The 136,408-nt window shown below is 39.4% G+C and overlaps 6 protein-coding genes and 1 non-coding gene across 10 annotated transcripts; 2 read left to right on the top strand and 5 right to left on the bottom strand.

Annotated features, from left to right (window-relative positions):
- Positions 1-45,785: 45,785 nt before the first annotated feature.
- On the bottom strand, positions 45,786-47,087 carry timm29 (translocase of inner mitochondrial membrane 29). Its single transcript, XM_067417711.1, has 2 exons — positions 46,948-47,087; positions 45,786-46,653 (listed from the first exon to the last, which is right to left on the bottom strand). Exons 1-2 carry the CDS (start codon positions 47,042-47,044, stop codon positions 45,998-46,000), a joined length of 753 nt encoding a protein of 250 aa, XP_067273812.1. The 5' UTR covers positions 47,045-47,087; the 3' UTR covers positions 45,786-45,997.
- A 525-nt stretch (positions 47,088-47,612) lies between these two features.
- On the top strand, positions 47,613-53,169 carry LOC137041425 (protein YIPF1-like). Its single transcript, XM_067417697.1, has 9 exons — positions 47,613-47,923; positions 48,017-48,094; positions 48,172-48,314; positions 48,425-48,505; positions 49,031-49,118; positions 49,240-49,356; positions 49,594-49,760; positions 49,848-50,030; positions 51,239-53,169. The coding sequence occupies exons 2-9, from the start codon at positions 48,064-48,066 to the stop codon at positions 51,326-51,328; spliced, it is 900 nt and encodes a 299-aa protein (XP_067273798.1). The 5' UTR covers positions 47,613-47,923; positions 48,017-48,063; the 3' UTR covers positions 51,329-53,169.
- A 1,339-nt stretch (positions 53,170-54,508) lies between these two features.
- LOC137041404 (histone-arginine methyltransferase CARM1) lies at positions 54,509-76,146 on the bottom strand. Of its 4 annotated transcripts, none has more exons than XM_067417659.1 (16): positions 75,922-76,146; positions 72,531-72,656; positions 72,231-72,337; positions 71,916-72,020; positions 70,745-70,855; positions 69,907-70,084; positions 67,043-67,133; positions 66,732-66,813; positions 65,657-65,742; positions 65,436-65,525; positions 63,070-63,207; positions 62,893-62,982; positions 62,708-62,820; positions 62,473-62,571; positions 59,120-59,188; positions 54,509-56,243 (listed from the first exon to the last, which is right to left on the bottom strand). In XM_067417659.1, the coding sequence occupies exons 1-16, from the start codon at positions 76,082-76,084 to the stop codon at positions 56,104-56,106; spliced, it is 1,788 nt and encodes a 595-aa protein (XP_067273760.1). In that variant the 5' UTR covers positions 76,085-76,146; the 3' UTR covers positions 54,509-56,103. The 4 variants fall into 4 exon arrangements, with proteins under 4 accessions (XP_067273760.1, XP_067273769.1, XP_067273787.1 ...); XM_067417668.1 differs by having other exon boundaries at positions 62,723-62,820; XM_067417686.1 differs by having other exon boundaries at positions 62,491-62,571; positions 62,723-62,820; positions 75,922-76,145.
- LOC137057136 (small nucleolar RNA SNORA74) lies at positions 65,846-66,043 on the bottom strand. The gene has a single exon (XR_010900433.1). It is a non-coding gene; the product is annotated as a small nucleolar RNA SNORA74 (small nucleolar RNA).
- Positions 76,147-76,313: 167 nt separating the features above from the next.
- On the bottom strand, positions 76,314-78,816 carry LOC137053514 (guanine nucleotide-binding protein G(I)/G(S)/G(O) subunit gamma-10-like). Its single transcript, XM_067428958.1, has 3 exons — positions 78,658-78,816; positions 77,764-77,890; positions 76,314-77,659 (listed from the first exon to the last, which is right to left on the bottom strand). Exons 1-2 carry the CDS (start codon positions 78,742-78,744, stop codon positions 77,765-77,767), a joined length of 213 nt encoding a protein of 70 aa, XP_067285059.1. The 5' UTR covers positions 78,745-78,816; the 3' UTR covers positions 76,314-77,659; position 77,764.
- A 961-nt stretch (positions 78,817-79,777) lies between these two features.
- clpp (caseinolytic mitochondrial matrix peptidase proteolytic subunit) lies at positions 79,778-82,453 on the top strand. Its single transcript, XM_067428957.1, has 7 exons — positions 79,778-79,849; positions 80,242-80,343; positions 80,460-80,531; positions 80,639-80,735; positions 81,427-81,614; positions 81,699-81,804; positions 81,917-82,453. Exons 1-7 carry the CDS (start codon positions 79,838-79,840, stop codon positions 82,141-82,143), a joined length of 804 nt encoding a protein of 267 aa, XP_067285058.1. The 5' UTR covers positions 79,778-79,837; the 3' UTR covers positions 82,144-82,453.
- A 641-nt stretch (positions 82,454-83,094) lies between these two features.
- LOC137053482 (aldehyde dehydrogenase family 3 member B1-like) lies at positions 83,095-88,701 on the bottom strand. Its single transcript, XM_067428956.1, has 10 exons — positions 88,491-88,701; positions 87,463-87,635; positions 87,272-87,382; positions 87,003-87,123; positions 85,038-85,123; positions 84,868-84,949; positions 84,380-84,772; positions 83,941-84,107; positions 83,761-83,860; positions 83,095-83,657 (listed from the first exon to the last, which is right to left on the bottom strand). Exons 2-10 carry the CDS (start codon positions 87,622-87,624, stop codon positions 83,458-83,460), a joined length of 1,422 nt encoding a protein of 473 aa, XP_067285057.1. The 5' UTR covers positions 87,625-87,635; positions 88,491-88,701; the 3' UTR covers positions 83,095-83,457.
- Between the last annotated feature and the right edge of the window lie 47,707 nt (positions 88,702-136,408).

Below are 136,408 nucleotides of genomic sequence, written 5' to 3'. Positions count from 1 at the left end.
CCTACTTGTAGGCTACTTTGTTATTTTGCCAGAAAACGGGGAAAATTCCAATCAACCAATCAGATTTCAGTAACGTGACAAAATAGACATAGCCTATTTCTCTTTTCTGAGCAGTAAATAAGTTCTGATTTTTTTTTTTTTTTTTACTTATAAGCTATAGGCTCTGTGATTTTGTGAAGTAGGCTAGCCTAAAACATGTCAAGTAAATGTGATTAACCAAGTAGGCCTATCAACATCTTTGTTGATCCTTGAGCATTCCTGCCCAAAAAAATGTAGACCTATCCCCACCCCTGAACCTGCCCCCATAACTAAAATGATAGACAAATAACTGATGTAGCCTAGAACAAGGTGTTCTAGGCTACATCAGTTATTTGTCTATCATTTTATAGGGGTGGGGATAGGTCTACATTTTTAAGGCAATTATAATTGCCTTAAAAAAATATTATAATTATTTTATTATAAGGTTATTATAAGGCAAAACTTGACATAAATTATAAACTTGTCCTTCAAATTTGATTAGTTGATTGGAATATTATTCCAGGATAAACAAAGATGTTGATACAGGAGCATGTACTTTGTAAAACATGTTTACATAATGCTGTTGTGGATTTTATTTATTTTGTTTGTTTATTTGTTTGTTTCAGTGCTGGCACATGGGAATGCATAAAATATAGCCTTATTTGTTTTATTTTTACCTTCTAAGAACCCCTGGAAATATGAAAATGTTCCATCCATCCTTTCATTGAAAACCCTGAACAATTGTCATTCTTTGTCACAAAATGGCATCACTGCAGAGCAATCTGCTATAACAAAACAAAAGTGCAATCTAATGGCATTGCCATTGCTCAAGTCGCCAACTCCATTCTTATACAATGAACAAGTACAACTGTTTTGTCTTTTATCAGGCAAACTGTTTCTAACAGTTTAAATGCACTACATACTTTGCTGAATAGAGTGTGCTTAGGGTGCATGTGACGTACATCCTCTTTAGTGATGCTATGAGATGAATGGAAACTACTGAGTCAACACTTGAAGGATAGTTCAAGATTAGAAGGAACCCAGTGAAGGATTTTGTCATGACGTGTCCCATGTGTTGATTTTAAGGTCAACCTCAATCAAACACACTGACTGTTACAAATGCAATTTACTATTTATGGATGTCATGGACTTTGTGTTAATAATATTTATATTTTTATTCCTGTTATGGGACATAGCCCATATAAGCTTATACATATCAAATTATTATGCACAACGTGCAAAAAAATAGAGTAATGTTCCTTACAGGCCTATATTTATGTCATTTTTAAGTGCAGTGTGATTGTCAAGGAGTCAAATGCTCTGCTTTTAATGCTGCTTTGTTCATTTACAGTATTGACAACAATCGGCCATCCAAAAAAAACTTTAAAATGTTAAAAAACATAGAACTGAACTTCAAATATTTGGCAGAAGCTACGAACCCATCACAAACAGCAATGTTTGATACTATAAAAAAGTGTTTTTGTGCAGTGTAATCGTGAGATAAGCTTTCGTTTTAGTTGATTGTGCTGTTGAAAGGAGAAAGTTCAAAGGTAGACTATAAGTGTAATCCCAGTGGCTCAGACAGTCATTCTTGGCACAGAGCTTTTCTGGCCATGAAAAATGATTTCTCTCAATCACACCCCAGACTCCCACACAAAACCATTTGATGAACTTTATACTACACTACAGTTATTTTTTCATTTGTCATGGTTACACCGTCACCATTGTCGAGCAGATAGAGCGCTCCGTCACATTAAAAGACAATGGGACATGAAAAATAACATGCTTTGCTGGCTATAGCAGGCAGAGCTTATTTTGTCTGTTCCCTTTAGCATGTATCCAGGGCAACCTCCACTGGCACTAAATATCACCACCTGTGAGCGGAGACACACACAGACTGAACAAACACAGACCGTTTCTGTATTCATGAATCTGCGTCAATCATTCATAGAGAATTAATAGATCTTATCATTATAGATATAAAATATATTTGCTTCCAGTTAAATCCCTTTTTTAGCAAACAAAAGTTCGGCAGTTAATGTTTACTGCTTTGTTCCAGGGATAATATTGTACAGAATTCCGGGTACAGGTAATTCATTTACATAAATACATTCTGAAATGTAATTATGTTAATATGTTACAGTTCAATTAGCCTGAAGGTAATGAATGAATTACTGAATATTGAGAAGTGAATCCCTCATTTGGGCCATTGCTACAGGGGGCAAAAAAATATGGATGGGCTTCCTCCCTTGGGCTCAATGAATTGGCTACGGATGACTGTATGAACCTCTTTATTTCAGGGACCTGGACATTCACCTAATAACTTAGATCCATTTAAAAAAAGAGAGACATTACACAGAATATATATATATATATCTGTATAATCATAAATTATTCTGAAATATATACAGTAAAAACCGAAATTTAAGAGACTGTGCTGTAATGGAGCTCCAAAACTTGCCTGAGCTTTATGGCAGAAAAACATTGTTAATGTGATCAAACTTTATGTCACATCTGTACAAATCTGGTGATTCATGACGGCGTTCAAAAACAGATTGAAATCTGAATAACAGCTGCTTTTCATGTCTTTCTCAGAGTATATGGATCTCTTTGCTGTTTCATACTTCCTGTAAATTGTTCACTGCCAAATTGTTAAAAAACAAACCAAAAGTGATAATTTTCCACAATCAGTATATTTGCAAAGAAATGAACTGCCCTTGAGAATGTGAATTTAATTTCTACTGATTGTAAAAGCTATTATGTAATTGGCCACAAGGTGGATCTAACAGTTCAAATTGTCTTAGATCCTCATTTTCTGAATAATCATTTTGTGACAAAATTGGAGGAAAAAGAAAAATCTTTAGCTGAACTAATTACATGAACAATTTCTAGCGATTTTCCATCAACAAACCTTGGGTTATAGGTAATTAATATAAATTGTTTTTGGAAGAAATTTAGTTAGCAGATATGCATTAAATTGACCACAAGTGACAGTAAATACTGAATCCTGAAAAATGCATTACTGTTTTCACAAAAATATTAAGCATCACAACTGTTTTCATCGTTGATGATAATAATAATAGTTTCCTGAGCATCAAATCATCATATTATTAGATTGATTTCTAAGGATCATGTGCAACTGGAGTAATGATGCTGAAAATTTTATCACAGGAATAAATGACATTGAAAACATCAAGAGTTCAGATGGAAAAGCCTCTAAAAGCCACTTCAGTCAAAAAAGAGATAACGATACTGAGTGAATGCTCTCCGTGTATAGTATGCATTCATAAAATACTAAATCCCAGCCTCAGCTCATAGAAGTACTGGTACTTAGGTAGAAATCTATACATAGAAGCCTGACAAAAATGCTTATTCAAAAATAAAAAATAAACATTCAGATGGCTTAGAGGTTTTTGCTTCTAAAGTCATCATATATTAAAATAGATTTTAAATAATAGTTTTGTAAAATTGCAATTATCACAATATTCAAAATATTTCTGTATTTATTGCAATATTTTTGGCTGAAGATGCCTGCCAACTTGCGGCTGATCCTATACACCAGAGCTCCAGTAAACAGCAATAACAACCTGATTTTCTTCTTGCTTTAGTGAGACTGTGGAAACTAGAGGTAAAAATCAATGGTGTGTATTTGAAGACATAAAACTCAGGGAACATGCAACATAAAATATATTTTAGAGCTTAAAGTGTTGCTAATGGACCAGAGAGCAATGAAAAAGATAATGAAAAATCCCTCTTGATAATCAACAGAGTTTTGCACAGTGGCCTCAGCATGGGGTTTGTAAGCAGACTGGATGGAGAAGTTCTGCCTTTCATCCAAAGTGTTCTCTAAAGGGGAGAGAGAAGATGAAACATGCCTAAGGGAGCCTGTGCGGCTGGGCTAATCTGGAGCATCATGAGGAAATTGAGGCCTGCTGATTACCATGCTGCTGCCTCTCTCTCATTATCTCCCTCCTCATTTAACAGCCCTCGGCCCTCAAAGCTCCTCAGCATGAGTGGGTGAGAGTCTGTTTCAACTGCAGGCTCTCCACACTCTCTGTTCCCACAGCCCTCGCTTTTTATAAGGCTAAGCGCGCTTTTAAAAAGTTTAAAAAGGGATCCATTGCATCTGAATTACACTATTTGTTTTTTTACGAATGTATGTAAAAGTATGAATCCAAGACATTTTCTATTGTAATAATTAGTAATTAAAAACGTCTTTTCAGACTCTGACCAGGAGGTGGCGGTAATGAACCGGAATTTCCTCACTTGGATGCCTCCGCTTTGTATTTCATTTAGAAAAGGGAGGGCCAAGTTCCAGGCAAACCATTAAGTTGACTTATGACCTTCATTATTGACTTTATTATTTTGCATGCTTTTTTCTGCAATCCATCAGCATCACTTGGCATCTGGCTTTGCTGTGTCTCCTGAAGTTACAATGGCTGTTTGGTACAAGACCACACAGAATTTACAGCTCTGACCCACATCTTACACAGCCCAGTGCCTCAGGCAGGCACAGATGCTCCAAGATGCCCATCCAAAACGAAAGCCAAAAGCTATAGGGGAAAAAAAGAGAGGAAAAGAGAGAGAATGAGAGGATGAAAGAGGTGGGAGTATTTGTGCTGGCCGTGACAAACAGGTGGTACCTTGGCTGTCAGGTAGTAAAGCCATGTCTCCAGTCTGTTTAGTTTGGACAGCAGCCAGATTAAATTCTCCTTTAGTGTGGGTCCAAATATGAGGTACACAAGTGTATACGTACATAAAAAAAACGTCTGTCATAGTCTGCGTATTATAAAAGCCAGCGAAAGCACATGTCGGTCAAAATCTAAGCAAAGTCATCCACATCATTCCCTTATTAACGTTAATAAAATACAATAATTTTATTTCTTTGACCAGCTTAAACAACTTCACACTTCGCAAATCAGCCTGCTCTGTGTGACCCAGCCCATTGAAGGATCAATAGCTAATTCACTTGCAGTCTTTGGAAATGTTTAATCTATAGCAAACTATAAATCACAACTGACCGAGAGAGATCACATTTGTGCCTGAGAGCTTTTCATCATGAATGACATTTTGTTAATGTAATAGATCATATTGAGCTACGATGTGAATGAGTGGTGTCATCAACTCTGAATGTTTGTGACATTTCTTAGGATTGGAAACTGAGTCTTCGTGACAGCCTAACCAACACAAACAGACTGTGGTTGGCGGGGTGTTGTCAGGGTTGACTAAACTCACGATCAGATGGGCCTCTTCTGCCTGGTGGATTTGTTGTTTAACGCTGGTATGGCTCATTCGCTGTCAGTAAGATGAATATCCCCTTCACTGGCTTATTATTTTCTCTTTTAAGAAATGGGTTACAAGAAAAGAAAAAATGATAATATACAGAACCACAACAATTATAGGTCCATTTCCTTTCTGATTGGATCGGTGTTCCTGTGCCTTGATAAGAGATTGCCAAGGCATTCTGAATCTTTGACATCATTTTCATTGGGTATAATTGATTACAATTAAATAGCTTGAGCTTTTAGTAAATAATTTTGCCCTAATCCACAAAAAAACTTAGTAAATATATCGTATAGATAATATATTTACTGTCATCCAGTGACGACGATAGCCTATGTCAGAAAGATTGCATTCAAAAAATCGTAATTACGAATGGAGAACTTTAGATTTTATTTGAGTTATAAAACTAGCTAAAATATGGTATTATACAACTATGATAAAATAGCATATAGGCCTCTACCTTTAACAATTCAGTTTAAAGCACATATAAAGCGAATAAAATCTTGAAAAAGAAAAGGTAGCCTATCATGTAACATCCCAAAGCGTATATACGCTCCAGAAGGACTTGAACACACCATATCAAGGTGCAGTCACAAGTTTTAACAACATTTCACAACATTTTCAGACAAAAAGGTAAATTGTATTGTATCTTTTGTTTGGCCGATGGTTTTGTACGTTCTAGTGTACTACCACTCTAAGTGGAAGTCCTAATCACCTTGTTGGTATAACAGGTCCACTGGAGGCAAGTTCCAGAACCCAATGGTTATTGTTTATTTTATATGTTCTTTTGAGTTAAATATGATGAGTGAAAACTGGGTTTGATGGAAATAGTAAGTTTGACAAAAAGGTTTGAGTATGTGTAAATCTATGGATGGTATGATGAGTGAGAATGGGTTTAACAAGAAGGTTACTGAAAAAAAATCAGGGAATAGTGATTAAAATGGATGTTATGAACGTGTTTGAGAAAGAAATGAATGAGAGGTGCTCTAATAAAGATGGTACATGTATGTAGGCTGTAAACTGAAGAATGTTTATTTTTATATCAGACCATTACTGTGGATCTGACCATTTTTTTTAAATTATTATTATCATTATTCTTATTATTGTCTTTACAACTGTTTTTAACTATGATTGTTTTAAATTTTTATTCGTCCATATGGTACTCTTTTTTCCTCATGCATTTGTTACCACTGTTTTAATTAATTTCTATGAAAAGCACTTTGAATTGCCATTGGGTATGAAATGTGCTATACAAATAAACTTGCCTTGCCTTGCCTTGCCAATGCAGCTTTAATTATCAAAATCCAAAGCCATAAACCAAAGACTTGACTTGACTTAAATACACTGAGACTTATCCTGCCTTCACGTGCTTTCGGAAGTTTCCTACTTCCCACTTCAGAAGTCGTGATCACGAGCTTGTTGTGTTCAGGTGCTTTGTTGTCGGAAAGAATGGAGGACGCCAGGTTCATTCTTTTGTTTGTCTTTGGAAAATGTTATTTTAACACTATAACCATTTCAGTCATTTCCCGGTCCCAGAAAATCATAGAATCACTGGCAAACATAGCAGCACAACACGAAAGCATATTGTTTATAATCACATTCACAATAAAGGCATAATGTAGACAATAAAGGCTGCTTAAAGACTAAAATGATAATAGTTTTCAGCCATATACATGATCCTATTGTATAGCTACTTTTACCACACTATAAGATAGTCAGCTTGCTCACTATTCTGGAATGATGGTCAACTAGATGATTTTCGATGTGTTTAAAATGCACAATATGCTTCAAATGATTATTAATTTCTGTAAATATGTACTACTTTAACGACAAGAAAAGACAATGAAATTGTTGTGGGAAAAAACAAATAAAACACCTTCCACAGCAAAAATTCATATCCCATCTGCCATTTTTAACAGTTATGCCACGCCCATCTCGGGAACTTGGGTATCAAAATCATTTTCGAACTTCCCAGTGGTAAACACGACATCAGAGGGTGTTCATGTGCAATTTTTACCTCGAAAACTCGTATTTACGATAATTCCGATAGCACGTGACGATGCGACTTCACATGCTCTTGGAATTATCGTAAATATGAGTTTCCTATAGGTAAACATTGCACATAAACGCCCTCAAATTTTAAAACTTGAATGCAATGAGCTAGTAATCCTGACTTCAAAATTCGGAATTATCAAACTTCCGATAGCACATGAAGGCAGCATAAGGACTAGACAAGGGACACCTGTGAACAAAGATCAAACAATGAACCAATGAGAACATGACAACAGAACACAAGACAGGGGAGCACATGGCAGGATCACATGAGGGCAAGGAGTCACATGACAAGACCAGGAAGTGCATGGCAGAAAACATGAAAGTGAACAAAGCAAACTATGAAACATTACACTGAACATGACAAACTCAAAAACATGAACATGAAACACAACCCAAAACACCCTGTGACAGTTGTGGTTTAATTTGTGATAGTGATCATAATTTATCTTAGGCCTATATAGATAGTATATTCATTCCTATATAATTGCAGAGATGTTTCTCAGAGTTGGACTCGGGCGCATAATACAGAATTATTAAAGTAATAGCACAATCAAGACTAACTTTGAATCAGGCAAATCGTTGCCCCGTAATGTTTAGATGTGGGTGGCTGAGATAGCGGGTTTAGATCTCTCTCGTTTTATTGAATCCTGCCTGAGGACATAAATACATAATTAGACAGTGCTTAGAAACATTTATTATAATGAGCTGGAATAGCATGGTTCAATATGCACTTTATGAGAAATTCATAAGGTTTAAAAAGTATATTTTTATTGGAGGTAAATCTTTTTTCTCATTCTTTTTCACCCCTGTGAGCATCTTCATATGAAAATCTAACACGTTACTGGCATGATCACGCTGCACCTTAAAAAACTTTAAATGAAAATGTATTGAGATCTAAACCCTAAATACTCAGGCTTTTTCCAAGAAGGAAAGTGGCAACATGTAATTTTCTCTCAAGGAGATAAGTACTTGCTTTTCAGCATGCAGGGTCCCTCTCCTCCACTGCATGCTACAGAGGCTTTAATTTCCCTGTAATGATAGGGAAAGGTGATGCACAAACAGTGAAGCTCCTGACAGAAGCTTTGTGAAGACATTCAGTTTGAGAATAATTGTCTGCAGGTAAACACCTGCAGGTGCGCTGCAAGGCTGGTTAATGATACTACAAGCTACTGAAACTGAGATGAAGAAGGACTGAGGTATGTATAATGAGCCAAATAGTTTGCATTCTGATATTGATATTGATTAAGTATGTACCGTTATCAAAAGGCAAAACCAAGTTTATTGGCTTATTCAGTTTTATTACAGAAAATACTGCTATATTTAATTCAAATTTTGTGGCCTGAAATATTTCCACATGACCTACACCTCAGCACAAACTATTAAACTATTATGCCAGATGAACTGCCACATCCAGTACATTGTTGTTCATGATACAGGAATACACTATATTGCCAAAATGATTGGGACACCCCTCCAAATCAGTGATGCTCCAGTCACTTCCATGGCCACATGTATAAAAAATCAAGCCACAAACATTTGTGAAAGAATGGGTTGCTCTCAGGAGCTCAGTGAATTCAAGCATGCTACCGTAATGCTACCGTTTCCAACTGTGCAATAAGTCCATTCGTGAAATTTCCTCACTACTAAATATTCCACGGTCAGCTGTTAGTGTTATTATAACAAAGTAGAAGCAACTGGGAGCAATAACAACTCAGCCATGAAGTGAGCTGGCCAGAGCGGGTCAGCGCATGCTGAGGCGCACAGTGCACAGACATCATCAATTTTATGCAGAGCCAATAGATACAGACCTCCAAACATCGTATGGCCTTTAAATTAGCTCAAAAGGCTTAATGGAATGGGTTTCCATGGGCGAGCAGCTTCATCCAATCATTACATCACCAAGTGCAATGCAAACCTTGGGATGCAGTGTTGTAAAGCACACCAGCATTATACTCTAGTCTAGAGCATTGGGCGTGTCCCCTTCATGTTCCAACATGACTTCTCACCAGCAAGGTCCATAAACACATGGATGAGCGAGTTTGGTTTGGAGGAACTTGACTGGCCTGCACAGAGTCCTGACCCCAACCCGATAGAACACCTTTGGGATTACTGATGTTTTATTAACACATTTCGGGAGAAGCACGTTCAGACAATTAAACCTAATTAAATACAAGTGAAGCATTTCTCTCCTCTCAATTACCTCTTTTATCTCCTATCTCAACAATATCAAGAGCTTCCAAGTTGGATCCATCAAAGGCTATCTGAGCAGTATTCAATTATTTTCACATGTTAATTTATGGCACTCCCTCTCCGGAGATAAATAACTCACAAACCTCCCTCCTGATCAAAGGGATTTAGCGATCACAGCCCACTGCCCTGACAGCAGACAACCCGCAACACTAGACATACTCACAAAATCTAGGGTACCAAGTATAGGGTACCAGCCCATTAATACAGCCTCTACACTTGTTACCATGTTTATCTTGGCCTTTTTTGGTTTCCTTTGATGCTCAGAAATCCTGATCCCCTCCAAATTCAACCCTAAAGTCTATCTCAGACCTATCAGTACTCGATGACGAAACCATATACTTAATCAAACACCGCAAAACAGACCAACCTAAAAAAGGCCATTTGATCTACATCTACATCTTTCAACTTCTCCTCCCCAATTCAACTATACAAACTGTTCTTGCATACCTCTTCTAGAAATCTAGAAGCACCCTAGCGGCAGCAAATCTAATCTGCCCGCGAGTGTCAGCTAATAACTCTCAATACACGTCTGACCTATAAATGCCAAACTCTGGTCGGGCCAATCTGATCGTGTATAGATTCGGTGGGCAGGGCTTAATATAATGACGGCCGAGTTGCGTTTGCGTGCTTCTAGTAAACACAGAAACTGGCGAACGGCGGTCTTTCGAATCAGCTTTGACCGCAACTCTGGAAGACTTGGAGTTAAGCTTTTCTCTGAGAAAAGGCACTGAAGTCATTCTTAAGAAAGGAAAATGTGTTCTGAGTTTTGCCGACCAGATACGGTGAAAGTTTAATCTTTCAACCATACTAGCTCTGCTTCACCTTCGTTGCTCTGGTTGGTTGTAGCGCTATCCAATTGCGTGCACGCCGTGCAGAGGGAGTTTGAAAGACAATCCCGCCCCTCAGATTGAGCCCTGTCAATGGTGAGTTTCCTCACCAAACATCTTGATGTGGGTCTGACTTTTCAGGCTACCTTTTTGTAGATGCCTCTAAAGCCCCTTTCACACTGCGATTCTGGCAAATACACAGATAATGCGACCCGGGCCACTAGATTTGGTCCATTCACACTGCCAGCGAAATACCGTAATATGTGCACTTTCACACACAACCCGTAACGGTCCCGGATCGAGTTGACACGTGACATGCGGATGTGACGTATAATGGCGAGCGATCTCAGCTTCAGCGCAGATAGTAAGGAGCTCCGTGGTCTCGACTTGTGTTCAGTTTGCGCACATTTCTGCTTGTTTAATTTTAGTTTCTTTTGTATACAAACACTCTCTGTGTTTAAAACACTGACTTGCTCTTCTGGCACTGCAGGGTTGTATTATTGAAAAAACAAGCTCTAGGAGTCGCACGATAACAACGTACACGTTGCGGCATTAGTTTTGGCTTTTGTTCACACAGCGCTCGTCCCGGATCGAACCCTGCAATGTTACTAGGTCCCCGACCCGAGTTCAATTCGGTAATCAATTCTAGGACGTGGTTGCTTTCACACAGAAGGTGACCTGGCAATGTTCCGGGAATATTGCGGGTCCGACGTGCAGTGTGAAAGGGGCTTAACAAACCCATTACACGCATTTGGTTCCAAATACAGCTCATATCTGTTCTCCAGCACTCAGGCACCTCAGCGCAAAACTTTTCAAGCCACTTCTTTTGCATAGGGGCAGCACAATCATAATACATGTTACTCTGTAGCCAGGAATACAAGGGGCATACTCAGGGTTCAGGCCAAATACAGCGCTCAGAGCATTCTCCTCAGACAGCACGCCAAATATGCATAGCATTTATTCTATGTGACTTATCCGTAAGCATATTTAGCACATTAATTACCCATATCAGATCTGTACAGGTGGAGCTGGGGAAGGTGGAGGGTTTCTGAAAGCATGTCAACTGTTTCTAGCTGGAAAATAACGTTTTTTCTAGAGCTGATGTATAGCCACAATCACTGTAAAGTGATTTGAAACAATCTATATTGTTTAAGCACTATGTAAATGAAGGTGCAGTGACTTGACTATGCAAGCTTATTGGCTACTGACACAGCAGGAACCAATCAGCTGTGCCCTATAGAGAATAATATAATTGCAAGCAGATTGAGTTAAGGACCCATCAGCCCCATTTTCATGACAGAACTTTGTATTTATTAATGCTAACTGTTTCATGGCTCTCAGAGCATTTTCATCGGTAATGTTTAGTTTTTTTTTAATAGAAAATAGCAGGTTAAGAAAGTAAAATTTAAAGGTTTCATATATATAAATAGACGCCAGTCAAAAATACTAGTGTTAACTTAAATACAATTTTGATCATTGCTTTCGTGGCCACGAAACACTTCACTAGCTAAAAAAACCAAATCTGCTTTAGATTGACTTAGGGTTTTAATAAATAATTACCTTGATTTTCATAAAAGCCATTTGTTTATTTATGTGAAAGTCGCAGTCTTATCTCTGTGATTAAATACCTGCTATATTTCTACTTGCTCTGCCCATACATCTGCATTTTACAGAACAGCTGTTATCTTTCAACCGCAAGACAAATTGATGTTCCCTGTGAAGTAAGAGTTTGTTTCTTATGTACATCTTCCAGCCATCACAAAATGTTTCCTTTGTGTTCCTCTCATGTGCAGCACTTTATGTTGCATTGACCCCTGCAAGCTGCCAGTGGGATGAATTATGACTGCGTGCTTGCGATGGATGACCGCAACGTGTTGTGATGCAGGTCTGTGGTGCGTGTGCAGACTGGAGATGACCAAGTGACTGTTCATCATCTGCGCAGACAGAAGTAACAGCCCTGCAGGCCTGCCCAGATCGCGTTCTCAATTTCTTTTTCTCTTCTCCAGGACTCTGTTGCCACAATAATGAATACAAATCTATCATCCAACTGTGCGATTGTGCCTCAGTGTATTGCTCAAAATTGCAGAAGCTTTGTGTCAGAGCTGCACAGTCTTGAAATGTTTCCAATTGCCTTTTCAAAAACTGTTTTTGTGTGCGCACAGTTTAAAGAGTGACCCGCTTTTTGTCCTCTCTCTCTCAGTTTCTCTTACGCTTTCATGTGGTGCTCAGTCACTATGAAAACCTGTTATGAATGTTTGTTTTCTGGCTTTACTCTCACCGCGTGCTAAGTTGAAATGATGGCTCCAATTTTAGACAGTCTCTTGTTGACATGTTTCTATATGGGGTTGCAGAGAGGATTTGCGTCTTTCACAGGAGGCTCATATTCCTCGAGCCCTGTACTTTCATTGCCCCTCTCAGCAGTTGAAACCAAGTCACATCCCATAGACTATGTGGTCTCATTGTTTAGGCGCTGTAGAACTCAGATTATATCCTGAAAAAGTTCAGAGACTTTTTGCGATGTGTCCTCTTAATGTAAACATTGTTTTAAATCACAATGAGCTCTGATAGTCTTAATACTCCCTGCTGTGTTGTTGCTAATAAGTGGCACACCAGAAAAGTATCTACTGACAGGAGTACTTTTTGACATTATCTGAGAGATATGGATGTGTGTGATGACAAGACAAAGTGTTTCTGACCTCCCTTCCCCTCTCTTTCAAGTGTCTAATGCTCATAGGTTGATAGTGGCATTGACCCAGGAAATGGAGCTGTGTGTGGGTGAAAGCATGCAGAGGTAATGCATGGCCTGGACAGGACAGAAATTATATAATAATAACTAGTGGAGATTGTACACAAAATTGAAATATGAAAGAAGATAAAGAGTGAGACATTAACATGAAGTTTGTATTTATGGTTGTGTCTCATTCTGTTCCCCCTAATCAGGAATAAGGTTAACGTGAATTCGAGCACTAGCAAGAGCTTGATTCCACTAAATACTGATGGCGAGGTTTTATGTTAAAGGGTAGCTGGTATTTATCAAAACATACCACCATGCATAGCTGCTAAAAATTACAGATAAGAATCTGTAATTTTAAGCAGCTATAACAATTGCATGATGGTGAAATATGTGTTTCTGATGATTTAAAAAATTATAATAATTAAGGGAAAAATATAATCCACATATAATGGCATATATAATGGCATTATATTTTATAAATAACTAAATCATTTTTAAAACAATTTTAATATCTTTCAAGGACATTGGGGTGAAATACAATTACAAACAAAATTGTTTGTTGTGTTTTGTTGTTTGTTTTTTACACCAGCATTTCTGTCAATTTATATGGAGTGAAAAGTTCAGTGTAGTGCTGTAGAAGTTGTGACATCCTCAATGAAAGAGAAGTTGTGACAGATCTTCTCTTCCACATTGTGATCCACATCCGAGTAGTGGTTTATGAAAGAAAGAAAAAAATAGGGCAACGACTTAAAAGGTTTATAATTTTTTTGTTTTTGTGATGTGGGCATAGTAGTCTACTCAAACATGAATGTTACAGTCAGAAACGGATAAAATACTTTATCTAACACATTTTTTAGACCCTCTTGCTAGTGCACTGACAACTGAAGTAAGGAGCAGACTAAGACACTATACTAGATGTCATTCCAAGGTATATGTGTGATCATGGACCACAAAACCAATCATAAGGGTCATTTTATTTTATTTAGAAAGCGGAATAAATAAACTTTAAATTCTGAGGGTGAAAAAAAAATCGCCTTTAAAGGTCCCATTCTTCGCGTGTTTTCGAAGCTTTGATTATGTTTACAGTGTGCAATATAACATGAGTTCATGTTTCGCGTGTAAAAAAACAGTATTTTTCACACAATTGACTTATCTGTACAGCGCTGTTTCCTCTGTCCTAAAAACGGCCTGATGATTTCCTTGTTCTATGAAGTCCCTCCTTCAGAAACACGTAACAAGTTCTGATTAGGCCAGCGCTTCCCGTGCTGTGATTGGACAGCAGCTTAGTGCACGTTGTACGGAAAGGTCTCGCCTCTTAGGGTAGATACCCGCGCTCAATGTTATTGCAAAAATGTCTATATTGCCTTATCAATTTGAGCCGGAATCAGACCCGGAGAATATCGAAGAGGATCGATTACAACCTGCTCAGGAAAGACTTTTGCTGGATGTTTCAGAATGGTAAGCTGTCTATTCAGTAGTTTAAACGGATCATTACAAACATCAACAATTGATGGTGTCTGAATGAATTACTACACTTTTATATGCTAAGTTTTTTGGATTAGTTTCAATTACCATCTAACGTTAGTTAACAAAGCTAAACAGCATTGCACTTTGTGTCATGAGTTACATAAACTGTTTAACGGACCGACTTAAATAATATAATACACTTACCGGTTGTGCACAATAAACAACGCCGTCTCCAGACAAAGAGGGAACTGCGTCATCTTTTAAGAATAATCTTTCTGCGAATCCGGCATTAAACTGATTGAGATTGAGGAAGTAGTCCTCAGCAAAATGTGCTGCACATAGTTTTAAATTGTGATTATAATTTTCCGGAACCGAGTTAACCATAAACTGTAGCCATTGATCTCGTACATCGTCCGTGGGAAGGCCAAACAAAGGGGATTTGACTCCGGGATGAAAATAACAGCGTTTCAATGGCATGGCGAACAACACACTCTACAAAAACAACGCTTTCTATTCTCGACCTGCGAAAGCAAAAGGACAACGCCCCCGAATTTGCGTGTTCTTGTTGGCGGAGGGTTCGTCAACAAACGGTTTTAGTTGCGTCATTAAAGCAGGAAGTGCAGCGGTGTAGACCAAACCGGCTGTTCGCTGTAGGCTTTGAAAGGGAACTTTTGTTAAATAAAATGTCTCGCTTGGCATTGAACTTTGAGCGTTATAATTTTACAGGTATTATTTATGCTCTAACAGCAACATTACACACTAACTAAAGTTTGAAAGATGGAATCACAAAAAATGGGACCTTTAAGATTGTCCAAATAAAGTCCTAGCAATGCATATTACTACAAATAATAATTTTGATTGAACGTGATATTTATATCCTAATGATTTTTGGCATAAAAGAAAAAATAATAATTTTGACCCATAAATGTATTGTTGGCTATTGCCACAAATATACCTGTGCAACTTATTTTGTGGTCCAGGGTCACACACACACACACACACACACACACACACACACACACACACACACACACACACACACACACACACACACACACACACACACACACACACACACACACACACACACACACACACACACACACACACACACACACACACACACACACACGTTTGTTTTTTGTGACATATGGGGACATTCCATAGGTGTAATGGTTTTGATACTGTACAAACCGTATTTTCTATCCCCTTACACTGCCCCTACCCCTAAACCTACCCATCACAGGAAACATTCTGCATTTTTACTTTCTAATAAAAATTCATCCTGTATGATTTATAAGCATTTTGAAAAGTGGGGACATGGCCAATGTCCTCATATTTCACCCTCTCCTTGTATGTCATACTTATGTCATTATACACATTTGTGTCCTCATATGTCACAAAAACATGCCCCCCCCCCCCCACACACACACAAACACACACACGTTTTGTGAAATGTGGGGGACCTTCTATAGGCTTAATGGTTTTTATACTGTACAAACCGTATTTTATATCCCCCTATACCCATCACAGGAAACATTCTGCTTTTTTACTTTCTCAAAAAAAGAAAGAAATGTCCTCATGTTTCACCCCCTCCTTGTAATACCTATTCATATGTCATTATACACATCTGTGTCCTGATATTTTACAAAAACATGCCCAGAAAAACACACGTAGTGATATAAAGTATAACCTTTGACTGATGTCTAGTATGATACCTGCAACTGCACTCTGAGCTATTGACCATTCTTGGCTTAAAATAAACTTGCAGCAGTCAGTTACAAACAAGTGAATGAATTTCTCAGAGTGGGGACAACAATAAATAAATCCAGATAGTAAACCAAGTAGTGTAAGTTTCATATTTTTATGACCAGTAGTTAACAGTCTTTTAAGGCAATAGTGGAGTGTCTTAAGCTGCTGATTACAGTGAAGTATTCAATTAGATCAGTTCAGACAGCCGACTGCTCCAGTTAGTCTCCCTTTCTCTGCCTTTGGACCAATCTGGTCAAACCCAATTACTGGAGTCACTCTAATTGGCTGACAACCCCATTGAACCACCATCACAATGAACTGGGTCAAAGACTCACAGCAATGTTGCTATGTTCTGATGTGACACAGCATGTAGCATACATGTATAATTGTTTGGACCATTGTGATATAATTAATTGAAGAATGTGATTTCCTCTTGCTCATATTCAGTTCTCTAATGACCTTCTGGGAGGTAAAGAGAATCTCTTTTTCGCAGTGTGTGAACAGCTCTGTCACAGAACCCAAAACATATGGGTTCATTCATTAGAGGCTGTTCTCTCTATCTGCGCACATAACCTAATAATAGCACACAGTTCCTCAAAAGCTCCTTTATTTAGTCTCAAAATTCAAAGCTTTATCTTGTCAGGAGTTCAATACACCAGTATACTTTCTGTAGAGTCATGACAGTTTCCCTGGTGATCTACCTTTTAGATTCGCCAGACCATTTTTAGCTCCATGCACACTGTGCCCGAGGAAGAACACTGTGTTGTGAGTAATGTTGACTCTGTCTTTGTCTGTGTGGGTCACATTGGTCAGTGAGCCGGTTTGTTGGCTCTAAGGTTTTCCTTAGACACTGTGGCTTCCAAACCACTGGCATCCTTTAATATGTCATTTTTTGAAAAGAAAACACATGGATAGTTCACCAAAAAATAATGACACAAAGATGAAAAATGTGACAGAATTAATGTCATTCAAAACCTGTATAACTTGCTTCTCTGGATATGAGATTTTTTTTTGCATTATATGTAATAATAGTTTATTTTGTGTTCCATAGAAGTTTGGAATGACATTAAGACTTTCCCTTTAACTCACACAACATGCAGTAAAAGACAACAACAGATTCCCAATTCTCATTTCACATACCCTGTTTATTGACCTTCTTCAATGTACATTTTGCTGAGTGACATGTCTAATAGTCGAGTAATATACTAACAGTACTTCTTTTTTTAACCCACATATTTTGTGTATATTAGAGCAGGAAGGGCCATAGTTCTCATTCATTGTCCGGCGAGTCGAAGAGATAAAACCCACCGACAGCAATGAATGTGAATCAGGACCCTGAGCTGTGACAGTAGATGCAGAATACAGTCTCTCGCTTCACTGATCAGCTGGGACAGCTTTAGAGACACTACAGCAGCCATCTTGGCCAGCTCAGCAACAAAATGGACTCGCACATGTAGTTGCTGGCACTCAGAAGGTCTGTGTGGTCGGAATGTGTTCGAGAGGCAGGGTACACTCAACACTCGATGGTTTCTTTGACTTGCAAACTCACCGACAGCGTTGAATGTTCACTGAGACTCGCCTGGGACTGACACACTTTGGATACTTCTGGAATTGTGTGATTTTAGACATGCACACCAGAAAATTTTATATTGCTTACATTCCCACACCAACTTTCCATTATGTTAACCACATTAATACATATTAACAAATCTACCACCCATCCCAACAGTAAAAAAATTGCAGATATATATACACGTACACACATTTACCCAACATGCATTTTAAGATTGAACAGTTTTCTTTTAGCCCTTGGAGCACATATTGCAGTGAAATTGCAATCTATTTTGTTGTTTTGAAAAATACATGTCCTTAAGCCATGTAATATTTAGCATATATTTTGGCCAGAACAAATCCATTTTTGGGCCATACGGACCTGCGCACTCACAGTCGCTGAGAGGAAGTTTTGTGTGAGCACTGGGGCTGTGGAGATCTGGTCACATGCACAGGGAAGCGGGTGTAGAGCTCTGCATGAAGTATAGCATGAGCTCTGTGGGGTCTATCTGATCGTGGGGGGAAGGGACCAGGAGCTGAGAGTGAGCGGGAACAGGGGGTTGCCGATTGGAGAGAAAGAGAAAAATGAAAGGGGGAAGGAGGAATCGAGAGAGCGGGCAGAAGAGTGGAGGTGGTGAGTGCATGTCTGGGCAAGGGGGTGTTGATCGATTCCAGGCTCAGCATTTCCAGACAGACTGAATGGCAAAGGTCAAAGGGTCCCATTTCCTATGAAAGAGGGGCTGTCTGAAATGCGCCTTGTCCGTTTGTTGGCTTGATGCGTTTGGAACACGCTCACGTATGCACATGCAAACAGACGGTGCGGTGTGCATGCAAACTCAAACATTAAAGCAAGTTTTAAAGGACTTTTGGAACAAGTGATGCATTACATAACAACTATTTGCCATTAAACGACAAATAAACTGTTTTCAGGGCCCACATCTGCCAAAAAAACAAAAAAAACAAAATTGCGACTAGCTATTGGCCTATGAGGTGAAGGTGAAATATTCTGATTATATGAGCAGGCACATGTAACAGGCCTGATGTTCGTCCAGCCATCGAAATGACGGTCGTGTGAGATGCGGAGAAGAAAGGGGGAAGGGTCTGGAAGAAAAAATAAGGCTACCATGACTGCCCCCCCTCCCCCACTTGGGACTTGAACTCATGACCCTCTGGTGAATGAGTTCATAGGCATCACAGCCAGTTTTGTGGACCTGACAAGTTTGCTGGGAAACTTTTAAAACTGGATTTTAGGGTGTAAAACACATCATTAGGGAACTTTAGCATATCCGACAAACTTATTAAACTGTTTTACAAGAACCAGACTGTTACAGCAATTTAAAAGTCACCTTAAAATACAAATGTTGACATAAAAGCAATAAAAAGTTGACAGACATAAAAGCTATAAAAAAGTCATAACACAAAGACACAGACCTCACATTTCTTTTGAAGAAAAAAAGTTCAGAAGTAGCACATTGTAGCATGCATGTGAAGTTCACATGCTGTCTGTAAGTGTGTATCTGTGCAAAAGCTGGTCATTTAAAGCATCCAAACACTTCACGTGCCATTATTGTGCCGGTCACTGCTGTTGGTTTAGTTTTGGGTGCGAGAGGATTATTGATGAAGATGTCTGCAGTAATGTGGATGGCCCTTCCCCCTCGTCTGGCCAACTGGGTGTATGTCTACCTGCTCCAGACTAAATCAATAGTTTAATCCAATTGCCATTCACTTCCATAGGGATTGATATCACCTCACACACACACACACACACACACACACACACACACACACACACACACACACACACACACACACACACACACACACACACACACACACACACACACCATTAGGAGACCATTACACTCTCCATACTAATATTTACAAGCAACAAATAGTCAAAGTTAGAGGCTGAAAATGAAATGTGACATTTGTTTCTGAAAAAAAGAAAAATAGCCCCTAACATGTCCCAAAGCTTTAACTAACATACAAAAACATGCATACACAACACTTATGCATGCCTTGGTGGATAACGTCACATTAAAATGTCCTGCAGTGATGTCTGACCGCATAAGCAACACTTGTCACATTTGTCAAATCAAATTTGTATCACATTCTAATAGCTTGACAGTGCATCCTAATGAAAAAGTCCTCTCTCATGCGCTCAAACAGTCGCAGTAGATCACAGGCTCTCCATTTAGGGTGGTGGCATGGGTTCGAGAAGAAAAACACACTTACCACAGTGACTCTCTTAGATGCATACACCCAGTCTGGCTCCAGTCGATCTCTGCCCCCCTCCATACGTCGAGCTTGGCCGTTCCACCCCTGCATTCCTCCACCTCCCTTTTTCTCTCTTCTATTTTAAAACTCTTCGTCCTCTCCCTACTCACCTTCCACCCTGACATCTCTTTGTGAATTCCATACCACCTCTTTCTATTCTCACCCCTTCCGCCGGTCTCCTCTGGTTTTCCTGTCCCGTTCTCTCACTCTTCTTGAAGCTATCCTCTAGCCGCTGTTAACTTAACTGCAGACGGTCTGGTGTTTCTCTCGCTGTATGTGTGTGTGTATGTGCGTGCATGTGTGTAGAGAGAGAGGGAGTGCAAATCGGGACACACAGGCTGTGTCAGTTTGAATGAAAATTGTGAATGCGCTCCGCTTCCTTCTCCTCCCCCTCTCCCTCTCTCTCTGCCCCCTCTCTCTCTCTCACTCTTCGTTTCCTTCCCTCCCCCTTCATCCCCACCCTACTCTCTTGCGCACTCTTTTTTCTCACTCTCTTTTGGGTGCCTGCTCCTTCTGTATTTCCTCCCATCTTCAAACATTTTCACACTCCAGACAGACATTTATATTTTTATACTTCCACCCCTTCCCTCTCTCTCTCTCTCTCTCTCTCTCTCTCTCTCTCTCTCTCTCTCTCTCTCTCTCTCTCTCTTTTAAACAAATGCACACACATTCATGCTTTCACTGTGTGCCAGACACTTAACCCTTTGTGTTCTGTGAGCCACTACCCTAAAAATTGTGTATGCAGCTTGGTATTGGATAACCTCATTGTTTATGTTAATTTTCACATTTGTATTTTTATTATTCTCCATATTTATTATCCTCCATATTTATTATTCTCCATATTTATTATCCATATTTTGTTGATTTATATATATATATATATATATATATATACATATATATACACACACACACTCACCTAAAGGATTATTAGGAACACATGTTCAATTTCTCATTAATGCAATTATCTAATCAACCAATCACATGGCAGTTGCTTTAATGCATTTAGGGGGTGTGGTCCTGGTCAAGACAATCTCCTGAACTCCAAACTGAATGTCAGAATGGGAAAAAAAACAATTTTGAGCATGGCATGGTTGTTGGTGCCAGATGGGCCCGGTCTGAGTATTTCAAAATCTGCTCAGTTACTGAGATTTTCATGCACAACCATTTCTAGGGTTTACAAAGAATGGTGTGAAAAGGGAAAAACATCCAGTATGTGGCAGTCCTGTGGGTGAAAATGCCTTGTTGATGAAGGGCCGGCTCTAGCTCTTTAGTTGCCCTAGGCCCAGTAAAAAACAAAACAAAACAAAAAACGAGAGGCCCCAGTTTTTGCTTCTGACGCCCATGTAGATTGCATACTTTTCATAACTAACGTGCATACATTATCCATATTTATAACGAACTGGACTTTTGATATTTAAATTACATCCATGTAGGTTATTGTAGATTATTGTCAGTGAAGTTATGTTTGCAATATGTAGTAATACGTAGAAAACTAGCAAGTGATAGCTTAGTGACAATATTAATAATATTTATAAAATAAATATTAGTTGATAATACTAAGTCATTTTATTATGTTTGACAACGTATTGGCAACGTATTGATTCTTCCTTCCTTCCTTCCTTCCTTCCTTTCCGTCCCTGTGCGTAGTTTAGACGCCTCATTTTTGATGAACGCGCAAGATGAGTACTTGCCTGACCTAACGCCTAAACTAACAATCAATAATCACCATCAATTCAATCTAATAATCAGGCTCATAAGTAATTAAACGTGTGGCTGAGGGGGCGCCCTATGATGATCATGTTTAATAAACATTATGTTGTATTTTGCTTGTTCCGATTCTATGCTTAATGGGAAGTAATGGGCGGCACTAGAGCGCGCTCGCGCCCCCAACACAATTGTCTCCCTAGGCAACCGCCTAGCTCGCCTATAGCAAACGCCGGCCCTGTGTTGATGCTAGAGGTCAGAGGAGAATGGGCTGACTGATTCAAGCTCATAGGAGAGCAACTTTGACTGAAATAACCATTCGTTACAACCGAGGTATGCAGCAAAGCATTTTTGAAGCCACAACATGCAAAACCTTGAGGCAGATGGGCTACAACAGCAGAAGACCCCACCGGGTATCTATTCTATCTTGGTTTCATCAAACCAGAGAATCTTATTTCTCACCATCTTGGGGTCCTTCTGGTGTTTTTTTTAACAAACTCCATGCGGGCTTTCATGTATTTTGCATTGAGAAGAGGCCACTCTGCCATAAAGCCCGACTGGTGGAGGGCTGCAGTGATGGTTGACTTTCTACAACTTTCTCCCATCTCCCAACTGCATCTCTGGAGCTCAGCCACTGTGATCTTTGGGTTCTTCTTTACCTCTCTCACCAAGGCTCTTCTCCCCCGATAGCTCAGTTTGGTCGGACGGCCAGCTCTAGGAAGGGTTCTGGTAGTCCCACACGTCTTCCATTTAAGGATTATGGAGGCCACTGTGCCCTTAGGAACCTTAAGTGCAGCAGACATTTTTTTTGTAACCATTGTCAGATCTGTGCCTTGCCACAATTCTGTCTGTGAGTCTCTTCAGACAGTTCTTTTGACCTCATGATTCTCATTTGCTCTGACATGCACTGTAAGCTGTAAGGTCTTATATAGACAGGTGTGTGGCTTTCTTAATCAAGTCCAATCAGAATAATTTAACACAGCTGGACTCAAATGAAGGCGTAGAACCATCTCAAGGATGATCAGAAGAAAGTCACAGCAAAGGGTCTGAATACTTAGGAACATGTGATATTTCAGTTTTTCTTTTTTAATAAATCTGCAAATATGTCAACAATTCTGTTTTTCTGTCAATATGGTGTGCTGTGTACATTAATGAGAAAAACATTCTTAAATTATTTTAGCAAATGGCTGCAATATAAATACTTTCCGTACCCCCTGTGTGTGTGTATATATATATATATATATATATATATATATATATATATATATATATACCGATCAGGCATTACATTATGACCTCTGACAGGTGAAGTGAACTGATTATCTCTTCATCATGGCGACTGTTAGCAGGTGGGATTTATTAGGCAGCAAGTGAACATTTTGTCCTCAAAGTTGATAAAAGCAGGAAAAATGGGCAAGCGTAAGATATGAGCGAGTTTGATAAGGGCCAAACTGCGATGGCTAAAAGACTGGGTCAGCAGCATCTCTAAAACTGCAGCTCTTGTTGGGTGTTCCTGGTGTTCAGTGGTCAGTATCTATAAAAAGTGGTCAAAGGAAGCAACAGTGGTGAACCAGCAACAGGGTCATGAACGGCCAAGGCACATTGATGTACGTGGAATGAAGGCTGGCCTGTGTGGTCTGATCAAACAGACAATCTACTGTAGCTCAAATTAATGCTGGTTCTGATAGAAAGGTGTCAGAATACACAGTACATCACAGTTTGTTGCGTATTGGGGCTGCATAACCGCAGACCAGTCAGAACCACAAGCAATAAAAGAAGGTGGCCTAGTCTGAGGAATCACGTTTTCTTTTACATCACATGGATGGCCAGGTGCATGTGCGTCACTTACCTGGGAAACGCATGGCACCAAGATGCACTATGGGAAGAAGGCAAGCTGGCGGAGGCAGTGTAATGCTTTGGCCAATGTTCTGATGGGTCCTGCCATCCATGTGGATGTAACTTTGACACATACTACCTACCGAAGCATTGTTGCAGACCATGTACACCCTTTCATGGAAATTATATTCTGTGTGACTGTGGTCTTTCAGCAGGATAATGCAATTTGAGGAGCACAACAACGAGTTTGAGGTGTTGACTTGGCCTCCAAATTCCACAGATCTCAATCCAATTGAGTATCTGAGGGATGTGCTGAACAAAAAAGCCTGATCCATGGAGGCGCCACCTCACAACTAACATGATTTAAATGAGTGTCCAAACTCTACCCTGGAGGGCCACTGTCCTACAGAGCTTAGCTCCGACTTTCCTCAACACACCTGCCTAAAAGTTTCTAGTATCCTTAGTAAGACCTTGATTATGGCGTTATTTCCCTGTCAAATGTCGAGAGCGCATTATTGTAGCGCGAAAGTACATTAATATAGTGCGCGAGCGCAAATCTCTCTCTGCTCGCGAGCGGAATGTAATGTGCGAGCGCGAATCTCCCTGCTCGTGCGCGAGAACTCTGCGTGTGCTCTCAGATACGCTGCTCTTGTTAGAATTTTTTGTCTGGGCTCACTCAGAGAATATGCCTGCACTTAAAACGTGTCCAGTGCAATCGCGAATCTCTCCTCTTCGCTTAAACTAAGCCTGTATGTGCACAGACTGTGTTCCGTGCGCTCGCAAGAAGAGAAATACTCTTCTTTACGGTTTCGTTCTCTTTGCTCTTGGCATAAACGGCAACAACCAATCAGAAATAGGCTTCAACGACTGACCAATGAAAAGGCGACATCGTACATTAAATCTTATATTGAACCCCACATGGAATCAGAATCACTTGAGTTCAGTGACTTCAATAAAGATGAGTGAGATGGATCCGCAGAATCGACGATATTTTTGTTTTTTATGTAAAATAGGCCTAGGTCAAATATATCTTAGAAATGTCTGGGAAGAGGGCGATTGGATTATTTTACATATTAACCTAGACTGTCTACTCTAGCCTATATGCACAGCCACTTTGTTCACACTACAGGTGCCATGCCCATTTGAAAGTGAGATTTTTGAGCCAAATGGATTTAAATGCAGATTCCAAAAGGCAAAAAGAATTAAAATCTGAACAAAATGCCCCCTAATAGATATAATATAAGAATTATAATGTAATAATAGATAAGGGGGCAAAATGCCCCAGTAAAATTATGCTATATCTAACTGCATCAAACACAAATGCAACAGAATAAAACGAATTAAAAATACTGACTACTAAATTAATGAAATCCATTTTGTTGGGAAAATGTTACTGCAATTTGTGAGTTAAGTTACCTTTCACCTCAAAAGTTGGCATACATTTCTAAATAATCCACTGGCAGTGGCGGAACTAGACTTTTATACATGGGGTGGTCAAGGCTGATTTAGGGGGTCCAGAGACCGTGAATATCATGTGTTATACTTATTTGTTTTCATTGTTTTGACCAATGTAACCTTAAATATGTAACAATAAATAAGCACCCACAACTGTAGATATCAGTGAAATTTCACAATTCTCAGCCTAATAATATAAATGTAAAACATTATTGAATACAAGTGAACAGTTGAAGTTGCAGGACACAGTGATTCAGGTACAGAAATTAAATAATCAAACATAATAACATTGCATAATCGTTTTAAGTGCAGGCATATTCTCTGAGTGAGCCCAGACAAAAAATTCTAACAAGAGCAGCGTATCTGAGAGTGCACGCAGAGTTCTCGCGCACGAGCAGGGAGATTCGCGCTCGCACATTACATTCCGCGTGCGAGCAGAGAAAGATTTGCGCTCGCGCATTATATTCCGCGCGCGAGCAGGGAGATTCGCGCTCGCACATTGTATTCCGCTCGCGAGCAAAGAGATTCGCGCTCGCGCACTATATTAATGTACTTTCGCGCTACAATAATGCGCTCTCGACATTTGACAGGGAAATAACGCCATAATTGATTAGCTGGTTCAGGTGTGTTTAACTGGGGTTGTAGCTTAACTTTGCAGGACAGTGGCCCTACAGGATCAGGATTGAACACCCCTGACTAAAAGGGATCTGCTGCTAACATCTTGGCCAGACACCACAGCACACCTTCAGGGGTCTAGTGGAGTCCATGCCTCATCAGCGTCAGACGCTGCAACTAATTAGACGCTGCATACTACACCTGTCACTAATAAACCAGGATCTGCATATAAGACAACACTCGCCTTTACTAAGCTGTCTGGTCTTGTCTCTCACTTACGTGCAAGACTTACCTGACTCCCTGTATCCTGTTTGCTGATCTTCATAATCTTCATTCTTGGTATGCCTTCATCTTCATCGACATTTCAAGAGACTATGAGGCAAGAGACAACTGGTTCCACATCCTGCAAATCCCTTGCCTGAAGATGAATGTGCACTCCATCCTGGGGAGCCCAATCAGATGAGGTTATATAATCCACTGCACTCCATCCCTCATTCTTCGTATTGGTCCCACCCATTATGAAAATATCTACATCATCCTGGGACACCTCTGGCTAAAACATCTTAATCCTAATATATCCTTGACCTCTGGTGACATTTTCTCATGGAATGACAACTGCTTTAAGACTTGTCAACAAATGTAATCTCAGCCCATCTTAGCTACTAAATTATTTGATATGTTCCTCTAAGCAAACACCATCAAGAGTCCCGAACATTGCCAAGTCAAGAACCCAGGTGAGTATGGGGAGCGTTCCAGGATGTATTCAATAAGCAACTGGTTACCCTTTTACCAACTCATAGGCCATTAGACGGTGCTATTGAATTGCTACCTGTGCTACCCTTCCAAAGGAAAAAGTGTATCCATTATTCATCCCAGAACAATGGAGGACTATGGTTATAGTTTGTGTTGTTTTCTAAAGTGCCGTTCAAGCAGAAAATGACAATATAATGGGGATAATGTTTTGCAACCGGCGGAAACGTCAGCACGGAATAAAGCTACTCATACCAGCCTTCTATGGTTTTGCTAACAGACGTAGTAGTCCAGTGTGGCAGCTACACAATGTCAATGTTGTAAATAAGACAACATCTCTTTTGCAAACCCCTCTATGTTGTGATTGTCATTGTTGATTTTGGCTTATGCCTACAACACATCATCACTGCCATATAAACCACTGCAGATATGCCTAGAAAACAAAATGTCTGCATGGACGCACAAATCAGATCTGAACAGTTGTGATACACCCAGGGCTGAAACGATTCCTCGAACAACTCGAGTTAATCGAACTAAAAATCCTTGAGGCAAAATAATCTGCCTTGGCACTTCTATTAGTCCCCTTAACTACATACAGATGTTGCAGAAAGACATTTTTTGTGTAAGGGGCTTGGTGTATATGCACGGATTGTGGTTATATCCGCAGCTCAGGTGGGTAAAATCCCAAAAATCACGGGTTAATGAGAGAAATCATTAATGTGCTGATTTTAATAAAGATGCGGAACTCTCATTTCACGGTAAACCGCAATGAATGTGTATCATTCTTTAAATTTCGTTTTCAGCTCATGTCGAGGTCAAAGACTGCAATGCGAGAGAGAGTGGCATTAGCACTAGTAACATAACTTAGTCTCGCTATTTTTAAATGAAGACAACTGTGTGTTGAGCTTCAGGATGAGACAGTAAACATTTAATTTTTATTTGCGGCAGTCTGCGCGGCAGCTGAGAAGATACGAGCAACTCCAAACACATGAACGCGATGGAGTTTGTAGCTTTGCATATGGATCACCGTCATTGTGTTGTGGGTGTGAAATCTTTAATGAGACTTTGATAATATCTTCGAAATACAACATTAAAATGTTCTCTACGCTATAGGCGCAAAAAACATCAAGCTGTAATGTGCATGAGTGATGCACAGTGCTCGTGCTTTCAGAGCTGCATGCTTTCATTTATTTGTGTAATTTAAATATCACACTTTAATCATATTTATAGCTACTAACTGGGTTACAATGATGAATGATTAGCTCAAAATGTACATCTGTATGTGCAATGTATTTTGTCTGAATTGAATACAAACACATCTCTTGTGTTTGCTCACGTTCCAGCGGTTACTCCTCTGTGTGATGTATAGGTTGTCAACCCTGTTTTATGGTAAGAAATGTAATTTCGCCAAAGTTTTTTTATTTTTTATTTTTTACAGCAACCTACTTTATGGTTTAACGATAACATCGCGCTTAAAACTGAGGATTTGAATTTGTGTCGATCTGGTCCGGATGACGGTTTGTTTTTAACCGCAGATTCTGTGACATTAGAGCTGATCTGCGCATCTCTAGTACACCATCTCCACTCTTGTTCTTATTTCAAGTTACTTCCCTGTTCAATATTTCTAGCTTCTTACAAAATCCACAAAGCCTTCAGAAGACAGTAAAGGCTTATCAGGCCAGAGCTGAGGCTAAAACGGGGACGCTCAAATGTAAAAAATGTGCAATATGTAATAAATACATACATAAATAAATAAAAATTATATATGAAAAGAAAGAGTGCTGTGTGGTTTTCCAGGAGGAGTTGAGACAAGCTTTAGGTGGTCAAGAAGGGCTTCTGGATGACTGAGGAATACTACAGCCAAAGTGATCAGGGAGACAGGTAGAAAGGTGCTAGGTGTTTCATCTTGAAGGAGGAAAGAAGACAAGGAGACTTGGAGGTGGAATGAGGAAGTTCAGAGGAAGCGGTTAGCTAGGAAGAAGTGGGACAGTGAGAGGACGAAGGAAAGTAGACAGGAATATAGGGTGATGCAGCGTGAGGTTAAGATAGAGGTGGCAAAGGCCAAACAGAAAGCACTTGAGGACGTGTATGCAATGTTAGATAGTAAGGAAGGTGAGAGGGATGTGTATTGGTTGGCGAGGCAGAGGGATAGAGATGGAAAGGATGTGCAGCAGGTTAGAGATATTAAAGATAGAGATTGAAATGTTTTGACAGGTGACAGGAGGGTGAGGGAAAGGTGGAGGGAGGACTTTGAGGAACTGATGAATGAGGAAAATGACAGGGAGAGAAGAGTTGTAGAGGCAAAAATTGTTGACCAGGAAGTAGAAAGCATTAGCAAGGGTGAAGTTAGGAGAGCTTCGAAGGGGATGAGGAGAGGGAAGGCAGTTGGTCCTGATTACATACCAGTGGAGATATGGAAGTGTCTAGGAGAGATGGCAGTAGAGTTTTTAACTAGGTTGTTCAACAATTCAACAAGGTTTTAGAGAGTGACAGGATGCCTGAAGATTGGAGTGTTTTGGTGCTGATTTTTAAGAACAAGGGAGATGTGCAGAGTTGTGGAAACTACAGAGGTATTGAGCTGATGAGCCATACAATGAAGCTGTGGGAAAGAGTAGTGGAAGCAAGGCTAAGGGGAGAAGTGGACATTTGTGAGCAGCAGTATAGTTTCATGCCAAGAAAGAGCATTGCAGATGCATTATTTGCTTTGAGAATGTTAATGAAGAAGTACAGAGAGGGTCAGAAAGAGCTGCATTGTGTCTTTGTAGATTTAGAGAAAGCATATGACAAAGTGGCAAGAGAGGAGCTGTGGTATTGTATGAGGAGGCCTGGAGTGGCAAAGAAGTATGTTAGAGTGGTCCAGGGAGCAGTAGGACAGTGGTAAAGTGTGCTGTAGGTGAGACAGAGGACTTCACGGTGAAGGTGGGACTGCATCAAGGATCGGCTCTGAGCCCCTTCTTGTTTGCGGTGGTGATGGACAGGCTGACAGATGAGGTCAGACAGGAATCTCCATGGACTATGATGTTTGCGGATGACATTGTGATATGTGTGTGATCAGTGAGAGCAGGGAGCAGGTGGAGGAAAATCTAGAGAGGTGGAGGTTTGCTCTGGAGAGAAGAGGAATGAAGGTTAGTCGCAGCAAGACAGAATACATGTGTGTAAATGAGAGGAAACCAAGTGGAACAGTGAGGTTACAGAGAGAAGAGGTAAAGAAGGTGCAGGATTTTAAGTGCTTAGGGTCAACCGTCCAGAGCAATGGGGAGTGTGGAAAAGAGGTGAAGAAGCATGTGCAGGCAGGTTGGAATGGGTGGAGAAAAGTCTCAGGTCTGTTGTGTGATAAAAGAGTACCAGCAAGAATGAAAGGAAAGGTGTACATGACAGTGAGACCAGCGATGTTGTATGCTTTGGAGACAGTTAACACGGAGCTGTTACAGTTAATGCCCAGAGCCCCCACTCAGCTAAAACGGCAGTTATGGGGGCATAAATGTAAAGGGCCTTGTGCCTCTAAACAGACATAAAATGCAAATAAAATGTCTGTTTAACAAGAACAGGTCCCTTACATGACAACGAGATGATTTTAGCCACTTAGCCATTGTTTAAATTCACCTGTTTTAGACGGCTAGCTGTAGCTCTCGCGCTGAAGTCCCGTGGAAACGCAGTTGTAGCTGGAAAAAAGGCAAATAGCCCAGTTGGGAAGAGCGTTGTGTGTGTAAAGAGGCTCTGCTCATCGGCTTGCCGGTTCTCAGTACTGAACGTGTCTGAAAGAAACGGTTTTCGATTCTGTCCTGCTGATCCGAGGACCGCTGCAAGTTCAGTTACTCGCGTATGCTCACTATCAGCTGCTTATGAGTTCATCAGATCTCTCAGCAAAACATGGCTCAGTTCAGTGAACGGTTGGAGTTACAACATATAATACAAGACATTAGTTTATTTAATTTTTTTCGGCTACAACTGCGTTCCCACTGGACTTCAGCGTGAGATACAGCTAGCCGTCTAAAACACTATTTAGGTGAATTTAAACAATGGCTAAGTGGCTAAACTCATCTCGTTGTCATGTAAGGGACCTGTTCATGTTGGACAGAAATTTTAATTGCATTTTGACATGACAAACAGGCATTTATGAATGATGTAATATTTAAAATTATATAATAGAGATTTTTGATGAAATTGACACATTAGCTTTGATTACTGATGAAAAAAAATCCTGTAAAGCCACAGATGCTCTCTGAAAGAACCATATATGGTTTGAGAGCTGTTTTCGAACAGACTGTGGAAAATCAGCCATATACAGTCTTGTTCAAAATAATAGCAGTACAATGTGACTAACCAGAATAATCAAGGTTTTTAGTATATTTTTTATTGCTACGTGGCAAACAAGTTACCAGTAGGTTCAGTAGATTGTCAGAAAACAAACAAGACCCAGCATTCATGATATGCACGTTCTTAAGGCTGTGCAATTGGGCAATTAGTTGAAAGGGGTGTGTTCAAAAAAATAGCAGTGTCTACCTTTGACTGTACAAACTCAAAACTATTTTGTACAAACATTTTTTTTTTCTGGGATTTAGCAATCCTGTGAATCACTAAACTAATATTTAGTTGTATGACCACAGTTTTTTAAAACTGCTTGACATCTGTGTGGCATGGAGTCAACCAACTTGTGGCACCTCTCAGCTGTTATTCCACTCCATGATTCTTTAACAACATTCCACAATTCATTCACATTTCTTGGTTTTGCTTCAGAAACAGCATTTTTGATATCACCCCACAAGTTCTCAATTGGATTAAGGTCTGGAGATTGGGCTGGCCACTCCATAACATTAATTTTGTTGGTTTGGAACCAAGACTTTGCCCGTTTACTAGTGTGTTTTGGGTCATTGTCTTGTTGAAACAACCATTTCAAGGGCATGTCTTCGTCAGCATAGGGCAACATGACCTCTTCAAGTATTGTAACATATGCAAACTGATCCATGATCCCTGGTATGCGATAAATAGGCCCAACACCATAGTAGGAGAAACATGCCCATATCATGATGCTTGCACCTCCATGCTTCACTGTCTTCACTGTGTACTGTGGCTTGAATTCAGAGTTTGGGGGTCGTCTCACAAACTGCTTGTGGCCCTTGGACCCAAAAAGAACAATTTTACTCTCATCAGTCCACAAAATGTTCCTCCATTTCTCTTTAGGCCAGTTGATGTGTTCTTTGGCAAATTGTAACCTCTTCTGCACATGCCTTTTTTTTAACAGAGGGACTTTGCGGGGGATTCTTGAAAATAGATTAGCTTCACACAGACGTCTTCTAACTGTCACAGTACTTACAGGTAACTCCAGACTGTCTTTGATCATCCTGGAGGTGATCATTGGCTGAGCCTTTGCCATTCTGGTTATTCTTCTATGCATTTTGATGGTTGTCTTCCGTTTTCTTCCACGTCTCTCTGGTTTTGCTCTCCATTTTAAGGCATTGGAGATCATTTTGGCTGAACAGCCTATCATTTTTTGCACCTCTTTATAGGTTTTCAAAAATCAAAGTACGCTGTTCTTCTGAACAATGTCTTGACCGACCCATTTTCCTCAGCTTTCAAATGCATGTTCAACAAGTGTTGGCTTCATCCTTAAATAGGGGCCACCTGATTCACACCTGTTTCTTCACAAAATTGATGACCTCAGTGATTGAATGCCACACTGCTATTTTTTTGAACACACCCCTTTCAACTAATTCAACTAATTGCCCAATTGCACAGCCTTAAGAGCGTGCATATCATGAATGCTGGGTCTCATTTGATTTCTGAGAATCTACTGAACCTACTGGTAACTTGTTTGCCACGTCGCAATAAAAAATATACGAAAAACCTTGATCATTCTGGTTAGTCACATTGTACTGCTATTATTTTGAACAAGACTGTATGAAAAATAAACAGATATTTTCCGACTTTTGAGCCGTTCTTTACTATTGTACACATTGTCATATTATAATCAAATTTATTTTGTTTCATTTACCACATTTTTTTTATTAATATTTGTCTGAAAGGGACACTTTTGATTTATTTTGAAAAATGGCAGGGGCTCGAGCACCCAAAGCTCCCCCCTCTGCACGTGCCTGAGCTGAAACATGAAAGTTAAGTTGCACAACATCAATACAAAGTTTAGGCATTATTGTTATTTATATTACTATTATTTTGGTTTATTGGTTGTAGGATTAGTTTTAGGTTGAACTACAGGGAGTGCAGAATTATTAGGCAAATGAGTATTTTGACCACATCATCCTTGTTATGCATGTTGGCTTACTCCAAGCTGTATAGGCTGGAAAGCCTACTACCAATTAAGCATATTAGGTGATGCGCATCTCTGTAATGAGAAGGGGTGTGGTCTAATGACATCAACACCCTATATCAGGTGTGCATAATTATTAGGCAACTTCCTTTCCTTTGGCAAAATGGGTCAAAAGAAGGACTTGACAGGCTCAGAAAAGTCAAAAATAGTGAGATATATTGCAGAGGGATGCAGCAGTCTTAAAATAGCCAAGCTTCTGAAGCGTGATCATCGCACAATCAAGCGTTTCATTCAAAATAGTCAACAGGGTCGCAAAAAGCGTGTGGAAAAACCAAGGCGCAAAATAACTGCCCGTGAACTGAGAAAAGTCAAGCGTGCAGCTGCCAAGATGCCACTTGCCACCAGTTTGGCCATATTTCAGAGCTGCAACATCACTGGAGTGTCCAAAAGCACAAGGTGTGCAATACTCAGAGACATGGTCAAGGTAAGAAAGGCAGAAAGTCGACCACCACTGAACAAGACACACAAGCTGAAACGTCAAGACTGGGCCAAGAAATATCTCAAGACTGATTTTTCTAAGGTTTTATGGACTGATGAAATGAGAGTGAGTCTTGATGGGCCAGGATGGGCCCGTGGCTGGATTGGTAAAGGGCAGAGAGCTCCAGTCCGACTCAGACGCCAGCAAGGTGGAGGTGGAGTACTGGTTTGGGCTGGTATCATCAAAGATGAGCTTGTGGGGCCTTTTCGGGTTGAGGGTGGAGTCAAGCTCAACTCCCAGTCCTACTGCCAGTTTCTGGAAGACACCTTCTTCAAGCAGTGGTACAGGAAGAAGTCTGCATCCTTCAAGAAAAACATGATTTTCATGCAGGACAATGCTCCATCACACGCGTCTCCACAGCGTGGCTGGCAAGAAAGGGTATAAAAGAAGAAAATCTAATGATATGGCCTCCTTGTTCACCTGATCTGAACCCCATTGAGAACCTGTGGTCCATCATCAAATGTGCGATTTACAAGGAGGGAAAACAGTACACCTCTCTGAACAGTGTCTGGGAGGCTGTGGTTGCTGCTGCACGCAATGTTGATGGTGAACAGATCAAAACACTGACAGAATCCATGGATGGCAGGCTTTTGATGTCCTTGCAAAGAAAGGTGGCTATATTGGTCACTGATTTGTTTTTGTTTGGTTTTTGAATGTCAGAAATGTATATTTGTGAATGTTGAGATGTTATATTGGTTTCACTGGTAAAAATAAATAATTGAAATGGGTATAACTTTGTTTTTTGTTAAGTTACCTAATAATTATGCACAGTAATAGTCACCTGCACACACAGATATCCCCCTAAAATAGCTAAAACTAAAAACTAAAACTTCCAAAAATATTCAGTTTTGATATTATTAATATTTTTTGTGTTGATTCAGAACATGGTTGTTGTTCAATAATAAAATTAATCCTCAAAAATACAACTTGCCTAATAATTCTGCACTCCCTGTATATTTACCTTTTTAAAGTAATTTTAAATAGATTTATTATTTAATCATATGGCAATTATATGCATTAAAATTGTTTAGTATTAATGTATGCAATTACAGCAATAAAACAAACTTTAATTAATTATAATTCTGTAGAGCCGTGTTTCGTCATGCGATGACTTAAGGATGAAGCACGCGATCGTTTTGGGCCTGGTGTCTATAAAAGCTTTTCTTTGACTAACAAGGACGTTTTCAGCTCTGAAACTTAAAGGATAATCTTATATTGCCATGACCTTTTATATATCTTAAGCTCAAGGAAAGGTTGATTTCTCAATTCATCACCCCTTTAAATATACATAGATTTATAAGAAAATATAATGTGCGTCAGATCTTAAAGTGACAGCAGCCTATTAAACCCGCTGCTGTGATGTCTGTCGTTAATGCTAATCACAGAAAAAAATACTTACTGAAAATCACTCACTGCTCTTGAACGAATAACATTTGTAGCTTTAATATGGATTTATTTATATTTGATTTATAATTTCTGCAGTGAAGACTCTTTCACATTTAAGAAGTTTTGATAACTTTATTCCATTTCTGTATATTTTCTACCTCTTAGACCTATCTGAAAATATTAAGAAAACCCTGAAATTCCTAGCACAATTTACAAGGTTACACGGGTCAAAAAACAATGAAAACAATAACTTGTTGTGCATTATGACAGGGCAAGTAAAAATCTGAACTGGTCTGACTGGGCCAATAGAAAAAAATTGAGCCCTGATATACTGAAGGGCACAGCTAAATGTGACATTTTATTATAATGGGTTTATGTGTTGTTGTTTTAAGTTCACTTCAATTAAAAGTTATTACATTATTTAGTTGTTTCTACGTTAATTTGGAGATTAAATTAATCTATTTAAAATAAATTCATATTTTGATGATCATGAAGCCATCAAATAGACGTCTGAGCGACATGTGTGGTATCAGGAAAGCATTGCATAAAGCATTGTTTTCCCAACAGACACACAACTAAACTCACACTATTTTCAAATGCTGCACTGCTAGATTCAGTGTCTGGTGCAATCGCTGGGCCATTGAACATTTTCCTCCCCCTCGTGCTCTCCATACTCTCTTTCTTTATAGTGACATATTGATCAGACATAATGGGGGGTGGGGGGTGGAGTTGTGGTCACTAGGGTCAGCGCCATGGCTAGACTCCCTTACCCCTACGCATGACCCCCACCCCCTCCCAACATGTCCTCGCTGACCCCAAGCTCCCCCTTTCCAGACTGACCACTGATCAGCCTCAGCCACCACATCCATCTGACATTGGCAGCTGAGTATATGGATAGAATGACAGTCGATAGTCAATGCAGGACATGTTGGGGAGGGTGGGGGAGGATCCAAGTCGATCAAAGGATGAATGAGGGAGACTGTAACATAGTACAAGGGTTGAAAAAATGTCATCGCTTACCTTTATTTGTTTTCCTTCTGTAGAAATTTAATAGAAAATAGTTAGAAAAAAATGCTCAAAAAATTCAGTTAAGCTTGTTCAATGAACAAATGCTCCACAGCAAAAATGGCTGCCCACTGCTTCGGATATGTGTGTGTGTGTGTGTGTGTGTGTGTGTGTGTGTGTGTGTGTGTGTGTGTGTGTGTGTGTGTGTGTTCACTACAGCTTCTAATGTGTGTGCAATAACACGGGTTAAACGCAGAGGACAAATTCTGAGTATGGGTTACCATACTTGGCCTGTACGTGTCACAATTAGTTTAGGCCAATACAACAAGACTAAAACAAGTTAATTTAAAAAGAATGTTTTGCTAAATATTCTTGTGTTAGATAACAATAGCATGTTAGAATGAAAAAGACAGTTGCATTCATTGCTATATGTAACGAGATGAGCAAGTAAGTAGCAACTGATATCATTATGTACGTCTTAGTACATACTACACTCTAAAAAATGCTGGGTTAAAAACAACCCAAGTTGGGTTGAAAATGCACCGACCCAACAATTGGGTTGTTTTAACCCAGTGGTTGAGTTGTTTTAACCCAGTGGTTGGGTTAAATGTTGCTTAGGACAACCCAATTGCTGGGTAAGAACAACTCAACCATTGGGTTAAAACAACCCAATTGTTGGGTCGGTGCATTTTCAACCCAACTTGGGTTGTTTTTAACCCAGCATTTTTTTAGAGTGTACTAAGTATAATTATCTGGTTGCTCAATGAGTGAAGCAACAAACATCCTGAAGATGTTTCTTCAGCACAATGGTAACGACAAAACCTCAAAAGAATCAAAACTCTTCAAAGGATTCATCAGAAGTGAGCATTAAACATTAACAAGAATTTCTCTTTACTGAAAAATACATTTCAATTTTAATTTTAACATTTCCTCTTCTTATGCAGTCTTCTGGAAAGCATGCTAGGAACTACAGATCAACTGCTCAGTCAGCTGTCAGCAAAAATGATTGTAGTCCCAACGAATGATTTACAAATTTACTCAAAATAATGAAATTGTGACAAAATGTTACTTTAGCTCATTTTACTAAATAACTTGAACACGCAGCATTTTTTGTTGTATTTGCACTGGAAGCTTCAGCACCAAGAAAAATTCCTTGTGTGTGAAAGCACACTTTGCAATAAAGCTCTTTCTTATTCTGATTCTGTTTCTGAAGTCAATTAGCCTGGGAAAACCCAAATAACTTCCGACAAATTTAGATTTGCTCTGAAAGTAGTCTGGCAAAAAGCCCATTTAAGCCCACACTGTAAAAAAAAAAAAAAAGTCTCCAATTGAAACATTTTTAGTGACTGATCACATCAAAATGTTTCAGTTGGCCGAATTGAAATTCTATGAACTGATACAATTTAATTCACAAAAATTAAATTCGGCCAACTGAAAATTTTCGATGTGATCAGTTACTTGAAAATTTTCAGTTGGAATTTTTTTGACGACAGCACAGTGGCGGTAAAGCAGATTTTGTACATTACAAAGATGGATGTTGCCGTGGAATATCACTCGTTTGAATCAGCTATCGCGTCTGTTTTAAGCATTTTAAACTTTTCCTTTTCATTAAAACCCGAGCAAAGAGCAACCCTCAGCTACCAGATGTGGATTACACCGGCTACTTTGATGAGGAGGATGATCATGTGCTAACACCACCCAGCAGCTCTGGATCTGGCCTTTCTGTACTTACTTCCTCACACTAGATCTGTAGTCATGTAAAAATTGTAAAGATTTGTAAATAAATAACTAGCGTAACTATGCTCAAGTCTTAACATGTTCTAACACATCTGAAATTACTGAATTTGAATAAAGTTTGTGAGACAACTTTCCAAAGACTCATCAATATTACTTTATTTTCAAAATATTGTAAATTGCGTTCTAATCGCAATACAAATGCCTTACAACGGGGGCAAATGCGATCAGAGCTTGATGTTTTCTGTTCGACTGTCAATCCGAGATGTTTCAGTCGGTCTGAGATGCTATTAGGTTTTTCCAAAATTTGCAAAAATGTTGATGGCAGTGGACACCAGCTATTATCATATTTTTTTACAACAACGACAAAAGTCGTCAGAAGCCATTGCAACATCTTTCTTGAAATCACAAACAGACCCTGCATCCCAATTCACATACTATCCATACTAAATATAGTATAGAATTAGTATGTCCCAAATCATGTTGAAAAGGGTATTCCAAAGATACCCGGATGGTTTACTATTTCCAGTCAGAATTTGAAGTACAGATTGACGCACAATGACTGATATTGCCTACAAACAAGGAAAAAAGTGTTAAGCTACAAATATGACGGATATGCGAGTCCAGCGGTTAAGTAGAGAGGTTTAGATTAAAGGTTTGAGTGATCAATTATCAGTATTTAACCTGACTAAAAGATGTTTATTCCATGTTATCCACATAATATTTCACCTGCAGCAGCATTGTGAACTTTTGTAATGAAACATTTGACCATTAACTTTTAAATGCATCAAGTATATTTAAACTGCAAACACATGAGGAGTCTCTGCATTAAAGACCCACACATGGCAAATCAACGTGCGGCTACATTTCTCTCCGATACGGTAGGAAATTAAACTTTGATTTGAACTGTAACAATGATTGACAGGGCAGTTTTAAACGGTGACGGGAAGCATACAAATAAGCGACAGAGTCCATTATAGATGACAAAGTAGTATGTCCCAAAGCCCGCATTCTCTTCTTCTACACACTCTAAAGTGCATACTTTTTCTTCAAAAAAAGAGTACATACTTTTAGGTCGTAGTATACGTAGGCGAATTGGGACGCAGTATCTCAGATGTTTCTCCGTCGCTCTGCATACATCATCTCCATTGGTTTTAGGTCTATCCAATTGCGCCCAGAGGCATGTGAGCGACGTCCGTTGGTGACGTCCCTTTAGAAATGATTTGCCTATAATGCTTTGTCTTTAACCAGGCTAGAAGTCCATAGTTTTGGATATTACTTTTGTGTTACCTAAAAAAAAAGAATGCCCCACAGGTTTGTAACAACATGAGGGCGAGTAAAGGATGACAGACTTTTCCTTTTTGGCTGAACTATATCTAAAATATTGTATTAGCTATTTTAGTGTAATGGGTTAATGGAAAAACATTGCTTTTGACAACTGAGAAGCAAGAATCCATGAAATATAAAGGCAAAACAAATGCATACGAGTAACAATTTTCAATCTCCCATATCATTTAGCCCAGTAAAAAGCAAACAAGAGCACAGCGACCCTACCTGAAAAACATGGTGGGCTTTCACTCCATTGCTTTCCACTGCCTACAGTTATCTCAGTTCAGTGAGCTTGAAGGCAATAAAACAGGCCAGAGACAGTACTTTAAAAGCACTGGGACGTAGCAGTGGTGTGTCTGAGCTGAGTGTGTCTTGTACACTGTTAGAAATGCTCCTCCATTTTGGCAATCAAGCCAATGTCTGGGTCCCTGTGGACACCCTGATGGACAGACAGAGTGCTTCAGTACATTATGAGGATTGAGGCACATCAGATACCGCTGCCGAGGCTAAAGCAACATCCTCCTACCAGCTGAAAATCTTTAGTGATTGGATAACAGCGGTGTGATAATGCTAAATGACCATTTCAATATACAACAGTAAGAGTCATTCATAACAGTGGAGAAGTTAAAAGGGGATCGTTAGGATTTCAGGTGGTTCAGCCTTTGCCTGCAGCAAGCCATAGGTCTTCTCTCATTAATACTCGTCTCGAGTGACATGCAATATTTCTGTTAGGGAGTTTGTAAATGCAGCCTAATGACATTATTATTTCAACATTGACTGTAGCGGGGTTAAGTTACACACAGATAAGCCCCTGCAGTCTGCTACTGTTATGTTATTAGAAACGTCTTCGAATGGGCTCCTACACTTTCATTAGTGCATCTTAAGTGCTTTTCATCATTAAGTGTGTACCATCCTTTACTTTCATTATTTGGCCTTTTACTGAAAATATGATCTTGTCTAGTTTGACATGAATGGGTCAGCGCTTTATTGCAGGAGAACTGCACGATCAGAATGAACAATCCTTTCCATGAGCTAAGATACCAATCAGAAAAAGAGACAAATGCTGCTCCGTGAGCCAGTGAATCAATACCAACCATCTTAGAAAGGACTGCATGGGGGAGCGAGCGAACGACTAATGGAGGAAGACAAGCCAGAGAGAGGAAGAGTAAAGAGATTAATGTAAAAGAGGATTTCCCTTGAAAATGAATCAAAGTCGGTCACTGGAACAGAAGGTCAAATGTAATGGGATTAATGGAGATAATTAACCCAACTCTTTTTAAAATGAACTCTTTTTAAAAGGCAGCAAAGATATTATTGGTTAATTTCAAACAAACTATTATGCTCATAAATAAAAAATACAGTAAAGACTGTAATGTTGTTTAATATTATTACAATTACTATATTAAAGGTGTCATGAACTGGCTTTTTTATACTGTTGTCTGAGGTCAACTAATGACGTTGGTTGTGTGGTTTTTACATTCAAAAACATCATAACTAATAAGTAATAGGCTATTTTCTACACTGGTTTTGAGGCTCTCTCCAAAAGGCTGGGTTCTGATGGGCGTGCCGAACTGGAGATTTGGAAGTAAACGCCTACGGCTAGGATTGGATAAGATTTGCATATTTAATGAGCTTCAGCTCCGCTGTCATATCTATGCCCCTGTCAGTTCAGTTCACATGAGGGAGGGATTGTTTTGAAAGCGGCAACCGGAATGATTAAATTACGTCTTTATCAAACAAACACAATGATTTATTTCTCATCCACCCGCAATTGATTGGACTATTATTTTTGTATTACATAGCCCACACGATTGTTTGATATAAGCACGAACCGTGCACACACACACACACACACACACACACACGTGCGTGCGCCCACGCCCTTCAAACGTCATGTCGAGAGAGAGAGAATAGCGCAGAACAAGAAAGGAATATTACTAGATGCATTGGCCTGTCGACAGGCTTACGTTTTGGTAGCTTGTCTGGAAAACACACAGCCCTGGGACGTTGGCCTTTGCGAGCCTTGGCCCAACGTGCTATATGTTCTGTTAGACACGATTCGATGAGTCGGGGGCGATGGGCGGGGCTACTGTATTAAACGTGCTTTTTATTCTGTAGAGGCGGTGTTTTGTCAGTCGACGACGTCAAGATGCGAACACGATCGTTTTCTGGGCCTGGTGTCTATAAAAGCTTTTCTTTAAATAACAGAAACTGAAAACTTAGCTCTGAAACGTACAGGATCATCTTATATTACCATGACCTTTTATATATCAAAAGCTCAAGGGAAAGTTGATTTCTTAATTCATCACCCCTTTTAATGTAATTTATTCATGTGATTTCAAAGCTGTCAAAATTGTCAGCATCATTACTGCAGTCTTCAGTGACACAGAAGATATGTAGTAGTTTTTTTTGTGGCAAGACAAGCAGCTTTTTAGATACTTAAACTTTCAAAATGTTAACTGGAGCATTAGTGCAGTCACATTATGATTAGGCTGCAACATTTTGGTTTAGTGCTAGTACAAAACGATCCAAAGGTAGTCAGGTGATCTCACACTCGTGAGACCCAAAGTGCATTATAGGTGGAGCTGTCATTTGTAAACAAGGTATCAACTGCTATTAATGCTGGGGTGTTTTCTTTTGCTGGAGAGTTGTGTATTTGATTAATTTATTTTCAGTGATAAAACAGTACGTTCTTGTGTGATATGCTGTAATAGTAAGTCTCATGACAGAAAGGGTCAAAAGATAAACACCGGGAAACGTTTTTTTTAGCTTTCCCACTTTGAAGAAAGGACATGCACACAATGTATTAGACGTAACAACGGAGGCGTCGGATGACCTGGGTTGCAGCAGTGCAACGCAAAAACATCATGTAATATAATAATGTAATAATAAAATATACTAATAAATTCTACATACATCGATTTACTTCCGTAATGTCAGACAGTTTGTGTCATGATTATAACTTGTTTTTTTGGAACAATGTTTTATTGTGTTAGGCATTTTGGTTTATATAATTGATTAAATAATGGAGAAATGCTTGACAATTATTTTAAAACTTAGTATTAAATAATTTAAAATATTCCTACTCACTGCCAGGGGCGTAGCACCAAATTTTGGGCCCTGGGTACAAACCATCTTGCTGGGCCCCCGTACCATGTATGTGTATGTATAGAAAACTGACTTCTAAGGCCCCCCCCCTGCCTCGGGCCCTGGTTACTCAGTACCCTTTATCCCCCCAGTCCCACGCCCCTGCTCACTGCACGCTCAAACTAAACAAACCATCCTTAACCATTAAAGGGGCACTATGTAGTATGTTTGCTGTAAAATATCCAAAAACCACTAGGCCAGTGTTATATATTTTGTTCAGTTGAGTACTTACAATATCCCAAATGTTTCCAACTATTTGTAAATTGTGAAAAAATTGCTATTTTAACCAAGGAGCTGAGACATCTGAGCATATTGTCTGAGGGACTTTCCTGTCAATTACATCATATCTGCGTTACCCTCGGTTTCTGGTTTTATTCTGCAAAAGCCCTTTACTCTTAGCAGTGTGAACAAGTGTCATATTATTCGCTGAGAGGACGCACAGAGTAACATCATAACATAATTTTCAACACACAAAAATATATCTAATATGATAAACAAAGCTACGTTACCTCATACTCATGAGTTGTGACCGAGTCATGACCGGAAAAGCGGAAATAGTGCCAGCGACTGTGTCCCGTCATAATAAAAGTCCCGCTGCTTGCGAGGCATCTGTTGTTCATCTCATTAACAATCACTCCAGCAGCCTTGCTCAGCTCCACAACACTCGGTCCTGCTCTGCTTCATACTAAAGTAATGTTAATGTACCGCATCCATGAACATGATTTCTGCCAGAGTCCTAGCACGATTCGTTTCCACCGGCTGTGAGGCGTCATCAAACTACACCTTGGTTTTGAATAGGCACCCTCTAGGGACAGAAAAGTTGCATAGTTTACATTTAATTAATTAACTTATACAGGTCGTTCTCAAAAAAATTGCATATTGTGATAAAGTTCATTATTTTCCATAATGTAATGATAAAAATTAAACTTTCATATATGTTAGATTCATTGCACACCAACTGAAATATTTCAGGTATTTTATTGTTTTAATATTGAAGATTTTGGCATACAGCTCATGAAAACCCAAAATTCCTGTCTCAGAAAAATAGCACATTTCATCCGACCAATAAAAGAAAGGTGTTTTTAATACAAAAAAGTCAACCTTCAAATAATTATGTTCAGTTATGCACCCAATACTTGGTCGGGAATCCTTTTGCAGAAATGACTGCTTCAATGCGGCGTGGCATGGAGGCGATCAGCCTGTGGCACTGCTGAGGTGTTCTGGAGGCCCAGGATGCTTCGATAGCGGCCTTAAGCTCATCCAGAGTGTTGGGTCTTGCGTCTCTCAACTTTCTCTTCACAATATCCCACAGATTCTCTATGGGGTTCAGGTCAGGAGAGTTGGCAGGCCAATTGAGCACAGTGATACCATGGTCAGTAAACCATTTACCAGTGGTTTTGGCACAGTGAGCAGGTGCCAGGTCGTGCTGAAAAACCAAATCTTCATCTCCATAAAGCTTTTCAGAAGATAGAAGCATGAAGTGCTCCAAAATCTCCTGATAGCTAGCTGCATTGACCCTGCCCTTGATAAAACACAGTGGACCAACACCAGCAGCTGACATGGCACCCCAGACCATCACTGACTGTGGGTACTTGACACTGGACTTCAGGCTTTTTGGCATTTCCTTCTCCCCAGTCTTCCTCCAGACTCTGGCACCTTGATTTCTGAATGACATGCAAAATTTGCTTTCATCCGAAAAAAGTACTTTGGACCACTAAGCAACGGTCCAGTACTGCTTCTCTGTAGCCCAAAACCTGGGGAATGCGGCACCTGTAGCCCATTTCCTGCACACGCCTGTGCACGGTGGCTCTGGACGTTTCTACTCCAGACTCAGTCCGCTGCTTCCACAGGTCCCCCAAGGTCTGGAATCGGTTCTTCTCCACAATCTTCCTCAGGGTCCGGTCACCTCTTCTCGTTGTGCAGTGTTTTTTGCCACACTTTTCCTTCCCACAGAGGTGCCTTGATACAGCACTCTGGGAACAGCCTATTCGTTCAGAATTTTTTCTCTGGCCTTACCCTCTCGCTTGAGGGTGTCAATGATGGCCTTCTGGACCGCAGTCAGGTCGGCAGTCTTACCCATGATTGCGGTTTTGAGTAATGAACCAGGCTGGGAGTTTTTAAAAGCCTCAGGAATCTTTTTCAGGTGTTTAGAGTTAATTAGTTGATTCAGATTATTAGGTTAATAGCTCGTTTAGAGCACCTTTTCATGATATGCTAATTTTTTGAGATAGGAATTTTGGGTTTTCATGAACTATATGCCAAAATCATCAGTATTAAAACAATAAAAGACCTGAAATATTTCAGTTGGTGTGCAATGAATCTAAAATATATGAAAGTTTAATTTTTATCATTACATTATGGAAAATAATGAACTTTATCACAATATGCAATTTTTTTTTGAGAACCTGTTTACCAGTAGTTAGCATGACACCATTACATCGAACCCACCTTTGCTGATACTCTGTTGCCGCAGTTCTTCGGTAAATAAATCCTGTTCAGCCATTGGTGAAATGTCCGTGGGCTTCAAGAGATTTATAGTTTTTAAATTATTTACTCGTATTTGCTCTTATACACTAAAATATAGCTGACATTGTCGAGGTATGAGGATAGTAGCCTAATGCGGAGTCGCTCCAACTTTCTTCAGTCAGCTATGCATCTATGTTCTGAGTGGATAACAATTTCTCCAAATAACGGCATTTTTCTAGCTTATTTTTCTCGCGGTGCTTTTCCTTCAATGTTCTTCTGCTTCTCCCGTTATGCGAGTTATTGAACGATATCTACTATTATAATCTCTTCGATAAGAGTAGTGTTACCTCAAAAAATGACGCCGTGGTGACGTCACACACAACAAACCCAAGTTATGCAGGGTTATTGAAAGCACATCCAGTTGCATCTAAACGACAAAAATTTTAGAGAACTTGGATTTTTTTTAAACCAAAAGGGTTGAAAAGGGGTAACAAGTTGGTATTGCCATATAAAATAATAAAGAAAAGTGTTCCAAGGGACCTAGTAGTATGTACTTGTGAGAAATGAGCCGTCATTACTCCCCACAAGGGGGAGTAACACTGATTTAAGAGTTTAATGGGGATTTATATATATATATATATATATATATATATATATATATATATATATATATATATATATATATATATATATATATAAAAATAACATTTGAAAGTGTTTTTAGAAAGGAAGTTAAATTTCTATTTATTTATTTTTAATTTAAAGGTGATTGTGAGATGCTGAATAAATTATCTCCAGATAGTATCTGTTCTTACATTTAAAAAAAAAAAAAATATAGATGACCACAATGTAAATAAGCATTTGGCTTTCTTGCGTATTTTATCCTTGACAGATTTGTTGTTTGAACAATCTGTATACAATATATTTCTTGTCTAATTAAACAACCAAACACATGATCCTTCAGAAAATATTTCTAATGCTGATTTGCTTCCCAATAAACATGTTTTAATTATCATCAATGTTTAAAAGAGTTGTATGAATAGAAATTTCAAAAGAACAGCATTTATTTGAAATATTTATTTTTGTAAATATTAGTCTATCTATCTATCTATCTATCTATCTATCTATCTATCTATCTATCTATCTATCTATCTATCTATCTATCTATCTATCTATCTATCTATCTATCTGCATTGCTACCTTTATTGCAAAATATAGCAAACATAAGTAAACAAAAGATATCGTTTAAAGAAAACTTTGACAGAAATTTGACAGAGATATCTTTGATCAGTTTATGTAGTGTTGTGCTGTTGTGTCATTGTAAAACAAGGCCAGGCATCACTGCAGATGTTTTAATGTACTTATTTGCACAACTTTAGCAGTAACAGACAAAATTATAATGCTGCTTCCATAAGCACCTTATCATAATGATTTCCACTAACATATCTTATTTTCATTTCTTATCAACAGCTTATTCTTGAAAGCATATTCACTAGGGTCATTTTTGAGATAACACAAAGTTAACACGTTCACAAAAAAGTCTTTATTATCTATGTTGTGTTGCTTTCTTTTCCTTTAACAGATATGGCCATGTCTTTTTGTATACTACCTAATTCATTGCTGTCATCTTCCATCACCACAGCTTTCCATGATTCCTGATGAAGCTTTTCGTTCATTTCAGTTATCTGGGGTGATGGGGGGACTGTTGCCACCAAAGCAGGAGGAAGATGTTTGAACTCCTCCTCATTTATATCAAAATCCTTCATTTTATTTTCAAGCACCCACCAGCGTCCCGCAAATCCCACATCCAGCACACGTTTGGGCAGCTCTGTCCAGGGCACAGAGATTGCTGAACAATGTGCCTCATACAGGCTGGATTCAGAATTGTAGTCTGTGTAATAAGTCAAAGAGGCAATGCCCAAACTGACATAGCGCAGTTTGCCCTCATTTCGCAGTTTCACAAGGCTCTGGACGTGGCCATCTGAGGTGGCACTGCGTATCCATGGTGACAGGAGAGCCAGCCGGTTAGAGGTTACTAGCAGGCTGGTCTCAAAGGAGTCATCATCTGGGTTGGTGTAAAAACAGGCGTACATTCCTCCCAGAAGACCCAGGTACACTGAAGCTTTGACAGGTCGCTCCCTGGCCCCCAAAACTGCCTCACGACAAGCCTCCTTATAATCGCTTAAAAGGCTACGGCACCATACACCTGGAAACAGTGAAAATAGCAGAACTTTTTCCCTACTGACACATACGTAAAACATGCACTAAAAAAAACATGCAGTACGGAAGCATCTTCATCACGTGCAATTAAAAAAATTGTTAGCAAACTAATACACAGTTCTATTTGTGTATATACAATTAACATGCCTGCACTGCAGTAATTTCTATGATTAACGTAACTAAAATAAATGTAACGTTACTTGCGTGACTGACCACCTAAAGGTAATATGAACTCTATTTATGTGGGAAGCAAAAAAGAAAACCGTAACGTTAGTCTTACCTGCGCGACTGTTAATGAGTCTTTGCCATCTTGTGCCCTTGGTTGTCACCGTAGCTGCTGTGGAGCACCATCTCTTCAGCAGCCACGAGGCGGCCATGCTAGCAAATGAACTCACGAACTGTGACAGGTCACAGTTCACGGTGGTTATAGCACAGGAAGAGATTCCAGCAGGTCGTTTACAAGGCTGGCCCAACCTTTCTTTTACTGTCTATGGGCCCAACGTAGAAACGTTGGCGACGGTGAAACCGAAGGAGAAGAGCCAAAATGGCGAGACGTAAGGCCAGCGTACGGCACGTGAAATGTTATTGGTCCGGTGAAGAAACACAAAATCCCGTTTTTCCGTTCCACCATACAAAAATACAAAAGAGGAGAGGGATATTATTTGTCAATATTTTGTTCAACTAGTGTTTTAAAGCGTTATCATTTTCAATATTTGGATCTGTAATTGTGGGATTTGGCAAGAAAATATTTTTATGCGCTATGAAGATTTTATGACAATTTTATATAGCCTTGTATTGATAAATATATTTTGTCAAAGTATTTAATTATTACATAACCGTCAGAAAATGTTATTTATTTGATCAAAGTTGTCAACAACAAAAAAATAACAGGACACAGAGGTTTTATTTCATACAAACCCTTTTGGTCTAAGATAATACAACGTGCCTTGACGATCTTTAATCCGGTTTTGTTCCGGTCACGTGGTTATGTTTTGACGCACCGGAACCCTGCAGGTGACGTGGAATATGGGGAAGATAATGTTAAATCCCTGTTTATTAAGACGGTCTCACATCTATTCTGGCTTCAATCGAATCGGTCAATTATTTTAAAATATCAGTTGATCAAAAGATAGTGTTAAATAGCATCCAGGCTGACGAAACATATTTTTTTACCTGCTTCCTTGAAAGAAGCTCGATTGTTGAAGTTGCCAGAAGGAGTCAGCGTTTGCATAGAATTGCCATATTGTAGCAGCCAGGTGAGTGAATTAGTCTAAATCTGATCTGATTTTATTGCTGACGGTTGTCGAATGATTTTTTGTTATGTTTATGCCCCTTTTTCTCCTTCGCAGATAATATTCCTATGAGAACTCCCTGAGAGAACTTGTGATCTCCAGTAATGGCTAGTCCAGATGATTTAAAGTTTCAGGGTAATGCCACTGCTATGTGCCACCTTGTTCTTGTCTCACTGTCTATCTGCTTTAATCTCAGTTCTGCACGTTTTCAGAGTTTGAGGAAGCCACCGATCTCCTGTCTTCAAATCCTGGAGCCTCAACCCTCAGTTTATCCAGCCCCAGCGCTGCAGCCTCCTCTGCAGAAGTTAAAGTTGACCTGTCAGATGATGAAGAAAATCAGCAAGAGGGTTCAGAGGTGAGCTGCAGAACAAAACTGGCAAATAAGGGTCACAAGTAACTGCGTGTTTCATATGCCTCTTAGTTTATATTCAGTGGTGTAAGCCAGTTTTTTCATTATTCCCACAGTTGCTTGGAGGTGAAAAACAAACAGGTGGTTTTTGGACGTTTGAATACTATCAGTCGTTCTTCAACATAGATACAGTGCAGGTACATTGTTTTCTTACTTCTTTCATTCTTTATATTCCCAAACAATTAAAAAATCTGGGTTCAATCAAATTGATCCCAACTCGCAACTGCATTCAGTATACTTTACCAAAATTACACTACGGGGTAAAAACAGTAAACCTTTAACATTATTCAACAAATTTATATATATATATATATATATATATATATATATATATATATATATATATATATATATATATATATATATAAATATATATGTATGTATGTATGTGTATATATATATATATATATATATATATATATATATATATATATATATATATATATATATAATATAATATAATATAATATAATATAATATAAGGGGGACCCTGGTTGCTTGGTCATTTAAAGGGTTAGTTTATCCAAAAATGAAATATCTGTCATTAATTATTCATCCTCAAGTCGTTCCAAACCAGTCTACTTGGAGCCACCACACTTAAGTGTGAACATCAACTATTCCAGGGCCCTAGTAATTTTGTGCTGTCATCTTTATTATTGTAGGTGCTGGATCGGATAAAGGGCTCAGTTATGCCTTTGCCAGGTCGGAATTTTGTCAAACACCACATTCGAAATAACCCTGACCTATATGGTAATGTATCATATTATTGTTATTCACTCAAAACATCTATTCACAACACATTTAAACTATTTCAGCATTGCTGGATTATCACGATACTCTCAGACAGTTTTTGTTTCCCTTCCTCTGTCAGGTCCTTTCTGGATATGTGTGACTCTAGTGTTCTCAGTGGCCATAAATGGAAATCTCTACACATTTCTGACTGAGATGGGAAACACAGATTATCACTACAGACCTGAATTCCACAGAGGTGAGAGGGCAGTAGGGACAGGAATTTGTAGAAAATGATTCTACTTCTCATTTCCTGATAATTTTCATAACTTTTAAGAGTAATTGGACCTAACTATATACTTTACAAATATTTTGAACAAAATATAACTTTGTTAACATTTATTTTTAAAATTAATATATGAACATTCAAATTAATTTTTCAGTTTCTGTCAGTCACTTATGAATATACTAAACTACTGGTTTTGTTCTGATGTAGTTTCAATTGCAGCAGTCGCTGTGTTCCTTTATGCATGGCTGGTGCCTCTAGGAGTTTGGGGCTTCCTAACATGGCGTCAAAGTGTTGAGAGGCAGATCAGCGGTTACACATTTTTAGAGACTGTGTGTGTCTATGGTTACTCTCTCTTCATTTATATCCCTACCTCGGTAAGTTTGATACCATGTTCAAAAGCACATCATCAGGTCATACTTCATCATGTTAGACCCAATAAGTCATACTTGATCTGTTTTTAGATATTATGGACCATTCCCCTCTACTGGCTCCAGTGGCTGTTGATTGTCATTGCCATGGTGATATCTGGCTCTGTGTTGGTCCTGACATTCTGGCCGACTGTTCGCGATGACACAAAACTAACAGCTTTTGTTACCATGGCAGTTATAGTGTCACTTCATGCCCTTCTGGCTGTTGGCTGCAAGGTAAGAGAAACTCTTCAGATTAATATTCCCGGTCATATACTACTTATAGGAACACTCCACTTTTTTGAAAATAGGCTAATTTTCCAACTCTCCTAGAATTAAACAGTTGAGTTTTACCATTTTCAAACCATTCAGCGGATCTCCATGTCTGGTGGTAGCACTTTTAAGCATAGTTTAGCATTGATAATTCAATCTGATTAGACTGTTAACATAGCACTCAAAAATGACCAAATAGGGTCATACTTTAGATATTGTTCCTATTTAAAACTTGACTCTCCTGTAGTTACATCATGTACTTAGACCGTCAGAAAAGTTGCGATATCTAGATCGATATGGCTAGGAACAATACTCTCATTCCTGAAAAATGGCTAACTCCTGTCAACATAACCAACTCTTTCACACCAGTCTTATGCTAACACTTTTAATTTGAAACAGTTTGATAGCACTGTGAATAAACATTTAATTTTTTTGTGCTTTCTTTCAAGTCTTGTTACTTTTTTACAAATCAAATGAGTCCATATTTTCTGTAATAACTGTCAACAGATGCCGTTGATTTAAGGTCAGGTGATTTATAATCTGGCATATACTACTATTAAAGTTAACTATAAGTTTGGGGTCAGTATAAAAAATAAATAATTAGTATCAATTAATTTATTCACCAAGGACAAATTAAATGGATCAAATGACAGTAAAGACATTTTCAATATTACAAAATATTTCTATTTCAAATAAATGCTGAACTTTGGTTTCCACAAGAATATTAAGCAGCACAACTGTTTTCAACATTTATAATAATAAAATAAATGTTTCTTGAGCAGCAAATCATCACGTTAGAATGATTCCTGAAGAATCATGACACTGGAGACTGGAGTAATGGTGCTGAAATATATATGATATATATAATATGAAATGTATTCCTGTAATGTCAAAGCTGAATTTTCAGCATTGGTGTCATGATCCTTATATAATAATAAATAAACAGTAATGGTGATCAACTAAATGCAGCCTTGGTAAGCATTAGAGACTTAAAAACATTTAAAAAATATTACTGACCCCAAACTTTTGAACGGTTCTCTATCCTTTGAGAATATCTGAAATATAAATGAATCATAAACAAACTCCCATTCCAATTGTACAGTGCCAGTCATTATTTCTTCTGGTAGATAAACTCAGATTTAGTATTTAATACATTGCTTCTCTCATTTTAGCTCTACTTTTTCCAAACGGCATCACACTCTGGACAACAGATTACCCCAGCCTCAAATCACACAGCACTTACTGTGGGAAAACCTCTATGACCAACTGAATGGGAGCCGAAGAGTCTTTAGATTCAAAGGACATGGAATATACTATGAAGTTATGAAATGGAGTTCTGATAAGCGTGCTAACTCTAGACGCACACATGCATTCCCAGCAAATACATCGAAAGTGTTTCTAGTCTGTAACTAACCCAGCAGATGAAATAACCTCCCTTAAGTCAAATCACAGGAATGATTTACTGATTACTTTAATTTGTACAATTTTTTTTTTTTCTAAAGTGACCAGCTTGATATTATTTTCCTTAAGTGTTATGGTCACCTGTTCATTTATCATATTTTAATTTGGTTGGGTTTTGATCAAATTAAACTTAAGTAATTTAAAAGTAATAATCTTGCTCTACTTTGAACTGATTTGAGGTTTGCCTTAACACCTGACTGCTCTTCTTTCAAGGCTACTTTCTCTCATTGTTGTGTAAAATTGAGAGATGAAGAACATGTATTTAAGTATTAAGTATTTAATTTTGCTTTCCTGGGCAGTTTTCTGTTTGATGACATTGTGGATTAAATAATTATTGTCAGAGTGGACATTTTAATTGAGCTTTTTTGGTATGAATGTATATGAAACTTACTTTGTTCCTCACATTTCTAATGATGTATGCTTTGTGCATATACAGGTGCTGGTCATATAATTAGAATATCATCAAAAAGTTTATTTATTTCACTAATTCCACTCAAAAAGTGAAACTTATATTGATTCATTAAACATATAAGTGTGTTTTACACTCCTTTTGCCTGAATTACCGCAGGAATGCGGTGTAGCATAGAGCCGATCAGTCTGTGGCTCGGCCCAGGTGTTATGAGAGCCCCGGTTGCTCTGATAGCCTTCAGCTCTTCTGCATTGCTGGGTCTGGCGTAAATCGCATCTTCCTCATCACAATACCCCATAGATTTTATATGGTTTGCTAGCCAGTTAAGAACAGTGATACCATGGTCCTTAAACCAGGTACGGGTTGCTTTGGCACTGTGCAGGTGCCAAATCCTGTTGGAAAATGAAATCGGTATCTCCATAAAGTTGGTCAGCAGCAGGAAGCATGAAGACCTCTAAAACTTCCTGGTATAAAGCTGCATTGACCTTGGACCTCAGAAAACAGTGGACCAACACCAGCAAATTACATTGCACCCTAAACAATGATTGGAAACTAAACAATGGACCTCAAGCAACATGGGTTGTGTCTCTCCTCTCTTCCTCCAGACTGGGACCCTGATTTTCCAAGGAAATGCAAAATTTTCATTCATCAGCGAACATAACTTTGGACTCAGCAGTCCTTTTTTGTCTTTAGCCCAGGCGAGAAGCTGTCTGTTGTTTAAGAGTGGCTAGATACAAGGAATGCGACAGCTGAAACTCATATGTCTGTGCATAGTGGTTCTTGAAGTACTGACTCCAGCTGCAGTCCACTTTTTGTGAAGCTTACCACATTTTTTTCCCCCACAATCCTCTCCAGGGTGCGGTAATCCCTATTGCTTTTTTCAACTACATATTTTTCTTCCCTTCGCCTCTTTATTAATGAGCTTGGACACAGAGCTCTGTGGACAGCTAGCCTTTTTTGAAATTTTCTTTTGTGTCAATGCTTGTCTTTTAAACTACCGTCAAGTCAGCAGTCTTCCCCAGATTGTGTAGCCAACAGAACTAGACTTAGAGACCATTTAAAGGCCTTTGAGCTAAAGGTTTTGAGTTAATAAGCTGATCAGAGTGGCAATAGGTGTCTTCAAATCTGATTTTTTTTCACAATATTCTAATTTTCTGAGATACTGAATTTGGGATTTTCCTTTGTTGTCAAATATAATCATCAAAACTATAAGAAATAAACTTTTGAAATATATCAGTCTGTGTGTAATGCATGAATAAAATATACATAGTTTACCTTTTTGGATGGAGTGAAATCAATCAACTTTTTGATGATATTGTAATTATATGATCAGCACCTGTATAAAGCCATGCTCTAGTCTAGTAGAGTAGTTTAACTAAAAACAAACTCACTTCATGTTATTCCAAACACATGACTTTTTCTTCTTTGGAACAGAAGATATTTTGAAGAATGTTGGTAACCAAACAGTTTGGTGCCCAATGACTTCCATTATATTGTATGACTAAAAGATAGTTAACCCAAAAAATGAAAGTTGTCAACACTTACTCCCCTTAAGTTTTTCCAAACCGGTTTGAAACCGAGTTTCCTCCTCCTGTTCAACACAAAAGAAGATATAAATAATGTTGGTAACCTGAAAGTTGATGGAAGCCGTTGACTTTCCTACTATGGAAGTCAATGGCTACCATCAACCGTTTTCTTACCAACATTCTGTAATATATTTTCTTTTGTATTTAACAGGAGCAGGAAACTCATACCGGTTCGGAACAACTTTAAAAAGCATAGCTACTCACAAATAGTTATCTTGTCATTCCCAAAACCTCATGTTGCTCCAAACCTTTACGACTTTCTTTCGTCCACTGATCTAGTCCAATCTGCTCATCATGCAACAAATATAAACAGTGACAGTAGCTGACAAGCAGAAAGTGCCTGAAAATTTGTCCCCATTACTATAAGTTTTTAAAAAAATATATAAAAGGTGAACAAAAAAAAATACAATAGCTTTGTGTGAAAAACAGACAAAAATTAATGTACTGGCCATTCAAATTATAAAAAAAAAAAAAAAAACCTTGCTTAAGCTGCAAAATTTCTCCTTTTGTGTTTTAGAAAATACTAAGCTAAAAATGATGTGCAACACTTTACAATAATGTTCTGTTTTATTACAATGGCTAGCATGAACTAAGAATTTTTTTGAAGCATTTATCTGGGTTCATATTAATTGCTTCATATTTTATACACAATTTCAAATTGTATAAACTAACAACATATTAAACACACAAATTAAATAACGCTAATATATTTATAAATTAACATTAACATTGATTAATAAATGCTGTAAAATAAATTGTTAGTTCATAATACCAAATGCATATTAACAAACTGAACATCAGTGTAAAGTGTACAGAATTTATTTATTTTTTAAATCTGTTCCAAAATCTGCTTCACTGGAAAGCAGAAACTCTATAGCCATCTACAACCTATCCAGATCACGATTCCTCAAACTAAGTTTGATTGTATACTTGTTTTACACTCACCCATAAAACAACAAACGCTACTGTAAGTAGCCACACGTAGGGACTTCTCCATCAACATTTAATTTGCTCCTTTTTTTGTCTGTAGCTTTTTTGTGAAAGGAAACCAAAACAAAAAGTTAATTCTACAAACTAACAGACACTTTTTTTTCCATCTCATGATCTCATGAAAGTTGCTATTTCAAACCAAATGAACAGAAAAAAAAAACTGACTGGAAGCGGTGCATTCGTCTTTAAAGTCTTTGATGGGGTTATCATCATATCCCCGGTGTGGGAAGGGAAGGAGAGAGAGGAGGAAATGAGGAGGAAAGTTATAGCTAGTCAGGCATCACTTGATCTCCTCCATTCCTCAACGAGTCTCACAACACACAGAAGTTGACAAAATAAAGGTTCAAGGGATGTAAACTAGGATACTGCAATTCCAAACAGTTGTCCTGCTGCAGCGGTCAGTGTGTCCACAGACTCCACTGTTTATATCATTCATCTTTCTGTCTTCTCCCCCCTAGTTGCCGACTGTCCTTCCCAGCACGCCGTCGTCCTCCTTGGCTGGTAGTGGAGGGTTTTTTGCTGGTCTTTTTATTCCCGAAACCTTTTATGTCCTTATAATTGACTGAGAATGAATCCGCCAATTTATAAGTCAGATTTGCTTCGTGTTGGAGTCGGAAGGGGGTCAACAGAAGCGGTCTCGATAAACCATGCTCAGAATTCACCTCAGGGAACACCAAGCAAATACATAAATCTGGGACTGCACTACATTAAAATACAGTCAGAAATGGAATGAAAAGTAAGACGATCTCTATCTATGCTATGTTTGTCTACAGGCAGGATCCAGCGGTACTGTGCTAGTAGCCGTAATGAACTCTGTGAGCATCTACAGCACGTGTCCATCTCTTCTGGTGAGCGATGAGAGGTCGTGAACATTTAGGTGAGTCAATGTGGCCGTCAAAGGCCCATGCTGAAAGAATCAAGATGCGATGGCCAGTTGATGTTGAAACGTAAAAAACCAGACAGTGAAGAGTAGGTTCAACATAGCTGGACTTGTTAGGAACAGTGGCAAGATCCTGTAATAGATCTAAAATTCATATCAATAGTCCGTCAATGATGGCATACGTGCGGCTAAAAAAAAAAACTGGGAGTTCATGAAGTTAAAGGGGGAACATGTGCACATTTGTAAAGCATTTATATATTAAAAAAGACGTGTCCCGACGACAGCGTTTCTGCGACCGAGTCCTTTCCGTTGAGTCTTGAGTCTCTGGTTTGTGCTTTTTCAGCATGCTTACAGACAAGTGCTGCCTCCCAGTGGCTGGTTGTGGAGCAGGCGCTGCGTGAGGCTAGGGAGGGGAAGAGTAACAATGACACATCTCAGACGCGTTGAACTGGCCGAATGCCTGCGCACGCTCACGTTATAGGGCCGCGGGACGGATATGTAAGAATAAAACACCAGTGAGATAAAGAGAGAGTTTAGAATATATATATGTATACATGTATATCTATATATATAGAGAGAGCGAGAGAGACTATAAAGTGATGGTCAGAGACTGGTGCACTGGTTTTGGTATTCTGAATTTGGCTGCGGTTGATCTGCAGGGGTGGGGGGTAGGGGGGTGGGGATTGGACATGCAGAGGCCGATTCTTGGCCTTAGCTCCCGTAGTGCATGGTGTTGCTGGGGATGGCCATAGGAGATGCCATGGAGATAGCCGGGCCGCCCATGGTGAACTGGTTGGTGACGGGGTAATGAGGACTGCTGCTGCTGGGACCCTGCTGGGCAGTTGTGGCCCCTGAGAAGAGATAAAAGCAATAAGCAACATTACATCCTTTGCATTTATAACACTTAGAATCCAAGATGTTTAAGTCATGGGTAAGGTGTGCAACTCCGCATTATGTAAAATTTGTCTTCAGCGTAGTTTGCGTGTACGATAAACCATGTATGTGTGCAGCTAGATTTAATTGTGTAGCTTAGCTCACACTTCTATTTTTGTGCACTACTGGAGACAACAACAATTGATGCCTGTATTGACGAGGTGGTAAAGAGATACCTGCAACTAGAGGTCTGCAAATAGACCAGATCAGAATTCTCGCGGTGCGGGAGTCAATTTCCAAATCAAAGACGGTAGCGGTCGGTAACTCTGGTGTACTTTGGATGGGAGCGGGCAGGGCAGTCAGACAATAGCCCGGCCGCTCCCGACATTCTCTGAAAACAGCGTATCTGCGCTTAAACTTGAAGTGAAAAAAAAAAAAACTTCCTGCAATGTAGCCATTCAAACAGTTCCCGGTTCCCTGCCCTGAACCTGCCAATATACATTTTTTGCATCCTGTCCACGAGAGAGAATATTCAGCCTTTGTGGTCATAATTTTGGAGGAGGTACGTTCGGTAATATGAAATATGTCATCAATCAGCGACATTCTGTTCTTGCATGGATGTTAAAAATATTTAATTTTGCAGTAGCTATAGCTAAAATGTTTGTTTATTTGTATTTTTGGCTTATAATTTTGAGTTACAGATGTCATTTTTGATTTAGCCTATTGTTCTCTGTGACATTTTTTTGGGGTGCTGAAAGTATCCCAAGACAAAAATGACTGTATAGCCAACATGTTATATTGGTTATCCCCAGTTACTGTCTTTCTTTAGGTGAAATTTAAAAGGATAGTTCACCCAAAAATGTAAAATTCTGTCTCAATTTACTCGCCCTCAAGTTGTTCCAAACCTGTTTGAGTTTATTTCTTCTGCTGAACACAAAAGATATTTTGAAGAATGTTTGTAATGAAGCAGATAAAGCAACCATTGACTACCACAGTAGAGAAAACATACTACGATAGTCAATGGTTGCTCTATCTGCTTCGTTACAAACATTCTGCAAAATATCTTTTGTGTTCGGCAGAACAAAGAAACTCATATAGGTTTGGAATAACTTGAGGGTGAGTAAATTGAGAAAGAATTTAATTTTTTGTGAAATAAGGTCTAAATGTAGTGGGATCAGTCGGGTCAGGAAGAAAAGCGGGTAAGCAGGTGAACACATTGAATTTTAAGTGGGAGTGGGTGGGTGCGGAACAGAACCTAGCGGGATGGAGGAGAGGAAAAAAAAAAAAAAAACAGTCCTGCGCAGACAGTTACCTGGAACTCTAGTGCAAATACAAAAGATTTTTAACAATAATAACTCCTGGAGAGAAATAGCACAAACACTGGAGAATGCTTTGTAAAAGTGCTCACGCCAAACAAATTATGTATACTTTGGGATAAGGAGAACAAATTAAAGATCAAATCACCATTAGGGTGCAATACTATTTTTTTTTTTTTTTTGAACTAGCTATTTAGTATTTACAGTAAAACACTGATTAATTAGCCTGGTTTCAGGTTCACTTGACCCTGATCAGATATTTCTTGTTGGGCTTTATGCAAGATGCTTTAAAAAATACAATAAAAAAGAAATACAATAAAAACTGAACACAGTGGACAGGAATAGAATGCCGGAGACATGGGATTTGGAACACTGTCTTTTTTTACTGAACAAGGCATTTTGAAAATACAACCCACACGGTCTGAGAATTATACAATATATCTATCTGCAGGCACCTAACACACACTACACTGTAAATGCCTATTCATATCACACCAAGAACAAACGTTTAGTGCAACATGACATTCAAATTAAATTATTTTATTTATTTTTTGGGTTCACTCTGTGAGAAAAAAAGCAAATGTTCATCTTTAGAACACAAATTAAGATTTTTTCTCTCATCACAGGAGTTCAAACCAATGAGGCTTTTCTCTTATGCATGAAGCAACATCAACAGCTTGCATCAATCAATGTTTATATTAGTGCTGTCAAATCGATTAAATCGCATCTAACTTAAGTTTATGTTTGCATTAATATATGCGTATGTACTTATTATTATGCATATATAAACATTAATGTATATACTTTATATATTTAAATACAATATTAAAAAAATCTTAAATATGTACACGAGTTTGTGTGCATTTATACATTATTATACACAGCACATGCATAAAGTTCTCAATAAATCAAATTTGACCCAATTTACTTTGTTAGCACATATTACAGGTCTTAGGGTGAACAATTAAAACGTGCTAGGTAATACACAGAAAAAAATAGTTTGTCGTGGTAATTTTTAAAAAAAAAAGTAACTTCCGTTCTGGAAACGGCATTCCTTCTCAGATGACAGTAGTTTGACAGCTTTGGTTTTAAAACGCTACACCATTCCCCTCCAACCGTGATTCTGCTATGAGTGAGAGATGGAGAGGAGCGCTGAAGTCAAACCCTGCCCTCTATTCAATATTCCGTTAACCTTGGAAATACATCACAGCACTGAAGAAAACTCACTTGCTACTTCCAGTTTACTGGGACTTGAAAAACATGAGGTTTTATTTTGGCTGTGATTAATCGATTTGGCAGAACTATATGAATAAAAGCCCAAATTCAATCTTTTCACTCAAAAAGCATTCAATGCCTCTTCAAGACTTCCAATATATGGACAAAAACATTAAAAAGCAAAAACAAAATTCTTAAGTTTAGAGATTAAAAAAAGTCTATGTTACAACATGGTGAGTAAATGACAGAATCTTCCTCACTGGGTGAACAATTGTTTTAATCTGTAAACGTGTAGGTCTTGTTTAGAGAAGAGACACACTCACCCTGGACGATTCCGGTGCTCATTATAGAGCCCATTCTGGAGTGAGTGTGGTTCACAATCCCCGTGTTCACTGGAGGGGAAAAAGACAGACAACTCTCTTCAATTTATACACAAACAAAATGTGATTACCAAAAAAAAAAAAAATGAAACTTGACATGAAGCTGAAGGAGACTGACAGTACTGTAGTATAGAAAATCTTAAATGATATACAATTATTTATTGTCATGTGAAGGGTTTTAGAAAAGATAAATAATATAAGCATGTAATGAACAGCATAAATTAAAGGGGTCATAGATTTATTTTTCCCCCTGATGTCCCATTATAAATTGCATTTTCTGCACCAAAGATGTTTTATAGCCAAATTCAACTCTTTCCCGACATCCCCAGTAATATATAGAATACATAAGCTCTCGTCTTAAAAGCTGTTGTCCTTCAGGATGTGGCCCCTTCAATATCGTAAACCTTTTTTTTTTTTTTTTTTTTTTTTTTAATCTCTGCATTTCGTTTTTTTAAAGGGATAGTTCACCCAAAACAAATGAATTCTGTCATTTACTCACCCATATATTGTTCCAAACCTGCATTACATCCTCAGAATATAACTAAAGATATTTTTATATATTTATATTATATTCACTCATTTTTCATTTTTGTCCATCCACTGAAGTATCAAAGTTTTGGATGTGTCCAAAAAGACATTGTAAAAGTAATACATATACTGTGGTTTAATCCAAGTCTTCCAAAACTTTATACCAGGGGTTCAATTATCAATTTAAATCACCCAGTAGAGCCTACAACCTGTTTTGTATTTAACTGTTCTCGCACTGTAGTGAATCCAAAACACCAAAAATTTTAAGGATGACTAATTTTAACCCCTGGAAAATAAAAAAGGCAACCATTATCTGAATATTTTTAAGTTAGCCTGCATGGGTAAAATTGGAATTTGGTGTAAACATCATTACTAATCTTTAGAGTTCAGTTTGGTTTACTTTGTGCTTAGCTGACAAATTTGCTACATCCGAATCCATGACCAATCAGATGTTGTTTTCGGCTGCAAACTTTCGCGGTTGGTTAGTTCTACAAAGGAAATGCCCATATTTGGACAGCGCTGTGTGTGAGACTGAGAGCTTTATAATGATACCAGGCATGACATGTTTCTGTGAATGGAGACGGCACGGGAGCTCGCGTTAGAGTAACTTTGGATGATTTCCGGTAGAAATCTAAAGGCGCACGGTGACAAAATATAATGAAATAACCACCTTAAATATGTAATGTTGCCTTTTTTTTATTTTGACATGAAAGCTTGCATGTTAAGGGAGTAAACTGGCCCAAAATCTCAAAATTAACTATGTTTTCACCTGTCTCGCCTTAATAAGTAAAACCTAACGTTAACTCGCTAGCTAACAAGCAATACAGTCATGTAACTCAAGTGTTACAACAGTGGATTCACAAACCTGTAACACTTTCGTCTGACGCAGAATCTCTCTCTGGCCGGTGAGGTTTAGTGTTCCTTTTAAAAAATGTGTAGTGTCCATGTTAACTACAGTTAACTACGACGCCGGTGAAATACAAAAGCCCGCCAATACCTGATGACAACGACGAAGATGATGATGTATATTCTTCTTCGTTAGTTTTTATTGCCAGTTGGCATTGGCAAACAAGCTGAGTGATGTGCGATGCATTGCCGACCGTCCGCCACACACACGGTAATAGAGCTTTTGTTTCATTTTTTGCCGCTCCAGTCTGAAAGACTGAGAGGAAATGATACAAAATTACTTTTATTTTTTTTTACAAAAAGATTCGGGGCTTTTGACAAAACATTCGGGGCTTAAGCCCAATTAGCCACCCAACCCCCAAAAATTTGAGTTCTCTTTCAAGTAAGTCTTGCGCTTAAATGGACAAACTCGCACAAAAAGTATGTCAACATGTCCATCTTGATTAGTATCCAAGCAGACATAGTCTGAATATGCCTCAAGAGAACGTTATACAGTCGAGAAAGAAGAGCATATCCCTGCACTAGGTCTTAAAGGGGCAGTAGCCTTTACTGCTGTCTGTTTTATGTCAAACAAAAGGACATCACTCACTGCTCTTGAATAGCTTTTGTAAGTTTAATAAGGATTAATCTATAATTTAAACAGTTAAAATATGCAGTTATTTTACATTTGATTACTTTATTTAATTTCTGTACCTTTCTGCAGGCCATTAGGCCTGTACATTAGCTATTATTAAATGTACACATGAGTGATCAAGTTAAACATTTTAGTTGTAATTGTATTTTATACTGTGGATTGTTGCAATGTGCTAAATAAATATTTGCATAATTTGTAATTGATTAATATTTGAAACTTTAATATTAATTTATGCAATCGCAATGCCTTGATTTTTAGTAAAGTTACACAGTCACAGCATTAGCCATAAATGCAATAGTACTAATAGTTGGCATAATTTCTTTTGGTGTTTCGGTTTCGGCCAATAATTTTTATTTCTGTGCATCCCTACTGACAATGTTCTGCTCGGTGTGTCGTCAACACGCTTCAGAAGATGCCAAAACGAATAGTTTTTAATTGTTGGGACTAAAAACCTAAAACTGGAAGCCATAATAGATCACGAATCATCCAAATGCCACATCCAGGTAAAAAAAAAAAAGCGCACAGAGCACAGAGCCCTACTCATTTAATGAAATGTATATCAGTTCATGGTTTGTGTGTGTATAAGAGAGATAGAGAAAATGTTAGTATTTCATTGAGACTTGAGATTAAATAAACTGCTTAAGTATTGTAGAGCTTGTAGTATTAAATTTTCACATGCAGTTGCACATTGTCGTTTAGAAACAAGAAAGTGGCTGGTAAAAACATGGAGTGGCTGGTAGATTTTGAAATCCACCAGTCACAGTGGCCGGTGGACAAAAAAGTTAATTTCCATCCCTGATAAAAACCATAGTGGACATTATTGAATGCATTCATTCTATCCCACATTGCACAACAATAACAAGCATACAGCCGATGTACACACAACGGCTGTCTGAATTCATTCATTCACTCACTCCTTTAAGTGAACTGTATTAGTGGACTAATGTAGGGAATAGTGATTGAAGATAGTAAAAGAGAGGGTTTAGGGCGCCATTTCGGATTCAGCCCCAGTGTCCTGCAGACAGAGTTTAGCGCTAACCTCTGCAGGACAGGGAAGAAAGAATATTACAGATATATTTGTGTTTCAAAGATGAACTGAAGTTTTATGGATTTGGAGAGACAGAATTTTCATTTTTGGGTGAATGGTCTCTTTAAATGAACCACACCAGAGCTCATTTCACTCAGCATATGTGTGTATGTGTGAGTGTGTGTGTGTAAATATCCATACGTGCGTGTGTGTCTGTACCAAGGGGGATGAGATTGTTGTGGGATACTGTTGTCCCACCTCCGCCAATGACAGTGCTGAGATCATAGGCTGTAGGCATCCCTGACAGACAGAGAGAGAGACAGAAAAACAAAATCAGTGACATTACTCCAAATATCCAAAAGCAAATGCATGGGAGGAATTGTGGCCAACTAATGTAAATGTGAAAAGAAGTCAGGAATGACTGTGTAAGAGCTACCCGACACAGCCATGCCTTGGCTCATGCTATAGGTTCCCCCAGTGTTCCACATGTTCTCTGAAGGGGAGGAATAGTGTGACCCTGGGGGTGGGGTGGGTGTTGTGCCCGTGTACCTGCAGAACACAGCATAGCGTAAGCAACATGTTTCAGACAAACTCTTATCAGTTTCCAAGGTTTCATCTCACCGGAAGAAAGGGTTCTTCAGATCAAGTAGATTACTGGACTTGGAGCCTGTCTGGTCCACTTGAGCAACAATACTAATGTCATAGCTTTGTCTGCAAGAGGAAGTGGAAACAAATGAAAACGTTAACCACCTGACATTAACAACCTGAGGGTTACCATAAAGAATTGTGTGTGTTCACCTCTTGTTGGCGATTAAATGTGCAGTGCCTGACATTGTGTCCCCTGCCTTGGCAAAGAGAGGAGACTGCAGCAGACAGCGCACCTGGTACCAGTGAGTGAGGGGTTCGGTGGGGGCCGTAGAGAGCCACACCGTCATCCTGTACACAGAGACACAGCACAAGAGCACACCTGTCACAATATTCTGATTAGAAATCATTTCATTTTTTCCCCTCACTAGGGCTGGGCACCGAACGGCAATACTTTTATGGTATTGAACGAAAAACAAAGATACTATGAATATCGAAAAATTATTTATTTTTCTGTGCCAAATTTTGGTTCCAAAAGCAAAGCGGCTGTCTGTGTGAGCCTGCAGCATACTTGTATGTAAGGACCTAAAGCACTGGTGATTTGCTGTCCACCACCACGTGACGGAGAGGATTTCTGAAGATACTCACAGTCACACTAAACACAGCACAAGTGTAGTTGTTTTTTTTCTCATGCGTTCTACCTTGTCGTTTTACAATGCCAAAGCGGTCTAAAGTGTGGCTACACTTTATAAACGTAGATGCAAAGTGCATTATTCTATAAGAGCATTGCAACCAAAGGCGGCGGTGTACTCACACTAGGCGCTCTAAACTGTGCCTAAACGTGTTTGAGCCCCAAAGCCGGTTCTTTTGACAAGTGTGAGTGCTCCGTTCCGTGCCCTGGCACGGTACGTTTGGCCCTGGTTTGTTTAACAAGTGTGAGTGCTTCGTTCCATGCTCTGGCGCGGTTCATTTGGCCGGCCCTGGCCTGCTTGGAAGAGGTGAGCCAAAGCGCGGTTCGTTTGGGCCAGAGCGCGGTTCGCATGCAGTGAGCACTAACAGTGTAAGAGCACGCAACAGCTGTGGCGCTACTGTCATCATTACGACAGCAAACACCTAATTATTACTACTTGGATACACTTTTCGAATAAATCGTATATATTTCGATTTACAACGGTCCTGGTTATCACCTTATTGATTAACATGAATTGTAGTTTGCGAGTAAAGCTGTTTATTCCTCCATCAAAGTCATCTGCCTCCTTAATAATCTTCTGATATGTGCAGTGCAGTCAAGTGGAAATCGTAGCGCGGCAAAAATTATAAATCTATTAGGCAGTCTATTAGTGGAAGCGCTTTTCTTCTGTTCTTCTTCAAAACAAAACGTTCCATCATGAATGACAAAGTATCGTTAGGAACCGGTATCGAAAACTAAGGTATCGAAATTGGCACCGGATCGAAAGATTTTGAACAATACCCAGGCCTTACCCCTCACATACAAATATTAATTTCAAAATCACAAACATTATCATATTCCCTCAAAAAAAAAGAAAAGAGGAAATGTAATATAAATGACCACACAATTACCTACAATTGATGTACATTTTCAGATATATTAATAATCAATTTTCTTTCTAATTAACTATGAATTAATCATTATCGTTAATTCCACAAAACACACATGGAGAACTCCAAATATAGTAGCAACTTTAACTAGCAAAGGCTGCAATAGTACATGCATCCTGTTATACTTTCCGTGTGCACAAGGGTCCACATGACGTAAAAATTGGAGTATTTATGTTATATTCATATACAAATTGAACAGTATTTATGTTATGTTATATTTATATACAAACTGAACTGTATTTATGTTATTTTTTTTAACCTCATATCAGACGAATCGCCAGATAAGGTCAAAACCTGGCGCGATCATAGATTTATATATAAACCTCATCAGTGCCTATGCAGATCGGTTGAATGAGGCATCTATGTACACATTTCTATGATTGCAACGTCATTTTGACCTTCTCTGGCGGAAGTAATGGCATTGGGAACACTGCATGAGATTTGTCTGATATGAGGTTAAAAAATAAATACTTTCTCACAATAAACGATTGTTTCGTGTCTTAAGACATCAATGTATCGTCACATGCCATGGAGTTTAATATGGATTCCTATGTGTATGTGTTGTTTAATCTAATAGTGGCTCTCAAAAAAAAACATCCCTTTGACATGCATTATATGACTGGCAGAGTGCGACGGTTGGAGTTAAAAATCTTAATTTGTGTTCTACTGAGGAAACAGACACACCTACATCTTGGATGCCCTGGGGGTAAGCAGATAAACATCACACTTTCATTTTTGGGTGAACTGTCCCTTGAATATACATTTTTTTGATATTTTTTGATTTTTTTGATATACAGATTTTTTACAGTAAAATGTTTTTGCAATCTCACTAAATAAGCATTTAATGAGCTTACTTCGTTAAAAAAAAGTTTTCAACTTACATTAAAAGTGGGACAGTCCATTAAAATACATCTCATGAAAAGAGGGGTGACTTATAAAGAGAATGTGTAGGAACTTACACTGATCCAATGAATGCGACGTCAAACCAAAAAGCCAGCCCATGTACAAGCCCTGAATGCATCATATGGAATTTGAAGGGGATTTCTATCCTAGGAAGAGCAAGAAAGAAGAAGAATATTTTAAAAAAACTGACAGGCAGACATGCTTTTTTTTAACCATATTTTTATATAAAAAGGCTGCATTTAAATGCAATGAAATGATGCATTTGGTGGACCCATACTTGTAAAGATCCTCTTCTTTAGCATCTAAAAAGTTGACTGTGTATTTCACTGATTTGGCCATAAGGATCCTGATATCAAAAGTGTCCTGAAAGAAAACAGAATAAATGAGAAATGCAAGACATCCCAATGTAACACGGAGTCATGCATGCGGAGGAGGATGAGGCGGGTCAAATCAAACAGGACGATGCGCTGTGAGGCCTCTTGTCAAGGGCTGAGCCACAGTTAATCAGACTCAGTCCTAGCTCAGAGGGCTCTCCTGCCTTAGCCTGAACTCTGGAGGATGCTACAACAGCCCCCCCTAGAGCCAGACCACAGCAGGTCACTGTCCCAGCAGTGTAACACCATTACAGACACCATGAATGCCTGAACAGCTGACTACTGCTGGATATAAACCACACACGCAGAATGTAAATTATAATTATGATGTGTAGAAATCAGTGGACTGAAAACAGAGCACACAATTGACATGTTAATTGGCGTCTCAAGGGCAAGGGAAAAAGTAGCTCTGATGGATTTCAAAACACTGCGAGGATCCAACAACTAAAATTGCATGCGTTCTTGTTCACATAAAGACATGCTTCATAAACCTTCCTTGATGGACCTAAATTTATTGCATACCCCTTGACCACACACAAACAGTGAGCTCAGAAACCCAGACCACAAAACACCGGCCTTTCATCACGGGCACAAAGCAAGCATACATACTTCTCCGTCTCCTACATAAAACTACATTGAATACATTTGCCTAATCCATGAAGCATGCTGCCTTTCTCCATTTCCTAGAAACATCCTCACCGTTCTCATTTGGGCTTAAGTACGTAACTCAATCCTGTCCGTATTTACCCTCAAGGCCTCTATAGCCAGCGAGGAGACAAATCTCCAGTTACCTTCATACTTCACACACTATTTATCAGTATAATCTTTCCTCTGAAGGCACAAACACAAGCTAATGTGTTTTTATGGCTTTCTGCCTTATGAACTTTCCAAACAGTGGCTAAGTCTAAAAAGCTAGCATGTACTAACGAATTCACTAGCGCACACCCTATCCGCTGGTCATTCCCTTCCATTTCTCACCACAATAGGCTGTCTGAAGTATTCATCAACCGCAGCTCCTCTCAGTGCAGACAAATCCACCCCATGGAAAGATGGCTGGTACCTGAAAGACAAGAAATGTCAGTTTATCAAGTATAAACACAAAAGAAATCATCTAGTTATATCTTAGTCATCTGCTAAAGTCCTAAATGACAGTTTATTTACACTTTGAGTTTGTCATTTAACATCTGCTACCCGTTACATGACTGCCTGCTTATTTACTCACACTCATACATTTTGTATCTTCACTCCCTCCCAACCCAATGTCCTTATCCTCTTTTTAGAAAGCTCACCAGAAATTGGCCTTCGTAAACTGCTCCATGTAAAGCTGCTCATCTGTAAAAGGAGCGAGGTGAACGTCTCCAATGGTGGGAAACATTTTGCCTGTAAAAGAAGAGGTGTGATATAAATATATATTGATGAACTATTAGGCGTTTGACTGTACCAAACAAACACGCTGTTGTTTTAACCACTGCACGTGCAGAGCACCTCTGATCTATATAAAGTAGAGGAATCTCACAAAACTTGCGAGTATGACATTTAGATTTTTTTTGGCTTACTGCGCTAAAACGGTCAAATACACAGCACATTTTGTATAAAAGGTCTGTGCAGATGCTCTTAAAGTGACAGCAGCCTTGTAAACCTGCCGCTGTCTTCATGTTAATCAAAAAACAAAATCACTGCACTTTTTGTAAGCATTAAATGCCATTTAATTTTTACAATGAAGACTTCAGTATTTTTTTATACTAGATTAACTATCATTTCTTACCTGAATATTACATCTGTATTTATTTTTTTGTATATATTCTACTCTATTTAAGCTATCGTTTGCAAACTGTTTAGTTCTTATTTTAATACTGACTGTTTACTTGTCTTTTTATTTGTAAATTTAGCCATACCTGTGCTGTGTGAAGGTTATTGCAACAAAAAAAGAAAATCATGAGATGATAATAAAAACATCTATATGGCAGTTTCCCTGTGGTATAGAAAATCTAATAATTTCAAGGTATCATATTAAAGAAATTCCAATATTGTGACAAACTAATCATAAACCTATGTGGTTTGCCCTACTGTCAGGTGCATGTGTTATTTGAGATGCGATGTGTCAGTCCACAACTTGCATCTAATACCCAAAATATACTTCGGTTTTTATGCGTACGTGAGGGTCCACGCACTTTGCGCAAATATCAGCAACAGAATAGTATGCATGCCTCCAGATTTTTTTGTAACCCGAATATAGTATATGCAGGTAGCACACACATTTAATTACATTTTGTATTACGCTAATCAGTTGTTCCACAAGGTGCAACAATGGCCTGGGCCGTTGTTTCACGAAAAGAGACGGAACAAAATACTATTATAAGCTAGCAGCAAAATAGCAAAGGCACTAGAAACATCAAATATAAGGAGTGGATTAGAGCACAATAATTCTTACCTTATTCTAAAATATTTTGCATTCAAAAGTGTAAACACTTCAAATCCCCTAAATTACAACAGCACCAAAAAACTGCAGTGGGTGTTGCGGTCATTCACTCATCAAACCACGGTTTAACTCAATGAGTTAACTTGTCATTTGAGATATACAGCTTTCAGTGTTATCAGCTATATAGTAGATAGCATTAGATTAGTGTGCATCTCCTTAACAAGTACAGAATTCTCCAGATCAAAACACAAAGAAGAAGCAGAAACAAGCAATCTCATATGCAAGCAGATGTATATGAAAAAGTATGCGATCATAAACAAACAGCATATGAATCTGCAAATAAATGTTATTGAATGAAATAGGGCTGACCCCTAATAGTCGAAGATTCGATGCATGGATATGCAGGCCCAGATTGGACCACTGATCTCCTGGTCGTATCTTCGCGGGTGTTATGAAACGAGGATCATACCATTTTGGCAATAAGGGGGTGCCCAATATTAGTGTTATAAAGATGTGTCGCGGCGCCGAGCGATCGGCCCTTTAAGGGCACATAGCTTCGCACCGGACGCGCCGCGCCTTTAAAATCTGAACACATAGGCTACACACTGGCAGCGGCATTCGACGCCTGTCCGCGGCGATTAAATTTATATTTTCCCTCAAATCGTGAATGTACATACTGATTTCACCCTGTGCTACAAAATACACTCATCGTGCAGCTCTTCTTTTAGAAGTCAATTCAAATTTGAGCTTATGCGTATATAATGTTCCCGTCTGCCTGGTGTGAGATAAGTTACCTGAGACACGGCGCTGAGCTTCAGTCCGGTGTGTGCGACCCCCCCGCACTCAAAGTGTTCATTTCCTTTCTAGGCAGGTATTTTTTTAGGTTTATTTATCAAAATGTTCTTTTAACTTTATACTTGTGTGATGTTCTGTGTTTCGATCGCGGCTTTTAAATGAGAGAACGGTTAATTTACGAGTGTCTAGTGTAGCCTAGTTTTGATCACTTTATTAAAAGTGGTGGCTGTGTGCCGTGTGTAAAGTAAAATAAAAATAGTCTTAGCCTCCTGCTGACTAGTGTCCTGCCCTTCCCAACCCGTTTATACAGTTTAATTTTTTCTGGTCTATGGTGTACACACACAAAGATGATTCAACTATCGGTCGACTATAGAGAGATTCGAAAATTCTGATTCGAATGTGTAAATCCTTAGTCGGGGACACCCCTAGAAAGAAATATTGACCCAGGGAGTGGTATATGACTGTGGAAACTTTGGGGGTGTTGATGGACTAGATCTGCTCCATCTGTGTTTTGATCACCGTTCTGAATCCGATCTGGATGTAGTCTGACAATTTTTTTTTTAGCTTTTTGCTCAAAATACTTACATTTAAGTGTTAATAAAAAATAAAAGTAAAAATAAATGAATGAAGCTAAAATATTATCTAAATATTATCAGGGTCTTTTCTTTTTTTTGATATATTGCATGTTCAGATATTCATACATCAAAATATTCTGGGAGATATTAAACTTTTGAAACTAAAAACACTGGTGGGGAGAGAGTTAATAATACAAAAAAACCTAACAATTGTTCCACCTGCTGTACTGAAAACATACAAAACCATGACTTCAAAACCGAGGTACATAGTGTGTTTTCGTGTTCTGTAACACTCTTAGTAACCAAGCATGTTCCAATCTTCAGCTGATTGGTTCTTTTTATCGAATTAACCTTTTTCTCTTACCGTTAGGCTTGAGGAATTTCTTGGCATGTAGATAGCTCTCCAGCATCCTTTCGTTGAACAGCATGTAACCCATGGGTTCCGAGATGATTATGTCCACCTGCTCGGGCAGGGACACTTCCTCCACTTTCCCAGGAATCACCACAACACGATCTGATAGCCTGTTACTGTTCACAAGAACCTGTGGACACAATTTTTAGTACTACTATCACTATTGGAATGACTTGTGATTATCAATATACATTTTTTGGCTTTGGCATAATACCACATTTTCGGTTTCAGTTTAATACTAAAACATGTTTGTCATGCTTTCTGATCCTTTTTAGGGGAGTAAAAATGATTCTCTCCATTACTCAATACTTAATAAAATATTTTAATAATACAAATATTCATTGTATCCATACTTATTTTAGTACCAGTATACAGCAAAACAATTGCCTGCACATTTATTAATGATTAAATGTGATTTTTGATGTATACATATAACTTTGGGGTCAGTACGATTTTTGGAAAGAAAATTATAGCAACTAAGGATGTATTACATAGATTAAAAGTGACAAAGACATGTTACAATTTTTCCCAAATTACTGAACTTTATTATTATTTATTAAACTTTATTCAAGGAATTAAATGGCTTCAGTACTGATTTAATTTGTCTTGAGCCCCAAATCATTATATAAATTCAGCTTTGCCAAGAGACTTCTTTTCTTAAACATTACTGACCTCATAATACAGATTAATCTTTCCAATGCTGAAGTATCCCTTTAAAAATTACTGACCTCAATAATGAATGGCTAGTGTTTGTTAATGACTGAGGAATCTGTATATGAATACATCATACCTCTGCATGTTGAGCCATGGTGCTCGCCTCCACAGCATACACTTTACGGGCACCAGCCTGAGCTGCGAAAAATGATAAAATTCCAGAGCCACAACCTACATCCAGCACCACCTGAGACAAGAAGGACACAGAGAGAGGAATGAGAACAAGAATCAATGCATTTAGATAATAATGCTTTCAGAGAAGCATTCACAAAGGAATAACCTTTTTTATAGACTCAAGAGCCTTTTTTTTTTACTAAATTGTAATAAGTCAGCTGTTCCAGTTTCAGATATTTTGGTCTGGACATTAAAGCTAAAAGTCAAGGTCATAATAGCCAAAAAAAAATCTGAATAATAATAAAAACAGAACAAAAAATGCTACAATAAGCACAGATATAGCAGTTCTGAAACCACTCAACTTTCTGCCAAGTACATTTAAAGGGGTAATGAATTGAGAAAAAAAAATGTAATTGATCTTTTGACATGTAATTATGCTATAAAAACATCCTTTAAGTTTCAGAACTCAAAACATCCTTTTTAGTCCTAACTGCTTTAATTGAAACCAAGCTCAGAAAACAACTTGTTTCAGAGTGTGTCACATTATGACGTAATAGTGTGACCAAAGAGCATCTCTGCAAAAGAATCGGTTATTAAATTGTGATTAAATCCTGTACAGAAAGCGGTCAACGAATCTTCCCTTTAAAATAGCTGGAGCTGTCAATCCCAGCGCAAGTTTACCAGTAACAGTTCTGGACTCTCACTAAACCTTCAGTGTCCACACTGCACAATGAATCTCTTATTTACATTGTGTTTGTACAGTAAGTTGACAGAAGCATTTTGATGCAATGACATGTGATCACTGCATTCATGTGCTCAACAGACATGTTTATCATCGGCTGCAATGTGCATTGCTGTAACCTTTCATTCCACAGGAGTAGACCTAAATATAATGCTATAATAAACAATTTTCACAAGGTTAGTTAATCTTAACAGCCATAATGGTAAAAAGTTAGTAATGGTTTTCAAGAGAGTTCCACATGTAATACTGATTTCATATGCAAAGATGTTAGCCAATCACAGCAGTGGGCCTTTACACTGAACACAGCAGACACACCCCTTCAAACAGAGGGCTAAAATCAGGCTAAAAAATGACCTTTATTTTCTAAATTGAGATTAAAAAAATACAGTACTTTATCCTTGAAGTCAGTATGATTCTGGAGAATTGCTCGTTGATATGTTCCAGTTCGCACGTAATCCTGCATCATGTTTTGTTGCTGAGAGAGGTAGCCATAAAACTGAGAAAGAAAAAGAAAAAAAGAGAAATATATTCATAACATAACACTTCTGTTTATGCTAGACCATAAAAGAGAACATTAGAATTAAAACAATAGTTTGGATGACTGTTACTTATTAAAAAAAAGATCTCTTGAGGTTTTAAGATAAGTAAGAACAGGTTCCTCAAATGCCCGCTTTCCATATGCCTGTCAATTTGAAGCCAAACAAACCTGGAAATACTGTACAGCTGAGGACTCCTCCGTCCTCTCACTGAAGACTGAACGTTCGCCCCTGTGTCCACGGCAATTCTTCAGAAGGTTATAGAAAGAAGAGAAATCTGGCAAACACAGCAAAAGTGGACACATTAGATAACATGCTTCATAACACTATCCCTTCATTCAGGTTTGCCTATAATCATTTAAATGTGATTGTAAACCATGAGCGACTGCAGCTGTGCTTGTCTCAATGTTTCAGCGAACTGATAAATCACTGTAAAGGGTGATGCACTTGCAAAAGGAGGTGAGCTCTACCTGCTGGAGATGCAAACTGCAGAAGGACACTGTTACAGCCCAGAGTAATGATGAAGGACTGCTTCCCAACACGACTGCATTCTGTCTCCCGCGATACAGAACACTTAAAGACACACGTCTCCTCATCTGTGGAGAAAAGCATTGCATGGATATAAATATGCATGTACGATAATTAATTCATACTGTTAATATAAAGCAAACAGACAGTCCCTTAAACAGAATGATGTTTGATTTCCATTATTTGACAAATTATTATTTGATATCAATTATTTGACAAACAATATTTAGAAGAATGTTTCAACAGATTTTTTCCAAACATCGGAAGCCAAATTTAATGTGTGTGTGTGTAGCAAAATAAAACAAGAATGTCATACATGTTAACAGGCGATTTATTACTTTAAGCTGGGACAGGAGAAAATGTGTTTAATAACAATAAAAACAACTACAACATACACTTCAGCTTTAATATGAACTACACTAGCTCCTTAAAAGGTTACTACTACAACCTAAACAAAAGTGAAGCCAAGCAAACTAAATTAGTCAAAGACATTAACCTGGCCTTCTAATTCACTGCAACAGTATGCAGTAATGCCAGGATTAGGGATTTTGACATTTATTTCCCCAGGGGCCTGTACCATGATGGCAGTTTAACAAACTCAGGGTTACAGGATTAGTTTTGAGTTAACAAAACCAAACCATTGTATTAAGGCTTTGTTGGTCCCATGATGCTGATCATCAGCTTTCTTTGTCAACTCAGGCTTTGATCCTGACTTCAGGAGTTTAGCTGTGACATCAGCAGTGAACAGCCAATCACACGTTGTGGAACTGAGATTCACTTCTCGCGAGACAATCAGTGAGATTAATTTCTCTCTTCTGCAGAATATTGCATGATTGAAAAATATTAAGAATAAAAAATAAAAAAAATACACAGCAAGAAGAAAAGCTGTTTATGAAAGAGGACAACTTTAAGAAAAAATTGTATACGTCAATGCAAGTAAAAGTTATGAAGTTAGTTTAGTTGATATAGAGAAAATAAAACATTTAAGCTCAGTGAGCATCTTTTTTTTATAGGCTATTTTTATTTATTGATTTTAAAACTTTGTCCATATGACTTTATGCAGGTGATGTTATTTATATGACTTATGTATTAATTTTAACAAAGTACCTATTAATGATTGATTAACTAAAATGATAAATGTGTAATTGATTTAAGGTATAATAATTACATAAATTATAAGTAAATCATTCAAAATTAATATTATTATAAATAAGCATTGTTAAAAGCAAGACGCTTTAGTCTTTAAAAACCATTTGCTATGTAATGACCTTTAATTTGGAGCAGAAACAGGGGGAGTGGCATTACTGCATCAGAGGTGTGTCACTTTACTCACAGCTGATTGGTCCAATTTAAGTTTGAGATCTCTAATCCAGAACATAACCTGCCCTGGAGCAGGTTAGCCGTGGAGCATAAGTTACTATGGCGATGAACACAGCTAAAAGCCAAACCACTTTAATGGTACCTAAAACCCAGGATTGGCACAAACTAAGCTTAAACAAATCAGGCTAGCCAGCTAAACCAGCTTCATGGTACAGGCCCCAGATGTTGTAGGATTAGGTCAGGCTTTCTTTCCATAAACAGATTAGGCTGGTATTTATATAATTGAGTTGAAAACAAAAAGTCTCTACAGCAGCTCAAGAAAATGCCTCTGAAATGAGGGACAAACAGTGGCACTGAATGAAAATCTGAGCTTTAGAACAGAAGTGATTCTTGGCATCAACTGTTCATAACTGAAGCCTTTGCTCTTTGGACTCCAAAAACAACCTAAACGACTAAAAAAAACAACAACTGTTCACAACAAGCTAAAGAGGCAACCGGTATACCACAGTGAAAGCGAAAGAAACAAATTGCTATACAAACGTGAATAACCACAAGTGTGGAAAAGCATACTTCCTTAAAGTTTCACGCAATTAGTTTTGTTTTGTTTATGCTTTGTAAAGGACATTGAGACACTGTGTACAACACATATACATTTATCATGTTTAAACCTGTCAACTGAACAACAAGATCGGCCATGTGATGTCAACAAAGCAGCTAAAGGGGCGACCTGCTGCATGTACAACAAACGACGCGTGTTTCACACGAGTGTAAATCATTTTAATATGTCCATAAAATAAACATTTCTTTGTGAAATAACAAAGAGAGAAAAAACTCCAGTACATTTACCATCAGTTTATAATGTTTACGCAACATTGAACATTTAAGAGCTCGCGTTCATGCATAAAAACGCCCAAAATCCCTCTCACACACTCATATGAATTTCTCTTAAACTTGGTCTTTCGGTGAAAAAAAACAACAACGCTGAGGGTGCAGCTGCAAGTGGGGCTCAAAGAAATAAAACTTTAAAAAAAATTCTATTGGATGTGGGTCACGCATGTGTTTCAGAAAGACATTCATCTCATCCACGGGACATCGGCAGCATGAGGCTCCAAACAAAAGCCCTGAGCACTGAATGAACAGGCGGGACACTGGAGAAAAGGAGGCGGGGGACCCGCTATTGTTCCCCGCAGAACAAAGATAAATGACCAAACGGTGCTACCGTAAGAAACCTCCGAGTAATTTCACATTACTTTCATAATGTTTTCTGCACTTTGAGAAAGAGAACCCGGGCTGTTTGGTGGTACAGTATAGTCAAAGTAGAGAGTTGGCGCAGAACTGCGCGCTTGGGATGTGCGCAATCAATCAAGTAAACTCGCAGCATCCATTCAGCGCACCATCCAACCAGGTTAAACAATTTCAATAAACAAAATGTTTACACAAATAAAGCACGTGCATAACACAACTGAATGGGTTTCTGTTGCACTTTCTGAAGCGTAACAGTATGACTGAAGGTTTAGACTGCGGCTAACTATGTAGGCGCCAATCAACATTAACGTTATCCAAACCCTTAACGTTACATACTGCCAGCTAAAAACGTCTGGAAGAAAGTCTGGATCAACAGGACATGGATCTGGGAAAAACCTAATGCACAGAAAATGTATATTTAAGAATGTAGAAACGCACTCAGTGCTGAATTGTCGAGGCTCGTGCGTTTAGCTGGGTAGCAGCTAACTATAAGCAGCTTAACACAATACGAAGTGTTTACGGATGCTAACATGCTACGATCAACGTGGTTTGTGGCATGCATGTTTCAACCAAACCCCTGGCACCCGCAACTTTACATGTTTTAGAGAGCATGCACGGGCACGATGGCCGTATCTGAGATCACAACTCAAAAGCCAGGGGTTGCAACACACGCACATGCCGCTCGCACAACACTCTCATTAAGCTAAGCTAGGATACACCGCTCAGCTGAGGCCGGATGCAAAGTGTTTAAAGGCAGCATCTACTTACTGTTCGAGAGGCTTATGAGAGCCGCGTCCTGGTTGGTTTTGATCTCTAGTCGCAGAGGCTGCTGCTCTGAATGTCGCTGTATGTCTCCATTGGCGTCTCCGATGGAGAGGAGACGCACGCCTGAGAACACGGACACCGCCATCTTCGATCTGGGGAGAGTCATGCAGGCAGCTCGCAGCGGCTCAGATCTCCCCTGGAGTCAATGGTCAAGATAGGCCTGACTTACTACTGCCTCCACATGGCCACATTTTTTTTTCTCCCTCTCTCTCTACCCCAGCTGTAGTTCAATTTCAATATGTGATATGGGTTACTAAGAAAAAAATAGAAATATATTAATTTACTAATAAATATGATACATGGAATTACTTGGAAACATGCTTTAATTGTACAGTGTGTGAAAAGCAGAAGACCACAGGTTAAATAACTAAGGTACAACCATAATTCCCAAGTTGATTAATCACGGTACAATAAGATGGCTGTTTTGTACGCTAGTTAGATAATAAAATTGCAGTAGCTTCCACAGAAGTATAACTGTTGCTTTTAATATCATAGAACATTAAAATGTGATCAGAGGAAGCTTTTTTTATAGACTCTCATTTTTATTTAGTTTTTGTTGTTGTTGTTTCAATTACATTTTGATTCAGTCTTGTAAAGAAAGGTATAGCATATAGTTTAGTATACAGTCTAACTGCACACAAGTCAGATGGCACACTCACACTTAAAAGGCAAGACATGCATGAGGTAAACAGACTGAAAAAGTCAACAATGCAGGGCAGCAGTAAAAACCCTCATGTACAAATGACATTTGCATGAACGTCCAGTGATAAAGACCCAGTACAGATTTTAAACGAGATAAATACACATGCAAGGACAGAGTATATGCAAAAACAGGCCAGCTTATATGCTCAGTCATTGGTGTTCAATTCATAGACTAAAGGTGCAATGGAAAGGCAGCATCCTTTCATGAGCAAATATCAGTAAAAAAGATAATTCTGCACTTGAGTCTCTTGTGTAAACACTGTTTAACATTTATGAAACTTCAAAATGATGCAGAAACCATTACCCACCAGATAAGAGAAAACACATTTGAACATTAAGTAGTACCTCATTCAGAAATTAAGAAAACTGAATATATCAGAAACACAGCATCTATCTTTATCAAAAAAAACCTGAGATTCAATACATCTCTCTCCTTCAATGGTTAAAACAATACCTTAAATACAGTTTCTTGGCAACAAGTGTCGATGTATAAGACTAATCGTATCAATAAACAAAAATAGGGATTTAGTGTTATAATGTCATCATAAACTGAACACATTACAAAAACATTTTTTTTTCTCTCTATATGGCTGGTATTCAAATTGACTTGGCTACACAGTAAAAAATGTACTGAACATTTTTGCATATTTGCCATCACTTCTCCAATGGACTGTTTGGCTAACTGTGCACTTTAATTTCCTCCTGAAACCATATACTAGTGTACGTTTTGCACTAACATGTCCTTTATTAACAGTATACAAATTAAACACTTTTAAAATCTTTTAGGGTTTTTTTCTTCATAAATCACATTATTGAACGTGCAAGACTTCAGGTCACAAATGCAGATTACAAATAAAACAATTTAGTGTAATAGTGATGATTCGGCTCTGCTGTAGGGTGAAGGGGAACTAAGGGTAGCGTAGTGAAAAACTTTTGTGTGAAAGAGGAATGTTCAGTTTCTCCAGATTCTTCTTGACTCCTTTAGAAGGAAGAGAGAGACAGAGGTTCATATTCCTGCTCACATTCCTGTTAAACAGGAAATGTACAGAAAAAAATAAATAAATAACAGCTGATTGTTGGTACCTCAGAAGAGTGCACATGATTTGGGGGGTCGGAAGGGGTTGTCGCTGGATGGTACCCCCATGAGGAGTGGGTCCTTATGGGCATTTTGCAAGCAGAACGCCTTCAGTTCTGTCGCTGCTTGAGAAACCTAGGAGGAAGTAGAGATTAAATAAATAAAATAAAGACAGACAGACATATTTACATGTATTTGTATGCATATATACAGAAAAGGGGTTGGTGGGGCAATAAAGGCTTTATTGACTATCACATTTTCCTTGAAATCACGCGGTTAGAAGTTAAGAGTTTATTTGATTCAAGATAAATTTAATAATAACACATAGAGCCGTGTCTTGTTTTTTTAGAATAGTGTGCTTTGGGGCCAATGGTAACTAATATAGATTTAGATTATTCCGGCCAACAAATGTGAGACTGTCTCACACTCACAATCAACAAAGAACTCCACTGTGCGGTGCGCGCGACACCACAACACGCAGCAGTGGCGCGCGCACGCTACTGCCTGAAGTGGACAGTTTCGAATCATTTTTAATTTGCTATGATGAACTATGATTATCATACATTTTACAAACGTATTGAAATATTAGGTTTGGGTGACGACGTTTGATAACACCCGATTAATTAAAGAAAGTTGTCATTCATTGGTGAAAACGAAGGTAATTGCACAACCAGCCATTGCGGTAGAAGCTTGCAAACAGGTAAACATTATGTATTATGCTTCATTTATAGTCATTAGATATGTTGTAAAAGCTCTCAGAAGAATAAAATAAAGTTTAAAACAGAATGATAATTACACAAAGTAGCAGGATGTTCGGACAGGACCGACAAGTCTGTCAAGTCACACCCTGTTAGCAAAGAGTTCCAATCTTTTAGACTTTTTGTTTATTTATTCCCACTCACCTTAATTCTGCGAATTCCTGCTTCGAATCGCAGCTGTTTGACGCTTTTCTGCAGGCTCAACATACTGCCTGCGCTGTTACTCGACATGTCTTCTGACAGATCGTGGAAAGTTTGCAACAAATGTCAAGACAGAGACTGACTTTGGCAATAATGGGCTCAATTGCGCCCCTATCTTCGAAACTGATGCGGGGTTTCATACCGCGACGGCGCAACTCTCGCGCAACAAATAATAAATAACCTGAAGAAACCCGTTTGACTTTTATTATTTTATAACGAGTTCCTCGTGTTTTCTATTTTCCCCACTTTTTCTACATTTAATTAATGTTTATATTTCTCAATTTTTCTGGTGACGTTGATTGATTTGTCTACAGACGAATGAAAACTTAAGTTAGGTGAGTAAATTCATTATTAATAATAATAACAACTTAATAGTTATGCCAACAAGGCAATTTTCACCGTAAAGTTGCTTTACACTAATTATAAAGGTAAGATTATGAATAATGTCTAGCTCTACAAAATTGCGCCATCTAGCGTTCGCGTCTAGTTTCATCATGTGACAGTGGACCCGATTCACCAGAGCCACTCCTCAAGAGGAGATTTCAAAGTCAGCTAAACCGCGTCGGTAGCTTTCCTATTCTGTTTAAATGAAGGCAACGGGGACGATGTGTCAGTTTAATTGATTTTATTTAGGCCTACCTATAGTTTACCAGTCCCACTCAGATTAAAACAATAGAGTAGAGAAGGTAGCAAAGACAACCTAACAAGATTAAAACAAAGGCTACAACATGAATGATATAAACACTCTCTTCCCATTTGTCTTGGACCCTTACCATTTCTTCATTGTATGAGGAACTCCCCCTAAATAATTAAAAGTTATTATTATTATTTTTTATTGATTAAATTAAATACAAATATTATGATTATTTCTTTGCAATATGCAATCATCAAAATCATTTAACTTGAATATAAGTGTTCCTTCTGATCAAATTTCCCATATCCACCCCCCAAAAATGTATTTACAATTACAAAAGAGATGGAAAAGGCATTTGCAAACGAGGTACACTTTCTCGACTTCCCCATCTCTCTCTTCAATGAGAGAGTCTCTTCTGGCTTCACTATCAAGCTGCCGAATATCACATCCGGGTCAATAGGGGTCGCGTGAGGGTTGCTCAACAGAAACATGCTGTTACGTGTAAGTATTAAACTGCCTTCTGTAAATTATGTAACGTTAGATTTATTTAAAAATGTGTCAATGTATGTGAAGCAACTCTTACGATAGTATAGAAGCAATGGCATTTATGATAAACACGCTGTTGTACAACTATTAATTTGCCAGTATAATTGCTTTATGAAAATTACGTGAAATTACGTGGTATGTATAAGTTTATGACTTTTGAAAATCTTAAATCTCGTTTTCATAAAATGTGCGTTTTTCTAATGGACACGTAATGTCATTAGGCTAATGTGTGCTCTGTTGAGTGTCACTGCGATGTCAAGCTCGACACTAAATATTTTACAACGACCTTGAATAAGTAAAATAATGTTGCCTGTCTTTTATCATCACTATAACTGTCATCTTTCTAGAGGGTCTTACATTGTGGTGTTTCTGCACTCAAAGTCAATCGGTCCATTCATCAGAGTGCGCCATGGAGAAGTCCACTCATACCTATAGTTGTAGAGCAGACGGTGAGGGCACATTAGAAGCACGTTCATTTTTCTTAATTACTTGTTTACTTTTTAAAGATGCAGCTTTCAGTGTTGCAGGAACTTGACAGCTACTTGAAGTCTTTCGTCTGTTTCAGGGACGCGGAGAGCGTGCCTATGACATCTACTCAAGGCTGCTTAGAGAGAGAATCATATGTGTTATGGGTCCAGTAAGTTCAAATGCAAGGGATAACACACAATGATATCTAACATTATATCCAAAAGTATTTTCAGTAGTTTCCAGTCCTACATGCTTTCTGTCTTTCTCTTTATCTAGATCGATGACTCCGTAGCTTCTCTGGTAATCGCTCAATTGCTATTTCTCCAGTCAGAGAGCAATAACAAGCCCATTCACATGTACATCAACAGTCCCGGTGAGAGATACATAACTGCATTGATGGGGGAGAAAAAGATTGTAGCAGCTTCATATTCTAATGATCAGGTTTATTCAACTGGCGGCCCATAGTCAAAATGTGTCCTGCTTAATTTTTTTTGATGCGATTACTTGAATCCTGTTTGGGAATTCACTGTCACAGCAATAGGGAACTGTAAATTAGATGACAAATTGTGGATCAAAGGCGGGCACTGCAGTTTATTTCTGCTGTATTTTTTCCTGATGGTCAAAAATTACATTTTAATTTATGTATTGCTATTTGCTGTATGGAAACGACACTCACCTAAACTGGGTAAACCCAGCCTGATTTGCCGGCGATTTAATTTCGCCCAGCAACTCAGCCTGGAAACCTGTACATTGATACAGGTGTTTGACTTCTTCCCAGCAGTCAAAGCGGCATTATGTTGTGAAAGTGCGGACTCAGATGAAGACCGTGAGGGTTTAGGGTGCCATTTGGGACAGGGCTATAGAGAAACGATGGGTCGTTGCCTGTTGATCACACCTTTTGTGGTCTATCCAATTGTCTACAGTTATTTGCATAATGCACACATATTAATCTGAAATAGACAGATTAAGAAATATAACAAAAGTGAATGATTTTTTTTTTAGTGTTTGAAGCCAGCAGTCTACATTTCTGGCAATTATTTGTGTTACTTTTTGTCGTCTTGCAGGTGGTGTGGTTACGGCTGGACTTGCGATCTATGACACTATGCAGTACATCTTAAATCCCATCTCTACCTGGTGTGTGGGCCAGGCTGCCAGTATGGGCAGTCTGCTTTTGGCCGCAGGAACCGCAGGCATGAGGCATTCCCTGCCGAATGCCCGAATCATGGTGCACCAGCCCTCTGGAGGGGCAAGGGTAAGAATCGGGGATAAAAGAAGAAAAACAAGGCTGCTTTCATAACTTTGCTGAAAAATGTAATCCCGCTATTTAAAATTTCAGGGGCAAGCAACAGATATTGCCATACAGGCAGAGGAGATTCTCAAACTGAAAAGACAGATCAACTACATCTATTCCAAACACACGGGGCAGAAATTGGAGACAATAGGTAATTTTGCTTTTTCAAACCGTCTGTTAATATTATATTAACTTTATTTTATATTGGATAGTTGTGTATGTATTGTGACTTACTGACTTCAAGTTTTGTAATCCTCGCTTAGAGGGCGTGATGGAGAGAGACCGGTACATGAGCCCAATGGAAGCACAGGATTTCGGGATTATCGACAAGGTCCTGGTTCATCCACCCCAGGCTGGGCAGGACGAACCAGAACTTGTTCAAAAAGAACCCTCCAGCCCTGCAAGCACCTCCACCTCCCCTCAGCCTCAAACCTCTGAGCCAGGCCAGACCGGCAACAACCCTCCATCCTCATACAAACCTGAGCCCTGAAATAGACTCCCAGCAGGAGCGAGTAAACTACTGGTTCAGTCTCTTTTGGCAGATGTTTGAGGGGGACAGACACCAGCTGACACATCATATCTGAACCCTGTGATCTTCCTTTTGTATCTTTTATTTTATTAAGTCTTAGTAAGTCTAGTCCTGAGATGCAGTACTAGAATCTGGGGATTACAGGTACAAGTATGACGACACTCAGTCTGCCCTCATATTTGTATGATTCAAATATATCTTAGCAAAAATTAGTTTCTAACTAGATCGGGATACAAGACTACGGGACAGGGTTTGATTTGGGCAGACTGTGTTACCATGTCTCACAATATACTTTGTATTGTGAAAAGTTCTCATTAAATCATGCCAGTGCAGTCAAATTAATAATGTAGAATATTATTAGGGACACTATCATTTCAAACAAACATGTAAGCTTATTAGACTTATTTCTGAAGGATCATGGGCAACTGAAGACTGGTGTAATGAAGCTGAAAGTTCATTATATCTGAATTTTTTATCAAATGAATGCAGTCTTGATAAGAATGAGACAACCTAATTTCAAAAACCCAAAAAATCTTACAGACGACTCCCAATTTTAAAAAACACATCAATGAAATGTGTGTGATGTAACTTTTATGAATTCATGGTTGCAACATAAAACTAATTCTAGAATACAAAACCAAGAAATATGAATAAATGCAATTACACAAGTATAAATTGTATCATGTTTCCTGAAGGTAAACGTTTGTCAGACTTTATTTTTGTACTCAACCTTACAGATGAAAAGTATACCACTCATAAACTAGAAATGCTCCTATACATTCACCAATAGAAACCCTTAAACTATTATGAGCAATATAGCAAAATATGTAGTAGTATAAGATACTAAATAACCTCATTAAGTATCTAAACATAATGCTATCCATGCCCCCCCCCCCCCCCCCCTTTTTTTTTTACTGTAGTATTTAATTACAAATGAATGATCCATTTAATTACATTTCCATAGACAGGATTATTTAAAAATCTACAGATATGAATAAATGCATAAAATTGATTAGTGTATTTGAACAATGGAAGTTAAAATGAGCGAATTATTGTCAAGTAAATGGCCTCTTTCTCACCACAGAAGCATCCCGAAGAAGCAGCTTATCTCAATGCTGACCTCTGGTGGCGTTTTGGATAACATCACCATTGTAAACTTAAAGATAAGGTTTGTGTTGCAGGCCAAACTCACTGCAGCCAAACACTGGTAAAATCAAAGGCATATGTTTTTGGTTCCCTGGCTGCAATCTGCCAGAATCAGACACACAACAGCCCTCACATAATAGAGCATCCTGCCCACCCCTTCTTCTTGGCAGTGGTGGCCCAGCGCAGCCAACTGAGATTGCTTTCAGTATAGGGGGGGTAGCGTAGCACATTGACGCGCTCCAGCCCCCAGCCCCTCAGCATGCAGCCACGCTTGTGACTGAATGTCTCAAAGCTCCAGCGACCATGGTAGTTGCCCATCCCACTGGCACCTGGTCCAAACACAAATAAAAAGTCAGATTTCGCCTTCACTCACCCAAAGAAATGCATTGCTGTTGTTACATTAAAGAAATGCAGACTCAGATTCAGACTCACCCACTCCGCCAAAGGGTAAACCAGGAAGTGTCATGTGAGCTATTCCATCATTGGAACAGAAGCCTCCGCTGCTTGTCCCCTCCAGAACTGTAGTTACAACCTTAACAAATAGATATGCATCCCTTAACACTTTACGGTCTTATTCAAGTCAATGACTTTTGTTCTTTCCTTCTTACTTACTTGAGACTCATCAGAGAAGGCATAAATTGCCAGGGGCTTTTCCCTCTCGTTGACAAAACGGATTGCTTCATCAAGAGATTTGATGGTTAGAATGGGGAGAATGGGGCCAAAAATCTCCTCCTGCATTAAAGCATCTGACTCCTTTACATCCACGACCACAGTAGGGGCTGAGATAGTCCACGGAAAAGCAAAAGAGAATTCAGAATGTAATACTAGCTTAGCTACTTTTTATGTAAAAGTATACTGCACATTTTAGGAAATTCAGTAGGTCATCTGAGAAAAAGATTCACAACATACTGCAGCAATAGTAAGAGAAGTGTATTAGTATGACACAATGTACTGAATTTGTATACGGTTTAAAAGTGTTGGGAAAGTAAAAAAACAACAACAAAAAAGCTCAACCAGGCAGCAGTTTTGTTAGTGCCTATATAATTCTTACCAATGTACTTGATCTCTTTGACACTCTCTCCTCCAATCACTACCTTTCCCTCAGACTTTTTTAGCAGCTCAACCAGTCGGGTCCAGTGCCTGTCTGTCACAATACGTCCCATGTCTGGGCTTTTCTGGGGCTCAGATCCGTAAAAGCTCTCAAGAGCCTCTTTGATAAAAGGTAACAGCATTTCTCTCGTCTCAGCAGTGCATAAAACATAGTCTGGAGCCACACAGCTCTGTCCAGCATTGAAAAACTTGGCCCACACCAGCCTCTTAGCAGCATTTTTCATGTCTAGCCGGCCATATATTAAACAAGGGCACTTGCCACCCAGCTCCAGAGTAACTGGGGTGAGGTGCACCACTGCGGCCTGCAGGATGCAACGAGCCACTGACTGTGAGCCTGTATAAGAGAAGACATGAGATGTTGAGGCAAATAAATATGGAAAGATGAATCTGTCTCTTGAATCTGTCATAGATAAAAATGAAAACTGTAACCTGTGTAGAAGATATGATCAAATCTATTCTCCAGCAATGTCTTGGTCTCTTCTGCTCCACCACAAATGACTGCATAACAATCCTACAGGAGAAAACACACGGCACACATTACAGATCTTATCATGAACACTCTAGCACAATGAGAGAAGTGGGCCTTTCCAAAAGATTACCTGGGACAGGTACTTTGGAATGAGTTCAGCAAGAAGTTTTTCGGTTGCTTGACTTATTTCTGATGGCTTCAGAATAGCACAGTTACCTAATAAAAACATATGGCCAAGGTAAACATATTGCATATGTGATTTAAGGCATTGTGCCTCCCTAGGTTTTTGTGTTCATGGATTTTTAGTCACCATTGAATCAAAATGGACAATTCTTGTTTTTTATGAAATATTTCAGTATTTATTAAAAAAAGATTAATCCGTGCACATCATTATTAATTCATGAGCCCTTTCAAAATAACTGTCCCTCCCGCTCGTAATGGCATAACTTTTCTTGGAGTGGCATAACGTGTTTACAACCTGTCCAACAACAACCATATTTAATTCCTTTAATTTTTTCTTGTTCAAGATTTTTTTACAATAATTTTTACAACATACCATTTTACAATATACATCACAATAAGGAAGAAAAGACTATTGCAACTTCTTTTTCATGCCCACATTAATTCAACTTCCAAAATACAAAAAAAAGTATTGTTTTTTCTCAATTTGATAATTGAGCTTCACAATAATTGAAGGTTAAAAAAAATATGCCCCAAAGTCATAATTTTTTGGTGAATTTCACAATTTTCTAAGCCAAAATATGTAATTTTGCTTGTGTGATTCATGCAGAATGGTGGGGGTTTACTTATGGGTGGTTAGGGAGAATTAGTTCAACATTTTTGGAAAAATATAAATTTGTCGACATTTAATTATATTTGTATTATATACCAATTTCAATGTCAGCCTTTTGTGAAAATGAAACCTGTTAGGGAATCACAATCAGCTTCCAAACACAGAGATAAGGTGTAGTTAGCCTTGCATTGTGTCCATTGTTGATGGTTAAAAGGTATTTGTTTTTATAAGTGACAGCAAAGGTATTAAAGGGTTAGTTCACCCAAAAATGAAAATGATTTCATTAATTACTCACCCTCATGTCGTTGGACACCCATAACACCTTCATTCATCTTTGGAACACAAATGAAGATATTTTTGTTGAAAGCTGATGGCTGAGAAAGGCTTCAGATAGACCTCCATTGGCGTTCAGTACATTCCCACTCACAAGACCCATAAAAGCCACTAAACACATCGATACAAAGTCCATCTCACTACAGTGGTTGTACAATAATTTTAAGAAGCGACAAGAATAGTTTTTGTGCGCAAAAAAATCGAATGACTTTATCCGCCAAGTTATTGTTTTCCGTGTAGGTCTCAGACGTGAACTCACGCGATAGCGGCACTCCTCTTTGTTTCTCGGTCATGTATCGAACAGCGGATCTGCGTCATATTCTCGCGTATGCATTGAGTTCACGTCAATAACTTGGTGATAAAGTCGTTATTTTGATTTTTGTGCGCACAATAACTATTTTCGTCACATTGTAAAATTATTGTACAACCACTGTAGTGAGATGGACTTTTTAACAACGTTTTTAGTGCCTTTTATGGGTTTGGTGAGTGGGAATGGACTGAATGTCAATGGAGGACTATCTGAAGCGTTCAGCTTTCAACAAAAATATAATTTGTGTTCCAAAGATGAACGAAGGTCTTACGGGTGTCCAACCACATGAGGGTGAGTAATTAATTAAATAATTTAATTTTTTTGGTGAACTAAACCTTTAAAGAGCTATGTTCTCGTTTCGGTACATAATTCAAAAGTGGCAGATATAATTGGGTCTCGCTGGTTTCCATACATTAAATTGCTATACGATGACTGGCAGTTTATTATCAAATTTATATTATAATCTGATTTTAACCCTAACCCAATGCATTTGTTTTGTTTAGTTTTAGTTTAGTTTAGCTTAGTTTTTTAAATTACACCACTAGACTATCATGACTCACAGTTTTAGAAGAACTGTGACTAGTGCAGCCTCAAAAAGAACTAGATGCATGACGCCTCTGTATATAATGGCCATATAACAGAAAAAATATAAATGTTACCTGCAGCGATTGCACCAATCAAAGGTGACAAAATTAGCTGAAGAGGATAATTCCACGCTCCAATGATCAAAACGACACCTAATGGCTCCCTGCGAACAAAACAGTCATCCAGCTTTGTTGCCTGAAATAATTAAATGAGGGAAGGAAACAGGTTTAAGTATTTTCAGAGATCATCCTCACATCTGCGTTGACTTTTAGAAGGTTTCCTCTTAACTATATTTTTTGGAGCTCAACATTTACGGTGTAATGAAATTGTATTATTATCTCACCAAGTTTGTGCCAACATAAGAGTGCTGCATCCAGGATTGCAGGTTGCTGATGGTGTAGCAAATGTCATTCACCACTATCTCAATCTCTGACAACACTGCCTCAAACTTGGGCTGCAGGACAGAGAAGATTAAAGCATCACTTGTGTGTCAAATTTACAAGTACTTGCATTTGAACCAGTTGACGACATTACCTTAGCAAGGTCTTTATGCATTGCCTCCAAAATCTGTGTTTCATTGTCTTCAAACAGTGACATCATGGCCTCCAGTTGAGTCAAACGAAACTGGACTGGACGGGTCACACCTGAGCGGAAAGCACCCCGCAGCCTCTCCAGCACCTGTTTCTGGCTCTCCATAGTGAGAACACCTGTGTTGGAAATGGGGTTACAGAGGAGGCACAATTTTGTGTGTACACAATATTTAGAATGAGAGACTTTCTAGATAAAGCACAACATGTCTTGGAGATGTACGTGTGGGTTTCTCCATGGATGCATTGGCCTTTGAAAACCAAATTAAGCCACATTTGTATTTTATTCTACTTACAACTGTAATAATTTAAATGTGTTATTTCCCTACTTCCTGACACAAATGAAAACATGCAATAACAGCTGTTTACAAATCATTACCCAGCAACCACAAACCACCGTGATTAGTCCATCCTGACCAGCGCTGAGAAAAGTAACAGGAACCAAGTAACAACACAGTTGACGTCAAGTGCGTGGTCGTCTGTCTGGACTATTGATTAAATAACGGCAACGTGAAAACCTATAGAGAACTGATAATATGAGAATTATAGACAATTCGCTCCACAACTTCCGGACCGCGAAGTCTCGCCCATTTAGTTTACTTTAGACACGTTTACTTTATTTTACATGCTTTCTATATCTCGAGTAGCAAAAGAATCATGATCATGATTATTTTGCTACTTCAGAATAAAGGCTCTTGTTTTTTGATCAAAATCCCGCAACACAACAAGAGGAGAGATGAAAGTCATATGGTATCAAATGTCGCTTAATCATAATTTGTCCCTCAACGTAACGTTAACGGTTTACACATCGGCATCGGCTATTGTATATTTTTTTTTGCTCATTAACAAAGCAATGAGCAATGATATACAAAACGGAACCTAGCCTCAACAGCACAACAAAATATGTATACATCCGAACTGTCGAAGTGTGACAAACTTTACATAGCGAGGATACAAATAATCTTACAAACTAACCTTTCTCAGAAGATAACTCCACTTTCTGGTAGTCTACCTGTTTTTCACTAGCACGTGAAGACTATTTCCGGGTTTTTGTGTTTCATTCAGAAAATTCAAGTTTGTCGAGTTTGGCATCTTAGTCAGATACTGCAGCCCGAAAAACCTGCTGTTTCGCCATAAGTTTAATAATCATAGTTAACACTTCAAACACACACACACACACACACACACACACACACAGTAGCGCGACTTTGTTATCGCGTGGAAACGATAAAAAAATGCAGTTAAATGAGAAAGTGCTCAATACATCAGGTAGGATACATGGAGAGAGTATATAGCTAATAAAATAGGAGTTTACGTGGAACTAAACCTATAAGAAATTGTGAAAACACTAGGCGGCAGCACAACCATTACCACAGGAGTATCTTGATGAACGCTTTAATCAATAGGCCGTTCTTATAACCTAAACAATTTTAGGTTATGAGAACGTTTCCCTAACGTTCCCATTAAGTTATAAAAACGTTTTCTGAATGTTCTAGGAACGTTTAAATGTTCAGTTTGTGGAACGTTGTATTAACATTCTCAGAATATAAGAACGTTAAATAACGTTCTTATAAGGGTGTGGAGTAGGCTATGATCAAATAAAATATTCCTGTTTTCTCCTTAAAGTACTTGTTTTTTTATTGACATCTTATTATTTCTTTAAAAAAAGGTAAAACCACTCTTATAATTGACTTTTATATTTATATTAAGTTTAGCCTATATTTAATACATAATTAGTTTACTAGATTTTTCTTCTGATTGTAATATATAGGCTATATATATATATATATATATATATATATATATATATATATATAGAGAGAGAGAGAGAGAGAGAGAGAGAGAGAGAGAGAGAGAGAGAGGAGAGAGAGAGAGAGAGAGAGAGAGAGAGAGAGAGAGAGAGAGAGAGAGATAAAAAATAGCATGGTGTAGCTGTAGGTTATGACTAATTTCTAAAGACATACTTTTTTAATGTAGTGTAGTTTAATGTAGTTTTTAAAATGTTCCACTAACAATGTAAGAATAACGTTTTATAGCTAACATTTTTAGAACGTTACTCAATAGCAAAGAACGTTGGCACAACGTTCTAATAACATTACTGCAAGAACTTTTTTGATAACTTTGAGAGAACTTTCAGAGAACGTTCCCTCTTAGCTCTATGAGTTTTTGACTTAAAATTAGTCATTGCAACTCAAAGCTCACAAACCACTTCGGCAACATATAAAAACAACATACTTTTGAAAATTGAACGCATATGTTAAAAACAAAACTTCATCTTAAGTCATCTTGAATTCTAATGAAGTGAAACAGCTATAGGCAGGGGCAGTCCCCACAAGCAACATTATCTAAACACTATGGAATACCAAAATTTAGGCAATAAAATAAGGTTGTTAAATTTTTTACAGATGCTACTGATTTTGCCAATGAACATAAAATGGATAACATGAAACATAAAATTGGACAAACTCACATCACTCAACATTCACATAAAAAAAAAAAATCTGTCACAATTATTCAATTAAATATGAATACCCTGCTCAATTTTATGACTACTTTCATCCTGTAATAAACAAATGCATGCACAATTGTCCATGAACTTGATAAATGTTGCAAATGTAACCAAATATTCACAAGCCAATGTCGTTAAGCTTGTGTCAGTGAAATTCTTAATTCAATTAGTTATTGACACACACCAACTAATCATGATTACCCAGGAATCAAAACAGGCTCAATTCTCAGGTGGGCCCAAGCCCTAACAGTCCACACTTGACAGAGATTCTGTCAATTTCCTCATAACGCAACCTGCGTAGCTAATGCCGTACTTGCCATAGACTTGAGTGGGCAGACAGCACCTACTGTAAAGTACTACTACTTGTTTATAAATCTCTCAATGAGCTAGGACCTCAATACATTGCAGATGTGCTGATTAAATACAAACCCAACAGATCACTCAGATCAGCAGGATCAAATCAGTTAGAAATACCAAGAGTTCACTCAAAGCAAGGAGAGTCTGCCTTTAGCTATTATGCCAGCCGTAGTTGGAACCAGCTTCCTGAACAGATCAGATGTGCTCCAACAGTAGCCACATTCAAATCCAGACTCAAAACACATCTGTTCAGCTGTGCATTTACTGAATGAGCTCTGAGCACTGTATGTCCGACTGATTGCACCTTATCTATGCATCATTTTTTAAATTCTTTTTATAACTGTTTTAGTTTACCTGTTCTTTTCTTTGGTTATCATCATTTTATTATTTTTAATTCTCTTTACATTGTATTCTTTTTCTTATGCATATTTTATCCCTATTTTAATTCCTTTCTATGTAAAGCACTTTGAATTTCCATTGTGTATGAAATGTGCTATATAAATAAACTTGCCTTGCCTTGCCTTACTGGACATAATACTAAATGTTTCCAAATTAACTATATGTTTGGCTCATTAAGGGCCTGATGTACCAAATTAATGTGCAGCATTTTGTTCAAATAGAGACTTATTTGTGAATACAAATGTGTGCATGCAACAAGTAGGATGAGCATTTGTAGATCAGGTGCATTAATTGGCTTCTTTTCTGAGTCAACTTTCTTACAAACCTGATTCCTAAAAAGTTGGGACACTGTACAAATTGAAAAAAAAGAAATGCAATAATTTTAAAATCTCATAAACTTAAATTTTATTCACAATAGAATATAGATAACATATCAAATGTTGAAAGTGAGACATTTTGAAATGTCATGCTAAATATTGCCTCATTTTGTCTTTCATGCGCGCTACACATTCTAAAAATGTTGGGAAAGGTAGCAATAAGAGCCTGGAAAAGTTAAATAAGGAACAGCTGGAGGACCAATTTGCAACTAATTAGGTCGATAGACCTTTTTCACAAAAAACGGAAATACGTCACTGACGCGTATAGGTGTTCTTCCGCTTCGCGCTTATACTCGGCAAAATGTATACCGGCAGAGTGTTTTCTCTGAGCCTTTTTTGACGCAAATTCCTCCACCAAGACCAATAAACTGGACAAAGGCTACAAATTTCGCAGACACCATAAATACCATTAGAGGATGCTGATATCACAATTTAAACCACTTAAAATATGTTGTTTTGCAAAGACTAACAATAAAAAGCGTCAATATGGCAAGAAAACTTGCAAATGATGTGTACATTTTATATTTATAACACAACTGTAATGTTTAGACGTTATTTAAACCTTACCTGCGAGTGGGTGTGTCACATAATCATGATCCATTTTAGCAGCTGTACCGTTGTCATCCACCTGGGAGGGGACAAGCTGACGTTTGTTCACCCTTTCAAAATACAGACTCCCTTTTGAGTGGTACTGTAAAATTGTTTCAAGGGAAAAGGCTTGTGACAACACCACTTTTAAGGCGACTGATGGTTGTTCCACCGGAGTAAATCCTCCTTGGCAAAGTGTCTGCTACAGACGTAAGTGCTGCCTTTTCTCACAGAGAAATTCGGCACTTCTTCTCTTCTAACAGCATGAATCCACAAATTTCTTGTTGCTTGATCAGACGGAAATGAGTGAAAAGACCAGTATGGTTGTTTTTGGGTACAACACGAACAACCCGGGACACAAAAAAAACTCCTGTTTTTTGACTCACCCATTTTTGCATTTCCCGCTAGCTACTACTACAGTAACAGGAAGTGTCTTTCCACGTCCTTAACTAACTTCCGGTTAAAAAGGCGGAAGTGTGAAAAAGGTCTATTGGCAACATGATTGGGTATAAAAAGAGCCTCTCAGAGTGGCAGTGTCTCTCAGAAGTCACGATGGGCAGAGGATCACTAATTCCCTCATTGTTGTGGCAAAAAAATTGTGGAGCAATATCAGAAAGGAGTTTCTCAGAAAAAAAGTTTGAATTTATCATCATCTACAGTGCATAATATCATTCAAAGTTTCAGAGAATCTGGACCAATCTCTCTGCGTAAGTGTCTAGGCCGGAAAACCATATTGGATCCCTGTGATCTTCGGGCCCTTAGACAGCACTGCATCACATAGGCCTACAGGAATGCTACTGTAATGGAAATCATAACATGGGCTCAGGAATATTTCCAGAAAACATTGTTGGTGAACACAATAAACTATGCCATTCGCTGTTGCATGGCTAAAACTCTATAGGTCAAAAAAGAAGCCATATCTAAACATGCTCCAGAAGTGCAGGTGTTTTCTCTGGGCCAAGGCTCATTTAAAATGGACTGTGGAAAACTGTTCTGTGCTCAGACAAATCAAAAATTGTAGTTCTTTTTGGAAAACTGGGACGCCATGTCATCCGAACTAAAGAGGACAAGGACAACCCAAGTTTTTATCAGTGCTCAATTCAGAAGCCTGCATCTCTTATGTTGCATGAGTACGTGTGGCATGGACAGCTTGCGCATCTGGAAAGGCCCATCAATGCTGAAAGGTATATTCAAGTTCTAGAACAACATATGCTCCCATCCAGACATCATCTCTTTCAGATAAATATTTTCCAACATGACAATGCCAGGCCACATACTACATCAATTACAACATCATGGCTGCATAGAAGAAGGATCCAGGTACTGAAATGGCCAGCCTGCAGTCCAGTCTTTCACCCATAGAAAACATTTGGCGCATCATAAAGAGGAAGATGTGACAAAGAAGACATAAGACAGTTGAGCAACTAGAAGCTAGCCTGACAAGCCAGACTCACATCAAGATGTTTGGTCTGGAAACTCACCATTGACAGGGCTCAATCCGAGGGGTGTGATTAACGGTTGTCTTTTAAACTCCCTCTGCACTGCCTAAACACAATAGGATAGCGCTACAACTAACCAGAGCAACGTGAAGCGGAGCTCGTTGATAGATTAAACATTCGCTGTATCCGGTCGGCAAAACTCCGAAAACATCATGTTTTTTTACGAATGACTTAAGTGCTGTTCTTTGTTCTTTTCTCAGAGTCCAAGTCTTCCAGAGTCGCGGTCAAAGCTGATTCGAAAGACTGCCGTTCGCCAGTTCGCCAATTGCCGTTCCGTCCACTAATGGTCGCCTATTCAAAACAAAGGCGTAGTATGATGACGCCAAGTTTGAGCGCAGCATCTTGGGACGTGGTCTTCACCTCACAGCCGGTGGAAAATAGGACTCGGGCAGAAATCACGTTCATGAATGCGGTTATTAACGTTACTGTAGTGTAAAGCAGAACAGGGCCGAGTGTTGAGGAGCTGAGCACGGCTGCTGGAGCGATTGTTACACAAACACCCGCCTTGCGAGAAATGGGACTTTTATTATGACGGGACGGAACACAGTCGCCGGGCGCCCGCACCATTTCCGGTTTCCGGTCATTGGTATGAGGGGATGCAGCTCTTTTTAATCATATTAGATACATTTAAGTGTGTTTAAAATGATGTTATGACGTTACTCTGTGCGTTCGCTCGATGGCTGCTGTAACATGTTCACACTGCTGAGAAAAAAGCGCTTCTGCCAAATAAAACCAGATATGACGCAATTGACAAGCGACTCCCTGAAACGCAATGCTGGAATTTATGATTTATTTTCATTGGTTAAAATAGTAATTTTCTCACAATTTACAAATAGTTGAAAACATTTGGGATATTGTAAGCACTTAACTGAATAACAATGGCCTGGTGTCTTTTGGATATTTTACTGCAAAAACACTACATAGTGCACCTTTAATAAGGGACAATGGAACAAATAAATATGTGATAGGAAAATGATTTTAAGAATTTAAGAAATATGTTTTTGTGATACCATTATCTGAAAGCAAAGCAACTGATAATGAATTAATGTGTTTTTTTTATATCAATGATCAAATGCCCTTGACAAACGTAAAAATACTATTTATAACTGAATCATGAATATCAGATTTGCGCAGTAGCAGTAGCTCAAGCAGAGTGACAGAGAGCGGGGTCAATGCATGCTGAGGTGCACAGAGCACAGAAGTCACCAACTTTCTGCAGTCAATTCAGACCTCCAAACTTTGTGTGGCCTTTAGATTAGCTCAAGAACAGTGCTTAGAGAACTTCATGGAATGCGTTTCCATGGCTGAGCAGCTGCATCCAAGTCTGCATCCAAGCCTTACATCATCAAGATAATATATATATATATATATATATATATATATATATATATATATATATATATATATATATATATATATATATATATATATATATATATATAATCTTGATGATGTAAGGCTTATATTTTATATAAATATAAAATCAATATTATAAAACTGCTTGACCAGTTTATTGTGGATAGTTCAATCCCTACTATACTAGAAATTATTGGTATATTACATTTGTTGCATCTTGTACTTATGTTTTTGTTATTGTTTTATTAATATTATTTAATGTTTATATTTAATATACTATTTTTATGATTTTAATGGTTTTGTTACAGATACATTTTAATGTACATTCTTTTAGAATTCATGAAAATATGTAAATATTATAATTAAAAACAAAATACAATGTAAAAAAAAAGCTAACACACAGGTGCATGGCACAGCTGTTAATGTTTTGATTAACAAAACAGTTTGGTTTTACGCTTGAAAGGTTCACTAGTTTTAAGGCAGTTTCAGTGAGCTGTAATAAGCTTTGGCCATGTATTCTCTTGGGTAGACATGGTGTCAGGACTTGCCCCAGGGAATTTTCACTTTGACTACTTCGAGTGGGCTGAATTTGTTTATTTCTTTTTGCATTATCATATGGTTGTGTCAGTATTATTTTGATGAAATTATATGCCTTCTTTATCAGGTTAAATTTCAATTTAATCTCAATTTAATCAAATTTCTAAATATATATTGTAACTCATTCTTACTTTTGAATGATGGGATGGAAGAAGCTGCTTTATCACCAAAGGCCAAATATGTTTCTGTTTCTTTATTTCCTATTCTAATTCTAAATGCATCACACAATGACAACATGTCAGTCCCTAAATGGCTGTTGTGTTAAACAAATGGCTTCCACTTTTGGAGATTTAAGTAGGCAAAAAAGAATTAGCAGCTTTTTGAATTTAAGAATTGAAAAGCTGTATAAAATGATGCCATGTGAAATCCTTATTTATAAAAGTATTTAGAATGTATGTTACAAATCTATACACGTCAGCAGCTCCAACAGATATTTTGATACTCCCAATAATTACAATTCATAAAATTCAACAAAATGTAGTCTAAATATTTTGAAACAGCCATTTATCTTTTTTTTTTTTTTTTTTTTTTTAAATCTGCGTCACGCCCCTACCCTAAAATTGACATGGATATAATCAGTCATCCTCCACTGACATCATATGAGGGTACTTCATTGATTCATTAAAACATGTCCAACAACCTGCTTTACCTTCTGCTTTTACTGGCCTTTTCAAGTGTGTGTCATAATGTCAACCCTTATACCATCTCAAATTGTACAGTAGAAATTGTTGTGTTTTTATTTCCATTTTATTTTCTATTACTCAATAGGAGTAAAAGGTCAGAATAGGAAGTCCATGTCTTCTGGATCAGTGTTAAAGCCTGGGGAAACTCTGAGTCTTTCCTGTAGAGAATCAGGATTTACTTTCAGAAGCTACAAAATGCACTGGGTCATATAGCAACCTGGGAAAGCTCTGATTTGGATGGGCCGTGTCTGGGGTAGTGGACAAGGACATGCCTATGCCAAAAGTTATGAGGGAAAAATAGAAATGACTAGAGACAGTTAAAAAAACATGGTGTATCTGAAACTGTCCGGATTGACAGAAGATGACAGAATGTATTTCTGTCCAAAACAAGCACAGTGTCATGAATCTGTTTGCAAATACTAAAACTGCACACATGTACAGTGTAAAACTGCAGTTATCATTTGTGTCAGTAGAGTTCAGTAGAATCCTACAAGTCAACAAGAAAGTGACTAATTTTCTTTTAAACACCTTCTCAGGCGTTCTACAGCATGATAAACATTTTTATGGTTCTTTAAAAGATATTAAAAAATATATATTTGTTAATTCAGGTCACTGTTGCACAGGTCACATTTTTGTTTTGAATTTATTAACTTTTATTATAGACAAAAAAGTTGTAACATTCTGAGTGTATATTAAAAAATGAAGTATAATAAATCACTGACAAAGCTACAATATGGTCTTTTTTTGTTTTCCATGAAGAATGTCAGTCATACAGCTGTATTGCATGAGGGTGAGTAAATGATGACAAAATTATAAATAAAGTTACAAGTGAAGTCAACAGTAAAATGACTAATTCTCTTTTAAACACTCTCCGACATTCTGTCAACATCATGATGATTTTGTATGGTCCTTAAAAAACTTTCACCAAATTTCATTTCAGAAACAAAATATATAGATACAAACATTTCATACCATTCAAATAATGAAAGTTAGAAATGTAATCAATGTTATGTCCTTCCCATTTTGGATTCTGGTTATCATCTTGGTAACAAAGCTAATGGTTATCTCAGTGATCTTCCATTATTTCCTCATTATGCAAATTCAAAATCCATGATACAGTATTTAAATGCTGCTGAATCGAGTGATGCAGTAAAGTCTCATCAACACTCACAAGATGAAGAATATACCCTTAATACTAATTTTGTTCAACCTGAACTGTGAGTTCCTGAAGGATTTTAAAATGTGTGTGTGTGTGTGTGTGTGTGTGTGTGTGTGTGTGTGTGTGTGTGTGTGTGTGTGTGTGTGTATAGGTGTGTATGTATGTATGTATTTATGTACGTATGTATGTATGTATGTATGTATGTATTCCAGGAAAAAAAAAAAAACTCTGCTACGTTCCCTTACAGACATGCAATGTCAAAAAATGGAGTCCATTGAAAGCACAGTTCTGAAAAAGCCTGGAGAAACTCTGACTCTGTCCTGTAGAGGATCAGGGTTCAGCTTTGACTGTTGTGCCATGCACTGGATCAGACAACAAGCTGGAAAACCACTTGTTTGGATGGGACTGGGCTACAGTTCGGGAAGTGGACATAAGGCAGAATCCTTGAAGGAAAGACTTGAAATCACCAGAGATGATTCAAAAAGCATGATGTATCTGAAACTGTCTAGACTGACAAAAGATGACACAGCTGTGTATTTCTGTGCAAGAGATGCACAGTGACACTAACATATGTGTAAATGATACAAAAACTGGTTTAAAAAGACATGACACACTTATAGTCTAAAACTGCAGTTCCCAAGTGTGTCAGTAGGTTACAGTAAAATATACTGTATAAGAAGTGAAATTGTCCACTACACAATGACAAATAAAAAATAATTTAAAATCAGGAACTCTAGCCAGTCAATATGCTTATGGTTCCTATTAACTGGATAAAGTTCCCTTCACAAACACTCTAAGTAATTTAAGTACACATGACTTCATAATGCACATACTGTATAAGCTCATGTTTGTCAAGCAAGATTCACACTGTATAGCTTGCATTTTGTTTGTGATTTATAATACATGTTTTAAATATGTTTAAGCACTTAGCTACAGACAAATAAATTCATGCTTTATATATATATATACACACTGTAAAAGGTAATAAGTTACCTGGTTGCCTTAAAATTTTGAGTTCATTGAAATTAAAAATTTGAGGTAATACAATGAACATTTTTGAGAATTGACAATCTTTATTCAAATATTATTAAAATATTTTGTAAGCATTTTGGGTAATTGTGTGTTTTATTTGTGATGATGCAGTGAAACATGCCAAATTATGGTATTTATTTATGCTATTTATATGATTTATCACATTTTTTATGTGGTTCTGATGCAATATATATATATAAATTTAAAATTTTAGCCTCTTTTGTAGGTCTTCTGCTGTTGTAGCCCATCCGGCTTAAAGTTGTGTGTGTTGTGGCTTCACAAATGCTTTGCTGCATACCTCGGTTGTAACGAATGATTATTTCAGTCAAAGTTGCTCTTCTATGAGCTTGAATCAGTCGGCCCATTCTCCTCTGACCTCAAGCATCAACACTGCCTTTTTGCCCACAGGACTGCCGCATACTGGATGTTTTTCCCTTTTCACACCATTCTTTGTAAACCCTGTAAATGGTTGTGCGTGAAAATCCCAGTAACTGAGCGGATTGTGAAATACTCAGACCGGCCCGCCTGGCACCAACAACCATGCCACGCTCAAAATTGCTTAAATTCCCGTTCTGACATTCAGTTTGGAGTTCAGGAGATTGTCTTGACCAGGACCACACCCCTAAATGCATTAAAGCAACTGCCATGTGATTGGTTGATTAGATAATTGCATTAATGAGAAATTGAACAGGTGCTCCTAATAATCCTTTAGGTGAGTGTATATATAGTAGTCAACCATGAAACCTGTCATGTGTTTTATAACAAAACTTAAAAAGGTTTGGAATGGAAGTTTAATAAAACCTTTTCAGACATGACTTCTGTTGTCTGTATAAATATACAGTCATCTTTACTAATTCATTAATAATATTACTAATACTGATTGTAAAGCAGTTCGTTTGTATGGGAAGGAAGGAAGGAGGCGGGAACCGGCAAACGTACAAAGACTTTAAGAAACAAACAAACTGAAAGTACTGTGGGCAGCACCTCACAGATGACTGCCCACACACACATAATAACACGTAAACAAAACACAACTCAAAATATAGGCCTGGTCCTCTCTCGTCTTGCACTGTCGTCGCTCTTCCTTTTATCCTCCCAGACCGGTGTGGCTCGTCACCTCTCACTCTCATGGTCCCTCGCCTCGCTGCTTGCTACATACCCTCAACGCCCTTCGCAGGCCGCGATCACGGTGGCCGCGGCACCTGGGGGTAAGGACAGAGAGATGAGACAATGGAGCCAGGAGTAGGGCTGTGTTGAAAAAACCGATTCACCAATTCTGAATCGATTTTCATATATTAATTTCTAAAGATCGATCCGTAACTCAGAGGATTAATTTAATGTGCCGTGTCATTGAATTCACGCATGCGCGCGAGGTGGAAGGGCATTAACACAACGAACATGGCAGCTTTGAAAACTCCAGAAACGCTGCGGACAGAGAATACTGGCTGGCATTTTCAATTGTTTTCAATGAGAGCGCTATGTTTTTAGAATGCCTGGAGCGCACCGAGGCGCTGAGCGAGTAGGATTTTTCGTATCATAACAACAAGCAAGTCTCAACTGAGGAGAAAAAACGCTGCCTGCCAAAACGCTCTCAAGCGCTCACAGCGGGGAGTTTTCAGCTGAGCGCCTAACGTTTTCAGCTGGCTAAAAACGCTTTGGTGGACACACAGCCTAACGTTATACTGCCGTCACCGTGCTGAAGAACACAGCCGTTCTCACTGCAGCGCGCTCTTACTGCCAAGGAAGTTGTAATGGCTGCGTTGTCATGACGGCGCGCGACAGCACAGCTCCACAAGTGCGCGTTCGCTGACTAGAGCAGCCTGGAAGGGGGATTGTTCTTTACAACCATCAATACTCCATTAATTTGCAGTTGAATGTCTATAATAATAGTATCAATATGTTGCATAACTACAGTCCTGTAATTCAGGTAACAGCTGGAAAAAAATGCTTTCTTTAAAAACACTTATCTAAATCTCGAAGATCGGATCGGATCGGATCGAATTAAATAATGATAATCCATTCAAGATGTTGAGAATCGGAATCGAATCGATTCTTGAAATTTGAATCGAAACCCAGCCCTAGCCAGGAGCATGAGGAGCAACAAAATGAGAGAGAGGAGAGAGGAAAAAAGAGAACAAAAAATTCTGGTCCGGTTCCCCGACACACTGCCGTTGGGCCCTCAGCCAGCCGAGATGGCAGCAGGCTCCGGCTCATTGCAAGCGCCAGCAACTCCTCTGCTCCCTCCCAGACGGCAACCACACCATTTTGACCCAGGGGCACGACAGTGCGCTCTCCGTCCCACCTCTTCACTCGTTCCAGCACCACCGCCTCAGGCAGCCACTCACGGTCTTCACCCATTTGCGGCACCGCGATCCCCCTCAGTATATAGCGAGGGCTCTTCAACAGCATGTCCTTCATTCCTCCCGGGTTTCAGCACTAATGTAACGCAGTTTGTTTGTATGGGAAGGAAGGAGGCGGGAACGTGTAAAAGACTTTAATAAACAAATTAAAGTTCATTACCACTCATCACTGGCCCGCTCTCACAGTCCCTCACATCGCTGCTTGCCACACTGATTTAACAAATAAAGTTGCCCTGTATGATTGTCTTTATTGTTTAAAACACAAAAGAAGATATTTTTGAAAATGTCACAGTGAATTTGTTCATTCGGGTCAATAGTTTTTATTGTAGTTTTGGATTATTTACTTTTATCATAGATACCTCTTCAGAATGTCTTTTTTTTTTTGTTCTGCTGAAGAAAGTCAGTCAAACAGGTGTATTAGGACATGAGGGTGAGTATATCATGACAAAGTTTTGAATTTTAAGTTTACTGTCTATTTTAGGGCTCATACAGTTATCTCTTATACAGCAGAAAATTTAACTCATCAAAATTATAGATAAAGCTATTAAAAATTAGTAAACAGTTTTATGAACATTAAAATTACATGAGAGTCTGTTCTATATTGTGTTGGTTGTAAGCAGTGACATTGAAAAGCATATTTCAAAATTCCATGGTTTGTCCCAGAAACACGCTCCATCAGACCTGGCAAAGTTTGCAACATTTATTTATTTATTTTTTTACAGCACAACATGCTTTTAACTATACAATTACTTTTTTACATTTGTGATACTAAACTGAAAAACTTTCAACCCTTTATTAGACCTTTACTGACATCAAATCAGTATAATGTGAAAGTATGTCACGCTCCTATAATGCTCCTATAAACACTGTCTGCTTGTTTTTAAAGTCATCCTTCAAATAGGCCAAAAGTCAGAACATGTAAACCTCATTCTTAGCCTCACATATGTGGTGTATATACACTGTAAAAAAAAGAAGGCAAATTTTGAACTTTTGCAGTACAATCGACTTGGATGTTTAAGTTATTTCAACTTAAGCTATGTTAAACTGACTTTAAAAAACGAGTTACATCTTGTATAACTAATAAAAACAAGTTTAACATTCCTTAGCTTATTTTGATGAGTTAAAACAATGTAAAAACATATGTTGTCATAACTTATTGAACATATAATTTTTTACAGTGTAGTTCCCAGATAAGCTTATTATGGTAACAGGAAATTATCTACTGAAATAAACAATATACACAACTTTTGCCATAAAATTGTTTTGGGCCATCACATATCTCAGATTTAAAAAAACAATTAATAAAAACAATTGAATACAAATATTTATCCATTCCACTGTGATTTTTACAGTGAGGGAAATAATTATTTGAACACACTGCTATTTTGCAAGTTCTCCCACTTAGAAATCATGGAGGGGTCTGAAATTGTCATCCTAGGTGCATGTCCACTGTGAGAGACATAATCTACAAAAACAAATCCAGAAATCACAATGTATGATTTTTAAACTATTTATTTGTATGATACAAATATAAATAAGCATTTGAACACCTGAGAAAATCAATGTTAATATTTGGTACAGTAGCCTTTGTTTGCAATTACAGAGGTCAAACTTTTCCTGTAGTTTTTCACCAGATTTGCACACACTGCAGGAGGGATTTTGGGATCACTCTTCCACACAGATCTTCTCTAGATCAGTCAGGTTTCTGGCCTGTTACCAAAGATTCTCTATTGTGTTCAGGTCTGGAGACTGGCTAGGCCACGGCAGAACCTTGATATGCTTCTTACAGAGCCACTCCTTGGTTATCCTGGCTGTGTGTTTGTCATGTTGGAAGACCCAGCCTCGACCCATCTTTATTGCTCTAACTGAGGGAAGCAGGTTGTTACCCAAAATCTTGCAATACATGGCCCCGGTCCTCCTCTCCTTAATACAGTGCAGTCGCCCTGTCCCATGTGCAGAAAAACACCCCCAAAGCATGATGCTACCACCCCCATGCTTCACAGTAGGGATGGTTTTATTGGGATGGTACTCATCATTCTTCCTCCTCCAAACATGTTTAGTTGAATAATGACCAAAAAGTTCTATTTTGGTCTCATCTGACCACATGACTTTCATGTGACTCCCATGAGTCGTTTTAGGAAGATGCAACAAGTTTTTCACTCCTGGATTTGGGGATCCTCTGCCATTACTCCTTACAGATCCTCTCCAGTTCTGTCTGGTTTAGTGGTTAACATTGGTGCACAGCTATTTTCAGGTCACTCCTTCGTTATTTTAGCTGTGGCTTGGGTGGCGTTATTTGTTGGCAAAAGGTGGACCTTCGGCCCAGTCTGAGGTCTTGAGCACTCTGGAGAAGGTTTTCATCCAGGATATCCCTTTACTTGGCCGCATTCCCTCGATTGCAATCAGTCATCCTGTCTCTGCAGCTGAAAAACACCCCACAGCATGATGCTGCCACCAGCATGCTTCACTGTTGGGAGTGTATTAGACAGGTGATGAGCAGTGCCTGGTTTTCTCCACACATACCGCTTAGAATTAAGGTCAAAAAGTTCTATCTTAGTCTCATCAGACCAGCAAATCATATTTCTCACCATCTTGGAGTCATTCAGGAGTTTTTTTTTATTTATTTTTTTAGCAAATTCAATACAGCTTTCATGTGTTTTGCATTGAGAAGAGGCCATTCTGCCATAAAGCCCCAACTGGTGGAGGGCTGCAGTGATGGTTCACTTTCTACAACTTTCTACCATCTCCCGACTGCATATCTGGAGCTCAACTACAGTGATCTTTGGGTTCTTGAAGAGCCTCTTCAACCAAGGCTCTTCTGCCCTGATAGCTCAGTTTAGCCGTACGGCCAGCTCTAGGAAAGGTTCTGGTCATCCCAAACATCTTCAATTTAAAGGACAACTCCGGTGAGAAATGAACCTAGGGGTAATTAACAGATGGTTACAGAGTAGATCGTTCTCTGGGATGCGTTTTCATGGAAATCGAATGTAAAGAGTTTTATCTTTAAAAACAGATTAGCTTATAACACTAGTCTATGGGGCACAGAGTAGTAAAATTAAATCGCTAGTTAATACCACTAACAAGGCTAAAAATAGCCCCACACTAACACAGTAGCATAATGAGGGTCCCTACATGCAAACCGAAGCATTGAGAACTTTGTAAGAGTACAAACAGTTTAATAAGAAGATACTTTATAAACATGGTGCCTTACGCGTTCACGGACAGGTGCCATCTTGGAAAACAGACTCTCGACTCATCGAGCTACGAAAGCTGTGCTAAGTGATGAACTGTGACTTGTAATCTCATATGGTCACTTGTTTCCGGAAGAAAACACTGAACACAACAGAGATAAGAAATAACTAAAAACAAAAATGTCCATGTTATTACATTTCACAAACTTAATTCCTATCGACCAGCTCACTTAGAACAGCGCTCGTGGATCGATTCGTTGAGACTGTTTTCCAAGATGGCGCCTGTCCGTGAATGCGTAAGGCACTATGTTTATAAAGTATCTTCTTATTAAACTGTTTGTACACTTACAAAGTTCTCAATGCTTCGGTTTGCATGTAGGGACCCTCATTATGCTACCGTGTTAGTGTGAGGCTATTTTGAGCCTTGTTAGTGGTATTAACTAGCGATTTAATTTTACCACCCTGTGTCGACCCTGTGCCCCATAGACAAGCGCTACAAGCAAATCTGTTTTTAAAGATAAAACTCTTTACATTCGATTTTCATGAAAACGCATCCCAGAGAACGATCTACTCGGTAACCATCTGTTAATTACCCCTAGGTTCATTTCTCACCGGAGTTGTCCTTTAAGGATTATGGAGGACACTGTGCTCTTAGGAACCTTAAGTGCCACAGATATTTTTGTAACCATGGCCAGATCTGTGCCGTGCCACAATTCTGTAGGGAGTTCCTTTGACCTCATGATTCTCATTTGCTCAGACATTTTGATTAATAGATTTGATTAATAGACTTGATTCTATTTTGATTAATAGACTTCAGGATCTAGTAGGGATATCTGAATCAGCTATAAAATGGTTTACCTCTTACCTTTCTGGTAGAAGTTTTAGTGTCTTTATTAATCAGATCATGTCAGATACTGCAGGTTTATTGAGTGGTGTGACACAGGGTTCTGTCCTGGGACCAATTCTTTTCCTGCTGTACATACTGCCGCTAGGACAGATAATCGGCCAGTTTACTGATGTTTCCTATCATCTGTATGCAGACGACATTCAGTTGTACTGCTCTTTTAATCCTACTGAGTTACATAAACTGTCTTCTTTAATCAGCTGTCTGACCAGTATCAAGAGTGGCTAAATGATAACTTTTTACTTCTGAATTCAGCTAAGACTGAAACACTGATCATTGCCCCTGAGCAAAGCATCTCTCCGATTAAACAACATATCGGTGCCCTAAGGTCGTCTGTCCAGCCGAGTCTTAGGAGCCTAGGTGTTGTTTTTGATTCGGCCATGTCCTTGGAGAAACACTCAAATCAACTTATTAAAAACTGCTTCTTTCAATAAGAGCCTTGGTGTCAAAGGCAGAATTGGAGATGATCATTTATGCTTTTATTTCATCCTGTTTAGACTATTGTAACAGTCTTTTTATTTGTCTAAATGAGAAAGATTTGTGTCACCTCCAGACTGTCCAGAATTCTGCTGCAAGGCTTTTAACCCACACCAGTAAAAGAGTACACATCACACCGATCTTAGCTTCCCTTCATTGGTTACCAGTGAAATTAAGAATGCATTTTAAAATTTTGGTTCTTAATTTTAGAGCCCTACAAGGACAGGTGCCTTGTTACATCTCTGACCTGTTACAGCTGCATACTTCTTCACGTAGTCTAAGATCAACAGGTCAAAAAATAAATAAAAATTAGCTGAATTTATTTAAATGGATTTTGTCTTATTTTTTTCTGCCCTTCAGAAGCAATAGAAGATCCCCGGCTCTTAATGCATTACGTTGTCATAAAATGTCATAACAATTTCTAATGACAGTAATAAATGATATAAATCATAACATATTTTTAGCATGTCGACTTGTCCAGTAGCTCTGTATGTTTATGTAAATCATCAGTTGCATATTTAAACAGCAGACATGAGTCAGTTTATACATTCATCTGATCACTAGAGGGAGGAGAGAATCACTTCAGATCATTCAAACACACCATGATCTCTTCATCTTTAGTGTTGCTTCTGGCAGTAATATCCTGTAAGTTTAGGCTTCTTTTTTGTTTGATACATCATTTTGTCGCTAAAAATCATGTTATCTGTCTTTAAACTTCATGCAATTTTCTATCTGTTATTATTTTATTTGATACAGGTGTTCATTCAGATGAACTCACTCAGCCTGCGTCTCTGACTGTCCGTCCTGATGCCACTCTAACTATCGACTGTAAAGTCTCCTATTCAGTTACTAGCTATCGTACAGCCTGGATTCGTCAGCCTGCAGGAAAAGCTCTGGAGTGGATTGGATTGATCTGGAGTGATGGAAGCTTCACCTATAAGGATTCTCTGAAAAGCAAGTTCAGCATCTCCAGAGACACGTCCCCTAACACAATAACACTGCAAGGAAAGAATATGCAAGCTCAAGACACAGCTGTGTATTATTGTGCCAGACAATCACAGTGACAGACGCCAACAGCCTCCCTGTACATATTCACGTTAGGGTATTTATCATTTTGTCTTTAAAGGTTCACAACCAATATTTATAATATTCATCATTGATATTCATTTGCTGAATCAGTTGAAAAAAAGTTATCTAATAAATAAACTGCATAATAATTTGTAAACCATCAATTAAAAAACATTATATGTTTAAAAAGAATGTCTGGCCACAACTGTAAAATCCAGTCAGTTGGTCTGTAAAGCAAAAAACAACAACAACAACAACTGTGATCCTGTGAGCTTCACTAATGGTTTATTTAAACTCTAAAGAACCAAATTAAGGTCTTAACAAATTGCTAAACATATATAATTCTAATTATGCTTTAAAATGTAAAAAATAAAAACAACAACAACAACAACAAAAACAACAACTATAATAATTTAACATCTAGGCAAAATCTTGTTAAAATAAAAATCTTGTATAAATACAGGTCCTTCTCAAAAATATATCATATTGTGATAAAGTTAATTATTTTCCATAATGTAATGATAAAAATTAAACTTTAATATATTTTAGATTCATTGCACACCAACTGAAATATTTCAGGTCTTTTATTGTTTTAATACTGATGATTTTGGCATACAGCTCATAAAAACCCCAAATTCCCAAAATCTCAAAGAATTAGCATATCATGAAAAGGTTCTCTAAGAGCTATTAACCCAATCATCTGAATCAACTAATTAACTCTAAACACCTGCAAAAGATTCCTGAGACTTTTAAAAACTCCCAGCCTGGTTCATTACTCAAAACCGCAATCATGGGTAAGACTGCCGACCTGACTGCTGTCCAGAAGGCCATCATTGACACCCTCAAGCGATAGGGTAAGACACAGAAAGCAATTGACTTTTTTCGAATTAAAGCAAATTTTGCATGTCATTCAGAAATCAAGGTGCCAGAGTCTGGAGGAAGACTGGGGAGAAGGAAATGCCAAAATGCCTGAAGTCCAGTGTCAAGTACCCACAGTCAGTGATGGTCTAGGGTGCCATGTCAGCTGCTGGTGTTGGTCCACTGTGTTTTATCAAGGGCAGGGTCAATGCAGCTAGCTATCAGGAGATTTTGGAGCACTTCATGCTTCCATCTGCTGAAAAGCTTTATGGAGATGAAGATTTGGTTTTTCAGCACGACCTGGCACCTGCTCACAGTGCCAAAACCACTGGTAAATGGTTTACTGACCACGGTATTACTGTGCTCAATTGGCCTGCCAACTCTCCTGACCTGAACCCCATAGAGAATCTGTGGGATATTTTGAAGAGACAGTTGAGAGACGCAAGACCCAACAGTATTGAGTGCTTAACTGAACATAATTATTTGAAGGTTGACGTTTTTTGTATTAAAAACATTTTTATTATAAAAATTATTTTATTGGTCGGATGAAATATGCAATTTTTTTGAGATTTTGGGGTTTTCATGAGCTGTATGCCAAAATCATCAGTATTAAAACAATAAATGACCTGAAATATTTTAATTGTAGTGCAATGAATCTAAAATATATGGAAGTTTAATTTTTATCATTACATTATGGAAAATAATGAACTTTATCACAGTATGCTAATTTTTCGAGAAAGACCTGTGCAAATACACTTTTGCTTCTTTTTACAGGCCCATCACACTTATTTATTTTTGTATAATTATTATTATTCAAATTTCTGTTTCTGTTGATCTGTATTCAAATAGCCTACATATAGGTACAAATAAGCCATGGCAATTAATTTAATATTTTCCGTTCAATTCACATTTATTTGTATAGTGCTTTTCACAATGCGTTTCGTTTCAAAGCTTTACAGAAAATGCATGCGTCTACAATTTAGAGTGATCTGTTATTAGAGGAGCCTGTGTCTTGTGACTGTGCTGATGGACATCCCAAAATAAAACAGAAAAGCAAAAGGAAAATAATTAGCATAGCTGCTGTTTTAATTAAGCAAAGATGATCATGTACATTGATATAACTGGAGTACAAGTTTATGTACAAGATGTATTATTGAATGCTTGGCTTTTAATTTAGATTGAAACTGTAAGAGTGAAGCCCCGAACATTAACAGGAAGGATATTCCAGAGTTAAGTGAAGAAACGCTCTCCCTCCTTTAGTGGACTTAGATATCCTTACCAGAAGGCCAGAGTTTTGTGATCTTAAAGAGTGTGATGTATTGTAGGGCAATAGACAACAGAAGATCAGTTAAATACACAGGAGCTAAACCATTTAGGGCCTTATAGGTTAGTAGCAATACTTTATAATTGAACTTAAAAGGTAAACAGTGCAGATATTATAAAACTAGCTTAGAATGAACACTAGCAGCAGTATTTCAGACTTATTGCATCTTGTTTATTGAGGAGGGATAAGTAACCTAGTTCTAGAAGTCATGAATGCATGAACTAATTCTTCTGCATCAGAAATAGCATGTTGCATAGCTTAGCAATGTTTCTGAGGATGAAGAAGTCAGTTTTATTATTATTATTATTATTATTATTATTATTATTATTATTATTATTACAACATATAAAGTACTATTTTCCAAAGACAAGTTGCTATCTAATATAAAACCCAGGTTTTTAATTTTTTTTTTTTTTTTTTTTTTTTTTTTTTTTTTACTGTAGGCAGACTGAAGGAGGAGTCCATGCAAAACTTTGAAGAATATTTCCCATAAGTTGCACTGTTGGAGTGTGTGTGTGTTCACTGACTGTAGAGGAATCAATCAGCAATGACAACAATAATCAGTTCACTCCTGTTAATCCTGTGTTTACATGGTCTGTAACTCATTCCTAAATATTAATTTATAAATAATTTTAGCAAGGTTTACATATTGCATTTTTTTTTTCTTCTCTCTCTTCCACAGAAATGATCCATTGTCAGACCTTCACTCAGTCTCAGGCTGAGGTAAAAAGGCCTGGGGAATCTTTTCGGCTGGTCTGTACCGCCTCTGGATTTACATTCAGCAGTTCCTGGCCAGCTGTGGTGAGACAGGGTCACGGTAAAGGACTGGAATGGGTTGCAACTATAGGCACATCCAGTTCTCCGATCTACTATTCCCAGTCAGTCCAGGGAAGGTTCACAGTGTCCAGAGATGACTCCAGCAGTCAACTGTACCTACAGATGAACAGCCTCAAGACTGAAGACTCTGCTGTGTATTACTGTGCTAGAGAGTCACTGTGAATGAGTTCAGGGTCAAAGCAATACAAAAACCACTTCCTTTCCTGTTGACTTCACTTATGATCAGATACTGTTGTACTTCCAAGTGGAGGCGTTTTGATATATATATCAATCAATCAATCAACTTTATTTATATAGCGCTTTTACAATCACGGTTGTGTCAAAGCAGCTTCACAGTGTCAAACAGGATAATATTGCGACAAAATTAGATTTGGCTGTACAGTCGTACTGGAGAAAACAGTGATATGTATATACACCTATTGCATTGATCAAAGCTGACAAATATATATGAAATAAAAACAAATATACAGTATATTTGAAATTGAAAAAATATATATAAAAAAGACCAAAGTAAAAAAACAAAAACAAAAAAACCCCAGAAACAAATACAAACTTATTTATTTTACAAACACAAAAATATATTTTGTGCTTAAGCTACTGTATGGGATTTGTATTTAGTAATGTAAGAATATATAACTTCATACATTATTCAAACATTATTTTATTTTATATTCCTGTAGGCTACATAATGTAGCTAAAAATGATTTTTGATTAATATTTTTAAACTAGATTTACTTTCTTCAGACACCTGACAGACACACACGTTTAGATCTTAACAAAACTTTAAAGCAAACAAACAAATAGTCATAGAATACAAAATTATTCTACAATGTTGCATCTTTCCAGTTTTCTTCATCTGTTTATGTGGTCACAGATCTTGTCATCTTTTGTAATCAATTATTATCTGCCAAATTAGTGACCAGCTGCAATATCTTGGACATCTGAAGAGCTTTATGCAAATTCTCAACTTGCTCTCTGTACAAAAGAAGAGTATCTGCTTTGTGGATCAGTAGGAGTTATAAAGCAGCGTTCACTTCAAATCATGATCTTCTCATCAGCTCTACTCCTGCTGGTCGCAGCTGCATCCTGTGAGCTTCACTGATGGTTTATTTCCACTAAGGGAATGAAATAATCTTCATAACTGTCAACAGAAGTTTTGAGTCATAATTAATAACACATTGTTCCATTGTTGTTTTTTTCAGGTGGTGTTTACTGTGTTGAGCTCACTCAACCTCCATCTTTGGTTGTGAAACCTCAAGAATCATTTTCCATCTCCTGCAGGATTTCAGAATCAAGATACTGCATAAACTGGATACGCCAAACCACTGGAAAAGCACTGGAATGGCTGGGATATCTTTGCCATGATGGTAGCACTGGCACTGCAGACTCAGTAAAAAACAAAATCACACAGGACACGTCCAAAAACACAGTGTTTCTACAGGGAAAGAATTTCCAAACTTAAAGAGTTAGTTCACCCAAAAAGTCATCTGAGGCATGATCTTCTTTCAGACGAATAAAAGTTGAGTTATATAAAAAATGTCCCGGCTAATCCAAGCTTTATAATGGCAGGGATTGTTTCTCTGTTTTTGAAGTCCATAAAAATGCACCTGTCCCTCAAATAACGGCTCTAGATGCATATGATATTCTTCTTCTGGAAGAAAGATGTTATATACACCTATGACTTGAGGGTGAGTAAATCATAGGCTTATTTTCAGTTTTAGGTGAACTATCCCTTTAAAGGTCCCGTTCTTCGCGATTAAATCTTTCAAACTTTAGTTAGTGTAGTAAAGCTCAAAGTTCAATGCCAAGCGAGATATTTTATTTAACAGAGGTTCCCTTTCAAAGCCTACAGCGAACGGCCAGTTTGGACTACACCCCTGCACTTCCTGGCAGGAATGACATCACTAACCCTCCGCCCATAAGAACACGCAAAATATTGCATCTCCCTGTTATGGTAAGCGGCGGGACCTTTCCGGGCAAAGTGCGCTAAGCTGCTGTCCAATCACAACACGGGAAGCGCTGGCCCAATCAGAACTCGTTACGTGTTTCTGAAGGAGGGACTTCATAGAACAAGGAAATCATCAGGCCGTTTTTAGGACAGAGGAAACAGAGCCGTACAGATAAGTCAATTGTGTGAAAAATACTGTTTTTTTACACACGAAACATGAACTTATGTTATATTGCACACTAAACATAATCAAAGCTTCGAAAACACGCGAAGAACGGGACCTTAAAGACACTGCTGGTTATTACTGTGCAAGATACACACTCACTGAAGTTATATAAAAAATGTCCTGGCACTTCCAAGCTTTATAATGGCAGTGAATGTGAAGTCCATAAAAGTGCATTTGCCCATCACAAAATTAATCCATACAGCTCTGGGGATTAATAAAGGCCTTCTGTAGGGAAGCCATGCACTTTAGGGAAGTACCTCGATGACTTCCTGGTTGCGGGACCACACGCACATATGGGGCTGTAATGGCCCAGCTCAGAAAATTATGACGGAACTAATGACTTGAACCTGAAGACACGAGAGGTGAAATAATCTTCCCAGGGAACAGATGTGATAAATGTGAAGTGACAAAAGAAAGAACTATTCTGATTCGAGGTGAAATAACAGACTGCCTGAAGACAGCTAAGCAATTAATTAGTAATTTCTTTCTTAAAGTTTGGCCTTGGCTGCATTATCTTTTACTTTATTTTTTATTCCAAATGTGATCAACGTTTGCATAAGAACAAGATGTGCTGAGGAATTTCAATCGATGAATCGATGCATACGGCTGTCTGCCGGAGATAATTTATTTGATAAAGTTTTAAATATGGATATTTTTCTCACACAAACGCAAGGCTTTGCTTCAGAAGGCCTTTATTAACCCCATGTAGCTGTGACAGGTTAAAGGAAATGCTATGGGCTAAAAGGTTCTAGTAAATTAGCAGGATGTGAGTATCTTAAAATATCTAAAGTTAAAAATAGGGAAAGGTAATAAGGAGTGGTACAATTCATATTTATGTTAAAAAGTTAAAATCTGACATGTACAAAGGGTAAATCTTGTAAGAGTAATATCTAAACATTATATCAATTACTTCATGTTGTTGTGCCAAATTTAAGGGTAACTGAGGGACGAGTGTTAACCATAGCTATCGAAAAGTCCCAGAAATGTGCAAATTGTGATGAAGAGAAGATTCACTTGAGAACCTGAAACAATGTTCATCATGTAAAGAGACACTGTATTGTTCCAAAACAGAGGGATGTTTCAGAGATCCTGGACTCACCTGATGATCTAAGATTGACTGCAGCAAATGGGACTGAAATGCCGTACCTGGGGTGGATTAAGACAACTTTTCGGCTAGCCTCTGAAACTGACCAAACAAAAGAACTGATCATCCCAGTGCTGGTAATGAAAGGTTGTCACCTATCTCATCCCATCATATGATTCAATGTTATCGAGCACATCCTGGCAAGGACCGAAAGACTAAATGGTACAGTGAGAAAAGCTTTTCCAAGCCTTAAAAGAAACAAGGTGAGCGCTTTTATACAGGCTGTTAGCACAGAACAGACAGTGAAAATAAAGGAAATAAAGGCTGCTGTACCAAAACACAGTAGTAGATTGAGTGCCGTGTAGCTTCCCAGCCTTTCAAAGAGGACACGACAATGCTTTATCAGCCAGACCTGAACCCTCAGTGGCCAGATGGACTTGAGTTCTTTGACACATTAGTCAGAGTCAGGAAAGGTGTTTGTCCAGTCATTATGCTTGATGTCTCTAACCCCTCTGACCACGACATTGCCCTGCTAGGACTCACAATAATCAGTGCAGTACAAACCATTCTGACTGTGTTGCCTGCCCAAGTCTTTGAAAAAGAAGAACTATCACTATCACTCTGGTAAGCTGGAATTTTTAGCTCTAAAATGGGCAATCACTGGTAAGTTCCGTGATTATTTATACTATGCACTGACATTTACTGTGTATAGCGATAGCTACATACTGTCTATTGCAAAACTGAACACAACCACTTCCAGGTGGGTCGCAGAATTAGCTGATTTTCACTTTACAATCAAGTACAGGCCGGGCAGAGAGAACAGTGATGCCGATGCTTTGTCAAGGATGCCACTGGATGTAGAGTCACTGATGAGAGAATGTTCTGAAGAGCTTCCACCAGACGTTATTACCACCACGATACAAGCAGTTGAGGTACAGAAAGAGTCTGTTGCTACGTGGTCCCTCTCAGCTGAATCTATATCGGTATCAGTTGAAGGTGAGACAACCATTGCATCAATTAGCTCAATTCCAAAAGATGAGATAAGAGAAGCACAAAAAGCTGATCCCATCATCCGTCCTGTGCTCGATTTCAAATTGTCTGGTTCCAAACCGCCAGAATCTGCGGTTTTGTCCAAAGACAAAATGTCTATTTCGAGAATGGGACAAATTGACAATAGACAGTGATGGCATTCTGTACAGAATCAGTACAGCCCACAAACAGTTAGTTCTACCAGAGCAGTACAAAGGGAAAGAATCAAAGTTTGAAAATCAGTTGTTCCATCAGTTAAAGAAACTCAGTGGCATGGCAGGGTCCAGAACAACACCCTATCACCCAATGGGTAACGGTCAAGTAGAACGTTTTGAAGGGGGGAGTGGGCCGACACCCTTGTCTCTTCATCATATGCATCTTCATCATATGCATCTTATCCTTTTGAATGATTTTTAATAACCTCATGAATTTCATAATCAGTTATTATCCTTTCAAAATAATGAATTATTGACAATCAATTTTATTTGATCATTAATACATTTAACTATTATTTAATATGATTTTGAATCTATGTCTGCTGTATGGTGTCTAATTTGCTTTCCAGAGACGGTCTGACAAAGACAGTCTGACCCCTATCTATGTGCCCTGACATAGATAGCCTGACCTCTATCTCTGGGTCCTGACCAACAGGGCCTTGGAGAGAAAGTTAGAACTTCCAAGAGGTGAATCCTGCCTGTTGTTAGTAACCCCAGGACAGGAAGGGGTGGGAGGATTTGAGTCTCCCAATTTTGATTTCTTCCCATTTATATAGTGTGATTTGTCCCATTGATAGAAGTACATTTTTGTCTTTATATTTCTTTATATTTCTTTATATAATGAGGTAGATGATATTAGTCATACTTTTCTTTCTGGAGATTGTTTGTCATGTGGTGTTGATATCTTGTCCTGTTGATAAGCTCACTGCTGCACTAACCTTGGAGGAGAGATGTGCCCTAGAGTCTTGTGTGTGTGTGTGTTACATGTTCTGTGCAGGTCTATGGAATGGATTGGACCGCTTTTCTCACACCCTAGACCTCTTGGCGTCTTTCTAGGACTCCCCTGAAGTCAACACTACCCCAATCTTGGGATTGTCTGATGTATACATCCTGATTAACAACAACAACAACATCTCCTATCTATTCTCGTGTGACACATTGTTTAGACTTTATGCCAATCAGTAATATTCCACGTGTTTGTAATGATGTAAATCATGCCCTTGAAATTGGTATAACTGGTGTGGTAATTTTGTGTAGAGTAGAGTCTGGCCTGACACCGCCCAGAGAGACTCTGAAGCTGACTCTACTGATGAAACTGCAAACTATTCTTCAGTAAAATTCTCTCCGATGATTGAACATCCTGACTCCTGGTCTTCATTTCGCATATCTGGTCTATGGGTCAAAACTGTAACCCCTAACAGTATGAACAGAACTTTGTTGCAAATGTTAAAGACACTAACTGAGACACAGAAGTCAAATTGGAAAGAGTCTCTGCACAAACTAGTTTATGCATATAGCTGCACCGTTGCGAAGTGACAGGCTATTCACCATTTAATCTTCTGTTTGGGAGATCACCCGGCTTCCAGTTGATATGCTATTTGGATTGTGCACAGAGGCAGGTCCCAGTAACCAGCGAGACTATTTGGAGACATGGAAACTATTGAGAAGATATCATTCACACAGTAATGAGACAAATGAGTTCAGACCTGCCGATTTATGAAGTGAGACCAGAAAAGGTTAGAGGACGCTCTGCACAGGAAAATGCTCATGTCCTGTGACCACTTACCTTTTGAGGCACAACCAGAAATGACAAAGATAAAAGTAAGAACAAAAGGAAACATCAGCCTGCATCACAGTCTCTCGACTCTGATGAAGACAGCGGGGATGAGTATGACCTTCATCATGAGCTGCTACCGGTCCCCACCTACACCGAACCAGCGAGAGAGTCAGCATACAGGCCTCCACCACGGAAAGAGACAGTTGTAGTGCCCGTTCCTAATATGCTACCAGCACAGCTCCCTGTTGAGAAGCAGTTGGATGAGACAACAACCATTAAAGACCTACCTGCTGAAGAGATGAACTTGCCTGATGAAAATCTGCCTGATGATCTTCCACCAAGGGCTTTTGTTCATTAACGACTGTTGATGAACCTGAGGACCCAGCCTACCAGCGGCCACAAAGGGTAAGACACCCTCCAAGACATATCACCTATGATCAGCTTGGTAGCCCTTCCTTGTACAGTATCCAGCCACAACCGCAATTGTTCTCTGTCTACCCTGCACCAGGACTGATTCCGTGGTTGCCATCACCACACCAATATTACCTTCAGCCACCCTGCATGTATGGACTTCAGCAAGAATAACGCTATAGAAATGACAGGTTTGGCTGATTTCACAGACTGTTGCAAGAGACAATTTGCAGACTATGCATACAGATCACTGAGCCTGATGGACTGTTTAAAGCTGGTCAACAAATATGGACTGTTGATTAAAGATTGCTTATGGACTGTTTACAGCTGATCAACAAATATGGACTGTTGATTAAAGATTGTGTGGTGTGACAGGCAGCGGGGCGAGGGACCGCGAGAGCGGGCCGGTGATTAACGTTCACGAGTGCCAGCTGCGTGGCACACCGGTCTCATCTCGCGGCCATGTGACGGGAGCATATAAGGAGGAGCAGGAGCTGCGGAAGACGAGAGAGGACCAGGCCTGGAATTTTATGTTTTATTTTGTGTGTGTTTGCGGGCAGTCGTCCGTGAGGGGCTGTCCGCGGTTTTACTTTCATTTTGTTTCTTTCTTTTGAATTAATAAATGTTGTGAAACGTTAAAAAAAAAAAAAAAAAAAAAAAAAAAAAATCTGGTCCGGTTCCCAGACACACTGCCGTTCGGCCCTCCGCCCGCCGAGAGGCTCTTCCTCGCGGTGCTGTGCGATGGCACTGGACGCCTGGTGGGCAGCTCGATCCTCCTCCGCCCCCTGGCGGCCGGCGGTGACTCCTCCTTCTGAGGGACCCGGCAGCGAGCCCCGCGCTCCCTGCTCCTCCCCTCTCAGGCGGATGGCAGCAGGCTCCGGCTCACGGCAAGCGCGGCGACTCCTCCGCTCCCTCTCGGACGGCAGCCACCCCACCTCGACCCAGGGGCACGGCAGCGAGGTCTCTGGCCCACCTTCCTCGCTCCAGCACCATCGCCTCGGGCAGCCCTCGCGGTCTTTCATCATCCGCGCTGCCCGAACTCCTCAGCACCGCGATCCCCCTCAGCAGCGAGGGCTCTCCGACAGCGCGTCCCTCCTTCCTCCCGGGTTTCGGCACCAATGTAATAATGTTCGTTCATGGGAAGGAAGGAGGCGGGAACCGGCGAACGTTTCACGAACATTTATTAACTCAAAATAAATAAACAAAACGAAAGTAAAACCGCGGACAGCCCCTCACGGACGACTGCCCGCAAACACACACAAAATAAAACGTGGGCAGCCCCTCACGGACGACTGCCCACAAACACATAAACAAAACATAACATAAAATTCCAGGCCTGGTCCTCTCTCGTCTTCCGCAGCTCCTGCTCCTCCTTATATGCTCCCGTCACATGGCCGCGAGACGAGACCGGTGTGCCACGCAGCTGGCACTCGTGAACGTTAATCACCGGCCCGCTCTCGCGGTCCCTCGCCCCGCTGCCTGTCACACCACAGATTGCTTATGGACTGTTTACAGCTGGTCAACAAATATGGACTGTGGATAATGCTTTGACTGTATTTGAGCTGTGACCTTTGACCTCTGCTCAAGTACTGGCTCATAGAAGATGATGTTCTAGGTCCAGTGCATAAGAGACTGTTTAAGATGAATGTTGGTGAATGTCGTGACGACATTCATTTTGTCAGGGAGAGTGTGACAGGTTAAAGGAAATACTATGGGCTAAAAGCTTCTAGTAAATTAGCAGGATGTGAGTATCTTAAAATATCTAAAGTTAAAAATAAGGATAAAAGTAATAAGGAGTGGTACAATTCATATTTGTGTTAAAAAGTTAAAATCTGACATGTACAAAGGGTAAAACTTGTAAGAGTAATATCTAAACATTATATTAATTACTTAATGTTGTTGTGCCAAATTTAAGGGTAAAAAGTCTTAATCTGTGATCGCCAAAGTGATCTTAACCTATGCGCCCGTGATCGATTGCTTTTGTCTTCAGCCCCTTTTCTCCAGGGAAATCGCGGTCTTTTCCTCATAACACTAAAGTTTTCAGTGAGGAAACACCCATATCACTCTTGTGATTATTTCTCCCCTTTTTCAGGGGTGTAACATTAGCCGTATGGATTACTTTTATGATTGATAGATGCACTGTTATAGCCTAGAAATCTAGACGCACCCTAGCGGCAGCAAATCTAATCTGCCGCGAGTGTCGTCTAGCAACTCTCAATACCCATTTGAGCTGTAAACACCAAACTCTTGCCGGGCCAATCACATCATGTATAGAGTCGGTGGGTGGGGCCACAATGACAATGTTTGCGTGCTTGTAGTAAACACAGAAACTGGCGAACGGCGGTCTGTCGAATAAGCTTTGACTGCGACTCTGGAAGACTTGGAGTTAAGCTTTTCTCTGAGAAAAGAAAAAAGAACGGCACTGAAGTCATTCTTAAAAAAAGGAAGATGTGTTTGGATTTTTGCTGACCGGATACGGCGAATGTTTAATCTATCAACGAGCTCCGCTTCACGTTGCTCTGGTTGGTGTACCGCTATCCTATCGCGTGCAGAGGGAGTTTGAAAGACAACCGTTTATCCCGCTCCTCGGATTGAGCCCTGTAAATGGTGAGTTTCCAGACCAAACATCTTGATGTGGGTCTGGCTTGTCAGGCTAGCACTTTTATGGACTTCAAAACTTCACATTCACTGCTATTATAAAGCTTGAAAGTTAGGACGTTTTTTAACATAACACTAATTGTAGTCATCTGAAAGAATAATGTCTTATACACCTGTATGATGACTTGAGAGTAAATCATGGGCTAATTTTTATTTTTGGGTGAACTATCCCTTTATGTAATGTAAGAATATTTAATGTACTGCATACTTTATTCAAACATTATTTTATGAAAATGTTTTTTTACAAAGTATTGGTAAAATAATTATCCTGTGAGCTACAGGCTGTAGCAAAAAAAATGATCTTTGAATAATATTTAAAAAAAAAATACATTTTACCAATACTTTCATCAGACACCTGACAGAGAATTTTAGACCTTAACAAAACTTAAAAACAAACAAATGAACAAACAAACAAACAAACACAAACAAACAAACAAAAAGTCATACATGTTGTATGTCTTAAATGTTACAACAAAAATCATCAAAAATCACCTATTGCATTGATCAAAGCTGACAAATATATATGAAATAAAAACAAATATACAGTATATTTGAAATTGAAAAAATATATATAAAAAAGACCAAAGTAAAAAAACAAAAACAAAAAAACCCCAGAAACAAATACAAACTTATTTATTTTACAAACACAAAAATATATTTTGTGCTTAAGCTACTGTATGGGATTTGTATTTAGTAATGTAAGAATATATAACTTCATACATTATTCAAACATTATTTTATTTTATATTCCTGTAGGCTACATAATGTAGCTAAAAATGATTTTTGATTAATATTTTTAAACTAGATTTACTTTCTTCAGACACCTGACAGACACACACGTTTAGATCTTAACAAAACTTTAAAGCAAACAAACAAATAGTCATAGAATACAAAATTATTCTACAATGTTGCATCTTTCCAGTTTTCTTCATCTGTTTATGTGGTCACAGATCTTGTCATCTTTTGTAATCAATTATTATCTGCCAAATTAGTGACCAGCTGCAATATCTTGGACATCTGAAGAGCTTTATGCAAATTCTCAACTTGCTCTCTGTACAAAAGAAGAGTATCTGCTTTGTGGATCAGTAGGAGTTATAAAGCAGCGTTCACTTCAAATCATGATCTTCTCATCAGCTCTACTCCTGCTGGTCGCAGCTGCATCCTGTGAGCTTCACTGATGGTTTATTTCCACTAAGGGAATGAAATAATCTTCATAACTGTCAACAGAAGTTTTGAGTCATAATTAATAACACATTGTTCCATTGTTGTTTTTTTCAGGTGGTGTTTACTGTGTTGAGCTCACTCAACCTCCATCTTTGGTTGTGAAACCTCAAGAATCATTTTCCATCTCCTGCAGGATTTCAGAATCAAGATACTGCATAAACTGGATACGCCAAACCACTGGAAAAGCACTGGAATGGCTGGGATATCTTTGCCATGATGGTAGCACTGGCACTGCAGACTCAGTAAAAAACAAAATCACACAGGACACGTCCAAAAACACAGTGTTTCTACAGGGAAAGAATTTCCAAACTTAAAGAGTTAGTTCACCCAAAAAGTCATCTGAGGCATGATCTTCTTTCAGACGAATAAAAGTTGAGTTATATAAAAAATGTCCCGGCTAATCCAAGCTTTATAATGGCAGGGATTGTTTCTCTGTTTTTGAAGTCCATAAAAATGCACCTGTCCCTCAAATAACGGCTCTAGATGCATATGATATTCTTCTTCTGGAAGAAAGATGTTATATACACCTATGACTTGAGGGTGAGTAAATCATAGGCTTATTTTCAGTTTTAGGTGAACTATCCCTTTAAAGGTCCCGTTCTTCGCGATTAAATCTTTCAAACTTTAGTTAGTGTAGTAAAGCTCAAAGTTCAATGCCAAGCGAGATATTTTATTTAACAGAGGTTCCCTTTCAAAGCCTACAGCGAACGGCCAGTTTGGACTACACCCCTGCACTTCCTGGCAGGAATGACATCACTAACCCTCCGCCCATAAGAACACGCAAAATATTGCATCTCCCTGTTATGGTAAGCGGCGGGACCTTTCCGGGCAAAGTGCGCTAAGCTGCTGTCCAATCACAACACGGGAAGCGCTGGCCCAATCAGAACTCGTTACGTGTTTCTGAAGGAGGGACTTCATAGAACAAGGAAATCATCAGGCCGTTTTTAGGACAGAGGAAACAGAGCCGTACAGATAAGTCAATTGTGTGAAAAATACTGTTTTTTTACACACGAAACATGAACTTATGTTATATTGCACACTAAACATAATCAAAGCTTCGAAAACACGCGAAGAACGGGACCTTAAAGACACTGCTGGTTATTACTGTGCAAGATACACACTCACTGAAGTTATATAAAAAATGTCCTGGCACTTCCAAGCTTTATAATGGCAGTGAATGTGAAGTCCATAAAAGTGCATTTGCCCATCACAAAATTAATCCATACAGCTCTGGGGATTAATAAAGGCCTTCTGTAGGGAAGCCATGCACTTTAGGGAAGTACCTCGATGACTTCCTGGTTGCGGGACCACACGCACATATGGGGCTGTAATGGCCCAGCTCAGAAAATTATGACGGAACTAATGACTTGAACCTGAAGACACGAGAGGTGAAATAATCTTCCCAGGGAACAGATGTGATAAATGTGAAGTGACAAAAGAAAGAACTATTCTGATTCGAGGTGAAATAACAGACTGCCTGAAGACAGCTAAGCAATTAATTAGTAATTTCTTTCTTAAAGTTTGGCCTTGGCTGCATTATCTTTTACTTTATTTTTTATTCCAAATGTGATCAACGTTTGCATAAGAACAAGATGTGCTGAGGAATTTCAATCGATGAATCGATGCATACGGCTGTCTGCCGGAGATAATTTATTTGATAAAGTTTTAAATATGGATATTTTTCTCACACAAACGCAAGGCTTTGCTTCAGAAGGCCTTTATTAACCCCATGTAGCTGTGACAGGTTAAAGGAAATGCTATGGGCTAAAAGGTTCTAGTAAATTAGCAGGATGTGAGTATCTTAAAATATCTAAAGTTAAAAATAGGGAAAGGTAATAAGGAGTGGTACAATTCATATTTATGTTAAAAAGTTAAAATCTGACATGTACAAAGGGTAAATCTTGTAAGAGTAATATCTAAACATTATATCAATTACTTCATGTTGTTGTGCCAAATTTAAGGGTAACTGAGGGACGAGTGTTAACCATAGCTATCGAAAAGTCCCAGAAATGTGCAAATTGTGATGAAGAGAAGATTCACTTGAGAACCTGAAACAATGTTCATCATGTAAAGAGACACTGTATTGTTCCAAAACAGAGGGATGTTTCAGAGATCCTGGACTCACCTGATGATCTAAGATTGACTGCAGCAAATGGGACTGAAATGCCGTACCTGGGGTGGATTAAGACAACTTTTCGGCTAGCCTCTGAAACTGACCAAACAAAAGAACTGATCATCCCAGTGCTGGTAATGAAAGGTTGTCACCTATCTCATCCCATCATATGATTCAATGTTATCGAGCACATCCTGGCAAGGACCGAAAGACTAAATGGTACAGTGAGAAAAGCTTTTCCAAGCCTTAAAAGAAACAAGGTGAGCGCTTTTATACAGGCTGTTAGCACAGAACAGACAGTGAAAATAAAGGAAATAAAGGCTGCTGTACCAAAACACAGTAGTAGATTGAGTGCCGTGTAGCTTCCCAGCCTTTCAAAGAGGACACGACAATGCTTTATCAGCCAGACCTGAACCCTCAGTGGCCAGATGGACTTGAGTTCTTTGACACATTAGTCAGAGTCAGGAAAGGTGTTTGTCCAGTCATTATGCTTGATGTCTCTAACCCCTCTGACCACGACATTGCCCTGCTAGGACTCACAATAATCAGTGCAGTACAAACCATTCTGACTGTGTTGCCTGCCCAAGTCTTTGAAAAAGAAGAACTATCACTATCACTCTGGTAAGCTGGAATTTTTAGCTCTAAAATGGGCAATCACTGGTAAGTTCCGTGATTATTTATACTATGCACTGACATTTACTGTGTATAGCGATAGCTACATACTGTCTATTGCAAAACTGAACACAACCACTTCCAGGTGGGTCGCAGAATTAGCTGATTTTCACTTTACAATCAAGTACAGGCCGGGCAGAGAGAACAGTGATGCCGATGCTTTGTCAAGGATGCCACTGGATGTAGAGTCACTGATGAGAGAATGTTCTGAAGAGCTTCCACCAGACGTTATTACCACCACGATACAAGCAGTTGAGGTACAGAAAGAGTCTGTTGCTACGTGGTCCCTCTCAGCTGAATCTATATCGGTATCAGTTGAAGGTGAGACAACCATTGCATCAATTAGCTCAATTCCAAAAGATGAGATAAGAGAAGCACAAAAAGCTGATCCCATCATCCGTCCTGTGCTCGATTTCAAATTGTCTGGTTCCAAACCGCCAGAATCTGCGGTTTTGTCCAAAGACAAAATGTCTATTTCGAGAATGGGACAAATTGACAATAGACAGTGATGGCATTCTGTACAGAATCAGTACAGCCCACAAACAGTTAGTTCTACCAGAGCAGTACAAAGGGAAAGAATCAAAGTTTGAAAATCAGTTGTTCCATCAGTTAAAGAAACTCAGTGGCATGGCAGGGTCCAGAACAACACCCTATCACCCAATGGGTAACGGTCAAGTAGAACGTTTTGAAGGGGGGAGTGGGCCGACACCCTTGTCTCTTCATCATATGCATCTTCATCATATGCATCTTATCCTTTTGAATGATTTTTAATAACCTCATGAATTTCATAATCAGTTATTATCCTTTCAAAATAATGAATTATTGACAATCAATTTTATTTGATCATTAATACATTTAACTATTATTTAATATGATTTTGAATCTATGTCTGCTGTATGGTGTCTAATTTGCTTTCCAGAGACGGTCTGACAAAGACAGTCTGACCCCTATCTATGTGCCCTGACATAGATAGCCTGACCTCTATCTCTGGGTCCTGACCAACAGGGCCTTGGAGAGAAAGTTAGAACTTCCAAGAGGTGAATCCTGCCTGTTGTTAGTAACCCCAGGACAGGAAGGGGTGGGAGGATTTGAGTCTCCCAATTTTGATTTCTTCCCATTTATATAGTGTGATTTGTCCCATTGATAGAAGTACATTTTTGTCTTTATATTTCTTTATATTTCTTTATATAATGAGGTAGATGATATTAGTCATACTTTTCTTTCTGGAGATTGTTTGTCATGTGGTGTTGATATCTTGTCCTGTTGATAAGCTCACTGCTGCACTAACCTTGGAGGAGAGATGTGCCCTAGAGTCTTGTGTGTGTGTGTGTTACATGTTCTGTGCAGGTCTATGGAATGGATTGGACCGCTTTTCTCACACCCTAGACCTCTTGGCGTCTTTCTAGGACTCCCCTGAAGTCAACACTACCCCAATCTTGGGATTGTCTGATGTATACATCCTGATTAACAACAACAACAACATCTCCTATCTATTCTCGTGTGACACATTGTTTAGACTTTATGCCAATCAGTAATATTCCACGTGTTTGTAATGATGTAAATCATGCCCTTGAAATTGGTATAACTGGTGTGGTAATTTTGTGTAGAGTAGAGTCTGGCCTGACACCGCCCAGAGAGACTCTGAAGCTGACTCTACTGATGAAACTGCAAACTATTCTTCAGTAAAATTCTCTCCGATGATTGAACATCCTGACTCCTGGTCTTCATTTCGCATATCTGGTCTATGGGTCAAAACTGTAACCCCTAACAGTATGAACAGAACTTTGTTGCAAATGTTAAAGACACTAACTGAGACACAGAAGTCAAATTGGAAAGAGTCTCTGCACAAACTAGTTTATGCATATAGCTGCACCGTTGCGAAGTGACAGGCTATTCACCATTTAATCTTCTGTTTGGGAGATCACCCGGCTTCCAGTTGATATGCTATTTGGATTGTGCACAGAGGCAGGTCCCAGTAACCAGCGAGACTATTTGGAGACATGGAAACTATTGAGAAGATATCATTCACACAGTAATGAGACAAATGAGTTCAGACCTGCCGATTTATGAAGTGAGACCAGAAAAGGTTAGAGGACGCTCTGCACAGGAAAATGCTCATGTCCTGTGACCACTTACCTTTTGAGGCACAACCAGAAATGACAAAGATAAAAGTAAGAACAAAAGGAAACATCAGCCTGCATCACAGTCTCTCGACTCTGATGAAGACAGCGGGGATGAGTATGACCTTCATCATGAGCTGCTACCGGTCCCCACCTACACCGAACCAGCGAGAGAGTCAGCATACAGGCCTCCACCACGGAAAGAGACAGTTGTAGTGCCCGTTCCTAATATGCTACCAGCACAGCTCCCTGTTGAGAAGCAGTTGGATGAGACAACAACCATTAAAGACCTACCTGCTGAAGAGATGAACTTGCCTGATGAAAATCTGCCTGATGATCTTCCACCAAGGGCTTTTGTTCATTAACGACTGTTGATGAACCTGAGGACCCAGCCTACCAGCGGCCACAAAGGGTAAGACACCCTCCAAGACATATCACCTATGATCAGCTTGGTAGCCCTTCCTTGTACAGTATCCAGCCACAACCGCAATTGTTCTCTGTCTACCCTGCACCAGGACTGATTCCGTGGTTGCCATCACCACACCAATATTACCTTCAGCCACCCTGCATGTATGGACTTCAGCAAGAATAACGCTATAGAAATGACAGGTTTGGCTGATTTCACAGACTGTTGCAAGAGACAATTTGCAGACTATGCATACAGATCACTGAGCCTGATGGACTGTTTAAAGCTGGTCAACAAATATGGACTGTTGATTAAAGATTGCTTATGGACTGTTTACAGCTGATCAACAAATATGGACTGTTGATTAAAGATTGTGTGGTGTGACAGGCAGCGGGGCGAGGGACCGCGAGAGCGGGCCGGTGATTAACGTTCACGAGTGCCAGCTGCGTGGCACACCGGTCTCATCTCGCGGCCATGTGACGGGAGCATATAAGGAGGAGCAGGAGCTGCGGAAGACGAGAGAGGACCAGGCCTGGAATTTTATGTTTTATTTTGTGTGTGTTTGCGGGCAGTCGTCCGTGAGGGGCTGTCCGCGGTTTTACTTTCATTTTGTTTCTTTCTTTTGAATTAATAAATGTTGTGAAACGTTAAAAAAAAAAAAAAAAAAAAAAAAAAAAAATCTGGTCCGGTTCCCAGACACACTGCCGTTCGGCCCTCCGCCCGCCGAGAGGCTCTTCCTCGCGGTGCTGTGCGATGGCACTGGACGCCTGGTGGGCAGCTCGATCCTCCTCTGCCCCCTGGCGGCCGGCGGTGACTCCTCCTTCTGAGGGACCCGGCAGCGAGCCCCGCGCTCCCTGCTCCTCCCCTCTCAGGCGGATGGCAGCAGGCTCCGGCTCACGGCAAGCGCGGCGACTCCTCCGCTCCCTCTCGGACGGCAGCCACCCCACCTCGACCCAGGGGCACGGCAGCGAGGTCTCTGGCCCACCTTCCTCGCTCCAGCACCATCGCCTCGGGCAGCCCTCGCGGTCTTTCATCATCCGCGCTGCCCGAACTCCTCAGCACCGCGATCCCCCTCAGCAGCGAGGGCTCTCCGACAGCGCGTCCCTCCTTCCTCCCGGGTTTCGGCACCAATGTAATAATGTTCGTTCATGGGAAGGAAGGAGGCGGGAACCGGCGAACGTTTCACGAACATTTATTAACTCAAAATAAATAAACAAAACGAAAGTAAAACCGCGGACAGCCCCTCACGGACGACTGCCCGCAAACACACACAAAATAAAACGTGGGCAGCCCCTCACGGACGACTGCCCACAAACACATAAACAAAACATAACATAAAATTCCAGGCCTGGTCCTCTCTCGTCTTCCGCAGCTCCTGCTCCTCCTTATATGCTCCCGTCACATGGCCGCGAGACGAGACCGGTGTGCCACGCAGCTGGCACTCGTGAACGTTAATCACCGGCCCGCTCTCGCGGTCCCTCGCCCCGCTGCCTGTCACACCACAGATTGCTTATGGACTGTTTACAGCTGGTCAACAAATATGGACTGTGGATAATGCTTTGACTGTATTTGAGCTGTGACCTTTGACCTCTGCTCAAGTACTGGCTCATAGAAGATGATGTTCTAGGTCCAGTGCATAAGAGACTGTTTAAGATGAATGTTGGTGAATGTCGTGACGACATTCATTTTGTCAGGGAGAGTGTGACAGGTTAAAGGAAATACTATGGGCTAAAAGCTTCTAGTAAATTAGCAGGATGTGAGTATCTTAAAATATCTAAAGTTAAAAATAAGGATAAAAGTAATAAGGAGTGGTACAATTCATATTTGTGTTAAAAAGTTAAAATCTGACATGTACAAAGGGTAAAACTTGTAAGAGTAATATCTAAACATTATATTAATTACTTAATGTTGTTGTGCCAAATTTAAGGGTAAAAAGTCTTAATCTGTGATCGCCAAAGTGATCTTAACCTATGCGCCCGTGATCGATTGCTTTTGTCTTCAGCCCCTTTTCTCCAGGGAAATCGCGGTCTTTTCCTCATAACACTAAAGTTTTCAGTGAGGAAACACCCATATCACTCTTGTGATTATTTCTCCCCTTTTTCAGGGGTGTAACATTAGCCGTATGGATTACTTTTATGATTGATAGATGCACTGTTATAGCCTAGAAATCTAGACGCACCCTAGCGGCAGCAAATCTAATCTGCCGCGAGTGTCGTCTAGCAACTCTCAATACCCATTTGAGCTGTAAACACCAAACTCTTGCCGGGCCAATCACATCATGTATAGAGTCGGTGGGTGGGGCCACAATGACAATGTTTGCGTGCTTGTAGTAAACACAGAAACTGGCGAACGGCGGTCTGTCGAATAAGCTTTGACTGCGACTCTGGAAGACTTGGAGTTAAGCTTTTCTCTGAGAAAAGAAAAAAGAACGGCACTGAAGTCATTCTTAAAAAAAGGAAGATGTGTTTGGATTTTTGCTGACCGGATACGGCGAATGTTTAATCTATCAACGAGCTCCGCTTCACGTTGCTCTGGTTGGTGTACCGCTATCCTATCGCGTGCAGAGGGAGTTTGAAAGACAACCGTTTATCCCGCTCCTCGGATTGAGCCCTGTAAATGGTGAGTTTCCAGACCAAACATCTTGATGTGGGTCTGGCTTGTCAGGCTAGCACTTTTATGGACTTCAAAACTTCACATTCACTGCTATTATAAAGCTTGAAAGTTAGGACGTTTTTTAACATAACACTAATTGTAGTCATCTGAAAGAATAATGTCTTATACACCTGTATGATGACTTGAGAGTAAATCATGGGCTAATTTTTATTTTTGGGTGAACTATCCCTTTATGTAATGTAAGAATATTTAATGTACTGCATACTTTATTCAAACATTATTTTATGAAAATGTTTTTTTACAAAGTATTGGTAAAATAATTATCCTGTGAGCTACAGGCTGTAGCAAAAAAAATGATCTTTGAATAATATTTAAAAAAAAAATACATTTTACCAATACTTTCATCAGACACCTGACAGAGAATTTTAGACCTTAACAAAACTTAAAAACAAACAAATGAACAAACAAACAAACAAACACAAACAAACAAACAAAAAGTCATACATGTTGTATGTCTTAAATGTTACAACAAAAATCATCAAAAATCACCTATTGCATTGATCAAAGCTGACAAATATATATGAAATAAAAACAAATATACAGTATATTTGAAATTGAAAAAATATATATAAAAAAGACCAAAGTAAAAAAACAAAAACAAAAAAACCCCAGAAACAAATACAAACTTATTTATTTTACAAACACAAAAATATATTTTGTGCTTAAGCTACTGTATGGGATTTGTATTTAGTAATGTAAGAATATATAACTTCATACATTATTCAAACATTATTTTATTTTATATTCCTGTAGGCTACATAATGTAGCTAAAAATGATTTTTGATTAATATTTTTAAACTAGATTTACTTTCTTCAGACACCTGACAGACACACACGTTTAGATCTTAACAAAACTTTAAAGCAAACAAACAAATAGTCATAGAATACAAAATTATTCTACAATGTTGCATCTTTCCAGTTCCCTTTCGGGGAACTCGAGCTGCGTCGAAACGCTGTGAGAACGCCTCTGCGTTAATGCGTCGTGAAGCGCCTGTAGAACCATTCCATCGGAAAAAAGATCGATCGTCGCCGACGTGATGACGTCGCCGACGTGATGACGTCATCAACCGGAGACTATAAAAGGTCCGCGAACACAAACAGGAACTAGCTTCTGTGCCTTCAGTAAGCGATCTGTGTGAACCTGTCTGTCTATTTGGTGTTTTTGTCTGTCTATTATCAGAGATTTTCCACCCTTTTGTTAAATATTTCATATATTAACAGAAAAAAGAGAAAATAAAATAGATAGAAATGGCGAGTGAAAGCAGCAATTTCAGAAAGTGTGTTCCTCCCTGCCCACGCTACATCTCGGGCAGGGACACACATCTTCTCTGTGTTGCATGCTTGGGAGCGCAGCATGCCCAGGCAGCCCTCGAGGGGGCTGCTTGTGGCACTGTGAGCGTATGCCACTGAGAACGCTGCGCTCCCGCCGGGCACTCTTCGAGGAGGGTGCCTCGGCTCGTGTTCCCCGCGGCTCTGGTCCCGCTGCTGCCGAGGCAGAGCGGAGGCTGCAGTCGTGGGGTTCACAATGGGATGTTGCAGAGGGGTTTGAGACGGGCACTGCCTTATCTCTGCCCTCACCTGCTCCATCCAGCGGTTCTTCTCGGGGCTTGGAAGCACGCATTGCGGTTTCTTCCCTCCCGAGAGAGCCGCCGGTGCTCCAACTATCCAGCTCCGAGGAGGTGGACGTTGAGAGCATCGCGACTGAAGATTCGCCACTTCAGTCCCATGAGAAGAAAAAAAAAAAAAAGTGGACTTTACAGAGGGGTTTGAGACGGGCCCAGCCTTATCTCAGCCCTCACCTGTATCGTCCAGTGTCTCGTCTCGGGGTTTGGAAGCCCGCTCTGCGGTCTCTTCCTCCCTGGGCGGGGCACCGGTGCTCCAACTATCCAGCTCTGAGGAGGTGGACGTTGAGAGCATCGCGACTGAAGACTCGCCACTTCAGTCACCCGCTAGTGAGTTGAGGTTCTCACGAGAGCTGTGGCCAGGTTAAATATAAAAATAAGAAATGACTGGCTGGCTGAAATATCTGAATCCCATCGAAATCAGAGAGAACGAAATTAGATGAGCGATTCCTGCCCTCTCGTGCAAAGCATCAACGTCCTGCCATTCTTCCCTGACCTGCACACCGAGGTGTCTAGGTCATGGAGGAAACAAGCGGTATCATATAGAGTGTTCAGCCCACATACATCTGCATATAGTAATATATTTGGGCTGAGACACTATGGTTATGGGGCGATGCCGAAGATCGAAGAGACGCTTGCGAGCTATCTCTCGCCTTCAGCTGCATCGTCCCTGGCATTTCCCCTCCGAAGGAAATCGGTGCTTACCTCAGCACACGGTACCCGTCTTCCTTCGGTGCCCACAGGGGGCCGCGCTGCTAACCCCGCCGCAATGTCAGGGCGCAGAGGGTCTCCGCGGGCCACCTGAGGGTGGTCCGCCCCCTCCTCGGAGGGCATGCGAGCAGTCAGGTCAGGTGTTCCCTGCCGGTTCGCCGTTTCAGGGCACTGCACTCGCTGCTCGAATTACACCAGAGGCCAGCCTCGAGAGGCTGGTTCCCTTAGTTTCCCCTCCGTGGGAAGACGGTGCTTACCTCAGCATACGGTACCCGTCTTCCTTCGGTACCCTCAAGGGGCCGCGCTGCCAACCCCGCCGCAATGTCGGGGCGCAGAGGGTCTCCGCGGGCCACCTGAGGGTGGTCCGCCCCCTCCTCGGAGGGCAGGGGAAACAAAAGGACGCTGAGGGTAGTCCCCTCCGAAGGGAAACGGTGTTTACCTCTGCCTACGGTACCCGTTGTCCTGCAGCGCCCTCTGGGGGCCGCGCTGCCAACCCCGCCGCAATGCCGGGGCGCAGACGGTCCCCGCGGGCCACTCGAGGGTGGTCCGCTCCCCCTTCGGGGGGCTCCCGAGCAGTCAAGTCAGTCGTTCCCTGCCGGTCCGCCGCTTCAGGGCACTGTGCTTGTTGCTCAAAATACACCAGAGGCCAGCCTCGAGAGGCTGGTTCCCTTAGTAGATTTTCTAGACGAGTGGAAACGTCTATCGAATATATCTCAGTGGGTCCTGCAGATAATAGAAAAGGGGTACGCCATTCAGTTCAGAAGTCGGCCACCTCCTTTCTGCGGTGTCCTACCTACAGAGGTGGGCCCGGAGCAGGCTCTGGTAATGGCACAGGAAGTAGAGACACTCCTGCAAAAAGGGGCTATAGTGAGGGTTCCCCCTCCCAGCAGGGAGTCTGGCTTTTATAGCCGTTACTTCATCGTGCCGAAGAAGGATGGGGGCTTACGCCCGATATTAGATCTGCGGCTATTGAATCGCTCGGTGGCCAAGCTCAAATTCAAGATGCTTACACTCAGACAGATTGTAGCGCAGGTCAAATCGGAGGAATGGTTTGTTACCATAGACCTCAAAGATGCGTATTTTCATGTCTCCATCCTTCCACATCACAGGAAGTTCCTGAGGTTTGCCTTCGGGGGAGAGGCATACCAATATCGTGTACTTCCCTTCGGTCTAGCACTGTCACCCCGCACGTTCACCAAGTGTGTGGATGCAGCTCTGGCGCCGCTGCGTCTACAGGGCATCCGCATACTGAACTATATCGACGACTGGCTGATTCTAGCGAATACAGAGCAGATGGCGGTTCAGCATCGAGATGCTGTTCTCGCCCATATGTCGAAACTGGGGTGGAGGCTGAACGCCAAGAAGAGTGTGCTTTCTCCGGCTCAGAGAACCACTTTTTTAGGTGTGAACTGGGACTCGGTAATTATGCGGGCGCAATTATCGCCAACACGCATAGCATCGATCCTGGCAGCCGCCAAAGAACAGAAGCTAGGCCGAGCCGTCACTGTGAAACGGTTCCAGAAACTGTTAGGTCTCATGGCAGCAGCGTCCAACGTGATATCTTTTGGCCTACTGTACATGAGGCCACTGCAGTGGTGGCTCAAAACAAAAGGGTTCTCCCCGAGGGGAAATCCGCTCCGCACGATCAAAGTCACGCGGCGATGCCTACGTGCTCTGGTCATGTGGAAAAACCCGCTCAAGGTCCCGTGTTGGGGGCTCATGTTCGTCGCGTAACGCTAACGACAGATGCCTCTCTCACGGGCTGGGGGGGCGACCATGAGTGGTCGCTCATCCCAGGGTCTATGGCAGGAACATCAGCGGCACTGGCACGTAAATCGGCTAGAGATGCTCGCAGTGTTTCTTGCATTGAAACAGTTCCTGCCCGACCTCAAGGGGCCACCATGTGCAGACAACACATCGGTGGTCGTCTATATAAATCACCAGGGGGGTCTGAGGTCCCGTCCGGTGGACAATTGGCACATCGGATCCTCCTGTGGGCCCAAGGGAAATTGCTGTCAGTCAGAGCAGTATATATCCCGGGGGTCCTGAATCAGGAAGCAGACAGCCTGTCGAGGCAGGGGCCGAGGCCCGGGGAATGGAGACTCCACCCAGAAGTGGTGGAGCTCCTATGGAAGGTATATGGGAGCTATTTGCTTCGGCGGAGAGTTCTGCACTGCCCGCAGTGGTTTCTCTGACCCATCCAGCCCCTGGGGTTGGATGCCATGGTACAGGGGTGGCCGAGGCTACCTCTGTACGCCTTCCCCCCGATTGTCTTGCTTCCAGGAGTTCTGGAGAGGGTACGCCGGGACGGGGCCCAGGTACTCCTAGTGGCTCCGTACTGGCCGACCCGAGTATGGTTTTCGGACCTGATATCTTTTCTGGAAGGCTCTCCGATGGAGATTCCGACCAGGAGGGATCTACTCTCTCAGGCGGGCGGGAGATTCCTGCACCCACGCCCAGAGATGTGGTAACTGTGGGCCTGGCCTCTGAGGGGGCTAGGCTCATAGAGGAAGGTCTCTCGGCCGAGGTCGTAGAGACCATCCTTCACTCCAGAGCTCCGTCCACGAGGAAACTGTACGCTCTGAAAGGGAAACTTTTCTCAGCATGGTGCAGAGAACGCCAGTGGGACCCAGTTAACTGCCCGGTTGGTACAGTGCTGGAGTTTCTGCAGGCAAGGTTCTCGGCAGGGTTGACCCCCTCCACAATAGAGGCGTACGTGGCGGCCTTGGGTGCCGTCCACGTCCCTTTGGGTGGAGTGTCTTGGGAAGACACCCTCTGATTACACGTTTCCTCCGTGGCACTTTAAGGTTGAGGCCTGTTATGCACTCATGTCTAGAGTTTGTGCCGGGGTTTTCTCATCCCAGGCCGGGTTATGTCCCCAAGGTTCCTCGAGCCCACGGGGCCCCATTACTCTTTAAGCATTCTGTCCTCCTCCTTTCACGACGTCAGACCAGGAAGATTAATCTGCTGTGCCCTGTTAGAGCACTAGATACTATGTCCACAGAGCTGCCAAAAAGCTGTGGAGGAAAACTGATCAGCTGTTTGTCTGTTTCGGGCCCCCTAAGAAGGGGCCCCAGTATCTAAGCAGAGGATGAGCAAGTGAGTGGTCGAGGCCATCTCACTTGCTTATGAGGCGGCCGGGCAGCAGTCTCCACTGGCTGTCCGGACGCATTCAACCAGGGGTATGGCTGCTTCTTAAGCACTCTTGTCGGGGGCGTCCCTCCACGATATTTGTAAACGCGGCCGGATGGTCGTCTCCTTTAACTTTCGTCAGGTTCTATGAACTAGACCTGGCATCTACAGTTGGGGCACAGGTACTCTCGTAACCGTGTGCGCTTCGGCTTCACACATACGAGACACTTGGTCCTATGGCGATGTGGGTATAAGCGTTCTCACAGCGTTTCGACGCAGCTCGAGTTCCCCGAAAGGGAACGTCTCGGTTACGTATGTAACCCTAGTTCCCTGAGGGAACGAGACGCTGCGTCGCTCTGCCATACTCCCGGCGTGTCCGTGATCACTTACTTCAGGCTTTATCAGAAGCTAGTTCCTGTTTGTGTTCGCGGACCTTTTATAGTCTCCGGTTGATGACGTCATCACGTCGGCGACGTCATCACGTCGGCGACGATCGATCTTTTTTCCGATGGAATGGTTCTACAGGCGCTTCACGACGCATTAACGCAGAGGCGTTCTCACAGCGTTTCGACGCAGCGTCTCGTTCCCTCAGGGAACTAGGGTTACATACGTAACCGAGACGTTTTCTTCATCTGTTTATGTGGTCACAGATCTTGTCATCTTTTGTAATCAATTATTATCTGCCAAATTAGTGACCAGCTGCAATATCTTGGACATCTGAAGAGCTTTATGCAAATTCTCAACTTGCTCTCTGTACAAAAGAAGAGTATCTGCTTTGTGGATCAGTAGGAGTTATAAAGCAGCGTTCACTTCAAATCATGATCTTCTCATCAGCTCTACTCCTGCTGGTCGCAGCTGCATCCTGTGAGCTTCACTGATGGTTTATTTCCACTAAGGGAATGAAATAATCTTCATAACTGTCAACAGAAGTTTTGAGTCATAATTAATAACACATTGTTCCATTGTTGTTTTTTTCAGGTGGTGTTTACTGTGTTGAGCTCACTCAACCTCCATCTTTGGTTGTGAAACCTCAAGAATCATTTTCCATCTCCTGCAGGATTTCAGAATCAAGATACTGCATAAACTGGATACGCCAAACCACTGGAAAAGCACTGGAATGGCTGGGATATCTTTGCCATGATGGTAGCACTGGCACTGCAGACTCAGTAAAAAACAAAATCACACAGGACACGTCCAAAAACACAGTGTTTCTACAGGGAAAGAATTTCCAAACTTAAAGAGTTAGTTCACCCAAAAAGTCATCTGAGGCATGATCTTCTTTCAGACGAATAAAAGTTGAGTTATATAAAAAATGTCCCGGCTAATCCAAGCTTTATAATGGCAGGGATTGTTTCTCTGTTTTTGAAGTCCATAAAAATGCACCTGTCCCTCAAATAACGGCTCTAGATGCATATGATATTCTTCTTCTGGAAGAAAGATGTTATATACACCTATGACTTGAGGGTGAGTAAATCATAGGCTTATTTTCAGTTTTAGGTGAACTATCCCTTTAAAGGTCCCGTTCTTCGCGATTAAATCTTTCAAACTTTAGTTAGTGTAGTAAAGCTCAAAGTTCAATGCCAAGCGAGATATTTTATTTAACAGAGGTTCCCTTTCAAAGCCTACAGCGAACGGCCAGTTTGGACTACACCCCTGCACTTCCTGGCAGGAATGACATCACTAACCCTCCGCCCATAAGAACACGCAAAATATTGCATCTCCCTGTTATGGTAAGCGGCGGGACCTTTCCGGGCAAAGTGCGCTAAGCTGCTGTCCAATCACAACACGGGAAGCGCTGGCCCAATCAGAACTCGTTACGTGTTTCTGAAGGAGGGACTTCATAGAACAAGGAAATCATCAGGCCGTTTTTAGGACAGAGGAAACAGAGCCGTACAGATAAGTCAATTGTGTGAAAAATACTGTTTTTTTACACACGAAACATGAACTTATGTTATATTGCACACTAAACATAATCAAAGCTTCGAAAACACGCGAAGAACGGGACCTTAAAGACACTGCTGGTTATTACTGTGCAAGATACACACTCACTGAAGTTATATAAAAAATGTCCTGGCACTTCCAAGCTTTATAATGGCAGTGAATGTGAAGTCCATAAAAGTGCATTTGCCCATCACAAAATTAATCCATACAGCTCTGGGGATTAATAAAGGCCTTCTGTAGGGAAGCCATGCACTTTAGGGAAGTACCTCGATGACTTCCTGGTTGCGGGACCACACGCACATATGGGGCTGTAATGGCCCAGCTCAGAAAATTATGACGGAACTAATGACTTGAACCTGAAGACACGAGAGGTGAAATAATCTTCCCAGGGAACAGATGTGATAAATGTGAAGTGACAAAAGAAAGAACTATTCTGATTCGAGGTGAAATAACAGACTGCCTGAAGACAGCTAAGCAATTAATTAGTAATTTCTTTCTTAAAGTTTGGCCTTGGCTGCATTATCTTTTACTTTATTTTTTATTCCAAATGTGATCAACGTTTGCATAAGAACAAGATGTGCTGAGGAATTTCAATCGATGAATCGATGCATACGGCTGTCTGCCGGAGATAATTTATTTGATAAAGTTTTAAATATGGATATTTTTCTCACACAAACGCAAGGCTTTGCTTCAGAAGGCCTTTATTAACCCCATGTAGCTGTGACAGGTTAAAGGAAATGCTATGGGCTAAAAGGTTCTAGTAAATTAGCAGGATGTGAGTATCTTAAAATATCTAAAGTTAAAAATAGGGAAAGGTAATAAGGAGTGGTACAATTCATATTTATGTTAAAAAGTTAAAATCTGACATGTACAAAGGGTAAATCTTGTAAGAGTAATATCTAAACATTATATCAATTACTTCATGTTGTTGTGCCAAATTTAAGGGTAACTGAGGGACGAGTGTTAACCATAGCTATCGAAAAGTCCCAGAAATGTGCAAATTGTGATGAAGAGAAGATTCACTTGAGAACCTGAAACAATGTTCATCATGTAAAGAGACACTGTATTGTTCCAAAACAGAGGGATGTTTCAGAGATCCTGGACTCACCTGATGATCTAAGATTGACTGCAGCAAATGGGACTGAAATGCCGTACCTGGGGTGGATTAAGACAACTTTTCGGCTAGCCTCTGAAACTGACCAAACAAAAGAACTGATCATCCCAGTGCTGGTAATGAAAGGTTGTCACCTATCTCATCCCATCATATGATTCAATGTTATCGAGCACATCCTGGCAAGGACCGAAAGACTAAATGGTACAGTGAGAAAAGCTTTTCCAAGCCTTAAAAGAAACAAGGTGAGCGCTTTTATACAGGCTGTTAGCACAGAACAGACAGTGAAAATAAAGGAAATAAAGGCTGCTGTACCAAAACACAGTAGTAGATTGAGTGCCGTGTAGCTTCCCAGCCTTTCAAAGAGGACACGACAATGCTTTATCAGCCAGACCTGAACCCTCAGTGGCCAGATGGACTTGAGTTCTTTGACACATTAGTCAGAGTCAGGAAAGGTGTTTGTC

The sequence above is a fragment of the Pseudorasbora parva genome, chromosome 2 (genome assembly GCF_024679245.1).
Source record: "Pseudorasbora parva isolate DD20220531a chromosome 2, ASM2467924v1, whole genome shotgun sequence".
NCBI classification, from domain to species: Eukaryota; Metazoa; Chordata; class Actinopteri; order Cypriniformes; family Gobionidae; genus Pseudorasbora; species Pseudorasbora parva.
The sequence above is the reverse complement of the archived record's forward strand: the minus strand, read 5'-3'. Positions and strand labels throughout refer to the sequence as shown.

Bases quoted from the DNA above. Each gene is read 5' to 3' on its own strand.
- timm29 (XM_067417711.1), bottom strand. From the start codon at position 47,044: ATGGCCGCCTCGTGGCTGCTGAAGAGATGGTGCTCCACAGCAGCTACG. The intron at 46,654-46,947 runs GTAAGACTAACG...CACTGTTTCCAG, and splicing joins ACTCATTAACAGTCGCGCAG to GTGTATGGTGCCGTAGCCTT.
- LOC137041425 (XM_067417697.1), top strand. From the start codon at position 48,064: ATGGCTAGTCCAGATGATTTAAAGTTTCAGG. The intron at 49,119-49,239 runs GTAATGTATCAT...TTCCTCTGTCAG, and splicing joins AAATAACCCTGACCTATATG to GTCCTTTCTGGATATGTGTG. The intron at 49,357-49,593 runs GTGAGAGGGCAG...GTTCTGATGTAG, and splicing joins CAGACCTGAATTCCACAGAG to TTTCAATTGCAGCAGTCGCT.
- LOC137041404 (XM_067417659.1), bottom strand. From the start codon at position 76,084: ATGACTCTCCCCAGATCGAAGATGGCGGTGTCCGTGTTCTCAGGCGTG. The intron at 67,134-69,906 runs GTAAGAGAAAAA...CTTCTTTTACAG, and splicing joins GAAATTCCTCAAGCCTAACG to GCAAAATGTTTCCCACCATT. The intron at 66,814-67,042 runs GTGAGCTTTCTA...CTTGTCTTTCAG, and splicing joins TTTACGAAGGCCAATTTCTG to GTACCAGCCATCTTTCCATG.
- LOC137053514 (XM_067428958.1), bottom strand. From the start codon at position 78,744: ATGTCGAGTAACAGCGCAGGCAGTATGTTGAGCCTGCAGAAAAGCGTC. The intron at 77,891-78,657 runs GTGAGTGGGAAT...ACTTCCTCCTAG, and splicing joins CAGGAATTCGCAGAATTAAG to GTTTCTCAAGCAGCGACAGA.
- clpp (XM_067428957.1), top strand. The intron at 80,532-80,638 runs GTAAGTTCAAAT...CTCTTTATCTAG, and splicing joins TCATATGTGTTATGGGTCCA to ATCGATGACTCCGTAGCTTC. The intron at 81,805-81,916 runs GTAATTTTGCTT...ATCCTCGCTTAG, and splicing joins GCAGAAATTGGAGACAATAG to AGGGCGTGATGGAGAGAGAC.
- LOC137053482 (XM_067428956.1), bottom strand. From the start codon at position 87,624: ATGGAGAGCCAGAAACAGGTGCTGGAGAGGCTGCGGGGTGCTTTCCGC. The intron at 84,950-85,037 runs GTAATCTTTTGG...TTTCTCCTGTAG, and splicing joins TTCCAAAGTACCTGTCCCAG to GATTGTTATGCAGTCATTTG. The intron at 84,773-84,867 runs GTTACAGTTTTC...TCTCTTATACAG, and splicing joins TGATCATATCTTCTACACAG to GCTCACAGTCAGTGGCTCGT.